This window comes from Anopheles stephensi, chromosome 3 (assembly GCF_013141755.1).
Source record: "Anopheles stephensi strain Indian chromosome 3, UCI_ANSTEP_V1.0, whole genome shotgun sequence".
NCBI classification, from domain to species: domain Eukaryota; kingdom Metazoa; phylum Arthropoda; class Insecta; order Diptera; family Culicidae; genus Anopheles; species Anopheles stephensi.
In genome coordinates, this window is record NC_050203.1 from 5,904,541 (window position 1) to 6,048,719 (window position 144,179).

At 46.6% G+C, this 144,179-nt stretch overlaps 5 protein-coding genes and 1 non-coding gene across 21 annotated transcripts in view; 3 read left to right on the plus strand and 3 right to left on the minus strand.

The window, feature by feature from the left end:
• Nucleotides 1–3,329: 3,329 nt before the first annotated feature.
• Nucleotides 3,330–39,300, minus strand: LOC118510338 (NAD(+) hydrolase sarm1). 12 transcript variants are annotated; one of them, XM_036051998.1, is made up of 10 exons: nt 39,127–39,300; nt 36,586–37,078; nt 36,026–36,183; nt 18,628–18,774; nt 14,260–14,609; nt 13,773–14,184; nt 9,224–9,315; nt 7,165–9,142; nt 6,930–7,096; nt 3,330–5,642 (listed from the first exon to the last, which is right to left on the minus strand). In XM_036051998.1, the coding sequence occupies exons 2-10, from the start codon at nt 36,935–36,937 to the stop codon at nt 5,474–5,476; spliced, it is 3,825 nt and encodes a 1,274-aa protein (XP_035907891.1). In that variant the 5' UTR covers nt 36,938–37,078; nt 39,127–39,300; the 3' UTR covers nt 3,330–5,473. The 12 variants fall into 12 exon arrangements, 11 of the variants coding, with proteins under 11 accessions (XP_035907891.1, XP_035907894.1, XP_035907893.1 ...); XR_004905999.1 differs by lacking the exon at nt 39,127–39,300 and adding an exon at nt 5,926–6,469 and having other exon boundaries at nt 5,022–5,642; nt 36,586–37,009; XM_036052001.1 differs by lacking the exons at nt 36,026–36,183; nt 36,586–37,078; nt 39,127–39,300 and adding exons at nt 24,087–24,252; nt 26,398–26,540.
• Nucleotides 39,301–41,773: 2,473 nt separating this feature from the next.
• Nucleotides 41,774–41,845, plus strand: Trnae-uuc. The gene has a single exon. It is a non-coding gene; the product is annotated as a tRNA-Glu (tRNA).
• Nucleotides 41,846–42,049: 204 nt separating this feature from the next.
• LOC118510369 (serine/threonine-protein kinase NLK) lies at nt 42,050–110,851 on the minus strand. Of its 5 annotated transcripts, XM_036052092.1 has the most exons (11): nt 110,596–110,851; nt 107,732–108,703; nt 62,546–62,675; nt 56,929–56,984; nt 53,478–53,670; nt 53,177–53,386; nt 52,892–53,080; nt 52,058–52,259; nt 51,862–51,955; nt 50,273–51,035; nt 47,481–48,289 (listed from the first exon to the last, which is right to left on the minus strand). In XM_036052092.1, exons 2-10 carry the CDS (start codon nt 107,929–107,931, stop codon nt 50,993–50,995), a joined length of 1,317 nt encoding a protein of 438 aa, XP_035907985.1. In that variant the 5' UTR covers nt 107,932–108,703; nt 110,596–110,851; the 3' UTR covers nt 47,481–48,289; nt 50,273–50,992. The 5 variants fall into 5 exon arrangements, with proteins under 5 accessions (XP_035907984.1, XP_035907983.1, XP_035907982.1 ...); XM_036052091.1 differs by lacking the exon at nt 50,273–51,035 and having other exon boundaries at nt 42,050–48,289; nt 110,596–110,850; XM_036052090.1 differs by lacking the exon at nt 50,273–51,035 and having other exon boundaries at nt 47,207–48,289; nt 107,732–108,491; nt 110,596–110,850.
• LOC118510380 lies at nt 89,905–91,598 on the plus strand. Its single transcript, XM_036052126.1, has 3 exons — nt 89,905–90,234; nt 90,495–90,919; nt 90,996–91,598. Exons 1-3 carry the CDS (start codon nt 90,013–90,015, stop codon nt 91,114–91,116), a joined length of 768 nt encoding a protein of 255 aa, XP_035908019.1. The 5' UTR covers nt 89,905–90,012; the 3' UTR covers nt 91,117–91,598.
• Nucleotides 110,852–111,211: 360 nt separating the features above from the next.
• On the minus strand, nt 111,212–116,537 carry LOC118510340 (ubiquitin-protein ligase E3B). The gene is made up of 8 exons (XM_036052011.1): nt 116,346–116,537; nt 115,675–115,956; nt 114,291–115,612; nt 114,051–114,222; nt 112,962–113,963; nt 112,770–112,899; nt 112,525–112,689; nt 111,212–112,457 (listed from the first exon to the last, which is right to left on the minus strand). Exons 2-8 carry the CDS (start codon nt 115,845–115,847, stop codon nt 112,173–112,175), a joined length of 3,249 nt encoding a protein of 1,082 aa, XP_035907904.1. The 5' UTR covers nt 115,848–115,956; nt 116,346–116,537; the 3' UTR covers nt 111,212–112,172.
• A 25,296-nt stretch (nt 116,538–141,833) lies between these two features.
• The window catches only part of LOC118510359 (T-box transcription factor TBX6-like), a 19,138-nt gene continuing 16,792 nt past the window's right edge, over nt 141,834–144,179 (plus strand). Inside the window, exon 1 of the mRNA XM_036052068.1 lies at nt 141,834–142,485. Coding sequence (XP_035907961.1) covers nt 142,404–142,485 — 82 coding nt within the window. The 5' untranslated portion in view covers nt 141,834–142,403. The remainder of the gene's footprint in view (nt 142,486–144,179) is intronic.

Genomic DNA, 144,179 nt, shown 5'->3' on the forward strand with positions numbered 1-144,179 from the left:
CCTTTCTGGCCGGTCGTCGACCACTTGTAACCGGGAAAAGATAATATTTAGCTAGGATGTGTTTTGAATGCGCGCGCGTTTTTCGGAGTTTTCTACTTCTGGCAGCAAAGGAACAATTTTCCTGGAATTTCCATTGTGACATTTATGTGCGGGTGTGTGTGTGTGCGGATGTCGATTTGGATTCAAAGGAATTTTAAGGTTTATTAAATGGAAGGAAGCAATTTAAAGCAGTGACATGCATCGTCAGATCGTTAAATTTGAAATATGTATGTATTGGTTCCCTCTGAGCTCGAAGCCATCTGTGATCCTCTAGAACTCCAACTCCATTTATTCTAGGCCGAGCTAGGCCACTCTTAAGATGACTGATGATGCTCTGCAGCTCATTCAGGATGATTCTTGATCTCAACTAGCCTTGTTCACGGATGATGCCAATATTCGAATAATGGTGTCCAAGACTTATGTCCTAATAGTGCATATCAAATATCCAAAGTCGCGATCGTCCCAAGTTAGCAAAAAAGTCCAGCAATCGAGAACGATCGTCTCAGAAAGATCTTTCCATTGACCATTGATAAGTAGAACAGAGAAGCCTCGTCGTTCAATAGGGCCTTATCTTCTAAGATTCTGAATCATCCAAGAGACTTCCTTGACGAAGAAATCTGACAGTTCAAGTAACCTTGTTCTCCATGGGATCTTTTTGTCCAAGAGGTCTCGTTTACCAAGAGAATTCGTTGTACGAGAGACCTCGTCTACCAAGAGACAATGTTGACTCAATTACCACAAGACTACATAGTAGGAATCAATAACCCCTATAAACTAATAGGAGGCCACATCGTCCAAGGCCGTTTACCGAGAGAGAGATGATTGTCGGCTAAGCTTAATCTATCAAGAGCCTTATTCTTCTTTGACTTAACGACCTCTAAGGTCATGCCTGCCAATTCTGGCTTACTAGACTCAGTGATACCAAGTAGTTGCATAGTCATTCCTCACCACGAGGGAACAGTCCGGTTGGGTTATCGCCGTTATCGCCTGAATCACCGGGCCATCTACTTGATCAGGTGATCGAAAAACGGCTCGTCCAAAAAATCTTCTACCAAAGAACCTTGTCGTAGAAGGAGTCTCATCGTCTGTAGAGCCTTGTCGTATAAGGGGTCTTCTTGTACACAGAGGTCAAAATCTTCTACGATCCATCCATCAGGATCTGTGCTCCATCTATCCATGCTCACTCCCGTCTAGTAAGGCCTCCTTTAGTCTTTGTCCTCAACTGCCCAGAACATTTCGATCATTAAGAAGAGCTGGAGAGTCATCCGAATATAAATGTTGCTGGATCTTCCTCCGACGATTTAAATCCTCCAGGAAGACTATGTACAATACAACTGACGCAAACTTTTGAATCTTAATGGCCATTCGTCGATCTGCAACGCCGGTCCATCGCATTTTCCTGTAGCTCCATTCACTCCACACTCAACACTTACCTATCCCAACCTATTTCTACGTGGATCGCACTCCCCACGCAATAATACACAAGGGTACAACCTGCTGTGTACTGCTCGGCGAACAGGCTCCAACCGCTACCTCCACTTCCCTCGTCCAAAGTCGATTGCATAATACAAAACCAAACAGCGCTCGAGAGCAAGGTCATAAAATTATTCTAAACCGTGTTCTTGCTGCTTCGTCCGTCCCTAGAAACCCTTTGAAGAGTCTTAACAACAAAAACCCAGCACCAGCAGCAAACGGCTACGGAACCGTGCAGTGGAGACGAAAACAAAATCATTGTTGTTTACCGAGTACGTTTGCTGAGAAAATACGCTTTTTGTATTTATTTATTTTCAAAGCTATCGGGGGCGCGGCGGGCTCGCTTACACGCACGCAACGGAAGGCACACAGCCTGCAGAAGGCGCATTAGAATCTCACGCGGAATGGACCAACTTTTTTTTTGTGGGATTTTAAGGAAGTTTTTCTCCTCTTCCTCCTGAAAAATAAAATTATGCAAACAGATTTAAAGTGATCGAATTACTTGGACGGATTCGTCGCTGTGTACGGTCCATCAGCCAAACAGGCACGCATTGGCACGAGCCACGTTGCGTTGAAAGCTTGAAACTGCCCAAAAAGGCTTGCAGGCGCTTGTTTACTTTCGGGCCAAGAGCAAATCCATCGGTTGATGATTTGTTTTCGATAAACAAAGCCCCGTCTGCCTGCCAATGATCCGAAAAATGCGAGTCTCATGTCAGCAAATTGCTGTTCGTTGCATCCACTTAAGCCTGGTTTATGTACCACCGTATGTGTACGGTGAGGCAATAAAGTTAATGAACCCGAGCCTTCTGCTTGAGATGGCGAAGGCTTGGCCCATTCGAAACTTCCGATAGCATGCAGCTCTTCGTGTGTGGTAATAGGCCGATTGGCTATCGGGTTTCGAACGACTGGGAAGCGTCTTTGGGCGTCTGGGAATGCGACCCCCGTGCGACGTTTGGCCGGATGCAACGGTTGCATTTGTTGTTTGCACTTGCACTTGGAAAGACGATCGTTCGTTGTATTGTTTATTTACTCGATGCTCGTTCGATCGGTTTTAATGTGGATGGAAGAAGGATTAATAAGAAAAGGGAAGTGTTCCGTGAGAAAAAAATGAATGTTAGCTTTTGGATTGTTAATTTGAAATGAAACAGAAATTTCCATTACTTACCTCGAGGTGTATCGAGCTTTGCTTCCGACAATTCGATATCTTTGTACGACGAGGTGCTTGAAGAAAAAGGTCCTCTCCATAGCGATGCCTTCCGGATAATTCCGACGTGAAATCCTTGGGACCAAGAAATGCTGCTCCAAGATTTCACTGACTTCTTCTATTAATGATCTTCTTTGTGCGTCCGATAAAGTTGCTCTTTGGTAAGGGCAGAATGGGCGAGGCCTCTTGGAGGACTTAGGCGCTTATGATTCGAATAGAATGATAGCTCTTTGACGCGGTCCTAGACAGAGTAGCCTTATGTCAAGTACTAATAAGTTACTTAAATATCAACCTGTAGTGCCGATCAAAACAAGGACAACAAGGTACATGTTACTGTTGGCACAACAAATCTGGCCCAGTTCCTCGGAAGCCCCATAGTGAGGAACGCCTCAGAAGATCCTTCTCCGAAAATGAGCCTATGTTGTTCAATATTAATTCCTTCCAGCTTCTTCATTTAGGAGGCCCTAGATCAAAAGAGCTAAGAACTTAGAGCAATCATACAAGTCTTGGAACGAAGTCAAACTAGTGAGAAAATACCATCCTTCTGTGGCAAAAAATCTTATAAGAATTTCTCAAGCTTTCCAATCCTAAATTATCCGCCTATAGCTCCTTCTTAGCTGTGAGTGTAGTTTTGCTTTATTGATACCTTACTTACAAAAAAAAAACTAACACATACAATTTACGCTTTTTTCTCCCCATTCTCACGTTCTCACACAGCGAAACGGTTTAACACAGTTTTAAAGCACTTTTTTTGTTGCCTGGCATACCTGGCCCAGCACACCATACGGATGGACAAGGTATTTGAAAGAAGGGTTTTTTTTTTCTGCATGAAGTTTTAAATAAAAATGCGCATTGTTCGCATATTTACATCGTAACGATTATTAACATCACGTAATAAGGCAAACATAGCACGGCTTTAAGCGGTACTTGAGCGGCAAAACTACAGCCATTCATTCCTACCAATTACAGATACTTTGATGGTGTCGTGATCGGGATCGGGAGGCCCTTCCCGATAGGTCTAAATAATATATTTTACAACGTTTCCAACATTCCGCGCACGTCCGGAACATTCCCTGGGATGCGCGAAACTAATCACAATGGTGTAAGTAGTAGTAATCGTAGTAGTAGTAGTAGTGGTGGTGGTGATAGTAGTATAGTATAGCGATACGTTTAAATTAAGATGACACAAATACATCGAAATGGTAGTTAAACGCTAAACGTACTTTGTTGTGTGTGTGTTTTCCTTCTGTTGCTGTGTATGCTTGTCGTCCGACTGCCTTACGAAACTAAGCTTAATGGAACGGTTTTAAAATTCTATCTCAGGCCACTTCCTGCCAGTGTGCTGATTGTCGGCGTAAAATAGTGCGTTAAGAAACATTAAATAAATCTACAACTAGTCGGCCTGTGTGTCTGTGTGCGTCCGTCTGCTTCAAGCAACACAACAACATTAAGCGAATTTAAAGAAAAAAGCAACCGAAAAATAGTGGATCGCAGTGGAGAAGGTTGCGTTAAATATACTTTCTCTCTTTCTCTCTGTTTCGTCCTGTAATAGATCACAAAAGGCTTGATTCGATTTCGCATTGTCTCGCACTAATACTAGCTGCTTATTCGAGAGCGAGATGCAGAGACCGCGGGGTGGCGCTACATCTTCATAAACGATTTCACCTTCTTCACGTACCGATTGATCAGTGGTTTGGGCGCTTTCTTGGCTCCTGCCCGCTCACCGGACGCGCTCGAACCCAGCGAAGAGGTGACAGACGAGTGCGTCGATTCGATATCATCTTCACCCTCATCATCTCGCTTCGGTTGGTCCACCGCTGGCACCTCACCGCTACAGTCGTCCTCGTGAAACCTCGGTGTACTATCGACCGTGATCGTTTCCTTTTCGCACAACTGTTCATGGGATGTGGTGTGAGATCCTGGTGAATCGTCGATCGTGTCCCGGTGCGGATCGGTTGTATCTTCCCGGACGAAGCGTCGATTTAGACAGATGTTGCCACCCATGGAACGGTGAACCGGTGGCGTCTCGGGAGGACACTCGCCCCCGGTGGAGATGGGCGATCCCGGTTCTAGCAGCGTTTCCATGCTTTGCGTATTGTCCAGAAAGTTACACTCGCCACCCGCTCCATCGTCACCATCATCGAACAGATCGTCCATGCTACGAGATCGTCTGTTTTTGCTCTTGATCGAAGCTTCCGTACCGGTTGCTACCTTGCGTGAAATCTGAGCTTCCTGCACTGACTCTTCCTGATGGGTGGGAGAGATCGTATCCCGCCCATCTACTCGATCATTCCCTTCAGCTGCCTGGGTTGCCTTAGTCCCGGCGGATTCTACCCCCACCGCCTTGCGCCGCTGCATGCTGGCCGAATCGTCCAGCAATCCGTCGTAGCTGTGGCTACGCAGCTCAATCTTGGGCGGTAAGGGAGGCCGCTGAGAAACCACGTTCAGCCCAGCCGCCGAACTGCGCCGCAGCTCAGAGGTAGCACGGGGGTTCAGCAGCCGTGGTAGCGAGTTCATGCCTCCCGGAACTCCACGGTTCGTTTTGGCGTACCGAGCCACAGCACCACGTCCACCACTGCCACCCGTAGGGCCTTGCCTGGCCGGACTGGATGACTTCCGGTACAGTTGGGCCAGCGAGGAGTAGTAGCGCGGTGGATGGGGGCTTGCCGTTGGGATGGCACTCGGCGAACCGTTCAACGATCCGGTCGACCCTACCGCCGACACCGGGGGCTGATTGGCAACCGAAGGGGCATCTAGTCATTCGAGGTTCCGGCTGTTCTCTTTATCGCTGCTCTTGCCCGAATCGTTGCTGTGCATGCGCTGGTAGATGGCGGACGAGGGCGTCGCATCGCCCGGTTGGCGACTGTGCAGTCTACTGCCATGATCCATGATGCCTCCACGACCATTTGTTTCCGCTCGCATGAACCTAAAATCAGGCACGGCAAGAGAAGAAAAGGTTAGTATGAATTGAGAAGAAGAATATAAATGTAAATAGTAGGAAGGATTAGTGAGGAAAACCAAAAAATAGGGAGGAAATTACAAGGTTTAAAGAGTGTTAAACTACTTGTAAGTGGCCTACAGAACCAAGTGTCCCTAGACCTTTGCTATTGCGGGAGAAGGGAGAGTAGGCATTTGGGAGTTCAAACAAAACCAAAACTTCATGCAAAACAACGTGTTGTTAATAAAGGAGTTGATGCCATTGGGCTCACCTGCGCGACTGATGCTTACAGGGTGTCCTCTAGCCAGCTTGCATTCCATTCACCCCCAACCTGCCCATTCGCCTCTTTTTCTTCCTTTTGCCCTTCCCCATGCACATTCAAACCGCCCAAAACCCCTCGGTCACGCACATCACACACGTAGAAGGTTCGTTAGCACACGTTCGCCAGAACACAAAATCACAACACCGCAAGCCAACACAGAGCAGAAGGTTTCCAACTGGCTGGTTCTAGAAGCTGCCCTGCCATGTATGCTAAAAAAGCGCAGTGTTTTGGTTTGTTTTGCTGATTGCGAACACTGAGCTCGATGCAAGGTTGGTCCTCTATCGCCGGCATTTGTGAGGCTGCTGGCCTTGTCGCATCCGTTTTTTTTTTGTTTTGTACAAAGCTCAGCTGGATTCGACTCTGCCAGCCTGTCTGCGCGATTCCTCTAGCTAGCTGGCGCACTGCACTAGTAGCTGGGGTTTTAGTTTCAGCTTAGCTATGTCTATGCGCAGAGTTTGAGCGATTGTTATGGTTAGTGGTATTTCTAATGTACCTGAGAAGGGAGAGATGGCGCCGGAAAAGAGAAAAGGGAAGTTTGGTTTTTATGTACCATTCACACATCACACGTTCACGGGTGTTCCAGTAACGATACTTTGAAATGCAGGCAAATGAAATAAAAGCCAACTAATTTAAACCATGCAGGAAAAAAAAAAACATCGACACAAAGGAGTTGAAAGATCACGAGATTTTTCTTCTCAAACTCCTGTTAAAAATGTTATCAGCCTGTGCTGTCTGCAATCGAAAGGGTGCATTTGCAGTGAGCGTGACGTGAGCGCGCTGTATCGTGCAGTGTCGCGATCGTGATGTTAACAGATACAGTAAACGAAATTCGAACGAGACTCAAGAGGTTAAAACAGAACCGAAATCGATCAAACTTAGTAACAGAAATGTGTTTTTACGGCCTAGTGTTACGGCATGCTGCTAGTTGTACAAGCAACAGCCAGCTCGCTCACCTTTCCACTTTGTCCACACAAGCATCCTGATAGTCGTGGATCCAGCGTATTCCATTGAAGTGGCACACACCGCGCATGTCTTCGGGCAGCTTTTCCGGCTCCGGCCACTGGAAGTTGTCGATGATCGGAATAATGTTACATTCGGAGTTGAGAGCTGCGACGATTTCCTAAAAAGACAAAGATCTCTTCGTTAGTCGATCCGCACGGCTCGAATTCCTAGTCACCCGACACTTACCCGATGAACCCAATCCTTACACTCGACGTCATCCACACACCGGTTCAATGCGTCCGGTGTCAGCACCAGCAGGAAGTGTCGCGCATGCCGAATGCTCTGCAGCAGATTGTTGTCAAACTTGCCAGCCTCCAATCGCTCCACGTCGATAAACACCGAGAAGCCACGCAGCTCCAGATGCACCTTCAGCAAACTGGCCAGCTGCGACCCATTGCTTCGCCGATAGCTCACAAACACGTCCAAACTCTTCTCCGTGCTTTGCTCCGACCGGAACGAAGGTATCGATTCGTTCATCTTGATCACCTGCAGAATGCGGGACCGGTGGATCGCGTTCGTGATGCCACACGTTGCCGTCAGCTGATCCTCGTCCAGCGTCCGCAGCGATTCAATGTCCACTCCCGCATTCAACATCGTGTACGTGTAGATCGTGTACTCCGGCCCGATGCGGCTCAGGAACGCATGCAGACCATCCGGATCGCGCGAACTATAGTCGGCCATCTTCTTCAGGTTCTGCAGCTCTCGCAAAAACCGTATCCTCAGGATGCCGTTCTTCATCCCGATATCGTTGCACAGATTGCAGTCCTGCATCTGCAGCAACAGATCGCCGTCCACCTTCGAATCGTAAAAGCTCTGCTCGTACTCCCCAAACCCGATCTGCTTCACCCATTCTCGTACATCCTCCGTCGACCAGAGCGGCACCTGTTGCGACAGCTTGTGCGGTACCTCCTCCCCGATCAACCTTAACGCCTGTGCGGCAAACTTTGATGCGATCGCGTTCGGTGAGCTTGCCACCCTGATCAACGGTTCTATCGCTCCAATCTCTTTGAAAATGTTCGTATTGCCCTGCTCCTTCTTGATTCCCGCCTCCATACAGAAGTGGAACGCGGCCAGGTTGCGTGCCTCTTCGCGCTTGGAACTCAGCACCGGCACTAACCGCTGCAGCCAGTGTTTGCTTTGACCGTGGGCGTGCGCTAGGTTCGATTTCGCAAACTCCGACGGATTGTGCGTCGTTACGAACGGTTCGACCAGATTCAGCGTACCGGACTTTATCACTTCGGCTTCGATTTCTTTGTTTGCTACCAGCACCACGATCGCTAGACACGCGTAGTACTTAATGTTCTCGTCGTTGTGGAAGGCTAGCGGGAACAACCAGGACGGAACCTTCCGGTTGATCATAGCCTCCTGGTTTTCGGACCCACCGTACAGCGACAGATTGGCCAACGCTCCCGCACAGTGCCGTAGCGTCTCTACGTCGTTCTTACGGCACTCGAACAGAACCGCATCCAGCCCACCGAGTCGGATCACGTTCGAGCAGGTGTCTTCGCTGTGCTTGAACAGATGCTCCAATATTCCGGTGCCAACGCGCGAATGATCCGTCGCATTATTGCGCGTACAAACGCACGCCACATTTACCACCTTGTCCAGCCCATTCTTAACCACGTGCGTTCGATTCTCGGTCGTCAGACATTGCTCCAGCAACCGGGCGGACGAGAACTGTACCTCCGTATCGTTGTCCACACAGTTGCGCATCAATATGTCCAGTCCACCGGTGTTGCGCAGCGTGTCACACAGGCTGGCCCCGAGCTCGTGTCCGTGCGTCGGTACCGCCCACGCTCGTCGTATGATTTCGTTCATGTGATTTAGCAACCTTGGCGCCTTCTTGAGCTGCTCCGTCTGCTGCAGATTCTGCACGTAGTTCGCCAAATGCTTCGAGTACTTCATGATCGTATTGTCGATCTCTTCCGGCGTATTGCCCAACCGTTCAAAGTCTTCGAACGAGGGAAACTCATCACCGAGCAGTCCGTTCATTGCGGACGACGATGACAGCGTGCTCATCTGGGAGGATGAGCTGATCGTGCTCGTGTTGGACATCGTGAAGGTGGACTGCGTGGTGGAGGAGACGTGCTTTTCCTGGTTAAAGATGCCGCTCGACGACACCGTTTGCTTCTGTTGGGCCTGCGAGATTGCCTTGTTTTCCGCACTAAAAGCACAAGAAGAATCGAAAATTTAGTGTCCAGAGGTTGAGGAATCGAAGGAGGAAGAACCCTCGCTTTGTACACACCTGAAGTGGTCGCTCTGTACTTTGCGACTGTGGGCAGCAATGTTGTTCGCTTCCGCCTGCTGGAAATCACCCATTTTCACCGATCGGGCTTCCTGTGTTTGAGAGGGACGAGAAGAGGATGAGAGGTGTGATGAAACGGTACAATCAGATAAGCTTATCTACGACGCATTGAATCTCACAGTGCAGCCAATAACGAGTGCTTTATCGTAATCTAAACAGACAGTTTTGCAACGTGTAAGTCGCGTCGCGTTCTTAACCACTTCACTCGACTGATCGACGCGAATGGACAGAGTGTGGCACGTTCTACCAACTTCCACACACCGAACAACGGGTTCGATTCAGGGTGGCATTTAATGTAGAATCATCATTAGGGCCAAAGCGCCTCCAAAAACAGGTCTAAACAGGAAGTTGGAACTGGATAAAACTAGCTACTCACGTTACATTACCGCTGTGGACGAGAGGCTCAAAGTACTTCAAACAAACTGCCCCAACTGCGCCGAGTGATAACGTATCACACTCTAGCGCTGATTGTTGTTACATGTGTTAAACTACGACTACCGGCTGTAATGTGCCGGGTGCTTCAAGTCGCGCCTAATCCAAAAGCGATGCGCACACGACTTTGAGACGCCCTCTGCCGGAGAAGCGCGATAAGCCAATCCACTACCAATAGTTTAACAGGATAAATTACCGTCCCCCTCCAGAGTTTATGGTGAATAAAGTAAAATAATGATGTTATTTGCTCTCGCACAGTCTAGAACCACCGCTCTCGAACAGGTGCCTCGTGGGTGAATTATTAATTCGCAGCCATTTTCGTACCTTGAACAGATTCCAGACCCACCAATGGATTATCAAAGCTAAATAAGCGTTCGCTCTATTTATTACAGATGCGCCGATCCGATCATGATCCCATCATCCAGGGTTGCCATTTGAGGCCATTCAGAGGGTCAGAGAAATGTGGACGAGAACCGCCACCAGCAAAAGCCAGACACCTTGTGCGGTGTGTATAAACAATCCCGCTCGAAGAACGACCCGCGGTCCCGTGTTGCTTCAACCAGCCGTCACCGGGTAAATTGCTCATATCGATCAACCCACTAACGTCATATCGAGCCGACCCTCTGAAACTGTAGAGCAGTTTTGGAGCTCGTAAAAGAAAAGTCGACATCCAAGACAAGCGGACTCGTGGCCGGAATGCGCGTTGCGATTTGGGGCGTACATTGTTTGCACTTTTCGGGAGGCTTGTACGATTTTTCTGTACGTCACTTGTGCGGTGTGTATTTTTTTTTCCCCCTCTGTGGCACTATTTTTAGTACAAACGCGCGCGCATTACACCAGATGCTAGTGTTGGTGGTAGAGTAAACGAACTAAACTAAAACACGCACGCACATTCTAGTAGCAGTACCTCAGTCACCCTCTGGTGGAGCAACATTTTACTCGCTATGCGACCGTTAATAATGGTATAAAATATTCTATTTGTGGACGACGACCATCATCCCCTGGGCCCATCATCGAGCGGCCGATCTATTTTGGACCCATTGTTTACCGACGGTCAAGGACGTACGGGATAGCTGCCCGTCACCTGCCCGGCTTTTCCACCGCCCGAGCCACGGTTCTCACCTGGGTAACGCTTTCGATCGGTATCTCGAACGTCGTTCGGACGCTGGCCGGACTTCCGAGCGGACTATCGACGACTGTGACACGCGGACTGTTCAGCGGACTGGCCACATTCAGCGTGATGCCATTGCGATGCGAATGAACCGGACTGGTCGATTTGCTTGAGCACGATCCGAGCGGTGATGGTGAGGAACCGGGATGGGCTGGAGGTGGTGGCGACAGTGGAAACTCCACGACCGGACTCGGGGTACGGGTGGGCACAAAGTCTGACTGACCCGTCGAGCGGAAGATGCCCTTCCGGACGGGCCACGGTGCTTGGCTGCACATTGCCGAACCAGCCCCTTTTGCTTGATCGGTTACTTAATCGCGATCGCTTCGTACGGATCGACGATCGAGAGTCTGTTACACAACGTGTGACCCTTGAAGGGTTTGAGGGCTGCACACACCGCTTACGTTACGATCGTTCGATTGAGGACCGTTCATTCATGAAAAATATCAATTCGACAGTGACACGCACTGTTGTAGCGTGAAAGGACACGCGTCACTGATGTCACTCTGGCTTTTATGGCCGCCACGTACACCTCACCAGTCGCTGCCGTTCGGTTTCACTCAGAACAGCTTCAGAACGCACTAGAAATTCACGCCACCAAATTCAAATTGCGGTTTCGTTCGTTCGTTTTACTACTTTTTTCTTTTACTTTCGTTCGTTTTACTCGACCGTCGTCACACGCTGCGCTCGATCGTTCGCTCGTTTGTCCGCTCGTCGACTGACGCCCGTGTCGGACGATCGCGTTGTATTAGGCGAACAAAACGGCCGTTCACAGCCGAAAAACCCACACAAACGGGCTGGTTGTTGTAGGGAAAAACTTTACCGCCGCCGTGCGCGCTCACCGACAGACCAAGACAGACAGAGGGCCTGCGAGAGAACTAACAGTGCACGCATACGTACACGCCGGGCCGCACTTGGTGTGGTGATGGTGGATTTTCCGCGAAAACTCATTTCGCGCCTCCTCGGTACAACCCGGTGGGAATGGGAAAAGGAAAAGTTTATTGGCACTCCTCCTCCACCACCACCGTCCGTAGACGTCCCTCCAAAGCTGGGAGAGTTTTCCACCGATTGACGTCTGTGACATAAATCAGGCAATGCTTCAACGTTTGTTCTGCAGGGAGAGCAGGGAGAGAACCGAGAGCTGGCAAAATATGGCCTACCACCATCGTCGAAACGCTCGGTTGTGCGTTTTGAATCGATCGGAACATAAATTGTTTTTATTTGGCCCATCGCTACGTCACGATCGCCGGTACGATCAAACGGTGGCCTCAACATGCATCATTGTGGAGATGATTTCGATTCGAATTTCGTTCAAGAGTACTTGAAAGATAAGGAAGAGTTTTTTTTTGTCTGGGGCTGAACCACATCGTTTTCTTTTTGCGACTCAGACAACTCGATTATGACGGTTGGGAGTCAAATTCTACGACTTTGAGGACATGTGCACTACTGCGACCTTTTGTGTCCTTTCGAGTACACCACGTCTGTCTTTCGATTTGAACCCTTCCAAACTTCACACTCATACCTCACAAAGGCTCTCACCTGGTGGTCCACCACTAATTGCTTAATCACCGTAAAATATGACGAGCGTGTTAGCCCCACAGGGAGAACATAAGCAAATCCCTTTTCGTGTGTACTAAACTCGCTCGAACGCTATTACAAACAGTAAGCGCGCACAGTGCGACGTGTCCGTCTGAAGGTCATACGTGGCACGACGTTCGCCAAAAGGGAAATTAACTTCAGCAAAACCACGCACACTTTCTCATCAACAACTATTCCCAAACAAACGGCTCACTACAACATTCCAGCACGGATCCTTCCCGACCTCGTGGAGGCAAGAAAAATCAATACACGCAGACCAATATTTTTCGGTGCAACTAGTACAGAACGTTTGTGTGTTTGTTGTGCTACGTACCGTATCAGGGTGGTTCGATTTTCCACCCGTTGCCGTGGTATGATCCTGTCCCTGACACAGCAACCGATTGATTAACACTCGCCCGAAGGTGTTCGGTGTACGCGATGCATCGATGGTGCACCGGTGCAATGCTGTGGGTTTTAGCAAACCAGTGCGAATTACGTAACGCGTCACAAACATCCTAATCACATGCTAACAGATTGGACGATAAGCACGAGCAACACGAGACCCACCAACATGGCTTCTCACATTCCTGTACTGTCTTGCGTCTATGACATCACTCTGGTACCATATGCCATGGCGAAAGAGGATTCACCCACACACACACACACACATGAACACAAGTATAAGGTCTTCGAACTCGTGCTCTTTCCTCTGTGAAGGATTACTGCAGTAGGACTACATCTTTCTCCAAAGAACACACGAGAACTAATCGTGTGGACGCACCAACCGAAGTTAGGGAGAACCGACGAGCCTTTCCACTGACTCATGCCAGGAATGCGCATGTCCTGGATTTACTGCCTTTTTGACATTGGCAGGTTGCATGTTGGACACACCAAGTCCACAGTGCAGTACCGACGAAATGACCTAGCCAACACTAATCACTGCACACCCGAAACCCCTCAATCGATGGTGGCCTTTACGCGCCGACTTGTACTAAAATTGTACTAAAAACACTAACCTCCACCCAAACGTGCCCGCTTTCGTTTTTAATCCTACTGTGTCGCTTCATTAGACGAATCTTCGCTAGCAAGTGAATCACCCGAGCTGCCCGAGCACGAGATGTCGAAAAGCGCAATAACAAACATCATCTCCCGTATCGTATGCATATAGACTGGGACAGACTGGGGCTGACTCATCGCCGGCCGGTTATCTCAAGCGACTGACTATTTTTGCATCATAAATCAGAGCACTCGCAAGGTTCCCCTGCCTGTTCCTCCTGTCGGTTTGATAGCACCACACCACCTTTCACCTACCTTCAGTATGGCACCCTTCTCTTCGGCCGTCACACCGTTCACCTCCATCCGGCTACTCATCGCGGCCAGTGCCGCCTGCTCCTGGTACTGTAGCTCGCCGGCCTGCATCTTCTTCGACTCGGCCGAATTGATAGTGGCCTGCTCGCTGCTAAACCCGTCCGTCATCACCTTCGTCTTCGACTCGGAGGTCATTTTCTTCTGCTCGAACTTGACCGTATCGACCGTACCGGCACAACCGTTCACCAGTGCCTGATGGTGACCGTTCGGGACGAGCAGGCCACTGCCACCGTTCGCACCGAGTGGTTTCAGCGCCGATGCCATGCTCGTGAGATCGTCATCGTTTTCCGAGTCGGGGAACGTTACGAGCGGATCCGCCTGCGGATCATCGAGACTGTCCATCGACGAGCGAAGTCTGCAAGAGTAATTAACAGGAACAGGACATTAGACTCTCGGAAGCAAATAGATCCAAAAAACAAAGGTATATTACCTCTTCTTTATGTCGTTGATGTTGGCCGACATCTTGCGTTGCTGCAGATGGTTCGCGAGAGCGGACGATGATTTCATGGACGAGGATGAGGTGGTGGTCGATAGATTCTGCGAGGTACTGCTGCTGTGGCCCATCATGTTTTTCATCTCGGCCATCGAATTTTGCATCTCACCGAGGCCTTGCTTGACCGCGGCGGCGGATGTGGTGCTGCTGCTGGAGGAGGACGTTAGGGATGACATGCGTTGCGTGGAGGAGGAACTCTTCTCCACATGCTTCGTGGTCGTGCTGGAGGAAGACGTCGACGACGACAGTTTGGAGCTTTTGCTGCTGCTCCTGCTGCTGTTTAGTAACTGTTTGTGGGGAAAATGAAAATAAAACAAAAAAATACAAATTAAATCCTTTCGTCAAGTGAACACGCCCTATGCAAATGTCACTAATCAAGCCTTCAACACCAACCGCTCAAGTCCCGTGTGAAAATCATGGGAACCAACGGTTGGCTATTATCACCGCTAATTGATAGTATCGCTGTATGATGAATGAATGCATGAATGAGCACACCTTCTGGAATGGCACACCGATAGCAGACGGCGGTATGTCAACTTCGCTGTCACACGAGTGGCCGTGTGCCGCCGGTGCTAATTTTAACAATGCGCCCGATGACTAACCTCACCGGAAGTCGTACTTTTATTTACATCGCTGTTCATACCCCAACTGTCTCGCTCTGAGTGGGCTGAGTGGGTCTGTGACTGTAGGTGATGGATCTTATCAGCAATAAAACGATTCAAAGTATTTCTGGACCGCGAGCGAACGGCGAAGGTATCGTTAAATAATGGTAACAGAAAATCAAGTATTGTGTTATCAAAATCTCATCTACCACACGATCAAACAGGTGTGTCTCACATTACCGGCACAAACAAACTCGACTCGAGACAGTTAGTGTAAACATTGCTCTGGTTTACGATCCGACTCCTCGATGAACCAAACAGCACGTATCTAACCCATATCTAAGCGATTCGGAGAGCTTGTGATCGTTAGCACGTTTCGTTCTCGAGAGTTCTAGCAGCAAGCGTGACAATAGTAACCGAAAGCCACGTACAAAACGTCCAAGTCTTCACCCCCAGGACTCATGATCGCTAGCAATAGTGCACTTGTGGCTTCAAAATACGGTTTGATGCTCGCAGCCAATCAACCATGACCACGATTTCACATCTTATTTACCGCTAACCATCGGTAGCATCGCTTACATCAGCTGCCCAACGTGTACAACCTTGGCGAATTTCTCGGAAATGGTTCCAACACTTGGGCATTGTTCCAAAATATCTTTCCCGTAGCGTAGTAATGATCGGGCGGCATTGCACTTGCCTGCGCTCGTTAAGGGTGGTAATACTTAGAAATATTATTAACGATCTTCTTGACCACTTCTTCCCCGTGCTTCTTCAGCATGAACTAATGGTGAGACGACGGTCGGAAATTATTTTTAACTTTTCGCGGACAGTTACGGACACGGCGCACAAACCAACCATACTGCTACTGTTGATTTTTCCGATGACGTTGTCACACCTGTAACAAGGGCGGTTGGTTGCCGGGTTTTATACTGCTCACCTCAACGGAAGCACACTCGGAAGCTGCGAGACACTATTTACACTGTAACGCTCTGCAAATAGTACAAGTTCACACACACAGAGCGCACAAGCACGAGAACAGGAACAGGGCCTTCTGAGTTCCGGCAAGATATTCGTTTCGTTTCGTTTTCTGTTTTTCGATCGCGTATCGATTGTGCGTTATCAAAAATCGTCACTTTTCGTTCGAGGATTGCGTTCTTCCTTCACCAATTCGCTTTAATATCCGTAATCGCACCACTAGAGGATGTTGGATGTTGGCTTAAGAAAGTTCGAATCCCGTTTCGTTTCGGTTTCGGGTGCAAGCGTTCGATCGCGTCCGCGCGAATGTCGTGCTGATCGTTCGTTCGTTCTAGCAGTACTGATGAGAACGGTGGCCCAGTGTGTCACGAACCATGTCAGCCGGCTAGAGGAAAACTCTGTCGTGGGTTTGGATCGGGGTTTGCTTTTTTTCTGTCTTCTTTCTTCCTACGGTTTATTTGCACAACACGACCGATTCCGCGCGACTAAACTGTCAACGACACGCGGCGGCTACAGTGACGGTGAAAACATTCGCTTTAGAACATTTTCTTGGTTGAAGGGAATGATCGTAGGGTTTGGGTTTTAAAGTTGGTTAGAATTCAACTTTAACCAAATTTCACATACTTTTATAGTACTGATGGATCGTTGACTGTTCGCCATATATTGGTCAATACGAAGTAACTGATGCAACTTTTTCAACAACCCATTCAAAGACAGCTCAATGTTTTCTTGCTTGTTGGTAAGCGTATTGGGGACATTCTGGGAGAGTTGCAGACACACAGCCAGAGATCTCAATCCTGCTCGTACGATGAGCCGGTGAGCAGGATGAAAAATGTTTGCCAAAGAGCGAAGAAATGACGCGGAAGGTACTTTAGGCCCTATCCGTTGCTCGGTTTGTTGGGCCGCTTGACGCAAACAACCGTGTCGCGAAACATACGCTCGACGACGTATACGCGAAACATACGACGACGCTCTTTGCGCAGCAGCTGTTCCGGCGAAAATAGATCGCGACCTGCACGCGACAGTTCGGGCGAATCCCACTTCCTTCCCCCTTATTCCAAATGTCTGCAATCCTTGGCGTGCTTTCTTGGTACTAACCCCCCTTTGCGATGCCGCTTTATGCTAACCATCGGGTTCGTTAATGTTGACAAATGGACATGGTACCTTCTTCCTTTACCACGATTGCCGATGGTCGCAGCGCTATGACAAGGTGTCAGGAGCAGTTAGCGTACGTTCCTGGCATGTCATGTTCGGGTTTTACTGGTTAATTGTGGCGCTTGGACCTTGTTGGTGAGGATGATTTTTCCCTAGAATTGAGCGTGGAGCGTGGATTGCGTTGGAAGATTTTCCTCAGAAATTGGTTTGAAAGTGTCAGCTATTCTTGGAGATAAATGATTCTGTCGAATTCGAAACAAGACCCAACGCTAAAAATGTCTGAACAGTATAACGCCAAATGGTTGGGGAATCAGAATTAATATGTCATGATCGTCAGTAGAATTAATTCTTAAGCTTAATAAACCATCAAACGATTAATTGCTTATTAAATGGCTGTCAACGATCGTTCAGCTTAATTGTCACTCTAAAGTTAAGACTCGGACATCTATCAACACACGCCAGTTTTGCTTCACAATGCAGTATTGTTTAGTGTTTTGTGGGCCACAGATTTCATCAACTAGTCAGTCACTTTCCCCATGAAAGTGTTGACAGAATCACACGCAGATGTCGCAGATTTGAGTTCCTGTTGACAAACACGCTATGTTCAACGGAAAAAGCCATCTTGTTATGACAAAAGCAACAGCCTAAGGTGATTAATAATTGCAAATTTTCATGAATGGGAGCAGACAGTCTCTCTAATTCTACCACCTATTCACAACGTGGAAAACACTTCTAACACCAATCAACTGGTCATTCAACTTCCCATAGAACGTGCCACTCAACAAGCCATGTGCTTGTGCATGACTCAGTTCTCCGAGTTCCCCCCGTCCTACCAACAACGGCCCAGTTGGTGCTCAATGGTTCATTGCATAACGTTGAACCATCCCTATCAGTGGCAAATTAACGCCAACCAGCTCGACCAACAAGCGCGCGATCGCGTAATGTGTCGTCGCGGATGAATTTCTGCGAAATGAAAACATTTCTCTCTCTCCTTCGCTTGATGTCTGGGATGCACGTATCGATGAATCAGCTGTTAGAGGTTGTGTAGAAAGTGTCGCACAAAAAGAAGACCTCACTGAGCTGCTTCTAACGAATCTACAAGATCGGCCGTACAAAAAGTACGAGCAGCATTGCCTGTCCCCCTTTCCATCACGCGCTTTCTTATTTATAAACTGCATGGCCAATTCGCCATGGCTAACCGTCGCTAGACGCTGATGATTAAGATGATCGCAAGCGACAATCGGGGCGACAACAGAAAAGCGCCAACATTGAACAATTTATGGACCTTCATCAAGTTCACGGCAGTGGATACGCGCCTGCTGAATCATCGACGTTCGGCGAAACAGCGATTTTTGGCACGTACAGGATGCGCTTGATTTAGAGGTCAATCAAAAGAGATACACGCGCTGAGACGCACAAATTCGAATCGAACACAACAGGAGCTCAGGGTTTTGAGTTGCAAATCACTTCATCTTTTTGTGTGTGTGTGCATGTTCGAGGGTTTTTTTTTGTTCTACCGGTCGAAAGCGAATAATGACTCAAGCACAGTAATCCCCGGCACAGCCAACCTTACCTCCTGTGATGTGGTCATCGAGCTGGTGGAAGTTGCGCTTGCCAGAGATCCGGATGTGGTGGACGCCAGTGGCCCATTTGCGGTGGTCGTGAACAGTGTGTGTAGTGGCTGCAGCGTGGGTGAACCAGTGTCGGCTATATCGGACATCTGCAATGGAACGGTGAGGAGTACAATACATGATCAGGAATGGATGGCAAATAGGTTACATTATTTTTTCACTTAAAATAAAGTATAGAATAAGTGTTAATAAAGGAGAAGATAAATATTTTGAAAGCTTTTAATAATATTAAACATCACACAGAGCAGCTTGAAATGATGGCCAATTGACTATGAAGGGTTTAAACGCTTTGGTTGATTGATTCCCGCATGACCCAAGACATTTAAAAATGCAAATGCAACAGATCTACAGTGACGGGATGGACTGAATTTTGAATAACAAATACTAGCGCTTCAACAAAAAATAAAATGGTTCTTAGTACACAATAGTTCTCAAGAGCGACCCTCAATACGCAATTAAATTGCATCATCATTACCAAAAAAAACAACCCGTTTTACTCTATTCCTGTCGTCATTTTGGATGTTCAAAGTGATAATTATAAAATGGCCTCTTTCTTTGCGATAACTAAGGTGCTAACAACCCAAACGCCCGTGTCGTGACTTTCTTCCTTCACACAGACACACACACACAATTCATTATCATAACAGCAGCAGTTTTGTTCATGCCCCATTAAATTGATGAGACAAATGAGTTGCGAGACGCAACAATCCCTTCTATCCAAGGGTGTAGTAATCGTGCTGTAATCGTGTGTTTGTATGGTAATACATTCCCTTGTACTTGTGGGCCGTAAAACGATGCGCTTGAACAATGTGTGTGTGCTTATCTGCCCGATAGGCACACGGCAAAATGGGAATTATTTACATGTCAACTTGTGACAGCGGTTAGTGCGGTTAGTTGAATTTGCTCAATGAGTAATAGAACACAAACAGGCAGTGCTGGAGGAGGGCTGGTTGGTTGCAGAACATCGCACCACCTCACCAAGAATGTACTACGTAAACACACACGCGAATGCAAATGACCATCGGTACAATGCTCCTCTTTGTGGCACATTCCATTAGTTACATGAATGAAGCGATGAAGTTGCGGGCGAAATTGGAGATGAAGATGGTACAGAACGGCAAACAGTACACAGTAAGCAGCAGACTCGCACACACTCACATTGAGAAGAAGCGAATGTTGCCGCAGAGACACATATAGTAGCTTTTAAAACATAAATGCTGTTAGTGGACGGTCGAGCAAAGTTCCAGCTTATGGCGATCACCAACCGACATACACACTCTGTTCGATCGCCGGAGACAAAAAGACAAACGAAAAAATAATAAATTCAGGCACATTCAGACGGTACGCAACACACATTAAGTGACATAAACACGCACACACACACTTCTAAGCAGAATAGAAGAAACAGAAACACTTTGATTGTAGGTTTTGATTTGGTGTGAAATAAAGGATGGGACAGGGTGTAAAGAACAAATGGAGCAAAGTAACGTAAGGTAACACGAACCGATTTGAAAAAATTCTTTCGGGCACTTTCCAACGAGTTTCTGTTCATCCTTGACGTCCCTTTACACTGCTGATAATGCGCACACATAAACGGGCTTACACTCACACGCTTACACACGTTATAAGTCACTTTTTAGTTCCGAAAAACCGAGATTTGCATGCAAAACAAAAAATTGCCCTGACCGATGAAGATGCTATTTTTTTTTTTTAGAAACAAACCACAAAATCACTGTACAGTACACGATTGATGTCCTTTTTTTGGGGGTTCCCATTTATTGTCCGTTCAATTAGCGACCTATTTCAAAAGGAACGCGTCACCATGCGGCTCCATCGCTCGATGGAGGCGGCCATGAAGGCAGCGCGCAGTACAAGAAGCAAAACAAAAATAGGGAATCCGTGCTTCCCCATTTCATTCGGCAGTGGAGATAAGATGATGATTGCCCTGGATATTCTGGTGGGGAATGAAATTCCTTCGCCTCAGCTCGTTATCAACTACACCATCATCTTTCAAATTACACGCCATTACGAAGCGTTTAAGAGCATGTTTTTTTTCGACGAGCATTCAATCAACCCAACAGTTCCACGGCCATTTCTCGCTTATCTTATCGACGGACCAGCCTCAATCGTAGCTTCGACAACGTACAGTGATTGCCAAAACAGGAAAAAGTACACACAACAAATCGATGCAAAGTTCCACCAACGAAAAAAAGGGGGGGTGAAATTGTTGGTCTTTTAGTCACGCCATTTAATTATCGCCAATGGGGCCAATTTTGGGCATCCCTGAACCTGTGTGGCACCTGTGTGTATGCTTTTTCCCATATCGTTCACTTAACGAGGGTTACAGTTTTTGTGTGATAAGACCAAACGATTCTGTTCTTCACTCCCTCCAGACACACACTCACACACGGGAGCTTGTCTTGACTTTTATGGGCTTTTCTGAGTAGAGGGGATGAATCTAGTGCTAAGTGATACCGAAAACATTGGCAGAAGAAAAGGAGTCCCCAAAGGTTTGCCTGTTGCCGGTTCGCAAACAGCAACAACACAACAACAATAATCGCATCTGACGATGTACGCGCCAAAAGAGAGAGAGAGCGAGGGAGACATTCCGTTCACTCTCCTGCTCTTTTTAAAATGTGCTCTCTCGATGTGTTGCCGGTTTGCGACACAACAAAAAAAATCACACGCTCACACATACACGCAGCGACTCAAAACAACAATAAGAAGATGTGTTATTTGACGCACAAAAAAAAATGCTAGACGACGACGGCGACGCCAATGGCGACTACCGATGGGATTTCCTACATTGTACGGTGAAGGCGAAGGGGGTGAGATATGTTGGACAGGGGTGGCATTTTAGCGTTTGCCTTCTCGCTCTTGCACATTCGCACATTCCTCGTTTGCATGCTTGTCACGCTTCGTTCAACAGATTCGTTCATGCGTACACACGCGAGGAAGCAGTCGTCGGCGACTGACTTTATTTTTTTATGTTCGAGTCTGCCAAATGCCAAACAATTATGTGGTAATAAGAAGGACAAAAAGAAGAGTCTTCCACTCTACTGCTCAGAACACTGCTACTAACCACCGGCGAAGGTGCGCCCCACAAACGGCGACTACGTCACAACACAACAGAAAACGCTCTCACAACAACAACAACGGGCACACTACTGTATCTACATCCGCATCGAGAGTGTTCGAGAATCGGAGTCGATTGTTTTCTTCGGACGGGAATTTCTTCAAACGCACACACACACACACACACACACGTTTTCTTCTGCGACGGTTTTTGGCCCTGGCCTTGGGTACGCGAAAGTGTTGTTGTCTATCGAGACTCCACGCCACGCCAACTGCCTGCTGCGACTACGACGCGTCGAAAGAAGGGTTATTGTTTGGGGGTTGATGAAATGGAACTGAGCGTGTTGGTTCTCTCCGCCGGCAGTTTAAGCCTCGCGGACGCGAACTTGACCGCGAGCACATGCCGAAGAGAAGGGGGACTAGCGTGCGTGCGTGCGAGCGAGAGCGATCGTATCAGGCCGAGCGTTGGAGTAAATGGAAAAGGCCAACAGAGCCGGCCAGCAACAGCCGAGAGATGCGGCGAACGTACAGAATCGCGACGATGAAATGTTTGCGAAGCGCGTGTGAGTGCATACACGCTGTTGCATCTGTAGAATACAGCAGGAAGAGGATTGCTCGATTTATGATCGTGTTTTTTTGATAAAGAGTTATAATTATCCTGCAGAGCTACTTTACATATGTTTTCGGGAGGACAATTTGTCGGTCATATTACATGCAATTCTTCAACTTGGAAAGTCGATCTTTCCAACGAGCGTATAACAATGCGATCGACAAACCGCACCAATACAGCGGCAAACCGCAGTGCGAATGTAAAGTGGTAGACAAACAATGCCTGCCGCGCGCCAACGAGCAATTCAAACGGATGCTGTTGAGATTACGGCTTCTCCCACATCGTGATCGAGGAGACAGCCATTGGTCAAGTGGCTGACGTTTCGCGTCCATTATTGCACGGGATTACGCATGAAGGTAAGTGGCGTTCGCGTGAGAGCACCGGCGGAATGTGAGGCTATGGGCTGTTGGCGATCGCGAACTTGTGTCGTCATTCGGGGTCGTTGGGCAAATAGACTGGCAGAAGCCGAAGAGCTCTTGCGATGGCATAATAGCGGAAGGGTTAAGCTAACACCAGTGGAAGCGTTCGACCTTGGTAGAATCATCATCGTCGTGGCGTTGTTGCGTTAACGGTAGATCCCTACGTCTGTGTTACGATTTTTGGTGGTGAAAATGATGATGCCACAAGATATGCATCCTATATCCTATATATTGGCTAAGAATTTCACAAGTTGATCGTCGCCTTTGCCTAGACAAGCTGTAACACGTTTCCTCTTTCTACAACGTGTCTAGTCAAACAAGCGGACCGATCGACCTGAGATACACGGCCAAGAGGCTGCTACCAAGATCGGTTCCAAATGTGGCGTTGGCGTGAGAGAGCGCACGTCAAACGCACAGGAACCAGGCGGGCATCAACTGAAACCTGTTCGCACACCCACTTATGAAGAAGTCAAGATACTTTCGAGAGGAGTTTTTGTCGACGGTGGAAGTAAAGTAGCAACACGCCACGAGAAGCTGACTCGTGTTTGTGTACGCAAACAACTGTTCTGGAGTGTGTTCTGAAACGTTTGAATCAATTTGTAAATAGTTTCTACATTCTTCCTTATTTGAGGTGGTTTGAGGGGGTAGTTCTCGTACCTTAAACAGGGGACGCGTATTTCATTCGCGAAACGAGTGCCTTGGAGTGCTCCAGGAGGGCTGAATGCCGGTAGCGAAAACGCAGTTTTGTTCGTCATGAAACATTTCATACATTCATATGGGAGAGCATTGAAACTTTTCAAGCTACGAAATCTGAGAGCGAGAGAGAGAAGGGGCTTTATGCTTGAAATAAACATAAATAGAGAGGGAACGCACTCTAAAAACCACATGTTTTCTAGATCTTCTTGAGAGTGAGTTCCCCGGTGAGAGATGGTTGAGTAACTAATATTAAAAATTAACTGCTAAAAGAGAAACTGAAGTATGAAACATCCACTCAAGTAAAAAACTCTTCTCATGTTCGTTTGCTCACTCCTTGTCTAAATTTTATGTGTGCAACTATCAGTCTCAGTACAACATATTTGAGAATGGTAATCAGCAGGAGAAACTCCCATCATACGTTAAAAGTTCTCATCATTCGCTGCACACAAGGATCAACGGAAGAGAACACACGAACATAGAATCGAACTGCGAACCCCGCGTGTCGTTGGGAAGAAACAGCCGTCGCGCTACCACATTCTCTATACGAGAGCTAACCGATGAGCGGCGTTAGCTACGGTACTGGTCCAAACTATCGGCTTACCTTTCTGTTCGGATAGAAGAATTGCGATCGAAGCACCGAGATCGGTGTGGTTGGTTGATGATTGAGACCCATGCTGACGGTGATGATGATGATCAGAAAACACTTCCTTTCTATATTTTACACTCCAAAAACACTTTTCCTAATTTCCAGAGCACTTTTGACCGTACTAAGAAAATACACAAAAATACACTCATTACTCAAAAGGAACACGCGATATGCTTTTACGATCGTTTTTCCCCCAGGCGCATTCCCGTTTCACATCCATAAACACTTTTTAAGGGCGTCATGTTTCGCTTTATTGTTTTTCCCACTCGTGGTGCGTTTACCAAATGGCGGAGAATGCATTGCACACATCCTTTTACGACCCTTGCCGGGGCATGACGGCAATCGCTACCCACGGGTGTGTCCCGAGGTTGCAAATAACAACGAAAAAAGGGCAAGGTACGGCACATTAGCCTTCAGGAAGTCGGTCGCCAGATAAGCCTAGACACGACAGTCTCGGGCATTGGTGACGAGACCGATCCGTGCGACGGTAATTGACAGAGCAAGAGGGTATGGCGATGCAAATGCTGCTGCTGTCGTTGCGTCAATTACCGAATGATTGAAGCCTACCTATATCGGGGGCAAGAAACGCAGGTCAAAAACGGGCATGGTAGTAGTACACATTCTTCTCACCATCTACATTAATCCCAATAAAGGAAACGAGATGGAGAGGGAGCGAAGATAAAAAAAAACTTCCATGCTCCATGGTCTAAGGTTACCGGTAGGGACGAAAATAGAAGAAATCAAAATTCCACAACACCACATCCTAATCGCACACAACACTACATTCCAAACACTACGCACGTGGTGAGGAGGTATATTTCATCTGTCGCTGTTGCTGCTGTTGGTCAAGTGGTCAAACATGCGTGCGTCAGAGCGATAAAATTCTCAAAACATTTCTGCACCGCAAGCAAGCTCTAAACAAATGCTTCGATTTCACTTCCGCTTTTCCCACTTTTCCTAGAGCACCGGCGCGAGCACCAGATCCGCGCGAGGATCATTTCGGTTGGTGTTTAGCTACTACACTTGAGATTAGTCTTTTAATTTCTTTTCTTCTTGGAAACTCTGGGCGAAAAACACAATCTCAAGACTTTGATGACTTTGAGAGCACATGATTTGATGAATTTCACAATGATACATTGTGATGTACTCCGATCATAAAGAAAGCCGAATCGAGAAAAAAAACAACTAAAACAAGCCTACACATTATCCAGAGGGAGGTCGACCTTAACGTAAACATGGCCAAAGTGGTTCACACACAAAAAAGTTTGTTTACAACACATTCGCACCACCAAGATGTATTTCCCAGCGTGCTCTGAGAAGAAAACAGCTTTGTGTGGGACAGTTTTTATTGGCAAGGAATTCCTGACGCCCCTCGCAATGTGCAGTTAACGATACTTTAAATGCGATCGAATGTACGTACTGGAGAATTTTTACCGCCCTGTTAGTCATTCGAATTCCTCAAAAAATGCACTCAAACCCTATTACTCTTGCCCGTTCTACGTATTATGATTTAAAATTCCTCTGCCACAAAACATTCCCATCTCAGCACATTCTACTTAGCGCGGTCGACTAATCTCACCGCAGACGATCCTCCCCGGTCGTGTGTGCGTGTGTGTTATTGATTCCAAAACATTGAAAACAACGTCAACAAACCAGAGTATAAGAGAGCTAGTGGTTGTGCAATCGAAAGGAAACGATCAACATTCCTGTGACGTAAGAAACGATTCAGCCATTCAGCAAACCGAGGGAGATAACCCCATCGAATGGGAGCATGCATAAAATATAGTTTCTGTGGTGGTTGTGGTAGTGTAAACAGCAACATTTTGCAACCAAGAGCTCCCGAGGATCGCCCAATGAATGTCTGCCCTTTTTAATTACACAGTAAACGCATGCCGCGGGATAGGAGTTCGGGACGTCTGGTTGGACCTCTGTTCTGTGCCGGCCCATCACTTGAGATCGCGACGCTGAAACGCACACGCTGAATCACACTTCGCGCACACATGTATGAATCGTAGCCAGCGATCGTACGCGGGCTCTGTGACTCGATTAGCACCAGCAGATGACGATCGTGCCACAACACGGCTAGCACTGTTCACACAGCATCCCCAGCACACTGACAGGCGAGACACACACTCTTTCACGTCAGAGAATCATCACACACGTTCATCACAGTTACCGACAACTCAGTGCCCCAGTGTGAATGGTGCCACTATCCTTCCGGAAGGGAAAGGACACAAGCCACCACCATCCACCACGGAATACTCACTTTCACTTGAAAAATGCCTCTAAGCCCGGTAACACAAACACTGAACGCGGTCGTCTGGTGGTTTGCCGCTTAACTTTCGCGTGTGTCCGCATCGAACGGATCCCGGTGAGTGTCTGATCTCGCGCCGTCTCTCGGCAGCCGGTTATCAGTGTTCCGGTACGTTCGTGCCCTCCCATTCGCACCACGCAGTCGCTCTCTCTAGCTCGGGAGAGTGCGACGTCGTGCGTTTCGCCCGAGGTGCCCGCTCTCGGTACTCACACCGGAGAGAACTCACCACAGAATGGCTTCTTGCGAGATGGCGAGATCCACAAAACATAATTGCTACACAAATTTAAGGAATAAGCAAAATACGCCACCCCGCGCCCACACACGTGAGTTGGTGGGTTGATAACGAAAAAGGCCGCTCGGGTTTTAACGAGCTCCACATATCGTGGAACCGGAACGTTGATCAAACAAGATGTGGAGCAAAGGAAACGGAAACCGTTTTATAGCATTTATAGCAAACATCCTTTCAGCGTTTCGTCTGACTAAAACTATAAAGTTAGGTTCGGTCTCCTAAGGTTCAGACTGCTCTAATACGGATCAAGTGATCGAGAGAAGGCTGAATCAGCACTCCTTAACTTCTTGCGGAACCTTCAATCGAGAAGACGATAATCAATTCATCGTATGACTCATAGTGCAAGATGTCCCTGGCACGGGGCATTGCAACTCCAAAAATAGGATAGTTCTTATTAAAAGCTTTCCTTTCTAATCATAACTCTATTTGCACAGTTCTCTCCAAATAACTCTATCCAGCGGTCCCCATCGTCACAAGTCAGCTGTGAATAGGGGGGGAGCGTAGCACTCACGCTCTACGTCACACTTCTGACAGCGTTTTATCAGCGTTACCTCTTATCTCAGATACCGCGATACTTCCATTTCATTACGTTTTGCACCAATTTATCGGTGATGTAAGCAAGCCACTTGTGGTCGCATTGGTGTGTCATACCCATTCGCCTCGCGTGGACGCTTTCATCCCCATTCACTGGGTGAGTCTTTGCTTTGTGTGGCCGGACTTCGGTCCCCTCCCCATCCCTCGCGCCACTTTTGGGAAAGGTTCTTCCGGCCGGCATATCATACCTTTTTGTTGTGATACAAACGCACGTTTTATAGCGCTGTGCCAACATGTTAGTCATGCAGCGTAGCGAGGCGATCCTCCCAAAAGCTACCTCAGCAGTGTTCCTCTCAAGGTTAAGGTAGAAAACAGAAGCCTAAGAACAGGTCAAACGATCAAGAGCCATCCCCGAATATTCAACCAAAAGGGAGAGAAGTTAACGAGAACCCTACCCTGACAGGAGAGGTGCCGGCATGGGCCTCCAGCAGCCACTTGTTGTTGATCGTTACTCTCGATACTCAACTACGGAAAGCGAAATTCCTGGGCGATGTTTCATGCGAGGTCTGAGAAAATGGTCTACAGAGAAGATAGAGATCACATGGGATGGGCGGGAGTGCGTATCGCAAGCCTCCAAACCACCGCCAACCTCGTGGGTACAGGACAGGAGGTGTACAGGAGGCGTACAAGAAATCAACAGAGCTGCAAAAAAGCATGGCAAAGCAGGGAAGCCCAGCACCACGAGGCTGTTGTGATGATTAATACAAAATGAATTTCGCCCACCCCGGTGTGCTGTGCGCCGCGTATTGTATTGACACGAGCCGCATATTCCACAGCTGCTCAAACCCCGTTAGACAATTCGTATCAATCAATCTAACTTGTCGCACCGAGAAAGATAGACGATCGAGTGATCCTCGTGCGATTACTTAATTCCACTTTAACATCTTCATTTCTAACAAGGTTTCGTAGCTATCAGCTAAATCGGTCACATCCGGTGCCGCTACTACTTCCTGAGGCTGATTAACGCTCAAGAGGTGTGTATTAATGATACACATTGCCGCTACTCCAAACCATCGTCATCGTAGGGCTGCGGTGGCAAATTGTTTCTAGCGCCGTTGCGTCACCGGTGCGTCTTAATCGGACGTCCGGTCTAGTGTCTGTGTACCGGTGTGTACCCTCCCCGTAAGATTCTAAGAAACCCCTTTTTGCTGGCGAACCCTCTTGCTGGCGGGCAAGTTGATTGGACTTGATTACTCAATCTTTAAATGAACTAATGTACACCACCACCGTTGGGCCGTGTGAGCGGAAGGAAGGATGACACGCGACACCGTGGCTGGAAGTGATTTAGCGTAAAATGCACTTTATCACAAAACACACACACACAGACAGTTTGGGGACCGTGAAAAAAAACTGGGGGTGGGAGCGTTTGGCGTATGATGATACATTCATTATGTTTTGCCCTAACGGTACCCGGTACGGTACGGTGCGGTGTTGTTGCAGCTGACTTTGTTTCATTGAATAAGATCGGCACGCTCATCGTCATTGCCACAGTTACGGGGAAATGTAACATGATACATATTTTTACTATTACACCAACGGAAAAGGCGGATGTATGATAAATTTCAAGAAAAGCTCCACAAAAGCACGTGTACAATAAAACACTTTAAACTGTTCTTCAATGACTTTTGCTGGATATGATGACTTATTCGGGAGGTCCAATGTTCAGTTTTGGTTTCCAAACATTCCAGTAATCCTCATAAGAGAAAACTTAACTCTATCAAGAACAATTAATTTAGGAAGAACAGATCTGATAGGGCCTTAGCAATGTCATACAATTTTTGTGGCAAGACTTTCTCGAATGTAGATAACAGAAAACAAGAAGCTACACCGAGTTCTGATAAACATTGTTCACTTAGAACTTTCACTTGGTTTGTTTATATTTCTATTGTTCAAGAGTTGAACTCGAGACGATCTTGTGTGGTCTGTTATAGAACTGTTTGAAGCTATCATAGACTCCATTACTTAAAAATATTGCTGTTTAAAAATGTATTTGTAATAAATCCGCAAAAGAGCTCCATACGAATTTCTCCATGACTCTGTCAGACATCGCATTAAACGCGTGCATAATAAAGTTATAATAAAGGCAATAAAAAACCACCTCTTAAGCGTCACCATATTCGCTGCTAATCGGTCTATTGTATAATATGGCAATTTCGCACATCGATAGTTCCGACTCGGTCGTACCAATAAAATCACACCCGATGATGCACGCGCACAGGAGGTCACCCACGGAGAAGAGGCTCGCTACACCTTACTAATGTGCGATGATAAAGATCATCTTTTTACTACCGGACGTTCGAAGCACACAACCAGGAATGGAGACACACAGCTGCTGCCCACTCACACGCTCAGCATGAACTGTCCCCCCCTCCAGAGAGTGTCTTCATTCATAAAAATCCCCGAACGCCTGTTTTCTCCTGCAGAAAGTCACTCAAATGCATCTCCAGCGATGAATCACACCACCTTTCCACTGACGTGTGCCAAGAACAGTTCGTTGGAAGCTGTGGCTTAGTCTTAGCTAGACAGAGGCACACATAAATTATTGTAACTTCCTAATCTGTTCGATACGACTGTGTATACGTATCATCGTGTACTTGCTTTTCCGCGTTCCTGGAAGCTCTCTTGTCTTGATGTGAGCTTTTTTTTCCCCATCCACCAAACACCGGAGGCACACGAAGAAATCGAAATGGAAAAGGGAACGGACGGCATTCGCTTTACGTTTCTCGCTCTCCCGACGCCCGACGAAAATGGCGCGACGACAATTCCGGTCATGTTGCCTTTGTGTGTAACACGTGGTTTCGGGCCGCAATTAATCTGTCACGCTATCATCGGCAATCCCGACCGGGGGCTGCTGGGTGTAGTTTTGGAGCTCGGTTTCCAAAATTGGCAAAACCCGTCCCACCCCGCCGAGATCCAGCCACGGAGGCCGTGAGATAGAAGCGCGTCATCAATTACTTTCGCTCGGTCGAAACGGACACCATTTACGAAACTAGTTTATCATTTAGGTATTGGGCGGACTTTTCGGCTGCTGTTGACAGGGTACAAATTGGAGCTGTTGAATGATTGTCCGGGAAGCATCAGTAGAATAGAGAGTGATAAATTTAGTGCTTAGTAAGGTTTAAAGAGGGAATGTTGATTAGTTAGAGAAATAGGCGAGGATTGTTTGCCGTGACATCATCATCTGAAGTCTTTGAAAGCTGTACAAGCATTAACTTGATCGTTGACTTCAATAGTTTAGACTTTGCTCATCCATTACTTTAGTACTCTTTTTCTAAGTAGACAACCCTCAATTACCTCTGTCAACATAAATTGCAACAGTTGGTTTCGACGAAACGGTTCAATGCTCTCAGCCCGTCCCCTCAGTTCGGGGATTTCCCTGGTGCGTCGTCGTCTGTTTGTCTTCCATTGAGAGATCCTACCGCAAGCTACTGTCTGTCGCATACTAACGAGCTGCTAACCCCACCCAAAAGCTATTGGAAGAAGCCGCCGTACTGTCTTCACGGTGCTGAGGAATAAGAGGAACCAGTAGCAGGTTTAAAATAGCTACTAGCTGCATAAAAGAACACTGGCAGCTGTATTGGGCAGAAGGTATTTCCCGTGTCGCTATGAATAATCGCGTTCTGTCGAACTTCCCCATCTGCAGACGTCAACGGCGGACCCTACCTCCCAAAACAAATATGAGATCAACTAGACCGGTGACTACACTACCTGTACCAGAGGGCCACGTGAATTTTACCTCATCACGAGTTGCACAAAAGAAAACCCAACCAAACAATCGCACATAAGTCACACTCGATCGACAAGGTGATTGATTGTGATAAATGCAATTTTTCGCTGGCTGAATATGATTTTGTGGCTGAGATAATGACTCCGAGGAATGCCGGTTCGGTGGAGTGATAAAGCAGCAGGAAGTTAGCTTCGGGGATGACTTGTCGCATATCGGTCGAGCATTGTAGAAGAAAAGTCGAGGAGTTCTACGCGATTCATCTGGTATGTGACCTACCTTTCTTGGCAGCGTCATCCGCTGTACATCACGAAACGTTCCCTCGGATGAGCGGCGTAGCTTGAAGCGATTTCCCGGACCAGTCTCCATGTTGCTGCTCAGCTCAGTTTAAAATGTTGCACACACGAAATCGATCGCGATCGCCGTCCTATACTCGATCACCAAACCCTTCGTCACCTCACAGACAGAACGCAGATGAGGGAAAAAAGTAAACCAAAAATATACACACGCACGTGTACCAGGGGGTTGAGCCGTTTGCCGTAACCGTTTCAAGGTTAGTGACGCCGTCGCCCTCGCCGGGGTGTATGTGTGGAACCTTGGCCGGCCGGGTATACGACGCACTAGGTTGGTAGTCGATGTACTACTGTTTATTTTTCTCTCTCGCCAGCGCACTTAAGGATGCAAACAAAAATGGGAAGCTAGTTGCACTAGGCCCCTGCATATGCAGCTTACAGCCAGCTTAACGTGCTGGTAATAAATCACTCCACTTTATGACACACAGCAAGCTCCCTTTGATGAATCGTCACGGAAGCTGGGATTAAATAATGGCGTCCACTAAACACAACACCGAGTCGATACAACGGACACCGTCGCGAACCAATACTACTTTGATACGACTTCGATTCGGGAGCAACCACAGTGAACTAGATTCGGTAGAATGCTTCCGTTTGCATCACATATCGACACCGCTTGACAGCTGATAGATGACGATATCTGTCAAAAACAAAACAATGGACCGTCAGATAAAGTAGCCGGTTACGGGCGCGCCCTTGTCTGTGTGCGAAGTAAATACTGTTTGCAAAGCACATCGAATCGAATCACATCGCGTGGAGAAGCACCGGCTTCTCATCGGGACGCTAAAGTGGTACTGGTTGTTTTGCTCCTGGGCGAGCATTCGCACTGGAAGCGTTCGAGAGTGGCCAGGAAGCTTCATTCCCACCTGTTTCTCTTCATCCCCACTCAAAGGGAAAACGAAACAGAAGCAGAAGAAGAAGAAGGGGCAATTTTTGCGATCCGCTTTTGTAGCCACATCCCACACCCACTCGAAGAAAAACGCCTGGGATACCGTCTTTGGGGATACGCTCCCAGCAGCAGACCGAACCCTGCCGAAGCACTGGCGATCCTGCTGCTTGTTGAAAGTAAACAAAGACGGAGTAGTAAACTCAACACACTTACTTCCCCTTGCTGGGTGTAGGGGGTAGGGTGAGTAGGGTGCGGGAAGGCAAGAAGCGTAAGAAGATCGAAATGGACGCAAGCATCCTCCATCTTCACACTCAACCTAGCGACCCCAACAAGCGTGGCGGTGGTTTGCAACCGTTCGGTAATAAAGCTTTTTTATTATTATTATTTACACCCCAAACCCATCCGTAAAAGGGGTACGTGTGTGTGTGTGTGTGTGGCGGTGACGGTGCTGGGGGGGGTTAAGAACGAAAAAGGTCTTTCGTTGGGAGTTTTTTGTTGGTGGCGGGTTGCAGGAAGCGCAAACTTTCACACCGGTTACCGTAAAAGGGCAGACTGCGTATATTAAATGGACAAAGATCGGTTTTTGCGCTGTTTCCATTACGCCGTTCGAAATGGTTGTTGGGCAAAAGAACACATTGTTCGGATGGGGTTTGTTTTGTTGCCTCCGATCGATGGCTCCGGTGGGGAATGGTGAGCCACAGTGGTGGAAATAATTATAAAGTCAGAACAGGATTTTTAACTGCTCTGTGAGATTGTTCGCTCCACTCCACGATAAATGTTTTAGAGCATTTGGAAATAATAAAAGTTATTATCAATTCTCGATTAGCAATAATTTTGAGTTATTTTTGCTTGGCCTAAACTCCATTAAATGAAGTGAAAATATACAAAGGATTGCAGGTTACTTTTGAGCTATTTCATTTCAGCTATTTTAATTGATTTATCAATAATGTTTGACCATATTTAAATACTCCATTTTACTATAATCATGCATGATGATTTCATGACATTATTTTTTGTGTTATTGTCTGGCTTTACTAAGTGCGATAAAATAATCTTTTGAGCCTTTGAACGCTAAAGGACGAGATCTTAATTTAGGCAGCAAATGAGATTAAGACTAATATGAAACAGGAGAAAAGTTTTGAAGACTATATGCTTTGAAATCAATTTTAATATAAAAAACCAATCATTACAACTGAATAAAAAGCATTAGAAAAATTAATTTATATTTTTAAAACCTAACCTAGCATAACCTAGATGTTAATATTGACCTTAATATATCTTTTATCCCTTTTACCCTTCTATTTATTGCCACTAGTGTGTTCTTCGCTGCCATTTTTGAAGGTGTGACTATAACGAGATAATTTGGTTTGGAAGACGTGATAAAAATTATACCTTCTCTACAGCAGAAATCCTTCCACTATTTGCACAAAGACTTTATGAAGCTTGCCAAATCGAATAGAGCCGTTTCTCGCAAACCTCGATTCATCGTGCGTTCCGGGGAACGTTCAGCAAATACACACATACACATAAATAGCCATAACAAATAATTCCGACTCTCGGGCCTCTCGAAGCCAACCGAGCGGCCAAGCAAGCAAGCAAGCAAAAGTGTGGGCGGCAGTTGGTGGCGGCCAATTACAACGCACCACAGCGACCAGTCAGTCAGTCCGTCGGCAACGCCACGTCTGTCACGTTTTTGAGTGCCCTGGATGGAAGCGGTCGAGAGACAGCAGGCGCCAGCCGAGTACTTTATGGGAGTCGAGTCGAGCAAAAGGGTTCAACTTTTACGAGTTTTATAAAGCAGATTTATTTAAAGCACTTTATGAAGTATTGAGTCGTTCCCTTAAATGGTGCAAATAGAGTCTGCGGTCGTCTAAGCACGAACGGAGCAGTACGCTACCTTTGTGCGATTGTTGTTAGGTGGATTGGAGTCTGTCAAGCACACCCACTTGAGTACACGCACACGCACACGATAATGCAGCACAGGGCCACCTACTACTTAAGCGCCGCCGTGCGAGTGAAGAATGCATTTGTGCAGATGCAGTGCAAACAAGCGTTTGGGAAATTCCCTGTCGGTCCAGGGCTGAAGGACCGAAGAGACCCGGCCGATCAAATGAGACGTACGAGGAGTGGATGTGAGGGGTATTGTGTATAAAAAACTCTACCCCGTCATCCCCACCACCTCCACCTCATCTACCCCTTTCTGAGGTCTAAAAATAGCTGGTCACGTTTCTGGCCGCCGTTGAGCGTTGCGTGTTGCGTCGACACAGTCACAGACGAGCGAGCGGAAATGAGGCGCATTTTTCGATCGCTTCACTCACACCGTGCCAAAAGCGTCCGGGGAGCGCTACGACATCGGGTGAGTACGACAATTTATTTACTTCGACCACCCCCTCGCGAGGGATGTGCCATGTTGCGCGGGCTCGTCCATTTGTCAGCCGGCGCAGTCGATGGGATCGTTGCACGCGAAAGCAGGAGATGAGCTTTTGTTTATGCGCGATGGTGAATGAATTGATTCGCTGTTTATGGTCGCACGCTGGCCCCAGCTCGTGGATTAATCCGGCTCTTTGACTCTTTTGTTTTGTGTGGACAGCGAGCCGTTGCGGCGTTGCCCTCCATGCACGAGGCTCGGTGTGCGTTGTCGGTTGTAATGCGAGGCAGCGATCACGTGCCAGCATCATGGAAGGGTGGCGACTCATTATTTAGAACAAAGGTAGCGATGGAAGGCGATGGAAGGCTGATGTTGGCAGGGTTAGTAACAGAATTTTAAGTACAAGATCATTTAAATATTTATGAAAGTCTTAAGTAGACTGGCAAAGCTAGTATAGAATGAGCGTCGTCGATCGACGAAACTCTCAACGGGCCACTGGCAAGACGCACGCTACTGCAAGCAATCTATTCATTTATCGAACGCTAATAAAGATCACTCTCGAAGGCAAATAATTACAACCTTTCCGGACTTTTACGATGCACTTCATCAAATGCACCCTGTACTTTGTGTACTTAAAGAAACTTATCTCACCGAAGGACATACACCCTAATCAAACGTCCCATGGATCGATGTAGGCCAGATAAATGGTTTGGTCGTAAAAATTCATTATGACCATTGCGCGGTCATTCACAATTATCCACCAGGTGTGTGTGTGCAAAAACCCTCCTTTATGGCATCATTTACCACCGCACTGTGCAAACAATTTCCCTACATGGACGTCGCAAAATACTACCCACAGGGCACTACCCAGCACCGGAGAAAATGAACGGACATTTTGCTAACGAAATTAGTTCTAATTTCCATGTGGCACGCTAATTATCGAACCTCGGTGGTCACCCCCGGGGGTGAGGACATTCACGCACCGGTTGATCGTGAAAATAGATAAAATGATCGATCGTGGATCGATTAACTTGTCCCTCTCCCCCCCCCCCATCCAAGTGCCGCAACCTTGCCGATCGTGATGGATTGTGAAACGACCGCCAAAAGTCGTCCACAATGACGTGACGGTGGTGGAGTTGAGGCAATGTGCGGAGGTCACACGAGTGTGTGTGTGTGTGTGTGCTGTGGGGCAATTATTTGCACATTTAGACCACGACACGACACGCTGGGAGAAATTATGTAAATAGCAATTAAATTGCAATTAGCTCACTTGCAAAAACCCTCGCCGAGAGCTGCATTTGACCAGCTGATGCACACCGGAAGCTGTGGATAGGACTTCTTTCACTTCACACCGGGTACCTACCTCGGACGGGAACGGTGAGATGGTGCCGGAGTGATGGTGCAGCCCGGGACTGAAACGCATCAGCCGGGAAAGGGACGATCCATTGCTGGAGCTTCCCTGGCTGGAGGCCGTTCCGGGGCTAGTTGCCTCGAGCAGTTGTGTCATGATCGGTGAGTGGTCTGCAAGAGGAGGACGTAAAAATGTAAATGGGGGGAACAAAGCATTCGACTGATGAGGAAAGTGACAGACATAGTAGGTCAACAATCCGATGGATACTTGATGTCTGAAGATAGCTTCTTCAGACTTTCCTTGGGAACGATCGTTCTGGGAGCCTATGGGAGCCTATTGGAGCAACGTTCATTTTGGTTCATTTTCGATTCTGAAGAAAATACCTTGAGGGAAAATATGATAATAGAACTATTATCATTTTAGTACAGCATTATTAAAACATCAACAAGATAATGAACCAAAATGAACACAAATGAACTGCGCTGTCAAAAGCTACGATCATTCCCGGAACCAATCTAACCCAAGGATTGCTTTGATTATGTTTCAACCTTAATTATTTTGCCTTGACTCACCTGGACTTAGCTGCAGCATCGGCGATTCCATTGTCTCGAAATCGGGGAACGCCGCCTGATGGAACTCGTTCATATGTGGACTGCCGGAATGGGTAAACGTTGGCAGCTGCCCACCGATAACGGGAGCCGTCACAGCCTGCCTCGCAGACCCATCGGACGAACCACTCGAAAAGGATGCCCTCGGTGTTGGGATGGACAGTTTCAACGGTGACTGTCTTTTTCCCGGTGGCAGTTCAGAGTTTCTTCGCGTAATCGGAGCTGGCATGCCGTTCGATTGTTCCGGTGCCGTTAGCAGACCGTTGCCCTCGGTCGGGAGAGTCGGTAGGCGTAGGTTGGAAAATGGACTTGCCATGGTTTTTCACTCACAAACTCACGCACAACACGCGGCACGGATAGATGGGAAGTAGGATGATCACTCGTGTGCGTATGTTTTGTTGTAATTCCTGCCACCTTTTATTGTTTTCTCACCAGGCTGGTGCTGTGTTTATATAAACTTTGATCGAAAAAGGGGATCGGGGGGCGTAAAAATTCATTCAGAGGATCGGTCGGTCGGAAAGAAAGAAATCACAAACAATAAAAAAGAACCCCAGCCCGCGGAAAAACGTTTCGCTCCTCGCTTCGGTAATGGACCTGTTCCGGACTTCCATGTAAGCCCCACTAAAATAAACTGAACTTGTTTACATGTCACGGTCAGGGTCTGATGTCTGTGTTATTTAATTCTTGTGAAAATCTACCCACCACACACACACACACACAGGCGCGTTTTCCCTGGGACCACGGAGAAGTGCGCCAAAAATGCCATAAAACTGGATAGAATGCTCGTTAGAAAACGGGGGAAACACGCTATTTTCGAAAACAGCCATATTAAACCTGACAAGGCCGGAAAATGCAACGGAAAACTGTGTTTCTTATTTTGGCAACAGTGTGTGTCCCCAAAAGTGAGCCTACCACCCTTGCTTGAACCCAGGCGGGGGTCGAACTTAACCTCCAAAGCGAGCGAATGATTGACATCACGTTGTTGCCCGACACAGACTAGACTAGGGCGGGGAACTGAGAGGGGAGGGGGAAAAGAAAATCATGGCCAGGGATTTTTACTTGAGCGTGTGTGAGGTCTGCCCCCAATCGGCCCACCATATCACCATCAAGGTCTAGCACACTCTCTGCTAACGATCGCGAGAATCTCTGAACGTTCTGAAAGGTTTCGTTGAATTACAGCGAGTAGAATAAATGGAAAATTCTTTCTCGCTGAAGGAAAACATGAACCTGCTCGGGATCGCGGGACGTAACGCGCACGTGTGTAAGCAATTTTTCGCCTATGTACGCATGAAGCTGCTTGCGTGTCCCCCTTCTTTTCTAAGGTTTGTGACTAAAAATAGCTGGAAATCGTTGCTGCCCTCGGTACTGAGGGTTGCTGTTGCGTCTGGGAGTGATGTTCGGTTCACCGACGCTGCTAGCCGGGCCAGGGATTACGGGCAAGCGATCCGGCTTATGAATGTGTTCGTTTGTTTGGACAATGGCCCGACAAGTCGCGGATGGGAGTCTTCTGGCACAGGCACAGTCTGCCCAAGCTGATATGATTTATGAAGTGAGTGCCTTAGAAGGGGAACAGTTGGTAAGTGTTATAAAAAGCGACTACAACTGAGATTAATGTAAATGCATAAAAGAATTCAATTTAAAACAGACAAGCAATGGTTCGCCCTTCAGAAGCTGTTGTTGTACGAAGCTGCAAATAACAAGCCAAGGAGTTGTAGTTCCAACTATTAAAAGAATTAATTTAATGTTTCCGTACTTGAACTCCCGATCTTGTGGCATTAAGTAAAACATCGACACGGCACGGAACATAAAAAACCCCAATGAGCTGATTAGGGGTTGGTTTTACAACTCCAACCCGGCTCCGGCTCTCGACTGTCGACCCAGTTGCCAAGACAAGCAAGTCACAATTCACAAAAACCTTCAACTGTATCGAAAGACCCAAACGATCGTGGGCGAATGCTGGCCTCCCCGGACAACCCGCGAGAAGCCACAACGCAACGGTTGGAGGTTTACGTTTTTTTCCTCTGTGGATGTCTTGAAGGTGGATGCCAAAGACGATACACCCTTCTGGCATTTGGGCGAACCTTTGCGAGAACCACCGGAAATGTGTGGGACACACACACACACACACAGAGCTCGCGTAATCTCGCGTGTGTCTTCAAGCAAGCCCCTTGTAACACTTGCAACAGCTTCCGAACGGGTCAGAGACACACAGCACACCCGTCGTCGTGGCGTTGCACGTGAGCCCGTCTCATCACAAGCGGTAGAGATCTCGGAGGAACTGCTGCCACCTTGTTCCCTCTTTCACACGCGCACCTCTCTCACCTCTTCGTCGGGAAAGAGATCGTGAAGGTCGTCCACTCTATAGACACACGCTGCTACACCGACGTCATCGATAATCACCGTTCGGATGTGACATACCAGCCAGCGGCCCCCGCTCGACTCGTGCGTGTAAGGTGCGTGCAGTCCGTGTCACATGTGTCGTTGCTACGGTACACGCGCACTCACTTTCGTAGGGAGCTGCCGTTTTCACGCTAAATTCCAATATTTCTCACAAAACTTTAACAACACTCGCGAAAAGTCTCGGTTCAACAACAACACACTCGATCGAACGCACGCAAGTCTCTCGATGGCAGTGGCCGGCCGGATTTTTGCGCGTGTTCATCGACACCGACCGAATCGTTCTGACCAGCGAAAAACCAGAGCTCGCGATCGCGACGCTGACGACGTCGCTGCGATGCAGTGAGAGAGTATGGGCCGAACGCTCCCCTCTACCGTGGCGTTTGTGGCCCAAGGATGACGATATGATTGACGATCGATCAAAAGAGCAAGAAAGGCGAGCGCGCGTTTTAATGCACCTATGTGTATGCTGGTGAGCGAGTTGGATGGTGTGGTGGTGGTGGTCGGTGGTGGGCCGGTGAGCGATCGTCGTTTTTATCTCCCACCGCCATTTTCGTTGTGTCAAATGGAGCTTTTTGTGGGGTAGAAAGTTGGACGAGAAAGTACTCCCTTGTTTTAAGATAAATTTAAATAAATATTAAAAGAATAGTTTTAAGTATAAAAGTGTTAAGTAGAGCAATTGGATCGGTATCGGCGACTTTGTTGTTCGGTGACGGCCATTTATCAGGCGGGTAAATTAAAATTAAATTTGCCACGACGTGCATAAAAACCCAAGCCAACGGAACCGGATGATATATGATGGGCCGATCGTTGATCGCGGCCTCCTGTGAGGATCGTTGATTGAATTTCATTATTACCGACAACGAGACGCGGCAATTGTGCTCCACCATTTTAGTAGATTTCGTTGATTAGACGCAATGCAACGGAGGTTAGAACCGGGTGCCATAAAGCGCGCTTGGAACTGCGATCGCACACCGATCGCCATGTTTGTAACATATGGAAAAGATGCACTTAAAATGTATTTCTAAAACTCGGAACCATCCAATTCAATTCAGTGACAATAAAATCCCAATTTTTCTCACTCGAACCGCCCAACTGCCCGACTCAACCCGTCCACGCAGGCCTCGCTTTTAGCTATTATTTAACTACACGATCGTTAAACAGGCTAGAACACGGCATCGGAAAAATTGTGTCGCATTGAACGGGAGCAATTTGTTTAAATTACACGCACCCGTCCGTCGAATCCATAAGCACAACGGGCCGGCCAGCCAGCGGGCCACAGCGTGAACATGTGTGTTCCGAAACTACGCCACCAGCTGGAGAGCTCGCTTTAGAAGCCGAAGATGTAGAAGCATACTCCCTCACCGGCCATAAATATGCATTAAAGAGAGCGACTGTGCGCTAAAATTATTGCCCCGGACTAAACTCACCCCGATCGAGCGTGCGGTGAACGAAAGCATGGGACAGGCGCGTCGAATTGATAATTATTATGCTGACTCCGGACGCTCCCCGATGGGGTGCACATGCCCCGAATGCATCACGCCCGTCCGTCCACTTAGATGCATTTACATTTTAATTGCACACACACACACACACGCACCCGGTTGGAGCAATTTATTTTCCCGAAGCAAGTAATGTTTCGGAGCCATCATCAAGGGTCCAACACCGACGGCTCTCAAGTTCAAGCCATTCGAAGGGTGAGAAGAAAAAAGTGAGGGTTTATGCGACACCAAGTCGAAATTGATCGATTGACGGTGACAATTGCACCGGCTCGGTTGGGTGGGAGTTGGTGTTTGATTTAGTGCAATCGCGCTACAATGACGGCGCGGTGACTTATTGGCTTGACAGTTTGATTGCGGTAGGTTGTGGAGGTTGCGTAGGCTACGGTCCTCGATGTTGCCTTGATAACGCATGCACACGCAGGGAAAGGGGTTTTTTGAAGTTGATTTCTTGACTCTCAGCTTTATTTAGTGAGTGGGGAAGAAAATATAGACTCCAAGAAGCGCCAATGGCCCCAGACCCTTGACAATCTTCTCAGATGATATCACAATTGAAGCTCATAAATGCACACCCCAAATATGATAGTTGGCTTATCATCTGTTACCATCCCCCAAAAAATATAATATTTTAGCAAAATTGTCTGGAAAACCCTGCCAAAAGCAAGTGTCTGCCAGTAAAAACACATCGCCAAAAACCATCGCACTTATTTTGCTCCAAAAATGAGGCTAATGCATTTCCCCACAAGTTTTTCAAAAAAATAAACGAGGTCAAAGTTAAGGCTGATCGTTCGAGAACGTTTCATCAAAAGCCAATGCATTTTGCGTTTGCAAACCTCCAAAAACGGTTATGTTTCGTTTGTTAAACACTTTTAAGGCAAAAGCATAACAAATACTGACCCGCGTTACTATTACTGTGTTTACGTTACCGGCGTATGCGTTTCTTCCGGTATGGCGCGACGGTTTTGGGTTTCACTTGGCCCTAGGAAGTTGTCGTACGTTTTGGGGAATTAATATTTACCTCCTTTTTTTTCTTCGATTTCTACCAAGAAACTTGTGGTGGACGTGATTATCAATGATTTGACGGGAAAGAATAATATTTTCATTGGCAATCACCGTGCTTTGTTGTTATGAAGAGAGGGAAAAACGAACGATAAAGCAATCGAGCGACAAACAGTGGGTCAATCGCGGATTCGCGTGCTGCGATTCGCAAGGTTGCACGTGTTTTTTATAGCGTGATGGAGCTAGCCTCTGTCATCTCCCATATGGTCTAGTGGCTAGGATATCTGGCTTTCACCCAGAAGGCCCGGGTTCGATTCCCGGTATGGGAAAGGATTTTTTTTCCCTTTCAATCCTTTTTTGCACACTGGAACACTGCAAGGACTGTTTTTTTTGCTATTTCAAGCAGGACACACACGCATCATTTTCGTCATCATGAATTTTTAAACGGACACGGCAAAACAAATCCACACACCGCGGCGCTACATTTTGTACAATCACTGCTTTCAATTTATGTATATATTTTCTTGTGTATATATTGTGTTTGTGTGTTGTGTGTGTGTGTGTTTTGATACATACGAATACGGCATTTTCGACTGTGTTTACGTGTGAGTATGTGAGTGATTACTAGTGTGCCCCGTGTATTATGCGTATTCCTGCATCCATCTCGGCTTTTTTTCCAAATATGATTTTTTTCCACTGGGTTTTTTCGCTTTTAATGCCACAGCTTCATCAGCTTCCCAGCTATATCACTATGTCTCACTATACAAATATATACACTGATACGGATTTTATTTTTCCAAAACCGGATGCGAATACAAATGTGTGTGTGCGTCTCTGTGTTTTGTTTCAAATTTGCTTGAGTTTTTCGTTGGCCTGTCATGACTGTTAGCCGAGGTGCGTTCGTGTCGTCCTTTTATTCTCTCCATTTTCCCGAGTTCGTTATGTTTGCTTATGAATACTCGTGTTTTCCAAATGCTTCACACCAAAACCCAGTTTTACAAATCATGCATATAAAATTGCCTTCCTTTCGTAACAGCCTTTCCTTCTTTGCTGAACCATTACTGTTGCTGCTGCTTCTTCCTGATGCTGGGGATCCGAAATTGGATTTCACTTTATACAGAGAGGTCTGTGTATTTATATTGAACAATATGCTTGTTCCGTTCCGTCACTACTGCTGGATCATGTTCCCTTACAGCATCATGATCAACAATCACAATTTCTTATTTACAATACTAGTACAAGTGGTAGTGGTAGTGGTAGTAGTAATACAGGCCAATAATAATGAACCTGGTTGTCCAATGGCATGCTCTTACTGCTGACAGATCACGTCTTACAGCTACAATTTTTCCAACTTTAACGCAAAACTCCCTCTTCCCAACAATCGCGTCTGGTGGAAGAAGTCTGAAACTCATCATTTCGTTTCGGTGCTTTACTTGCATGCCTTCTGTATAATTATATTGCGCCACCCCAATCAACGAGAGATCGGAGGGGGGTATATGGGGGTTGGGGATTGTAACTACTCCTTATTACTTATTAATGTCCTCACATCCCACTAAAGTGCTAGTTTCCCTACGAATGTTTCACTGTAAACCTGTGTGTCCACTAACCTGGCTGGTTGGCTGGCTGGTTGGCTGGCTGCTTTGGTTGTTTGCTGAAACCGAAAGTGTTCCATTTCTGTTTGCTTCCTCTCCTGTTGGCCGGTTGGGGTTTGTGTCGGTCAAAATGGGTTTATTTATTCTCTAATACAACAGAAAAGCTTGCTCTCTCTGTGTATGTTTGCTGGTCTGGTTATTGGTGATTGTAGTTGCACCAAAGGGTGTGCTTGAGTCGCGGATGGAAATGATTTGAGTGTGAGTAGATTGTTCGATTGCTTCAGAAAATTATTTGAAAATAATAAAAAAAAACCTAACACTTTCGAGAGTTCATGATCGTGACGCCTTTTTCCTAGTTGAACAATATAGCGCCTTAAACACATTACTCTACCACATTACCGAAAGCGCACAAGCAATCTACCTTTCAGAGGAAGAAGTCTAGAAGGGCCTTAGTAGCATGTTTGTGTCTACGCCAGCAGTAACATATGTGTATATATAGATATCCGAGCAACGTTTACGATGTGAGCGCTCTCCTGGTTTTGGCAAAGACTGTTTCACGACTGGAGGATAATCATCTCGGCTTGTTATAGCTAGCCTTTGGTGATGATTTCCACTATAATAATATTAACTGTTTGCTTGTTTGCTGATTACACGTACACGCTTGCAGGTTACAATTTTGTTGTGTGTGTGTGTGCAAGAACAACACTGTATAATGCTTGTTTGGCTACAGTAATGCTGCTGTTTCCAGTGTCGAGCTATCTTGTATATATTCTTTCATGCAGTTACTTTACGAGTTCATTCATATTTATCACTCAAACCAAACGACGATATCACACACGCACACAAACACACAGTTTGGAGGATTTATAATTTTTTTTTCGTTTCAATAACTTCACACCAGAAAGTGATTAGTAATGGTGACACGGTTACGATACACTTCTCTTTATATTACTTGTTTATTACCGTGTGTTACTAGTACAGAGTATCTCGAAGTTTTTTGTTGAACACTTTCTAAAAAAGTTTTGAATTCGTGCCACAGGTTTTGACCGTTTTCTCATATATATTTGAATTTGTCACACACTTTTTCGGCGGTTACCATTCAAAGACATATGGAGAACTGGCAAACACAGTAGGACAGATTCAAGAATAGCTGACAAATTGGCAAAAAGTCATTGGAAAGTGTAACAAAAATACTTCGGGCTACCCTGTAAATGCTCTGCTCCGTTTCTTAAACATTAATTATTGTATGTTTGCTGCTTTCGCTAACCTCCTCCTTCTCCCGTTCGTGCCCTTCAACGTATAGAGGACGACGATAATACGAGGTCAAATGCATCTTTCTGGTACTGGGGCGTGTATAGGATGACGGGTCCACTGTTTGCTTCTGGAGTATGTAAACGATTTTTAACCCTTTCTTTTGTGTCTGTTTCAATAACACACATTTTGATGTGGGAAGTTCTTCGATATTTTTATACGTGTATGCTGTATGCGTCACGGGAGTCACCCTTTGCTAAATGACCTGCATTTAGAAGAAGGTGTCGTCCTGTGCGTGTTCGGGCACACTTTTACAAAAATGTTTTAGTCCCAGCTGTTTTTGTTTTATACATTTACACCGATTAAGTACGGTAGCACAAACTACGGTTAAAGCCAACAACTGTGTATGCCTTGTGTGGATTGGGAAGGATGTGCGTGTCCTACTCGGGAGGTTCTTCTCGCCATAATGATAATCACGAAGTAGACACAGCGAAACCATCGCTCTCTATATACCTGAATACTTCCGCACAAACGCAAATTGTTCACCTTTATGCTCCACTTCCTCTACGTAAGTGCTCCATTGTTATACGAGCAAATTTTCTTTAACATACATTGCATATAAACACATACTTAGCTTTCTATTCATGGTACTTCTCTGCATTACTTCCGTCCCGTCCCGTTCCATGTGCTGCTCGTAATGTTCCTCTAGAGTTGCAAGTGTAATAATAATTTCTGTTACACGAATCGTTCACCCCTCACCTTGGTTCGAAGCGTAATATATGCTTATTTCTGTATTAGTATGTGTCGTCTATATTCGATCGAGGCTAGGCGTCAGCCATTATTTGCCCTCATTATGCCATACCTTTCCCGAACATTTTGCCCGCGTTTGGCCCGGCGAAGAACGTCTGCAAGCGTGTGCCGCAAACCAAAGTATGAAACGAAAAGCGGAAAAAGAAAGAAGAGAAACGCAATAAAAAATATTAAAAGTGGAAATTAAGTAGAAATGAAGCTAATATAATAAAGGAAATCTGTAAAACAATTGTTGAACAAAAAATCCTTTCAACTTACATCTGTACCTGGCAGATGTAAGCACAAACCAAGTGTACCTAAATAAACGTCATCAATACGCCTTAGCTTAAAATAGTAAAAGTGATATAAACTTAGGATAAAAAAAACAAAACTAAAACAAAACCAAAATCGTTTCTTTTCTTCTATTTCTGTACGTGTCTCTCTCTTTCTCTCTCCTTCTCTCCCCCTCTCTCTCTCCCTCTCTCCCTCTCTCCCCCCCTCTCTCTTTATCGCGCTTCCAAATCGCTCCTACCTTAACCGTCGCATTTGCCTACATTTGTTTTTCTTTATATTGGGGACCTTATACGAAAAAAAAAAGAATTGGCGCTACCGTAATCGATCCTTATCAAATATACACATCCTTACAAGCTACTGGCTCGTGAGCATCCCCCTCCTTCCACTCTGTGTCTTGGTGTACTTCCCCTGCAACGCTCTTACCCCTGCTCCGGCTTTGAGTTTGTTCTTACAACTTTACAAACTAAATCAGTGCTTCTTATACCACATTGTCCTCCACGCCGCACTGCCCGTCTGTGATCGTGAGGGGTCCTCACAGGTGATCATCATCCTGCTCGGGGTGTGCTGGTGTGTCGGTGTGTGCTGGTGTGTTTAATAGTAGTAGCTTACTTATACCGTTTCGTTGAGGGAGAGAGAGAGAGCAATACAATCGATGCTCAACCAACGCGTCGACGCGTTCACGTGCACATCGCAGTCGCACACGCGATTCCAAGGGATCTTGCTTCAGTTCAGTGCTGCGTAGTTGCCATCCCTCGCCCAAAACTTAAGAGAAGCTTCGCACAACATACGCTTCGGTAACGCACATCCAATAGTCAGACTGTAGATGAGGGATGAGCATGCCGCTCGACCTTCTTGAAATAAAAAAAAAATCACCCCATCCTCGCGACAGGATCGAACCGAGGTCGGTACGATTATTGGGTTCGCATAGTTTGAAAAATGAAAACGTTCTTGAATTGTATATTTTACTAAACACAGAAACTCATAAACAACGGCAGCAAGTTTATGGGTTTGAATGTTAAAATGTCAGCACTGCCCTTCAAAACGTCCACGCGTCTGTCATTCTCGGACATCGAGCTGGATTTGCCTTTCTTTAGTTCCCGCCCCCCCCCCATCAAGAATGTTATTGCTTTTACTTAACCTTAAACACGTTAACACGTTGAACACGTTTGCTAGAGTTTTGCGCTTTGCTTTAATCCTTCTTCAACTCTCAATTCAGCTAGCCCACCCTCTTGTTGTTTCAAAGCGCTACTAGGTTTTAATTGTATCAATGATACCGGATTGCTATCATCCTGTACAAATGGGGATCGTTGATGAATTCTGGTAAAGCAAAAGCTGTACATACATTTTTTTTTTATACGAAAATTGTCATTATTAGAAAAGAAGAAAAAAAAAAAACTTTCTTTAACGGGTTTTGAATCGAAACATTCCAACGCACATTTTTGTAGAGCTGTTTAAATGCTACAATGCTAAAACCTCGAACTGAAAATTACGCAAAACTAAAGTGTTGCTGTGTGGTGGATTGTGAGTGTGTGTGTGTGTGTAAGCTGCTGCCCATTTCCATAATCGACTACTTAAAACCGTTGTTTTCTTATCACTTGTGTGTTTGCTCACTCTACCGGAACCGGATGCTGTTTCGTGGTTGGAGCGGCATTTAAGAGCAAACATTGTTCTTCTCCTTCTGTGTAACTGCTGCTCCCTAACGCAAAAAATATTCTAAAAAGTAATTGAAACGACAAAAGAAAAGTTTAACCGAACCACTAATAATGAGATCTTATTGAAAGATTTGATTCGCCACTCGCCCCATTCCAGGATGAATGGTTCCTTTGCTTTGCGAACATTCAAACATTTTGCATCGAATACCTTCCACTGATTCGATACGATCGAGCGATCGAACGATCGTTCCTTTACTGTTCCTTTTTTTCCTGCCCTTTCTGCGCGTCTTACATTCTCTTTCGATGAAACGGATGTCCCTTTTAAACTCTATCGGAACTTAAAATGTAGTTTAGTTTGCATTCAAAAAATAACGCGCCGATAAAGAACAAAACGTAAGAAACGGGAGTCGCAAATTTCCTAAACTGAAATCAATCGGATACAGATTTACCACCGTCAGACTTCTATGTACATGTGTTGGTTTAGTTGTGTGCCTGCTGTAGCTGCTTGTGTGGTCAATCATCATGGCTCGCCTCGTATGCCTTATGCGACAAACCGGGCGTTTGTCCCGCTCGCGAACGTTCATAACTGGGTTTTGGGTTTGGGAAATTCAACTCTCGATCGCGATCGTTTGAGTTTTGTATAAAAAAAAAATAATTTGAAAGTATTTTGTATAATATGTAAGTCAAGAAATGTGAAAGCTAGTTCGGCGTATCGAATGGTGGATGATGGTCATCCAAGAGAAGCTGGCATACATCATCTATCGGACGTACCTTCTTACCATTGATCTTATCTCTTCTCTAATCCCACTTCACTCTAATATCTATCTTGTTCCCAGATGTTGCTTTCCATTTTCGATTAGTTTCTTCCTGTACGTCAGTACTTGCATTCTAATAAAAATACTGTCCCCTTTCTTTGTGGCGTGATCATATAGTTTAGTTGGTTTGGTTCGTTCTAGCAACCATCGCTACGCAAGCACAGGGATACACCGATCAAACCGAGAGATATGATGGCCTAGCGTGGGGGATCAATTTTCCGCACGCACACCCACACACATTAATTTCTTCTACAGGAGCCGATTCGTTGATTTGGTTGCATTCTCACAGCGTTCCATTGCTTTATGCGGCCATTGCTTCATTATGTCATTCCCATTGGTGCGGCGATGGTGGCAGTTCTGATGGATGGGCTACGGTGGAGCTACACCGGGTCAGTGGTTCGGTCAATGGTGGAGCAAAGGGGGTACATGAAAAACAGGGGGGAAAAAAGAAAATTAAGTAAGTAGTCAATTTGGGGTAGAAAACTTAAAAAAACCCTTTTTTCTTCGTAAGGTTTATGAGGTGAAAGGAAGAAAACAAGATATCTCGAGAAAGGAATTAGTAATAAGGCACATTCCAATAAAACATTCAAACAAGGGGAATTAAATGAAAAAAACATTCACGGTGGGTTTTTTTTCTTTGAGGGAAATTTGAAATTTTCACACACACAACGACATGTAGGGTTGCGATGCGTATCAGATAGAGAGAGAGAGAGTTTATATTGATACTGTTAGCAGCAAGGCCGTTCGATCAGCTAGTAGAAATCATTCACAATCAACTAAATCATTATGTGCAGATGGAAAAAAGAAAAGAAAAACCAAATACAACGTTCACAAGTGATGCTCATGCTTTTCATTCTTCTTCCCCTCTTGTTTCGTTTTATCGGTGGCATTAGAGTCTTAGACAAGGAGCAGAAGATAAATCATAAATGCGATTAATAAACGCAAGCAATGGGGGTATTGGTTGGCAGGGAAAACAGGCGCTCGCATCAGGCACAGCGTTTGTGTAAACCGGGTTGTAAGGTGGTTTAAGGTGGCTTTAAGGCAACGCAGCCATGGGACTTTAGTAATAGAAGGAAGGAAGCGAGTTTTCCTGTTGCTTTAACAATGTGTGAAATAAACAAACATAAAACACAATTTTAACGAAGAGAGTTTGGCTTTTTTTTTGTTGTTTTGGTTGGTTGGTGACGAATGTGGAATATTAGCGGTATAAAGAAGTGGAGAGTTGGTGAGAGTTGCTTTGCGAAACGTTCCTTTCCAGTGGTCCTGCTGAGCTTCGGGCACGGCACACGGCAGTCGTGGAAGGGTTGGTTCGAGGGAGGGTTTAAAGGAGTCGAGGGAGGGCAGGGTTTTTGTTTTTTATTCAGCGGAAGCTAGCATACATTCTTACAAACACGCGTGAGAATGTGTGTGTGAGGGGCGAGCAGTAGTAGCGTAAGCGGTTAAACTATCCAAAAGGCGCGAAGCATGTAGTAGATAGCAGACATCGGGCAATGGGGTGTGTGTGTGTGTGTGTTTATGTAGACGTGTATGTTTGTGAGTGGTAGATATATTAGACGGCATGAGATATGAGATTGGTTTTTATTAACAAAGTATATTTTAATTGCGGTATTGCACATCTCTTGAAAAGTCGTGGATTATTTTGATTTAAGGTTACTTTTATATGATTCGACACTATATTTAACAAACAATTAACATTCAAACAAACATTTGCTAAACAGACAAGAAACAGTGAACAATAAAATGTGACAAAATGTGCATTTATAATATTTTAACAGAGTAATGAACAAAAGTATGAAGAACGTTGACTTGACGTCCACAACTAATGCAAGAGAGAACAAAATACCTAAATAAGAGGGGAAATGCCTTGAAAGTAGCAGTTAGTGGCAATACAACAGTATCATAACAGAACTCGCATGAAAAACATTCAAAGTGGGGCGAGTATATGAAAAATAAATCATGGAAATAAAGTAGTAATACAAAACGGAAGGACAAGATCGATGTGATAAAATGGCGAGAATAGCACAGTGTAGTTTGATGCAGAATACAAAACGTAATGGTTAAAGTAGCGCTTCCGGGCCGGGCATTGCCGGAAGGAGAAGGCAATGAGAACATGAAACATGTATAAAATGGTACAAAAGGCAAAGAGAAGGAGCATAGATTATGGTGAGAAGGAGGGGCAATGTAAATTTATATTATACACACACGCACACACAAACACACCTATTTGCGAAAATTCGAAGACTTGTGGATGGATTTGAAGTCCCGTCGATTGATATCCACCAACGCCATATCCAATGTGGCACAGCTAGACACAAAACCAGACCGCCATTTTTGACAATCCCCAAAGATTGAGGAAGACGTACCGGGGAGGATATAAGAGACGGAGCATCAACGCAAGTGCATAGTGTGGTAGTTATGGTGACCGATGGTAGGTGGGGCTAGTCTTGGACCTGTTCCATTCATTTCCCACCAGATTCGCGTCCAAAAAGGGTCGTTGTTGCTCTCGTGAAGAAGAAGTGAAGTTTCGTTTGCATTTCTTGGTCTTGGCGTCGAAGGAACTGCTCCTTTGTGCGAGTGAAGGTTGAGTAGTGATCTTCAATTCCTATCTTTGTTGATCTTGGTGGATTCGCGTCATGTTGCAATGGTGTAACAAATCATAATGACAATGGCGTGCACAAAACAGGACCACATCTCGCTAATGGAATGCAGCCGTGCAAATTTTGGACTTCGATTTTCGGTGTGTGTGCTTTCGTTCCGCCAAGTTCCGCTTGCCTTCTCTTCTTTATCGTGCCATTATAGACACGCATACACACGACCACATCCCCGGGTTGCATATTTTTGGGGTTAAAGTTTGCTATCGCATTTCGCGGTAATACAGTGAGCGAAACGTCACACACCTCAACTCAACGATGGAGGCGCCTAATGTCTCGAACATCCACCTCTCCCTCTCTCTCTCTCTCTCTCGTGTGCTTGCTTGCACCTTTTTCGTAGAGCAAACAGATCAGTGTACCACCACCCCGTTTCACATCCACGTCTCATTCGCGGGACTACTACCCGTGGCATCGGTTTATTCCGCCTGCTTGCTACTGATGATGATTGGATGATGGTGATATGTGATGATTATTGCTGTTGTCAAACGAAACACAATGACAAAACGTGAGCTTCGATAAACGGACGATAGATTTAAGAAACATAGATATAAAAAAAAACAATGAAAAAGGTGAAAGTGATAAAAACAGAGACAAAGGCATTGGTTTTGTAACACCTGGGGACTGGGGAATGTGTGGGCAAAATCAGGCTTTTGGGAAAGGGTGCGGAGGAGACACTCGCGAACATCCTGATTCTGTTGGAAAGATGTGTTTAAGGAAATCTGGAACTAAGGCAAAGCTGGAATTCGCATTTTTTTATACTTTTGATAAGAGGTAATCACCGGAAAAAGTTTGGAAGAAAGACGAATAAAAATTGTCCAAAAACAAAAAGCACTTAAGACATTGACATCTCTCTCTCGCATGTCGATGCCTTACGTGGAGGATTGTTTCGTCTTCCAGTTCCTTAGAGCCGATTACTAATATTCCACATTCGTCGCAGCTTAATAGTAAATGTCTTTTTAAATTTAATTCTCCTTAAAAAAGATGCATCAAAATTCCAAAAAAAATACCGGGAACCGGAACTTCATTGCCCTAAAGAAAATCCTCACAACTATCGAAAACCCGACGAAACAAACGACTGGACGGAAGTATTATTTACGAATGTGAGCACACCAAAAACAAATCGAAAACAGAGGTCTGGCCCTCTCTGTCCCAAAATAATATGAGTATTTATTTTTTTCGGAGGAAAGGATGTAGTATGCAAAGAGTAGATCTTAATGTGAATGAAACGGAACATAAAACGAACGACGAGCGATCGACAGGTCACGCATGGTGCGCATGCAGCTCGGATACCGGTTACTTACCTAGCGAACGATTTGAATGCAGCGCTTTGGGGATTTATACAGAGTGGCACACGGCCCGTTTGTAGCTGTTCGGCAATGAATTTGTGCATTTCCTCTGTTTTTTTTGTTTGTTTCGGGGATACAAGAAAGAGAATTCAATTTAGAACCAATAAGTAAGATAAATGAGCGAGAGGTCCTTAGCTTTTTCGGCGCTTACCTTTCACTTGCTGCACTGAGGTTAGCTTGCGTTCCCATAGGTCGTCAAATGCTTGAGTTGCCGATGGCTCAAACTCACCAGTATACTGACGCATGCCGGCGGATGTGGTGTAACAGCACTTACACATGCAGGAATGGTAACGAAGCCGACCCTCGTCGACGTACGGATGTGCTAGCGCATCGATTACGGATATTCTTTTGTCCTGCAGCGGAAGCGGGAAAAGAATATTGGAGTATAAGGCATGAGGGCTCACATATTTATGCTACCATTAACAAATGATTTAATAGGTACGTCCGACTAGCAAAAGTTTCATGAAAATAAAACCCCTTTTGTGCGAAAACGATTCATTTTGATGATCATTTCGCGGTGCAAATACACCAAGACACGTGATACAGGAAGAGGGCGGAAAACGAACGACGGAACACATTTTCACGTAGGCGTAAAGTACGCAATACGAGTCGGAATCGTAATCAACCACCACATCAGCGCACAAAGAATGGAGCAGTCGCACGCTGTTTGCTGTCAATTACACTATCAACTCGCACCATGCTGCACGTATGCACGTGCCTTTGCCACCCTGTTTATGACGCTGCAGTATACAAATAAAACCAATCGATTCCTGGCAATTTGCACGCAACTTCCCTGATACAATCCCTGGTACCGTATGACCTATCCAGGTGGGTTTTTTTGTATAATCTCCGTCAATGGATAGTGGAAAAGATGTAATGGCGTACGCGCCCGAGTGAACATTTCCTTTGTTTGAAAATTAATTTTAGCAGAGCTTTTCTTTTCTCCCAGAGCAAAGCGGCACCAAACGCCCCAGCCAGTACGTACCGGATCGAAGACGAGCATTTGGCAGAGCAGATGTACGGCTTCGTGTGTGGCATGGGTGCTCAACGTGTACAGTGCGGTCAGTGACCGAGGCTTCGGTGCCCTCCGCAGCATGTGGCTTCTGGCGCCCTCGCAAGCATGCCGCATATCCTCCAGCGATGGCGTACCGAGCAGTTCGGTGATCAGTTCAAGCTACAAATGGGGGAAGAAAATAAGCAGAGACCATATTATTAGACAGCCGGGAAACGAGGCCGAGAAGCATTGGGTTACAGCGAGCCGTGGACTTACCTGCTGTACAGGACTTTGTGCCTGGAAGAGAATGCGCCGCCCGAGCAGCTCACCGAAAATGCAACCGACCGACCAAACATCGACGGCGGCCGAGTAATGGCGGGCGCCCATCAGAATCTCCGGCGCACGGTAGTACTGCGTGACGACTTCCTGCGTCATGTGCTTCGATTGATCCGGTTCCTCGACGCGCGCCAGCCCAAAATCACAAATCTAAAAGTCGGCAACGGAAAATCAAATGAGATAAGCAGCAACAGCGTCAGACCACTCCGGCCCGGGCAAACGTTTTAAACACAACGCGTACCTTCAGAACACAGTTACTGTTTACCAGCAGGTTGCCGGGCTTGATGTCCCGGTGAAGGATGCGTGCCGAGTGGAGATACTTCAGGCCGCGCAGGATTTGGTACAGGAACACTTTGATGTGGTCAGCGGAAAGGTGCTGCGGTGAAACGATGATTTTGTGCAGATCTGACTGAAGCAGTTCCGTAATCACGTAGCTGTTTTGGTTGGTGTTTCGGAAAAGCGGATTAAGGAAAATTTGATCGACAACGGTACGTGGAATGGTGGAATGAAAAAAACGGAAACTTCACGTTCTAGTCCCCCAATGTCCCTGCAAACTTTGAATCACATTTATTGTCTGCCGTCACATAAGCCATCTTGATGTCGCACATTGAGGTTGTCGAACAGAGGATTAACGCCGCAGTACATACAAGCACGTCCCTTTGAATTGAGGACGTTCTTACTAGCGTGTTAACTGTTGTTGAAAGTTTCGACGAGCGTTTCGGCGACTGTTTTTTCCCGAATTTCTAACGACGAAAAAAAAACTGCTCTTCCAACAACTTTAGACATTCTCTATCGTCTAATCGGTTTGCAACTCTGAAGGAAAGAAAAATAAACAATTCCCCTACATGTGTGTAAATCGCACAGACACACACTTCCGAATGTCTGTGGTTAACCGTGTGCGTCCTCACATCCGATTGACGCGATCTCAGCATAGCCAGCGCTACCGGGCACAAGGACCAAAACTTTATACGGACGATTATTTTATCCACCCGACTTCTGGCCTCTACCAATTCCGCAACACTCCCAGTAACGTTAGTTCCGGTTCGGTACTAACTTGCCAACAGCAATTCACCATTCGTTGTCAAGGACGTTGCCCGGAACTGACATTCGAGACATTGTTTGTTTGGTATAGAAAGAGTCTCGTCGATACGTCACGTTGTGTTGCAAAACGTAAAACCCTTTTTGCTGTGAGTAGCAGCATATCACCGGGGGTGGAAGTAGACAGTAGACAAAAAACAATACATTGAGAGCGCTTCGTGAAGGGAGAGGTTGGCCATCTCGGACCATCTCAGTAGGAAGACCGTGGTAGTTAAAGAGGATGGCGCTGTAACTTAACGCGCTAGGATTTGTGGTTTGGGATTTGCGATGGGACATTGTGGCTACAATGGTGCAGCAGCAGAGTCTGCTGCTGCTGATAGCGGGGAAGGAACGGAAACGGATCCGGGATCCTACACTAACTCCCCAGACAACCCAGATGGGGATGAGAGAGAAAGAAGCGGGAACAAAGAAATTTTCCAGACATTTTGATCCGTCGCTCTTGCTGCTGCTGCTGCTGCTGCTGCTGCTGCTCCTAGCTCTCCTCATCGGCCATGAGGGGTCGTGCACTCTCGGGTAGAGGACACGCCGAATCACAGCGGTTTCAAACCCGAGGGTGTATTACTTGCTTAATTCAACTTGTCCGTTTGCTTAGCGGGACGCCCGACTGCAGCAGTAAAGCTGAACACACACACCCAAGTACTAAATTGCATCCATTAATCAAATGGAAACACAAGCTTACACTGGACTGGAGCTGATCGTTTTATAGAAGAAAAAGCGAAACTTCAGAGTCTGTTTGTCTTTGCCGATCAGCGGCAGAAAAAAAAGAATTATTATAGCGAATTATTCTTGCTTTTCGCCATAGCCGCAGCGAAATATTTTTGTGACACTGCCATAATGAATTTCTTCTAATTAATTATTGCGAATAAAATGTCATCCAGGCTCCTTCCGGATGATTCCCGGAAAAGTGACGATTCGTTTGAAGCTTCCGGAGCTGGTAAGGATTTTGCAGCCACACCAAACAATTCCCAAGAAACGGATGCTTCGCCAAAAGTACGGGTGGCGAAAGCGCGTCAAAGCTTCACCATTTCACACGTCCTTGATGTAAATAAGCATAGTCCTCCCATCGGTAGCATGTAGCACACACACACACACGTTATCCAGTCTCACACTCTCGTTCTCTCTCTCTCTGGCACGCAATCCATTCATGGAGGATTGCGGGACGTTCTCGCTCTCTCTCTCTCTCTCGGAGCAGCTCCCAAGCTTTCTTGACTACGCCCTGCTGCCGCGACAGATGTCCTTGAACGCTCCCCGGGAGTTGGTTGCGCGTGTGTTTCCCCCCCATCATCGGCCGGCATTCCGGGATGGGCAGGGCCCATGCATAAAATGAAATCACTATAAAAAGTGGCAAATTCCGGCATCATCCTCACACAGGACCAGGACCAGGAGTCTGGAGGTGGTTAGCAGAGGACTGGCTTTGTGTGAATCTACTCTCTCCCTCTCACTCCCCTCTCTTCTTCTTTATCTATGTTTCGAAACCGGGAAAGCTTCGTGTGGAAATTGTGGTGAAAAGTTTGTCAATAAAGTACAAGTGGGATATTATGCAGAAATCGCTATCGCTATCGTGGGACCGGAAACCGAATTCTCGCCCTTTCGGTTTGTTATGGATATTTGTACAGCTATATCTATTTATTTTTCATTCCTCCGATTTTTCTGTTTGCTCCTGTGTCCTTATGGTTCGTGGAATTTTCGACCCGTTCCCAGGCAGGCTAAATGGTTCTCGGGTCAAAACGATGCCACCGACTATTTCAATGGCAGCCGCATGTGTTTGTCTGTTACTCGGCAAGGAATCGTGACTTGTGACACTGTGCCCTAGTTTCCTGCTCACTCTAATCAAGAAGATGCCAGTTTGTAAATGCTACTACGCTTTTACTGTGATATGACAGAACTACACATAAAAAAACCTTCTCAAGGGCTTCCTCTCTAAAGGCATGTTCTGACGGAACTTCAACAAATTTCTGTTATGCAATTGTTTTCTTTGGACAAAATGCTTCATTAACTGTGGCAGAGTTTGAAATTTACATGAGCAGACACAGACAGGCAAAACACACCTGCCCTCGGAGAACTGCTGAATTATTCACGGAACAGAGTGGAGAAAAATTTAATTCGTTATTGCTGCTGCTTCAGAAAACTACGCGAGTGATCCTGAAGCTCCAAGCCGGTAGTAAACACGTTTGCATTAGAAAAGTATTTTACCTTTCATGAGCACTACTCGCTAGACATATCTCTGTAAGGTAGGGAGCCTTATAGTTTAGCTCGTGTGCCCAAAAAGCTACACCGACTAGCTCACGAAAACTTGGGACCCCCTTGGTCGCCTTTGTGGAGCAACTTTTATATGAGTCACATCTATCGGACAGATGCGACGTTCTTCGAGCATCGTTCCTATGTGGTTTAAATAAACCCAGAGTTCGCCCAGGGACACCGCAGTCCATCGCAAACCATTCATAACCGTTTACGCATAAGTCCATTAGGCTAACGATAACCAATAGAGTTGATTAAATAATTCCATTGCAGTAGTGATAGTTTCCTGTTTCGGGGACTGTTCCTCTCGAGGGTATGTGATATGGTTTAGTGTGCTTCAGTTTGTAAAAGGATACATTTCCTGGAAGAAATCCAAATGTGGCGGTTGCAGGATGTCCAATGCAGATAGTACCTGTAAACGAGAGAGCAAACATACGAAACAGCATTAGTACAAAAAAAACCCACAATAATCCCTTCGAAATGTTCCGCACACCGTAAACTTCTAACATCCGGAAGCTGTCAAATATGACCCCCCCACTCTGGTGATATACATTCGTTGGCGGGGTATATTTCCAGCCACCCGGGTTAGTTTTTCTTTACCCTCCCAAACCGGATGGATGGCTTTCTTTTCCCGGAAACCGCTAGGTTATCGATCGACGGGTGCTTGTCGCTTTGGACAGGAACCGTCTGCTGCTTGTCAGAATAAAAGTGCCAAATAGCTCCATCCCACGGGGGTTTTTGAGCTCCTACTGCAAGGGAGTCTTTTACATTCCGAGCTTCTCGGTGCGGACGATGCGCCGCCCTTCGTCGGCTCTGTTCGTCGAGTGATCAGCCGGCTGTCAGCGCACTGGCTGCAAGCATTGGCAAGGCAGTTATCTGATAGCTGCTGACTCAGCAAATACATAGGCCGGTGTTGGGCTAGGTACAATGACCAACTGCGATGACAGCAGCAGCAGGAGGAGGAGAAGGAGGAGGAGGAGCAAGATGCATCGTGCTGGCTGAAAGAACGTTGCAGTGAGCCGAAGAAGACCTGTCGGTGGTAATGCTTCCTACCCGCGCGTTGTAGTTGCTACTGTGAGTCAACCTTCGTTTGAACGTCGTGGGAACTTTGACATTAATGCGAAACGCGCCAGCGAGCGATAGGAGAGGAGGCGAAGGAGAATGGTCCTGGGGAAGGGCAAGGAGTATGGGAAGTAATACGACACCGATTCGTAGCCTTTAGTTGAATGCGGCTTACGTCGCAAAATCACTGTGTGCAACGTGGGACGTCTGCAGGCATGCTGTAGTGGGAAGAATCCGGTGACACTGGGACAAAGCGGCGAATCGAAAGATCTTGTTTATCGACGACACCAGCCAGTATGCAATGAAGCTCGCGATTGATGTCAACTTTACATGTCACTTTATGACGCTGTTTTCATCAAATTGGCGACAATTGGCATTCCGGATGATATCCTGACTGTTGGAACTCCAGCATGCGATGAAGAATTTGTGACAACGACGAACCAAGGATGTTGCGACAGCTTATCCAATACCAAATCGCTTAGATCTATTTCGCACATCTGTTAGGACAATTCTTCCACTACTTCAAGGTTTTTTCCTCAGGCCGTCCAAACCATATATCTCCTAGCGGACAGTTCGTTAACAGACACTACCCCGTGGTTGTTTGGTGGTTTTCCAATGCGATTTATCTTCCATTTTCACTGCAACCTGATAAATGACGTTTGCTTATTCTACGAAAACTTTCGGGACCATTTGCACGTGCCACTGCGTAATGCTGACTGCAATCGCAGCCAAATGTACGAAGACGACGACGACCGGCAGCTGTCGCTATCTATTAACCCGATCGAATCGACTAACCGCACGTGGTATGTGTAAAAGTAAACGGATGATTTATCAAACAACCTTATGCATAATAAACCCTTTAATCACATCCACACTCCTCACCGTGCCGTACGCCCTCCAGTGCCAGTGGGATGCCGCCGAATTAAGCTTGCCCTGCAGTACCGAGGACAAAGGGCGCTACCCAGTGCATTTCGGCGCTGTTGCACCATTCCAAATGCAACGGTTTGTATTTGTGTGCACACTAATTGCATTAGTGCGTTCTACCAAACCGAGGTGATCGGATTTATGATACCGGGGAGTAGTTACCGCTTTTTTGCATACAAATCTGGAACCCTTGTGCACGCGGAGAACTCTGGGGGGACACAAAAACCCAGAGCGCTCCAGCATTTTTGCTCCGAATCTCAAATTTGGTCGCGTGCTTATTCCCCTATGAATAATGGACTTCACAGCTTCACCCATTCCCCTAAACGCGATTGCCATATAGAATTATCCACCCCCCCCAGTAACCTCCCAATATCCCTTCTGCATCTCCGGTGTTGGACCATTTTTTGAAACAATGTTCAATTTCCATATTTTTCCCATGGTTAACGCCACTGCTTTTCCGGCGGCTGCAAGGAAAAACTGCAACAAAACAAAACGCCTCGCCCGCTACACACTCATATGCTCCACATTTCGTACAGTTCGTCGCGGCCGTTTAGTTTGCCATTTTATACTTGGATTTTGTTTTCGGAGTTTGTTTTTGGGTTTTTTTTTGCTGCCGAGTGCACAAAGCGCACTGCATCTGCATCTCGACGTGCATTCGTGTCTTGCATGCACGAAATGAAAACCAATAGCAGTAGTGTGGCAGCACACACAACTACACAATGGCAACAGACCCGCTCTATTCATCTGTCCGGCCTCTTGCGGTGCCGCGTAACCTTCCCGAGACCCGCACGCTCAGCAGAATATGCATGTGCACATTCGGCATGCATGCATTTATGCAACGCTTAACCCTCCCCCCCCCCCCTTCTCCCTTCTCCCCCCCCCCCCTTTTCCCCTTGTTGCTGAAACCCGTTCGTGGATGGGAAAAGCGTTAAAAAGCGTTCCCGCGCCCGTGCCCTCCGGAAATGGTTTATGATTTATATCGCGGGCTGCTGAAGGTTTATTAGGCAATCTTTTTTTCGCCGCCAAACACCAACCCGAACTACGCGAGGCGTGCAGAGGAGATACATGATAAAAACAGGCGAAAAATCATAAAAATGCTCGCACATATTTAGCTTCATGGCCTGCTGAGAAGACCCGCCCCGCACTGGGGCAGTCACTCGGCAACTCTCAACTGCAACAGATTTGGCACCCAATGCCCGCGCCACTTACCGCACACCACGCATTGCAGAACAAAACTTGGTTCCTTGTTGCAACACAAAAGCTCCACTGTCACAAACACAGGAAGCGAAAATGCTGCTTTTAACGGACGGTGCACGTTGTGGAACGGAGCGTTTCGGCGATTAATAGTGAACACAATGTTTGTTGTTGGGATGCGAATCATATCACCAGTTTTGTATAAATTTTCTTTTCGTGTGTATGAAGTGGAAAGTGTGGGAACCTCCAGGTGCCCTAAAAAAGAGATTAACTTTCAGGACATATGACGAAAAAAGAATATAGAGCAGGGGATAATCGTCAAGAAGCTACAATTAAAATAATTACTTGATTCATTATAATACTTCAGACTTTTTTTATCCTGAAAGCATGTAGTGCTCTTAATCTTCTCATAACGTATTAACCTCATTTGAACACGGTAAACCCGGGCACGAAAGATGCAGCAAGAAGTCGTGCGTGCGTCATTTGTGTCGACGACGCCTACAAGATGCACACCAAACGAGGACGACATATCTTAAATGCGAGCTCACGCGCCCCGATTGCTACTACAAGGAAGCGGATTTTTGTGTGGTCCCATTATCGCAGGTGACGCTAAGCTCCACTCCAGGGCCGCACAGACAACAGCGTACAACCACCCGTGTGGAGTTTATATCATGCAAATGGGTGAGATGTTTCGGAGTTATTTTCCCACTCCAACCAACGTAACCCAAGGCATCATAAAACCGACAGTAGCGGGCAGATGATCCTGGCTTCCAGGGGCAGAACCAGCACCTTCAAGTGAGCGAGTCGACCAAGGACGGCGACCATGTTTTTTTGTTGAAGGACGGACACAAAAGTTTTGCCTCGCAGTTGAACCGTTTTCCACATACAAAATTTACGTACGTGACACAAAAGGGAAAATGTGTCTTTCTGACAGAGCTCCTTGGTATGTGCTGTAGGGAGATTTTCCTTGTGCGACTGTGCTCCAAATCAAGCGCATCAGTGCGAAGAGCTACTACTGCATCATTAATAGTACTGCAAACTGAAGGAGCTGAACTAAGGAAAGCAGCAAGGCAAGTTTGTATAAAATCGATCAATACTACCGCCACCAAGCGATTCAGGTCAATCGAAAACGATATTTAATAACTTAACGATATCAGGCTAATAATGTCCGGCCAGAACGAGAAGGACCAGAGTGTAGAGAGTGTGACTCAATGCTTTCTTTCTCTAGGCGTTAATGACTCCACGGTGGTAATTACACTCGAACTCATTATGGAGAATCCGGAAAGAAATCTAGTCCGAGCCGTGTATGTGAGCCGGTCCTCCGCTGTCAAAGGTTTTGCGTGCCAGACGAAGAGCTACACAACGAATACTATAATTTTATGTCTATACTTCAGAAAACATGGAATCGCCGTAGAACTGATTTATATCCCACCCAAGACCCTCTATTTTCGACAGCCGAACAGCGTGTGAATGTTACAACATGTGCTTGATTCGTTTCGAACCTCCACCGATTGGACTTGTCCAGATAAATTTAATAAAGAAACAGTTTAGGACTTCTACTCCTCGATCGATAGATTTTCAAACCCTTCTGGATAACCCACCACTAAAGGTGATTATTGCATGAGAAGGCAGCTTGAGGTTTCGTGCCACCCTTACCGAGCTGCACTATTTAGCCTTTGATTGGAATTGTTCACCCAGCCAAAAGGGTGGAAAGGAATGTTACAAAATCAAATTTCTGCTTCCGTGTTGCATGTCGGACAGCCGGAACCCTATTTCGGTGGAACGTTTATTTTCTATCGGTTGCCCCTTTTTCGAAAAGGGATCAATCCAGTAGCTGCAAGGGCTACAAAACCCCGTGCAAGAGAGCAGCAGCTAATCGATTGCAGTCTATTTTCAGACTGCTAGTAGCATCTTTACGGTTTGGCTTTCGTTCTTCTTTCGCATCTCAGATTCCTCTCGGCACATCCATTAACCTAGTTCGTGATTCATATTTGATTCGATTGTGTGTCGCTGCCTTATTTGCTAGCGCCGTATGCGGCCAACCGGGAGGGGAGGCTTTGGGCTGTCGAGAAGCAATACGGCACCCTGGAGGGCCAAATGCTGCCTAAGGATTGCACCAAAACATCAACCCGATCCGATAAAGCGTTACCCGGGTATTGCGCTGCTGCACTTTTGCCAAAGTTCATCAATCAATCGTGTATCATGGCGGATTGGTTTGCTACGGACGAGCGGATGTTTCATTGCTTTTCCAAAGCTGTATCAAACGCAGAATATTGTAGTGGATGCCGGAGAGGATGTTCCATCAGCTGGACCAACTACCAAACCAATAAATTGTATGCCCCATTTCTTCGCAATTAATGCCAATCACTACTGCCATTTTGAGGTCCTTGCGCTGCTTTTTTCCCAACGACTGAACTGTTTACACCGTTGCATCCAAACCATGCTCCAACACATGTTATCTGATAACGGGAAAACACATCACGTGTAGAGAGAGTCCTTCGTTTTTTTTTGCTCGGAAAAGGAGCATCGCGCACCGGGGTTAACAAGAATAATATCACTTGCCAAAGTTATCTCGCAGCTTGAAGCGAAAGCGACAACACTTTCTAATTAAAAACTTCTTCCCACCACTTCCACGGGCTCGTTAAGGAGAAAAACGATGCCCAGGACACGAGTGGGGCGAGCGAAATAAGCAACAGCAACAAAATGGCTCGGCTGCTGTTCATACCATCATACTTCCCAAGAGGGTGGATCACCTACTGGTGCTGCTGTTGCTGCAAGGAGTTTGGTACTTACATTTTCGTGCTTGAAGAAGCAGAGCATCTTGAGCTCCCGGAAAACACGCTTCGAGGACACGAGCGACTGGAAAACGTTGGGCAGCTTCTTGAGTGCGACCCGGCGTCCATCACGCGGATCGGTGACAGCCCTGTGGACGAGAACGAAAGCAAAAGGAAAATTGTACCGTTAGCATAAATGACCGGTAGGGGAAGGGGTAAGAGTATGCGGGAGACTTGGATGATTAATTAGAACAAAGCGAGTACACGTACACTACTGTTTCTTTTCTTTTCTTTTGTGTTTTAGTTTTTTGTTTTGTCGTGTCCTCTCCCCCCTTCGGCGAAAGCGCGGGTGACGATTATGGAACAAGGCTGATAAATGTTGTGAAAGAAAAGTTGACACAAGCAGTGCATAAAGTTTCGTTCATTTCTTTTCAAGGATAATCCTACCGGAAGAAGGCCTCTGGTGGGGATGGCCATTTAAGTATGGATGCATTTAAAGTGCTTCAAGTAAACTACCCAGAATTGCTTGATATTAACCTCTTGCAAATATGCTAAAGCTAGCAACAGTTAGCAGATTTCCAATTTGCTATTGCCGACTTTCTAACCCACTGGACGATGTCGTGAGCTCGAGCTCGTCACCATGTTGCCATTCTATTTCATGCGAAGAATTGAGCAATCGACACCTTCTCCTCGATTGCAATGAGCGCGGCCGGTGGCATTCCTTCACGACACATCCATCGTCACTGACCAAGACCAAGTATTGAATTCCATCGTTCAACTCGTGGCGGACAAGACAACAAGTGCACTCACGGTAGAAAAGCAAATGATACGATGCATTCAAAAGCACTGCCCGGGGATGGGATGGAATTAATTCAAATGCCACCCAGCCTGACAACGGTCTGCGACGACTGCTTAATTGGGAATCTTGTAAATTGACAGCCAGATCGTAATGGTCAGATTCCACAGCATTCAAGCGAAGGAGTCAATCGAGACTGGGCCTCACTTAATTTTCTTCTCTCGTGTTTTTTGTTACTTCAAAACTATGCTGATTGACCATTCAATGACCACAAAGTGAGGTGTGGATGAAAGCTGGGGAATTCTTTAGAAATTACTTAATAGTATAATGCTGACGCAATTGGAACTTTAATCCACAAATCCTTATGTAGCGGGAAGTGTAGGAATTTCACATAAAAAATGAGTCCAACTTCACCAACTTGCTTCAAAAGCTGCACTACATCAAGAGAGCGATCGGCGAGCCAGTGCAGAAAATGAGGCAAATTTTAATTCAATTCAAATCTTGATGCACGTCACTCGTGTCATTCGCGCCTCTTCGTGATAAGCCTGACGGATCCGGATGTTGACGGGCAGCAGACTCTCTGTTTCAAATGCACCTTCTTCTAGCGCCGCCTTACCTCATGACACATATTCACGGCAGTGAGCGTGACCGGACCTCAGCCTTACGGACATGAAAATCGTGGGAGCAGCTCATTTGTTCAGAATATTAGAACGCATACACACATGTCAGCCGGCCGGTCGGTTGGCGTTGGAAAAAAAAAACCCCTCCGGCGTCAGGACGAAAACAGAGCAAACCAACCGAGAAGGAGTCAACAACCGTGTGGCGGACGGAGAGCCTTGTGCCTTGAAAGCCTTTCACCCTTTGCCAGAAGAGAGCGTAGACAAGGACGCACACCACACAGTCTCTAATTTCATTTACACCTTTAATTTTCCTATGAATAGTCATCATGGGGCGAAAGTGTTGCGTTCATGTTGCGTGTTAGCTTGTAGCTGGCGAACGCTACTACACAACACCGGCATTTCACTCGTACGCCACCATGTTCGAGGTGCGATGTTCCCTATCTTATTGAGGAGCTGTGTTTTTTCTTCTGGTTTGGGTCCAGGCCTGGTAATTTGAAATACTGTTGAAACCACCATTTCTCTAGTCGTCCCAGTTTCGTGCGAATGGGAAGAAAAATGGACGTCCGCAAAGCGTAGACACACGTCAAAAGACTCATGAGGCTTTGTCGGAAGCGTTACTCGCACCGTGAAGAGCCATCCGGCTAACCTCACTTATCATACCGTACCATCGTCACGATATTGCTGGAGCGCTGTTGTTTTGCCACGAATCGATACCGAAACTATACCGGTCAATTAGTATTGCTTCACGCAACACAGAGAGATAAATTGTTGTTTCACCGTATAGAGATCACATCATAGTGTCTGCTAGTGCGTAGCTAGCACTCGGAGCTCAGCTTCTAAACTTCTGATTATCACCCATCGATAACAGGCCGGAAAAGGTTAACTATTTTCATCCGTACCAAATATATGCGCGCCCCCTACGGTCTAACATGCAAATGCCAAAGGGCACCAGACAGTTTCGCCACGCATCCAATGTACGTGTGGAAGTTCCAACAATTTCGTGTAACAAAATAATTAATTTGACTGCCACCGGAAACCGTGGGGACATGAATCAATTCTGTGTACTTGGGAAGAGTGCGTAAAAATAGTACCCACAGAAAATGGAGTGCGTGATGGTCATGCTTTTCTGCTGTACTTCGAATGTGAGTGACGTCGGTTGGACAGGCGGACGGAATGGACTTAGTATTCTCAGAAGGCTAGAAAACATTACTTGCTTAATGACACAAATGCTCCCCCGGATGCACGATTTCTGCGTCAGATACAGTTGGAAAATCCCTGATAGAGCCTCCTCAAAACTCTTCATACTCCGGCTGACGCACAGTACATTCCCAGAGCTATGGAGAACAATTAAAATCGATTAACACCACGGTGTACGGCGTCTTGCCATTGGAAGATTGCTTCAGTGAAGAAGCATGGTGCAATAGAAATTTATTTGTGATCACTACTGCTCTGTTTAGCCTGCTTTCCCCCTGGCTGGACTGTGAAGGTGACGCGCGCTGCACCGCGGCCTGCCACGGCACCGTATAAATTTGTGGAATTGGAATTTGTTATTTTCTTATGCATTTAGCACGCGCGGCGTAATCGTGGCCCGTCTGCCCGTTAACGAGGGGACGTTAAAAGTTATGAGCGCTCACCGTGGCCTTAGGTGCTGATGCTGCTGCTGCTGCTGCTGCTGCTAAGGTATCGTGCTGTCATTTTGTGGTACACTCTAGCCGCACTATGGCAGGAGCCAGAAGTAGTCAGGGTCTTCAAAGAGATTTTCAACTTCCCGCCGCCAGACCGTGGATGTTATGTATTTTCCACTGCTCGAACTGTGTGCGCGCCCCCCAGGACAAAACAGGACCGGCGGAAAAGGAGCGAACAATGTTTGGTGCTCGAAATAAAATAAACTACGCAACTGGTGTTGCCACTTTTTGTTGGAGATAGTTCTTTGCGGACCACCTTCAACTCCGAACGGTCCCGCTCCTGTCATCAGACTGGATTGGTGAGTGTGTGTGTGTGTCTGGTGGCGAAGATAAAGCACAACCAATCCAACCCCCGTCGCCGGTGCTGGTATTCTCCACTTCAGGCCACCGCAGCATAGAGATTGCACTTGCACTTCGGAATGGTGACTCTCGCCGGGTTTGCTTTGTTCCTGGTCCTGGCAAACAGAACCGGCAGCTGAGCATTCAAGTGGAGGTGATAATAAAAACTATAAAAGATGCATTGCGATACTTCGTTGTTCCGTTGATGGCGTCCAAGGAATTCTAGTGGATGTATTCGCTATCCAGCTTATATATTTTTATACATTAAAGAGCTATAGTGATCTTGAGAATTATAGAATTACAGTTCTGAAATCTCTCCAAGTTATTTGCTTTCTCCAACATTTATTTATATTTCCATTATTCATTGGTTTGAAAACTATTTGCATTTCTACGCTATCATCGATGGACGCGCGCATCAATATCAAATCAATTTCGCCAATCCAAGCGTACGCCACTGTCATTGAAATGCTTCCAAAAACAATTTATTCTAGCTTTTTGTTCCTTTGGCGCTACGGCACACTCCAGGATTTGCGTCTCCCGTCCAATGCTACGATTAAGGCGAGCGTCACAATAACGAAAACACCACTAAAAGTGTCACCGAGGGTGATTGAACTTACCCACGCTGCTGTCGTCTACACAAACATCAGAAGGGGGAGAAGGCACGTCATCTCAAGACTATGCAATCGTGAGCGTCGCGAAATGTGGTCCACGCTAAACCCCAATTGTAACCAGACGCAAAAGCAAAGCAAAAATAGTCGCTCGACCAAATCAAATAATCTCAACCCCACGACAACAATGTGACACAACGCAACACACACGCGAGTTACAGAGCACCAGGTCTGGGCCATTCGGCGATTCTGATACCAGGAGGAACCAACAGAAAGAAGAAGACACAGGACGCCAATTTTAAGGATTTAACTATCACATTCCGGTGATGCGAGTTGGGCAAGGTAAACATGGACGTGTGGTGGTGTGCTAGGAGAAAAGAATGCGAGTGCGATTTTGTTTCTGAAGGTTGTATCGAAAGCAGTTCTACGAGTCAGCAGACGGGGGCTAGGCAATTGTTTTGGGAGGTGTATGTCTGTACGAAGGAGAAAAAAAACCCGCGACCCAATGAGCTATATTCTAATGCGGAGATGTAGGTAAAAGAGAGACGCCATTAGTAGACAAAAAGCTGTGGGAGGTTTGTGTGAAACTTGATTCATCCGTCATGCTGCAACTTGATTTACAGCTGGATAGAATTAGGACAACATGGTACCGGCTCATCTAGTTTGGCTCAAAGCTGTCCATTAAATCATTAAAATAAGGCTATATCATTAAAGAATTTAACTCTGGCGCTAATGAAAGTGATACAAAGCTATCCGATAGAACGTGAACGAATCATGCAAACCCAAGGTAGCACCATTGAGAGGTTTTTCAAATATTCATTCCAACAAATTCCTTGACGTCAGCACGCGTCCTACGGCGAACGCTTCTTGAACGAAGTTGAACCACCCACAACGCGCAAGTGTCGAGGAAGGGACGACGGGCGGTGGCTTAATATTAAAACAAAATTCCCAGCATTAACGAAATCGCGTGCGGCGGACATTCCGAGACCCGGCGAACGTCGTTATGGTCGTTTTCAGGTCCTTGGCTCTCACACACACTCGGCGCAAAGGAAACCAGCGGGAGCCACAAATGGCTAAAAGGAAGTTTTATGCCCCATCCGGTGCTGGGATTGACGTTCGCAACCGAAAATAGAATCTGCGTCTGGAGCTGCGATCGGAAAGGACTCTTCCACGGCAAAAGCACCAGAACTCTCTATGTAAGGGTGGGTCCAAAACCTAAAAAAAGGATAAAGAACTACACGAAAGTCGAAAATAGAAATTAACCATTCATTGAAAAGAAATTGCGGGAGAGAGAGAGAGGTTTCCCTGCTCCCCCAGAACGAAAGGCGGATGTGAAAAGCTTTTCAACCAACTTTCATCGATTTGCTCAAGTATCGTAAGAATCGATGGAGAACAGCTGGTTCTTGATTCAAACTGGGATGCTTGTTGGAGCACCAACCAAAGCGATCTGTGTAAGACCTGTGCAGATTGTACCGTTCAAAGGTTTGCACTTTTTCCCGTTAATTATTCGCGAAACACTAACCAACACAAAGGATTCAAAGGTACAAACCAGCACAAAACCGATTGAAACCATTAGGCAGAAAGGCATCATAAATAAAGTTTCGACAACGAGTTCATAAACAGCACCGATTCCGCTGGCTGTAAGGCAAAGCGACCGTGTGGTGGCAAAAAAAACGAGCCCAGAAATATCCTCTCCCACGAATAGGGGTGATTTTTCCACCTTCGCCAGCTCATAAAATAGCCAACGGAAAAGTTATACGCTGACGGTTTATCGGGAAATTGGTACGGCTTTGGACCGCAGTCGACGTGACGAGGTTGTTCTCCGGCAATTCTTACTCGTTCGCTCTTCACCCGTCGGCCGGTTCAATATGGCCAGTTGATTGTAGAAAAATGAGCACACCGGGACGGTCGGTTATAACAAATGAAATTCAAAAGGCGGAAAAGGGTCACACAGCAGCACATCTGACGCACTTTAGCGGCGAACCGCTTAAATTCACCTCGAGCGGAGGTTAAAAGTTTAAAACGAAAATTTATTACGCCTCGTTACGCGTGGATGGACTCGCGCTGTGGACAATGTTTTGGGTTGAGTAGGAGAAATATGGTAAAAGAATTTATGACCCTTCAGACATGAGTAATGTCACTTATGTTCGAAAGGGAGCGTTCGGTTCGGCTAAATAATGAAGGAAGTGGTTGAGTGTGCCTCACTATTCAGGATAAGAGTTTTGGGAAACAAATCTTGCTTCCTAAAACTGGTGACCATTTCGATCCTTTGGGGGATTTAATTAAAATTCCAAATCAAAAACCTAAGGTTTGGGGAAACACTGGAATATCTCAGGTAGACGGTCAATACCCCAAACACAGTGAATGCAGATATTTTGTCTTAAAAAGTATTTCCCTTGTGTGCGCTTGGAAGATTCCGATTGTCTACAGAGTACTAGGGACTCATCCTCTTGACCTCACGAGCCGAACAATGTCCTTCAGCGTTCCTGCTGTGGAAATTACTTCCATCCGAGCTCACAAAGACCACACCCGTCATGGCCGTCGTCGGTGGGAATGTGCTCCCGAAGACCGGAAGGACACTACACCCATAACAAAGCGGCACAGCCATCTCACACAACACGGAAATAGACTTGCCCCTTCAGGGATCACTCGCCACGCCGAGAGTCTCCTGTGCCATCACACTCCGTGAACTAATTCCAACCGATACCGGCATAATGACGACACAGAGCACGTTGTCGGTTTTGCCTTGCCACCAATCTTCATCTTCACTAGTCCCCGGACAAAGCGACCGAGCTAGCGTCTGCCGCTTTGATTCATACGCATAAAGAAGGCCACGGCGGGGAGAAGTCTCGAGGAGCAGCGAATACTTCCCCAAGACACAAACCACCACCACCATCGTCTGCTCGTCGTTCGATGATGGTCGATTCGTTCTGATTCGCTCGATATCTTGTGACACTTTATTACTCTTCGGTCGGTAATTGCGTGTGAGGGTCATGGACGCCAGCCACGCCAGCCAACCACCGTTTCGCGCAGACGACAAAGGGAAAAGCAGAAAACTTTACTCAATGTCAGCAAAGTTGGGCGTGAGTGAATATTTCGCGAGCCAGCGACGAGCGGGAAAACAATGGTTAAAAGTCATGATTGCGATTCAAATCATTTTGCAATCTTGGAGAGCTGTCGTTATACATTAACGCAGACACAGTGGTTTAAGTTACTAACTGATCAACAGTGGTCAACTGATTGTTATCGTTAGGCAAATTTTACGATAACTAACAAAACCAGAAGAGAAGATATTCAACTCCACTGTAATCTTTAATGTCTGGCCAATCTTTAACGAAACAGCTCAGCACCATCCCCGGGACCGACGGTATAATGGAACGTTGTGCGTAGCATTGCGTCACCAGAAAACCATTTATTTAGTTCCATCTTTCGCCACGGCTGCTTATCGAAATGGTTACCGCACCGACACGACCTAGACCGACCGGAATGATTTCCTTGAAGAAGTAATTTCCACGGATTTTCTCCTCCCCTCCCTAATCACCCCATTTCGTTGTGCGGGAATAGATTTCATAAGGACATTGGACAAAGCGAACCATGTCGAGGTTCGGCGTGTCGTCGTTGTGCCGTTGTCGGGCGTGTTGGTGTGGGCGAAGCAATTTTGCTTTCTTTCATCACAAAGCGAACCATTCGGAAATTACCTTCAACACGAGTAGAAAGAGAAGGAGAGAGGGACAGTCCGTGCGACGCAATAGTACAAGGTCAAGATGGCACAACGATATGTGCTGTGGACTTGCTGCGTTTAAAGGAGCCTGGCAGCCTCCTCTCCTGTGTGTTAATTTTATTATCTTCTCTCTGCTGAGTGCTCACAAGCCGCATAGGACCAGGATAATGGTCTTCCAATAGAGCATGTGATAGTATGTGCCATTTCGGGGTCGTGATAAACTAATCGCTTCTATATTGCACCGCATAAGAGGCGGCAGAAAGAAAAATCCCCAGACCAAGGCAAGAAGAACTCATCAAATTGAATTAGCCGGCCAAGGTCGACAGATTGCATTAAGATGTTTCGTCCCTTTACAGCCCCACACAACAAAGAAGCGTGGTAATCTAGTGGCGAATATCACCGGTCAAAGGCGTCATTTGACTGGTTGCTTCCCATTGTTCCATATTACATGTATTATCGCCCGGATACCGGACTTTGGAGCGGACCCAGTGCGTCTGACGTGGTTAATCGATTTACCGGGACGACGGCGACACGATAATGAAATAGGTAAATTGTGTATCGACTAAGCCACGAAACTTTATCATCAAAGACACGCTAAACTTTGAGCCGAACCATTTGTCGTATTCCATTTACAGGACTAGCTCCCAAGGTACAGTTGCCGTGTCCGCGATAGGGTTTGGAAAATCGTGAAAAAGTATCTTCAACCGTCGTCTACCACCTCTACCACCACGACGATTCTAGACTCTCTTCTTTTTGCATCTTTTTTAATGCTGAAAACAGGCGGAAAAGTTCTCCACAAACTCCAAATGGCGGCGGCGACGAGGAACGACCACCGGGCAGCAGCACCCGTCCGTCTCAAGCATGCTTTTCAATTTGAATTGCAAATCGGTGTAAATTTCAAAGCGTCGAGTCGATTTTCAGTCAACCCCCGGCAACCACCACCAACGAACCACCCGAAGATCCCTCGTGCAGCAGCAGCAGCAGCAAGGTGGTAAAGTACTTAATGTAACACCATGCCCCGTCGGTTGGTTGGCGGGCCCCAGAATGAAGGGCCCCGTCTCGTCCGCAAGGTTTGGCCATTTTATTGGCGACAGGTTGAAAAATGCAAAGAGAAATGGAAAAATCTGACCGAAGCTGACGACGAGTGATTCGAGTAATTAATTTTCACTCGATGTTAATTATCTCCAGACACGTCAACCTTCCGCCGCTGTTGGTGGAACTTGCGGGAGTCGTTCTGAAGGTACCCCAAAGGGCTCCACTGCAAAGCGGACAGCATACTTTAAGTAACAAATAATTTATTCACACGCCCTGTATTGAGGGGTTTAGTTAGAAGAGACTGCAGACCTTGCAAGCACACATTAGAACAACTCCTGCAGAGAAGTGATTATCTATTCTTCTTACCATCGATCGTTGTAACATGCTCCACTTTGTACACCAAAAACCTTAATGTATCCATCTTTACTTCCCCCACAGAACGGTTGTCCAAAAATAAAAACCGATTTGATTAATAAGCGAAGAAAATGCACTTTTCTCCACGATGACAGACTTATTGTGGGAGGCCGTCTTCCTGGTGGTGACCCAAATTCGAGGTGATGGCAACATTTCCGGCCTCGCGCCAGACTTTCGGAAATGAAGCCCTTGTTTACATGCAGGCCAGCTGCAATCAATTATGGCGGATGCTGGCTGGCTGGCGGGTGTTCTATTTTGCAGCGAACAAAGTGAGAGTGAAGCACAGGTTCTCGTTCACCAGTTTCTTGAGGAAGTGCATCTTGGCGAAGAAACGTAAGCGTAACTATCTTTCACTTCCTCATTGCTGTAGGCCCCACCTTTCCTTATAGTTGATGGGGCCTTGCAGTGGGATGATGTAGTTTTAATTAAAGTTTAATATTCAATTTGCTCGACTAACCGTACTATTTTGCTGGAATCGATATTGCGATATTGATTTGCAAGGTACCCTGAAATGAAGTAACTCTCTTCCCGGTACTTTAATTAAAATCCTATCCGTGGATACACTGTTCCGGATGATCAGAAGATTGCCAAAATCGTCTGTCACTGGAGATACTGAACCAAGCCGAAAGTTTACCGTACCGCACAAGAATAAGCAACCATTATTTACCCTCCAATAAAACGTAACGAGAACTCTTGAAAGTAAACGAGCTTTCGCTGCGAGGTTTAACGCAAGCAAAACGAGGCCACCCTCATCTTCAGATTATAGGTACTGAAGTGCGCGCGTGTGTGTGTTCGGGTTTGCTTCAAATAATTACACCTCTTGGCTGCATTTATCTAATGAACTGCGAACATGCGAAGATGCGAAAACAATCCGTTCCACGGGCCACACATTCCAGCAGCATTACGCAGCATTGGAATCCACCAACCCAATATCAGTGAGGTGCTGCGATCGGCCAAACATATTGGCAAGACCCGCCCCGCCGCACTGATTTGCATCGCACATGGAAAGGCAAACACGGCGGATCGGACGGGGATTCAAAAGCAAAACAAAAAGGAAAAACAAAACTCATCAGCATGCATAAACATTTTCACTATCGACGCTTTCGCGACGCGCCTCTTCACGGCGTGGTCAATCTCTCTTACGGTGTCGTGTTTTTTCTGCTTTGCTTTGCTTTGCGGTGCTCGCGTTTGTTTCTTTAAATCATGCATCGATCAGGAGCTGGGAGCGTTTTTTTCTTTCATGCACACGAGTGCCTGTGCTTGCGACAACTATGTAGCCTGCCGTCCACGTGTTTTCAATCACTGGGTGGCTTTGTGGTTTGTTTGCGATTTAATGCTGAAGTCCCGGGTGTAGGAGCCAATCGTATTGACAGCAAGTGCGAGTCTGATGGGTGGCCAGATCCTGCTCTATGTCATCTAGTTTGATTAATTTAGCTCCATAAGTCGGCTGACGTGTATAATCTATTAGTGAAGTTGGGTATGAAGAAATTATTCTCGAGGATCCATCCTTCTTTTTCTGCTTCGACTCTTTAGCCTAGAGAAACCTGACATTGCTGGCTTCTTTGACTTAGTTAACCCGGAGCTGCATCCTATCCAGTAAAACTTAAATAAAGAGGCCCTAAAAATATTTTATTGACTTCAGAATAACCTTAGTTCCATTAGCTTTTAAAACAATCTAACAACAGTTCATAATTCAACAGCTGCTCTACTACGAAAAAAACATCCTCACAAGCAAGAAGGACGTAATGCTCCATTTCCATCGTTTAACAATAACACTCCACGCACGCCTGGTCTCCCTATCACCAGAACAGACCAGAAGCTAAGGAATGGGCGGCGAACCAACCACAGAACCACAGCAAAACGACACGATTTTCATGGCGGAGATTGCACCGGTGGCGACTGGGGGAGAGCAAAATGTTTCCGCATTTTCGCCAAAATTGAAATTCCGCCCGATTTGGTCCAAAGGATGTCACCACCTTCTTGCTGACTTGAACAGGGATTTCCCTGTTGCTGCAGGATGTAGATGTGTGGATGGTCTCGAGTATGGCAGTGCAATAGCAACAAGAAACCGATTCTACAGCAGAGGTAACGTAAAGGGATGAAAACTATTTCGTTTCATTTCGCCGTACATACAACGGGACAGCGTTCTGAGGGCCGTGAATTTCAAAACGCAACCGAAGAAACTTGCAAGGAAGTTTTTTGCGATCGCGTTTTTGCGATCGAACAAAGATAGGTTTTGTGTGGGGCCCTTGGGCAGAAATTCAGTCAGCAAGGGTAATCGATTTTCCTGGTCCTTGGGGAATGGTGCGAACGATTTCATCTTGTCCTGTGACTGCTGGCATACAAACGCAACGGCTTTCAAAGTTAGTTGTGAAATCCTTGAATATCTTGTTTAGCTTTTAATAACAAAGTGGCTCTAAAAATTACAGTTTTCAACCCTTCAAAAATTCTTGGCTGAGGGAGTTGAGATAGAATTAATTCTTCCACTTTAAAAATCTTACAACCGTAACCTCAAGAAATAATTGGATGGGTAGATAATATTTTAAATTTTATCACAACAGATGCCGAATACAAGCATATCCTTCAAGCTTTCCCCCAAAACTCAAAAGGGACCATCATCATTAGACCATTTTTCCAAAGAAATAAAACACATCCAAACATCGGCTGGCCGCCAGCCGGGCATAACACCAGGGGTTTTCTCCAAACCGACCACAACTTTCGAGACTATTATTTTCCCCAAGTTCTACCCCAACAAAGCCACCATACAACAGTTGCACATCAGCAAACCTAACCCAAAAAAATGCACAAAGGATAATAATAATAACCAACTGGTGCCTCCTCTGCAACAATTTGCGACCCCACTACGACACGGCTGCCGGCTTTACACAAGCGAGCCTCGTTCGTAAAGCCCACCATCAAACCCAATGGAACAAGGGTCATGTGTTTGGTTCCGTGCACTAGAACGCCCAGAGAGAGAGAGGGAGCGGAAAAAAGGAACTGTAGAACCTGTAGTGACTTTGGTACGCTCCAATGCGCTCACCAAGACCGGACCCCGAACGAACCACGGACGGTTATGAAAAAAACATTTCCCTACTCTGCGCCTCGAGACCTCATCGGATTCTGAAGTCCAGCCGGCTGGTGAGGCTTCAACCCTCCACTGTCAATAACCTCGTCACTTTTATTTTAAAGCCAAGCCCTAAACCCTCTCCAAGAGCGCACATTTTGCAACACGCTTCTCAAATCGCTGCGGATACATATTTATGAGCTTTTGGAGTTGAAGATTTGCGTTCAAACCATTATTCGCACCACCACCACAACAACAACCGGGTCCAAAGATACAGATCGTGTTCGTACACACACACACACATGAAGTCACATTAGAATCGCAATCGTTTTGGGGCAGAATTCTTACCAAAGTGGTTAGCAAACACATGTTGGCTACTCTTTTCGCCTGTTTTCAACCGCAACATAATTAAGGCAACGACTATTGATGCAACTAAAACAGGTACTTTGAGCATTGCTCCGTTTTACCATTGTACTCCCAAGTTTCCAAATTGATCAATCATATCGTAAAACAACTGTTCAACAATCTACAAAATGTGCATTTCATTTCTGTTCCTCTCTCTCTCTCAATCGCTTAATACATCCTGTGCCTTAGTGCCTTGACTTATTGGTTTGTAGCTCGGCAACAGCTGTCTTTGCGTCCACGTTTTTTTTGCATCCACTTGCGGTGATGTCTTGGGGGCTGTTTTAACTCCTCTTACACCATTGTGGTGAGTGAAGATATCGTTAAGCTCAATCTCCCTGCTGCTGCTGTCTGCCGATCGACAAAGAACGAAACCCATTTGTTCTCTCCTGCATCAGCAGCAGCAGCAGCAGCAGCAGCAGCAGCCGGCCAGGGACTGCACCACCACGTTTTGGTGCGTTTTCTTTGTTTTCCATCGTTCCAATTTGAAGCCAAAATCAAAATCGCCTCCTCCTCGGCGACCATCGACCACGACGACCACGGGTCAATGACCGGACATCGTATGCGCGCGGACGGTCCGAAAACACATGGCAACTAATTTAACGGACAGCGAGAGGATAAAGCAGGATACGGTCGTTCAAATCTCCAACCCTTTTTTTCGTGGTCTGCCTCTTGTCCATGTCCTGCTGCTGGTGCTATCTCACTCTCCGCTCTGATGCATCCCGATGTCAAGCAGTTTGTGTGAACTGCAGTCTGACCAAAGTTCAAAAGTGTGATAGTTCCAAATGCAAGCGCTTTTGGTCCGACGACTTTTCGGTGCTCTCGGTCTGGTTCTGGACAACACAAAGGGACCGAGGTGGCGTTCCGGAACTTTGGGAGGAAAACTCGAATTGGGCAACTAATCAGAATTGCAACCGGTGTGTTGACTGTTTGTGAATTAGTTAGTAAAGTTTATAATCACATTTTCTCCATCCCAATCCGTCGAGAACGTCATCCGTACCATGGTTGGTAGGTAGCGTCAGACAACGCGACAACGACACCCGGAATGATGCTAGCGAGACAACGCCATCATCTGTCCTGTTCCAGCGTAAAACTGAGGAAACTGTAAACCAAACACCGATCGGAGGTGATGTAGTCAGGTCCTTGGGTTGGGAGTCCGGGTGTGCATCGCGCTACGTTCAAAATGCTGATAGGATATCCTACAAACACCCATCATCACACATACACACAGTGGCAGCTACGATATGCATAGGGAAGCGCATCCGGGACGTCACTGGAGAGCGATTAATTTGCAGCAAGATGATGTGATTGGTGCAATAAACTTCTGCTTCCCAGTTGGAAAAGGTTTCACCAGGGTTTTTACACACACGATATCTATCAACATTTGATTTGCGGGGGAATGGGATGCCGAGTTGCGAGTTGCTCTAGTAACTAGTTGGCAAATAAAGGTTAATCCGATTTGTAACACAACTCCCATGGTGTCAGTAAACAGACGTGGTAGGATTGCATGTTTTTCGCCGACGCCTTTTAAGTTCATTTAAATTAACGTTCAACACAGGAACACAGCAGTTTTCGGTGCATTCTAGCCTGCAAACAAAAGCAAATTGTTTTAATCAATAGTAAAGAGACGGATAAATTTAATATTCTGCTCGTTCTACCTTGTCACGAGCCGCTTCGAGTACGACCGTAAACGCCAGCATCAGCAGTTCGTCCTTTGTCAGATTTTCCGCACTCGATTGTACGTTTAATATCCTCTGCTTCGCAAAATCTGCCCACCACAACGCTCTGATTGCAAATTGCACGCCGAAATGGAAAGGGCGTAAAATAAACACACCGAAAAGCTCCGGCCCAGCAAGAGGCCTCACTCATTTGATCCTTCGTCCACGCTCAGTGAGTCGCTACGTACGAGAAGTTTCAAATAATGCGCTTCTGCGAAGCAAGAAAATGAACGAAACAAGGCGGATAAACTGGAACGATGCCCGGGGTGCCGATCCTGGTAGCTAAATTTATTTTGTAACCTTCAAACTCGTGGCAGCGCCACACTGGGCAGGAGGACGACAAAACTCCGTACCGGGAACGCGAATGGATCCTGGCACTCGGGGCGCCGTTAGTAGGATTATGGTGGTGGTGTGGTTATAAATTTATTCCCAGAATGGAAGCCCGCTACTGTTGCCTACGAACCACCGTCGCCCCCAGGTGGAAACCCACCCAACGCCTTTACTTGGGCTTACGCTCTGCTTATCGCGAAAATCCAGCCAGCTGCTCGCTCACCCACCGTTGACTGTGCTTTTCCCCCCTTTTGGCGTTTGCCTGATTGATGTAATTTCGACCGCGATACGTGAAACGGTGAGGAAAATTGCACAAATTTTCCACAAAACACAAGACCGTTTAGCGGATAACGTTGCAGATTTGGCGCGCGAGAGCCGCGCGGGGTTTGGCGTTTGGCGGCAGTCAAATAGCTTTGCTAAATGCGCTGCTTCGTACCGTCAAATTTTATGCTCGCGAGACCCGTTTCTGGTGGATCGATTTGTAATTATGATTGCTGGAGCAAGTAGTGATCGTTGTGTGAAGGTTTACTTTAACGTTTGAGAGGGTATGTGCGAATATCGATCGAAATCTTTTATCAACTGGATTTTTTTATAGTTCAAAAATTAGCCTAAAAACTCTGTATAGAGTTCTATATTTAGCTTTAATTGCCACTCGCTCGCAGGTCATTAATGGAGCAACACCAATCGTCTTCGCACAATAAAAATTTCGTAAAATCAACACTAATTTCAACACAGCTGTAAGAAGCAATGTCCTCCAGACGTTCAAGATCGAGGCAAAGCAAACAAGAAAAATAAATACACACACAACTCATATTGACAGGTGTTCTGCTCCACATCTGCATCATACTTTGTCGACATATACGAGACCAAAGAGAGAGAGAGAAAAAACCCACCGACAGCACCGAATTCAACCGGACAGAACCCAAAACGAAACATAAGACATTACAACAAAAAAAAACGCTTCAACGCTCAACCATGCCACACTCAATCGATGAAACAGTCCGATTTGGTTTCGCAGCCGTACTCTTAATCTGTCCGAGCCGGTGGAAAAGCACGCGCCAAAACGTTCCACAAAAATTGTCTCGAAACGGGTCACCGCCGACCGAGGCCAATGGCGCGATACACTTCCAGGTGCATGCGAGAACAGCATAATAATCTTGAACTGGTTTCAACAACCGATTTCAGCGGGCCAGCTGTATAAACGACGATTTGCCCCCTCGTACGTAGTTGGCGATTGTTGTCTTCCCTCGGTAAGGTCAGAGAGTTTATGCTCAACCTGGGTCGATTGTTGCCCTGCAGCTACCTCTCGTTTGGAGGCAGGGTGGTTGGCTCATGCTGTAACCAGAAGGGACGACGTTCCACTCTTTGCGAAGGATCTCCACGTCCGCATCGAGCAAAAAACAAAAAGCCGCACACAAAATTAAATTGCACCTGTCGGTCACCTTTAACCGGTTCCTGAATCCTTCACACAGTCCTTTCCGCAAAGATGTCTCTTTTCGGGGCTGCTGCCTCTACCGGACAACATCGGGCAAGCAAAACCGGTGCCAAAATACTCGATAATCATAAAAGCAAATTTTCAACACCCATTCGGGGTTCCGATTTTAAGAGAGGCCCATCAATGAGCACGCGGCAACACCATCTGGATCTGGAATATGGAGACTTTTACGAGGATACGACCAGTTTTAATTAACAAAACATTTTCGCGGACGAACGACTTGAACGACGATGACGCCCAAAAGCGTAGCAACTGCCGTGCCATCATTAAGGGGTGTCTGGCCCTCTCTTCTTTAACGCACTATTATCGTACTGATTAATCTTAATTTCGGTTCTTGTTTGTACATCAGTATGTCTTTATGACCGTAAAAGAGGAATATATTGCACTAGTAATGGAGGAGCGTGGTTATTAAACTGCGATTAAGCCAGATTGTGTTTACTGTTCGTGTCCGGAAACGATATTTGGTAAAAGACACTCATATTTGTTAAATTGTTTATGTTTGTTAAGTGCGACAGCAGCTTGGTGACCTTAGCCACCTGAGACAGACGAGTTGAATTCGTGCACAATAGGGAAGGTCGTGAGTCTCCGATGTGCTGAAGAGGCCAAAAGTCCTTCAGAGTCTCTTCTTCTCACAAATGTGCTTTCCGAGTGCTCTGCTCAAACGTAATGAAGTTCAGCCATTGAAATACATCACCCACCGAATGTGCCATTTTGCCACCCTTTACACAATGCCTGAACGCCTCAAGGATATGAAGGACCTTTACACCACTAAAAAAAAAAACGGGAAAGCACAACTCACCTGCAACGAGAAGAAAGAAAACAAGAGATTAGGTATGAATAATTGTTCAAGATAAAACTACCGCCTAGACCAAGGCGTTTCCACAGCTGGCAGAGTGGTTAGCAACGCCCAGCGCTTCTTATCCAGCGCCTTCTATCCTTCCCAAAGCGGACAAACTTCAACGAACTGGAGGAGAAATAACTGAACATTTGAAAAAATGTGATGAAATTGAGGTAACGCGAGACACCCTGCCTCAGTGCGGCACATTCAAACGAAGGAAAAATGTCAAGGCAGACGCCGGCAGAGAGTAGGGGGCGTGCAATAATGTTGGTTGCATCAAGCCAGACGGCAGTAGAGTTGGTTTTTTTTTTGTTGTTGGTGCCTCTTTCTTGTCTGGTGGCCTCCCTTCGATTGCGAACCTATTGCCGGAAACCTTCGCGTAAGGTTTCGTTTGGTGTTTCGGCCATGCGGGGGTTTGAGTCGCTCGGTCGCTGAAGACACCACCACCATCGGATATGAAAAACCGTTTTGTTCTGCCCAAGGGGGCTTGGCTAGGGTAACGCAATAGCAAAAATTGCATACTATGCAAAGTGGCCCGGAGTTGGTGGGGATTTTTTGTTGTTGTCTGTATAACCTTCATCCATTCTTCTTCGCTTGCAACACGACAGTAGCTAGGGGAAGGAAGTTGCAATTGAGAAATTAAAATAATTCTCCAGCAGTTGCAGAAAACAAAGATGGAGATATTTGTTCCAATAATTTCCCGTTTTCTGAGGTTCAATCGGCCATCAACGACATAGCAATATATCACTTGCTCGTAAAAGCTGAAGCCTTGAAATGATTAATAACTGGTTTCACTCTCCAAAGGGTACTGCGCTCTGAACCACGCACTCTCAAATCCAAATAACGCCAGGATCAATACACAACTAAGTAAGGGCACCCCAAGGCATGCTCAACCCCTGAAAGGTTGACCACCCGCGAAGGTTAATGACCTAGGACAATTCATATCGACTCTGCAAACGTACCACCGCGCACATGGAAAGCAATATGTGTTGCTCGCCCGTTTTCAGCAATCTCATCATGGGAACTAGAATCCAAGTGGACGATTCTCATCCAACCCGATGGTGTTTTAAACTTTCGTATTGGATTTCCTGCCATCTGTTCTTGTGCTGGCTCTGGCTGGCTGGCTGGCTGGCTGGCGATGCCTTGGGGACGGTGGTGTCTTCTTCAACTGCAAGCCGCTCGCTTGCGTCTTTATAGTGTTGTTACTCCCTTGCTTCGTACGAAAACATTGACCAGAGGGCCAACGTGCCAAGTGGGGCAATTACTTGATTACTCGGCCCCGGGTACGAACGAACGCTCCTCTACTGCACACCCGGGTGCGGGAAACAATAACACCGGGCGGCATCATTCACCCTGCGAGACCAAACAAGCCAGCCGTTGTTTGAAAAGGGCAACCGATGTCGGTTTGCCAACCACCAGACACAAATGCGCCATAACGACAACAATCAACGCAAGCGAATGATGACCGAAACCAGCGCAGATGATGACGGGGAATGACGTCGGTTGAAGGAGCAATCGGTAACCACTGAAGAGAAGATGGATTCTTCCGGACCGTCACTGTGGTGTGGTTGGATGTTCTCTCCCGGCGAACGAAAACCAAATAGTAACCAACTTTCCAGTAAAGTCATCACTGTTTCCATCCCACCACCAGCCGAAGCTTGGGTGTGTTCTGCCAACTGCTCCTCACCAGAACGTCTTGGAGCTACTCCCTATTTCACAGCATAATGCTCACAAAACGCGAACAGGCAGAGTGAGAGAACTGACGGCACTCGATGGGCAATTCTTCGCTCCATGAGACGTGACGTGACGGGGCCGCGTTCACGAGGTGTGTGCGGTGTGCGTAACAAGTTAATGATTTCTCTACTCTCCGACGCCTGCCGGCAGGAACTGAAGGTGTGTGCACTCACTATCTGGCGTGACCAAGACCGAACGAAACCGAACAAACGGTTCGCTTTTTTGTGTGCTTTGCCTTCAGGAAAGCCGGGAGTCCCAGAGTTGGAGTTGGACAGTCGGGAGGGAAAAATTAAGAACCCAACGGCGGCGGTGATGTGTAATGGATTAATGGATGAGCTTGCCTCTCCTCCCCAGCGATGGTGCGAAGAGATGAAGGCAATCCAGGCAATGAGAACTGGATCCGACCAAGACATTCACCGACCGACACACACAAGTGCAACGACCGTACTCCACTGTCTCATACAGCACCCGCTTTGCTGTTGCAGTACAGGCAATATCAGAATGCAAGCATTCCTACACAAATTTCCACATCAAAGATTTAATGCCTCAGAGAGCTTCAAATTCAATTAAACTCCACAGCGCGAAGGAATGCATTTGAAGGTAAATTCTAATCCTGCACGAAAAATACAAATTACAAGAAGCTCACACACAGCTCAGAAACCAACGTTCAAAAGAAGATCCTACATCCGGAGAGCGTTAGTATCCAACACTATTTCCGTGTAGATATGTATGGCGAAAGCTGAATCTGCTCAGTCCAAGAAGAATTTTGTTTCATAGCTTTACTTGCGATCCTCCATGTATCTTCCACGAAACACTAGTCTTAAGGATAGTTTCCGTAGAAAAGGAAAAAAAAGGGAATCAACTTTTAATCCCTCTTTTCAAAACAGCCTTCCCCCTTGGGGAAGGAAGGGCCGAGTTTCTGCAACCCGAAGAACTATCCAAGTGCATTACATCACACCCTCACAAACAAACCGCCCACAGCAGCAAATCCGCACTCAGAAGCGAGTCGACGCTACTCTCAGGTGTTGTGCGCTCTCGTACCGGGCATGCAGGCGCAACACGTCGGGTTCAACAAGAAGCTCTAGAATGGTAGACAAACATTTCCGTCTGGTTCCTTACCTTACCGGGACTTATCGGTTGCATCAAAAGCATTCTTGCTCGCAGCAAGGATACACGGGCAGAGATTCCACCAGGCTTTTGTGTACACTTAGAAAGGCTTCCACGTGTGGCTGTGTGCGGGCACACCGTCATACGCGTCTCTATAACGCCCTAATTTTCCTCTCTGCCAGCATTCCCCGTTCCCGGTGACCCTTATTTAGAACAATCGCCCTTTAGTTACCTGCCTTTTCTTGAGATGCTTCGTACCGAGCTTCCTTGCGCCCTAGTTCTCGGAAACCTGACCCAACCTGACCCAAAACTCGAGCGAACCTCCTTGTGTATGATGTATCTGTCCCGTGAGCAAGCTACCTCCACGGTGAAGTTGCATCTTTCAAAATCCAACACGTTCGAGCTATATGCTAAGAGCTTTTTGGGGTGATGATGCAGATGCTCCACGGTTTCTAAGCAGGTATACCAACAACCCGTCGCCGTCGTGTATGTGCATTTCTATGTCTTCCATGCACCTTTGGCTCGCCCGATGCATTACAACGCTAAGCAGCAGCACGGAAATGGTCCACTCAGGACAAGAAAAAGAAAGACAAAATCCCTAGCTGAGCACTCGCGGCGTTTGCACATGCTTTACACGGCGTAAGGATGAAGAACGGCAGATATGAATCATTTTCTTCGCCAACCATGGGGGTACCGCGTGAGTTGAAACTTGTGTCTTTGCCTAAGCCACTAGTGTAAGCTTCCATGGTTCGCCGTGTTCTTTACTTGCATTGGGGAGGACGACCCCAAACCATCATGGTTCATCTTCACCCGACTTGATCCAGACACACACACGCATAGATTCTGGCTGCACTCAAGTGACCCTTCTCGTGTGTACTCACACAAGAAGCTCCGAAGCTTTTACCGTCCACATTCACCCTCCCGTTGTTTTGTTTTCTTTCGGAGCTGGCAGCGAACTTACCGCGGTGTAAAACCGGGAAGAACGGGGAACCCTCGCGGACCGTGAAACGCGACCTTTCTTTCGGAGTTCTTTATGGCGACCCGACATCATTCTAGGCGTTTCATTACCACAATCACGCACATACACTCACATGTGCAACAGAGAAACCAGTCAGACAATCGAACCGAACGGACAAAAGCGGAGGGAACGTACAACACACACCAAAAACCCCGGTGTGGCCGACGAGCCACAGGTTGCCCAACCGGTTTGAGGTTTTCAGCAGCAGCAGCAGCCGTTTGTCCGGGCGGACAAAACCCGTCGCCGGGGATGCGTCGTCTGGGCGCGTTCGGCAACATGATGCTCCGAGAAGGAAGGATGGATGATGGGTTGTGTACATTCTTTAATTCTTTTTTTTTCTTCTCTCTGTTGTTTGGTGCTTCCTTTTCAGCCTGGGAAACCTTTTTATTGTGCTGCAGTTTTGTACTGGTACGGTATCTTTTACTGCTCACCGACTCTTCTGGTGATTGTTCCAGCAGCTTCAACATGTTAATTGTGGCCTGTGGTGAACCGGGAATTGGATGCTAACACTATTATTGAAAGGATATATTTAGTAATCTAAGTTAGTTGAATTAGACAACTGTTTAGACATAGACTTAGAACAGGAACAAGGAATACACTTAGACAACCATCATATGGACATCACAATCTATCCTTAATAAAATTAAATCCTATTACAAGCTTGAGGATACGCTCAACGAGTTCTAGCTATCCGGTAAATGCTCTTCAAGAATCTCTGCTCATCCATCAAACACCAACCAAGCCAACGAACGTTCGAAACCCTCATAATCCACTAATGTTTAGGATAAGCCTGAGAACCAAACCCTGCCTCTGCCAGGCTGCCCCTTGTGCAGCCACACCAGAGTGCTCATTCACACCTTGTCATTCGGGAGAAATGGTCTTGCCTCTACCAAGAGAAAAAGAAACATCGAAGAAAACCTTGCCGGTGGTCAGTTCTTGGTTAGTTACAGGTTAAAGCCTCACCTCTGATATGCCTGTTGGGAACGGCCAAGACGCATTTACCAAAGAGAAACGCATTTCGAGTTCGCAGCATGTGTACATGTGACCAGCTCTCACAGTTCCTCCAAACGAAACACTCCGTGAACCGCAACGAACGCCGTTTAACGCCTTTTCGTCCTGCCTTCTCGTAAACGTGCAACCACTAGAGCTAATGTGTTAACCATTACCGGTGATGAGGCTCACTTCTTTTGCGTTATCAGTCTCCCATATTCAACTGCGCCATTTTCTTCCCATAGAAAAAAAACAGGAGTACAACCACACAAAAAAACTTGGATAGGTTTTCAGGATCATTTCCCGGTACAATTTTCGTGTGACAACGTTTCCTGCAGGGAATGTGTTTATTCCCGTTTCACCCAACTCCCCAGTCGGCCGCTTTGGAATTCGGGATAGCAAACTGCGTAAAAGCTGGAGGAAAAAACAACAAAAGCCACACCACCCGCTCAAACGTGGGTCTCTCAATCGCGGTTGATATGGAACATGAATTGCAAGAAAACGCCAACACCACGTTCCGCCCCATCCAGAGACTTGTTCTTGCTCTACCCAAAAGTTCACCACAACCGCACACTCCACACGCTCTTGGACAGTGGCCCCTGTTCAAGGATGGTTTGGGATTGGAGAAGACCCACCAAGAACAAAAAACACATACACAAGGAACAAGGGTTTGAGCTGGCGAACGTGGCCGTACTGAACTTGATTGAACTCATTCAAGGCTAGCCACCGGCGACCGGACCGGATCCGTAGTCGGAAGAGGACGCGCCGGACTACGCCGGTTGGCAAATGCGGTTGTAGCGGTGCTGCAATTCCTTTTTGCAGTCGCGCGAACTATGGGAGGCACGGAATTCGTCTTCGTCCTCCAGCAGAAGACGGCTGGCTAGGCCGGCATCCAGTACTCGTTTGATGGGGACGTTAATGTTCAACATTTTTCGCATCGCACCCGCCCGCTATTTTTAGCAGCATCGATGCACAGCACCAGTAGCAGCAACAGTATCCCTCCGTATATAACACGTTAGCAGCAGCAGCAGCAGCAGCAGTGCAAGGCAATAATGGAGTGGAGATTTTTGTTGATGCTTTTTTTATTCGCTTTGACGGCGGTTCCTGTCTTTATTCCCATCGGCAATTTACACTTGGAATTGGCTGGTCGAGAGCGAGCGTGTAAGTGAGGATGATGAATGAATGAAACGTAAATTAGCCCAGGGTCTGATCCATGGAGCGCTGCCCGATAATCGATCAGGGGTATCTGTTTCATGCTGCAGCAATCTGATTTCCAGAAACCAATGCGCTTCATGATAAATTTGCTAATCGATTATCATTATCAGATATTCAAATTTCAGAACTATTTCAGACACTCCAATATATATTCTCAAGGTCTAGAGCCGCGACTTGGTATCACCATCGATAAACATCTTGGGAGCATTAACCCCCGGGAACGTTCGTTGCTCGAAATTGGGATTTTGTTTTACAAATCACTCATGAATTCGATCACATTCCTCAGTGGCCTTCGGGGGGAGGTGGTAGAAGAAGTATGGTCTTTGAGGCATTTTTAATACGCCCGAGCGAGTTCACCTCCTCCTCTCATTCAGCACTTTCCCATCCCTCGGAGCCCAATAACATCAACAACACCGACCATCGTGCTACAATCACAAAACAAGGATTCCACCATTTACACACCAAAAGCCAAAGACCTTGCTCAACGCTGAGGCAGCAGTTGGAGAGCATCAAGAAAAAAACACACAAATCGCTTGCGTCCAAAACCCAAGACGCAAAACAAACCCCTGAAAGGAGAAAAGAAGTGTTAAAAAAATGCGCGTTAACATCCCAGTACCAGCCAGTACGCATTCCCCCGTCGAACGTTGACCGAAAAGTGTCTGATCGTTGAACCGAAATCTTCAGCCCCAGTTGTAACGCCCGACACGTTCTCCTCCCTCGTCAAATCCAATGCGCGGCGGGGCTGAGGGCGAATTTGCGATCCGAGCGACTTAGTGACCACGCCGCCGCGTGATGTGAAGACGCGAGGCGTACGTCGTTTCGACCGGTTTTACTCCGATGTGGTGCTGTTAAGGATGATGGAAATGTTATACTCGTGTCGCTCTTCTTTTGGTTCTGGGCGCCGATTCGCCCATGAAGTTTGAAGCTACTCGTCTAGCTATTTGGAAAGCCCTCCAGGGGCGTTATATTCGGTAGCTGTCGATGATTAACGCGCGCACACACTCCCACCTCCCTCCCGATCGATCGTTTAAATTTAGCAAATCGCCAATCGAATGACTGGCCGGATGGGATGTTTCGACGACCAGGATTGTTATTATCTATCGATTCAGAGGGGGCACCTATGAACCTATCTATCTATCGGCAGTGAGAAATCTACTAAGACGATCGTTACGAATCCGACATATGCAAATGAGTGTAGGAACAGTTCCCGTGAGCGAGACTGTGCGCATCATGCGGTCATGATTTGGGACACGTTGGGAGAGAAATTATCATTCCTTAATAAATTGCATCTCATTACTTCGCACATCGTTAGGATAATGTTCTTTCTGGTAAGAGAGCGCGTTCTTCGGTGGCTGGACGAGCTGCTGAAGTCCGCTATCCGCGATATCTGCTCATGGTCTAGAGCTGGAGACTGGCAATCCAATATCCAGGCCTTGCTGGTAGCTATATCACCATCATCTGTTTTGTCTTTGTAGACAGCGTGAAATGAGATTAAAGATTGGGTTGTTCGGTGCCATTCTCATGCCATAACCAGACCACCAAAACCTAGCAATTCGCTGCCAGGTGCAATGATGGTAAGATCCTCGTACTTCATTGTTCTTCCCCACATACATGACCAAATATAATTTTGTGCATCTTCCTCTTAAACAAGGCTCAGTGGAATTCGTCAGTTTTGGAAAGAGTCCATGTCTCAGAGACGTACCTTCAAAGTTCTGAGCAATCTCTGCATCGATCTTTCCGACAAGTTATTTCAAGTCAGCACCCTTGCGCTGTTGCGTATCATAAAACTCTTCATTTTCTCTTAACATATACTTATTTATACACTTGAAATAACTAGGCCACAGGAAGCTTTTCCTCCAGCCAGCCAGCAAGTATACTCCAAAGCTACCGCACATCGTAACCTATATTCTATTAATGGATCACCCACACGAACACAATATTGCATCTTTTTTATTGGCATCCATCAGGCGTGACAATCAATAAGTTATCCCAAGGCAAGGTTGTTACTTATGCTTATGCACACATCACCACCGTGAATGATGATGACCGTGTTTATTTTACATGCATCCACCATGCGCCATCCCCCCATCAGCAGCCACACGGTGCTCTTGATATGTTTTGTTTATGTTCACACATTTCTCGTTCCAAACGAGGATCGCTTCCATCATCCGGACCGGAACATCCTATCCGTTGGCCGATTTAGCGTTTGAAAGTTTTGTCAAAGGCACACCATCTCCGCACTTCCATCATACGAACAGCAGCTCATTATCCGGAACTGTACTGGCTAGACGGTGCGCTATCTGGTGCAGATTCCGCGATGGCGCTAACAATAGCTGATAAATTGTGCCGATTTGCTGTTCCTATACATCAGACATTAAATGAGTTTGGGGTAGGTTACACCGCTAGGTACTTGAAAAGATAAAGCACCGAGTACTTCAACAGCCTAGCAACCTCCCATACACGGCATACGGGCGTCATGTGCACAAGAAAGGGAAATTCAAAAACGCATCCATGCAAACAAATATATTAATTTAATGATATACTCCTCAAGGTATAGGGCTGCCTCTTCATGTGTGTGTGTGTGTCTGTTCCACACCCACCACTTCACCCCAAGAAGTGCATTTTCTAGTACAGTGCGTGCCGTTGCGTTTCGTTTTCCTTCCAAATGGAAACTGCCGCGCTTTCTTACCTTGAACGCAGGCACACACATGCACGCAAGACGCGAACTGCATACGCTACTACTTACGGATGGATGTATGTTGCACATATTTCACGGTCGTATTAGCCCATAATCATTCATGTTTGTTCTCTCTCCGTGTTTCTGTTTTCCACCGCCGCCCGTGGCTGTCCAACCACCCGACGGCCGTCGTACTTTGTACGGCAGTGCCGGTTGCCGGACAAAAAAGTGAGTGCAATTCTATTTATTACTAATGACGAATTGCCCTTGCCTCTTCTGGGTGGTGCGGTTGCACCCAATTCTTGACCCACCCCACAATACAAACAAACGCAACAGAAATAACCGAATTGCCCTTGTGTTGGTCACGTTACACACAACGTCCATTTGTGTGGAAGAAGGCGAAACTGAACGGAAAAGAAAACGAAATTCACCTGTCACGACTCTTCCACGACATTGAAGAATATAATGAAGGGACTGAGCTAGATTAAGAATACTCCTTTGCTATACTTCATTTTGATATCTGTTCCTATAAATTCCTATGCAACTGCATTTTTCAATACGGCCCTTTTATTGCACTGCAGCTGACACTGCATTTTTGCGCACCTCGGAACACCGTAACCGTAACTCACAAACTGACCGGCGAAGGTGAAGAAGAGAAAGTAAAGTAAAAGAAACAGAAAAGCTAACTAACCGACAATGTAAAACAGTTACACGAATATGCTTACACCAGGCCCAGACGTGATACGAAAACTGCTTATGCCCATTAGAGAAAAGGGCCAATTGGGGCTTGCCGCTGATAGCTGATAGTGTGGAATAGAATCATATGCGCTCTCCATCTTGCCCTGCGCAAAATTCGCCACCCGCCACTTGCCAAGGTCCGTTTCGAGTGAATGCAGCAAAAAAAAAACTGTGCCAATCATCAAGCGGCATAGTGCACCGACGAAATGTGCAGTGAACAGGAAAGACGACACAGGAAAAAACAGTTTAAACTGCATCGTTCGGTGTGCACGGCCGGCAGGAGGCGGATTGGCAAAAAGAAAACTCACCCGTCTGTCTCACCGCTGTTCCTCACCTCGTTCCCCTCGTAAGGCACGCACAGTGCTCGGTTGAAAATGAAAAATGTGAAAATAAGGAGGCACCAACGATTCGGAATCTCTAACTCTTTTGCTTTCCATCTCGCTCGCTTCCCTTGGCTTTTCGCAAAAACCACGATTTTCCCGCTTTTCCATATCGTCTCGTCGCGTAACGGGCGCGAGGACCGGAGACGAAAACGAAAACGCACACGCGAGACTCGTGGCGGCCGAAGAAAGGAAAAGAGAGCAGATACGATACGCTGCTTTGCCTGGGTGGCAGAGCAGGGCAGGGCACTTTCCTCGGAAAAGGAGGGGGGGGGGAGGATACGGCAGCCGCCTGGAGCTGGGTGCCTAATTCGCAGATTAAACAGAGCATTCAGTTTTGTTTAAAAGCGGACGCATATCAATTGTTCAAGTCAGTATCAGCAGTTGCACCGATCGATAAACATAGCAGCTCTTCTCAAACAGCTCAGCAGCCAGTGGTGGAAAGTGATCGTTCGAAGATCAAGAATCTCTGTTGCGTTTAGTGCTCTAGAGCCAGCAGTGCGTCACGAAGTTCGAGTGTGTGTGGAAATAGAACGAGTAGAGCCGCGAGCCCGAAAGGAGAATGTACAGCAGTAGCACAATGTTGAAGTATCTGACGCTTGCCTCAGTCATCGCGACGGCCCTCTGCGCCAGTGCCGGTGTTCGCGGTGCGGCCAAACACGAGCCGAGCGGAGGCGAGCTGAGCGTGCTGCAGAAGGTGTACGATGATTGCCAGGATAAGCAGGATTTCACCGGCTGTCTCAAGGGCAAGGCCTTGACCGCCATCTCCCGTGCTATTGATATGGTGAGCAGATATTGGAATATCCCCCCAAAAAAAAATCAAGTGCTTGTGGCAGATGTGACAGATACTGAGAGGACTCTGATATTCAGAAGATGAACAATCGCTAGAATACGCTTTTGAAAATGTTTGAGAGTTCCTATCGAAGTTCCAGCAAGTGTGATCCGGCAAATGAAATCATCCTACCACGGATGAAGTCACGGCTGGAATATCGTGTTTGATTTCGATTACAAAACACACCACCATCTTGTCTTTTCCCGCAACAGGAATCCATCCCACTGCTCGATGGAATCGCGCTGGTGAAGCAGGATAAGGCCGAAAACGTGACCGTGCCGCTGCTGAGCGACGCCCGCTCCATGAGCGGCCTGAGCACCGTCGACCGTTCCCTGCTGGACAAGGTGGAGCAGTTCCTGCGCACCCACGTCGTGCGTTTCGACATGCGCCAACAGGAGGGAGCCCGTGGCAACAAGCAGAACAAGCACCACCGTTACCTGATCGCTGCCTTCCTGACCGCCATGGGCATCGCTGGCCCGATCGGTCTGAAGGCGCTCGCTGCCATCGCCGGTAAGGCACTCGTCATCTCGAAGGTGGCCCTCACCATCGCCGGTATCTTGGCGCTGAAGAAAATCTTCGCCCATGATCACCACGAGGAGACGAGCTTCCAGGTGCACGCATCCGGACACGATAACCGGTAAGTTCCCCGGAATGCCCGGACGGGAATTCAACTCATCTGATGGGATTTTTTTACTTCCCTTTACTCCATCCAGACGAACTGCCTACGTGATGCGCCCCTCGAAGGTAGCCGCCCCGGCCAGCGTTGATCCCTACCGGTACTACTACGAACAGCAGCAGCAGCAGCCGCAGCAGCAGTACGCTGCCCAGATGTAAATTTTGGTGCCAAACGCTCTCTCTCTCGAAATAGATGCTCTTCCCGTTGCGGCGGGAAGAGCATGGGATTTTCCACACTGGGAAATCTCGAAACAATGGAACAGGAGGCGACAACGACAACGAAAATGACGAAATCGAACGATCGTTCTTGGTAGGAGGCTTCTCCGAATCCTTGCCGATACGCGACGATCCGGAAAAGATCTCCCCCAACCGGACACGATTGTAAAGTGTAATATTTATTTTAATTTATTTGCTAATCTTAAATCATTATCGTTTTCGCCCATTCCTTCCCCAACTACACTGTAAACACATGATATGTTTCGGAAGAGTTCATTTTTTCTTTATATATATTGATTCTGATTAGCCGAATTCAAATGGATGATGATTGAACGATCCCTTCGAACGATCGGATTCGACATCACAAAACATACAGCGAAATAGCCAAAGCCAGTAGACAAGTAATACGAACGGAGCTGCCAAACAACTCCTTCCCTTGCCAAATGGTTATGAAAGGAACAGAATAGTGAGAGGAAAGCTTGACAGAAATTCAGTGGCAATAACACACAATGCAAACTCTATTTCCACCAAGACGATGGCACGGTTGCTCAGCTCAGCTTCCAGCGAGCAAGTAAGGCGAAGAAAACTAAGTTGAATAAATAAATGTAAATGCAAAATCAACTGTCGATTGCTTGAGTGTTTCATTCCAATTCTCTGGAGAACATTTCGTCTAGGTCCAACATTGAAGTCAGTAAGTTGAAAAGCCAAGCTCTACAACCCATTGAAATGTCGAAGCCTTTTTCACTAACCAATATCCCTTATTTCTTTTCAGATCATAAGGAAGATCCAGAGAGAACCTCGGGCAACTTCTTCAAGAGAACATGTACGTAACGCGGTCAGATAACGATCCCTTAATTTGATTAGGGAGCTTCAAAAGCAATTAAAAATATAAAACTATAATTGAACCACTGGATTTCTTCTTCCAGAGTTCCACCACTTCGGAAGAACCATAACTTCATCAAGTCGCTAACTGAGAGGATTACGGCGGCAGCAAAAACCGTCCCGAGCGAAACGACACGAGGCACGAACGTGACACTGGAGCCAGTACCACCAGCCGCCACTCTCGACTATGCCACGGGCGTTTTACAATGTTAACGGACACACAATTGACGGCCAGATTTACATACGCGGCGTGGAAACACCTCATCACACCAGCAACCTGGCCACGATGGATGCATTTTTTTGTGGCAAGTAGGGTGCATCATAATCACACACACGCACACACACACCCGATTTGTTTGCAACAATCACAACACAAAGGTAATTCACACGTTTTTAGCTTACAAATGTGCGATTTACGAACCATTTAGACATTTCAATTCAACGGGAAAATTTTTCTCGGTAGAGATGTGCTAGAATATTAGTTATTAATAGAGAAGATTCCCTTTGGGAACGAGACATGTTGGGGTAAAAAACTCTTACAGTATAAAACATTGTTGACAGTACATCCGCCCATAGTTGACGCACAGACAGCACCACACGTCAAACCCGCACTGTCTCCGAGTCGAGACTCCTGCATGTTGCATGAGGATCAAATTTCTGATATTTCCTGTCACATTGTGTCACATTTACAAGCTCTCCCAGATGTCGCCAACCGTTACCAACCACACTTTTCCACTCTAGACACTTGAGACCACGGAGAGTCGTTGGCCAAGCATCACAAAGAAGTACCTTTTTTTTTACTCCTCGAATATAGAACAATATTATTTTTTGAAAAGGTCCCTCTTCCAGGATGGATATTGTTATGTTCCAACAAAAAAGTCCCTAAAACACGTCTAACAACAAACGATAACCGCGCAAACAATTAAGATCATAATTTGAATCATGTTCTTTGAGGAAACTTTTTCCACACAGGAAACCTTACATATCCTTGCCCGCCCGATAATACCAGCACATCCACACCGACACACCGGTTAAACCGGTTCGACCAGAAGCACTCCGCACCGAACGGTAGCAGAAAATTCAATTTCATATACCCAACTGTCTAACTTTAGCCCACGCGCCCGGGGTATTCTGGTTGGAAAATTCAACACTGGTTAACCTAAGCAAACAGCCATTCCGGGGGCCGATACAGATTATGGCTTAGGGGTTTAATCGAGGGTTCGGTGCAATAAACAATAAGAAACCCTGCCCAACCAGGGCCGGCTAGTTGGCTGGCTGGCGGCTCTGGTGGTGAGAGTGAGAAAATCTCTTGCTAAGACATCCCGAAATATGCTGCAAGTTTCCTGGGCTACATTCTCAAAATAAACTGTGAATGGAAGCTGGGGGAGAAGTAGACAAAACCGCAACGCCAAGTACGCAAGAAAACCGTGAAATCCTGAATTTCTTCTTACGTCACTCGGACCTCGGACGGATAGCCTTCGTGCGGCTTCCGGTCCGGTAGGATGATGATATGCAGCGAGGTGCGCTGTATCTGACGAACTTCCAGAAGCGAGCGTTTGAGTGTGTGTGCCTTGCTGTACAGCGAGTTTCTCATCATCTTCATCGTGCACCAGGGTAGCCATCGAGAGCATAGAGTGCTGGGCTCTTGGAGTTGGAAGACATCACCCGCGTGTGTGTGCTACTGTGAAGCTCGACGGTGAACAAGCTCTTGGCGGTAGCTCTCTGGTGGCACAGCACGTTGAGTGTTGTTGGTGGCTGAAGTTTTGGTTTTTTTTTTCTTCTGTCATACACATGTAAGTGAGTAATGTGCGACTAGAACTTTTTCAATCCACACGATTATCTCTCCTAACAATATCGTTTATCAAACGAATACTTCTTTGAGGAGTTCATTTCGGGAATGTTGATAGCTTTCTATTCTACCGCACCGGAATAGATCCAACGAAAGGGATTCCACAAGGAAAGTCAGACACATGTGCCCGGTTGGAAAGCGACCTTCCTATACTCTTAAATGCCCTTTCAATCAATATCAACCGGAATCAATCCCGGGGCGATGAATAATAAATATCATGTTTATTGTGAGAGAATCGTCGAAATCTTCCCATCGGTTGTTCCCACAGCCATGGATGAAACTGAGAATGAGAGCAACAACACAAAATGCAGCTCCGTTCTCCAACGATTACACACCGAGCAAAGGACAAGCTTCTAAAAGGGCAAGATGATACCAATTTAAACACAATCGATCTTTCAGTCTCTCTATCTCCTACTCCCATTTTTTCTGGGTGGCTTTTGCTAGAGAAGACCGAAAAAAAACCCACCACAACGCATCTTCAAGATCAACCTAAACGCAACTGAGGCATGAAGAAATCGGTGGGCTCCCGATTTTTAACGACCGACGCGCGGGAAATTGATACCGACTGGTGGTTGTGGTGGACGCACTACCAACAACACAAACAAGAAAGGAAAGGAAAACGACCCATGAAACTCACACTTTTCAACGTACGATGGTTTCCATCATCTATTCTGAACCACCCGACGGTGAACTTTGTGCCCGATAATTAGATCGTAAGGTTTCGTTGGTTCCAGTTTGTTTTCAAACTGCTCCAATTGGTTCGCAATTCCGGTCCGGGGCCAGTGGACGAATGGTTTATTAATGGTTGTGGAGATGTCAAGCAGAGCTAGGGGGAAATTGGATTCCTCCAGGGGACGGCTGCTCCCCAGTGGGACAATAAACCAAACATCAGTAAGATTCAATCATTGCGATTGGATTTCCACTAGATGGTAGTGGATAACTCATTCTGGTGTGTTTGGTGGGCAAGTGGAAAAGGGCCATCATGATAAGGCAAGAAAATTGATTGATGAATAATTGTATACCAAGCCTTAAAAGAAAAATTTCATTTTTTATCATATGTCGATTTGATTCAATTTCAACTCTTGGCACATCTGTCGCCGATGTATAATGCAGTATTAAAATTGGTTCCGTTTAAATGAGCATAGCGAGCATCTTTAACGGAAAAGGCCAACAAAATTCGATTTAGTTCTTTTTAATTGGAGATGAAAACATGCCAGCGTTTAACAACCGAACCGAGATACGAAATCGCTCATTTAACAAAAACTAGTAGAACATCGGTTTCCGGTTCTGACCGTGCAACATCCTCCACCAAACCGGATGCCTTCCCGTGAAAAGTCCTAACACTGTCGGTTCACCATCATCAACAGCTGGTTCGTTCGTCGTCATCGTCGTGCCATTGCCGCGAGACAGACACAGGCCCGTGTTTTATTTCATTTGCCGTTCTCGCCCTTTTCGGTCCACCATGGCTACCATGCCGAGGGGAAAAATCTAATCGGAAACGAAGCCTACGGGACGCTGCATTACCCTCCACATACACACACACGCAAGAAGCGGGAGAGAACTCATCCGTGAACGGTGAACCCGGTGCGTTAAACCTCCAAACAGTACCATTCTTGTTCGGCGAGGGCAACCCAGCAGCAGCACCACACGCACCCATACAACCGACGACTAACCGCCCTAAACAACACCGATCCCTCGACAGCAACAGCACACGCGCCGGGAATATGGTGCTGTAATGAACCGTCGTCCCTTCGGCCGGGTTTACAGAAAAATACATTTTTAGGGTTCCAGTGCTCGCCTTGCCTGCGTTGCCGGCTCTGTAAGGCTTCCGCCTATGGCTGGCTGCTGGCTAACTGGCTGACTGGTAGTCAAACCAGGGAGAGAATCATCATTCCTCCATACGCACACACACAGACACCAGGGCTCGTTCGTCCCTTTTCTCGGTCGATGGGTTGTCTGTGCCTTAGTGGCGGAGAGTCACGTTCGATTTTATCCTTCTCGATTGCGTTCTCTCGCTCTCTCTCGCTCTCTCTCTCTCTCTCTCTCTCTCTGTGCGTTGGAACCTTGTTCTTTGCGTAATGTTCATCCCCTATAACAGACGCAGATTCGAGCCCGGAACACTCGGCACAACCGTCCTAGCAGCAGCAGCAACATCATCTCCCCAGAGTGCTGGCTGTACCGCGCCCTGTCCGAACTCGGCCCCCCCCCCCCGAGACTCTCCGGAACCCGTCTCAACCCGTGAGCATCGGTGTTGGTTCGCTTGATGGCGTTCGTACCACACATAAGTGCGCAGTGAACCACTGCACACACTTGGAACTCCCTCCCCAAACAAAACCGATTTGAAGGCAGCATGATAATGAAAAAGGGAGAAAAAACAACCTCAACTCGAGAGTTCAATACACTCGCGGTGTCTGTGTGTGTGTGTGTGTGGGTATGTTGTTTATGCTATCTCGCTCCCGATCGCTGCTTCCTCCCCAAAGCAACCAAAACACAAAACGGACACACCGATAATCGTGCTCGTTCTAGCGCCTTTTCTAATGCTTTTCCCTCCACGGAGGGTGTCGGTCGGTAAGGCTCGTCGACGGAATCGACCATCGCCATCGAGTTTGGCTTTGATTCGATGGTGATGGCTCTCGTTCGGTTACACGGTACCGCCAGCAGTGTACGCTTTAGGCATACGTAAAATCTCCCGATGATGATTGCGTGTACCGCGTCGATGGTGCCAAAAGGAAGGAAGGAAGTGATGTAGTCGTCGCTGTTGTTAGTACTGGATTTAATGCCTGGCGATGGCTTTTGGGGATGGAGAGTCGGCGAATTCTTAAACCAAAAAAAAGTTTATCCGCATCCTAATCAACGTCAGGCTCATTATTATTGGCCCTCTGGTAGCCAATTTTTGGTGCCGTGATTATTTGCCAAAAAGAACGCAGGTGAGCGTCAGAGCTCAGCTCACTGCCCGCAAACACTGTTTTAAGGGGATTTGAATCTCTGCCGCTGACAGTCTACCAGGATGATAGTTTTATCATGATAACTTACCTAAAAAGGGAAGAAAAAGCGAAATCAAACATTAGATGGATCAGAATACAGTATGGCAAATAGTCTACAAGGAAGCAGAAATTCAAAGGAACAGCGCTCACATCACGTGCCCCGCACTAAATGCAGCTAATAATGGTGCATGATGGCAGTGCCGGATTACGTCACATGCAGCAATTATCTGCAGTAACTATCCTTTTCCTGCAGAGCTCGTACGGAAGAAGCTCATTTCTTCAACAAACGCGGCAGCACAAACATCATGCATTTCCTAGAACCAGTTCGTTCTTTTGAGATCAACCACAACTAGCCGAGAGACAGCAGCCGGTTTTATGTGCGCAAGTTGACAAATTAAAGGTTTAATTGCAGTTGACACTTTACCGGAAAAAGCGGACCAACCATGAAAAAGATGGAAGAACAGAACGAAAAAATCTTATTCCCCGTGCTATTACTATTTCATTGTGAGATTGCTCCTGTGTGTCATAACCGTTTTATGCGCTAGAATTTCTATTACTGAGCATGTTATCAGTATTTTTAATTTAACTCGTCCATCTCATTTTTCTTAAATATCAAGGAAACTTGCTTGATAGTGATAAAGGAATTATAATAAAAAATTCACAAAAGAGTTCAGAAACTCTGGAGCAATTAAAAAAAATTTAAAATTCTTCTTTTATCACCACCAAGATGCCATCTCACCCAGGACAATCCCAAAATATTGATTTGAACTTCACACAATGTCCCACCGCCCACCGAGTCACACACAACGCACAACACGCACACGGCTTTCCGGCTTCCGTTTATGCAAAGTACTTCCCCTGCCACCGAGCAGTCGAAATACGACCGGATTCTCTCCGGCCCGGTCCCGAGAAAACGATCGCAGCACTCATCGATGGCTGTAGCTTAAAATTCTCCCGAAAACACACCATTGGCACTGGCAAGATGGTACACCGACGATTCTACGAACTTCATCTCGTCCTATCATCAAAAAATCCCTCCCCAACGCTCGGTTCGGTCACCGACGTCTGCTGGCTGGCACCGCACTTCCTTCCAGCCATTTTGCTCCCCCTCTCAAAAAACGGCGAAAGAAATGGTTTCTGGTCGATTGTACGTGCAGCATAATAATAAGCCACGGAGAGACATTGGCACCCCCGCCCCACCATCGTATAACGACAAACGAGGTTTACTCTTATCGATTCTTTGTGTTTCCAGATGAAGGTATCCAGCGTAGTACAACCCCCCATTTTGAGAAGAATGTGACATGCTGCTAGCCGAAGCCAGATCTCCTAGGCCGCGCGCAGTGTGTTCAAAGCCGCTCGAAATAGACGAAATATTATTACCCATTAGCCGGCCATAAGTGGCGCATTAGTGGAGCACCAACTTTTCTGCACCGAACGTCAGATAGCGTCGGCACGACAAAGAGCACATGACTGTTCAAACTGCAGTCCCCATTATCAACTGACTAGCAGCACCGGCACCGGCAGCGCCCGGAAAAGTGGCTGAATCGGCTAGAACGAGCACGGCCAAAAAACTCCTATCCCGGGGACACCCCTCCCTGCCCTGCAGCTATGTAAAGACAAATATGAATAACACTTTCGCACCCCACCTTTCCAACCGGGAGAGTCTGCACCAGTCTGCGGCGCACTGTCCTCCGTGACTCATTGTGTGAAGACCGTCATCCCGAACCAAAAAAGGGATGACGATTTTCTGCTCGACGTGCGAAAAGCACTGCCGAAAAATGGAGCAACCGAGCAAAGGACCTGTGGCGAAGGACATCCCAATTCCAAACCGGACCGTAAACAGTCGGCCAGGTACACACGAAAGACCTTGCAGGAAATGGGTAAACGATTGGCACATGGAAAATTCTTCACACAACGTTTGCGGACCGTGCAGCGCATAACAGTAGGCAGCACAGAGAGGTAGGCGATAAATTTGTGTTATGGATTGTACCACATCCTCCCGGGTGACTGTTAATGAACGGACAAAGTGGCGCACAGTGAAGGCCCTTTCCTGGCTTTCAGATGCTTAAGGGAAAAACGCAGCTTTTCTTTGCAGATTTACGGTCCACAGGTATCACACGGGCACACTACTTTTCGGGTCGTGCTTTCGTGGCGGAAGAACATATTTATGCGTCCAACCGTGCGGGAGCTCAGAAAAATACTGAGAGAACACCATCCATAGATATGATGTCCGAAAATTGGAAAATATTTTCCTGACGCTCAAGCACAACTGGCATGCAAACACAGTAGCTCGTTTGATTCCTTCAGATTCAGGTGTTGTGCTGCTGTTTGGGTGATGATTTATCTTCGTTAGATATCACCATCCCTTGCCCGACCAGCCCGAATGTTAACGACCGGAAAGGTCAACCAACCATAAACCGTTGGCTGTGCATTCTTTATTTAATGTGTTTCGTAGCAGGGGTAAGGGACGCACCAGAAGGTACCGAGAAGGGTGCCGATCATACGCTTTTGTACCAGAAACAAATTTGTTGGAAAAAGTTTTGGGATCTCTGCCGTTGGGAGCACATTTGTTTTGTTGTTCTTGGAGGTATTTTTCTTAACCCCATAATTGATACTTTTGTTCCAGAAGAGACCAAAAACTAATCTCCTGAAAACAAAAAAAAAACATCAATAAAATAATTCATTGTCATCATTGAGGGGTTTTAAGCGCACACCGTAGAACCGATCCTTGTCAAGGATCATCCGTTTTGGCATTCAGTTTTGGGTGGTATTCCCATCAAGCATTACCGTCTTCATCCTTTCTCGACCTTCGCATATCGGTGATTGAAGAATGCAAAACCCTAACTCAAAATAAATTGCAAGAATGAAGGACGAAGGATGCTGCTAAAAATAGGCTCCTCCACAATCGACGTTGCTGTCGTCGTTGGCTCTTTTTTATGGAGTGCCTGGTTAGGGAGTCGCTCTCCAGCAAACCCAACCCCCTTTGGCCTGCGCTACTGTGCTACACTCGCTGAATAAGAAATTGATTCAAACTGCGTCTAACGATGAGTTCCCTTCAACAATACGACCGAAAAAAAGAGGTAATAAAATTATAACCACCACCGTCTTGTGTGTGATTTACAGTCCCTTCAAGAGCTGAAGCAGATGAAGCCGGTTTTCTATTGTGTTTATGAGTACAAAAACTCTGCTTCAGCTTCCCGAGAGCATCGAGAGCAGGCACCCTTCAAACCTTCCAACAATCGGCGTTAATAGTTTGAACTAGAAATAGAACCACAAGAACGCAGTCTATCACGGGTACCGACGGCCATATGGAGCAAGTGCAACCGTGCAGAAAATGGAACAATAAGCCTTTTTTCCCATATTACCCTCCCAAGCCAGTGGTCGTACCATATGCAGCGAGTCCCATATGCAGCAGGACCTGGGCTTAGCTTCCTTCCTCCCCCCAAGGCAAGCACAGTCTTGACATCGCCTAGCCAATCAACAACTTGGGGACATGGGGAAGAAGAATGAAAGGATAAAAATACGTTTCGGAATACAGAGTCACCGGCACCTCAATCATGGGTAGGCTGGAACTTTAAATAGCACACGGTTGTAAACATATGGGTTGGATGTTACCCCTATTCGAGACGGAGATCGACCCTTTTTACTTGGAACAGGTATTTTTAAAATTGTGCGAAATTACTACATCAAACTTCCGGCGAATTTTAACTCCCTTTCCAATAAAAATCAACTTCACCATTACTTGGGCTAGAGTGAGAATTCAGATACGCCGAAGGCAGACAACTATATATTTCACCAAAATCGAAGCTCCCCGTATGTCAAGCATTCTCCAAAGAAGTATTGCATCAGAACCAATTTCTCGCAAACAAAACAAATGGCCTAGACTTCTATCGACATGAAAAACTGCACATCGATATCCGTTCGGATGAACATGCTCTGGCTGAGTCCCTCACAGATTCCACAAATTTTCCTCTCGCAATTGGACGATGATTTATGACAGTCTCGGAAACGATGGCGGCTCCCATTCGGACAACCTTCATGCACGATCTGAATAAATGCAGCAGCTTCCGGGTGAAGGACAAAAACGCACCGAAAATTGAACAAAGGGTGATAATTGCTTCCCAGAAATATTGGAGAGGAGACATCCAACAATCCAGCTTCGAGGAACCTTATGATTTATGATTAAATTTCATCCAGTAATGTCTCCCCAAATGAGACACAAGTTTTCGGCCAACAATAGTCCTAAAGATGTGCACGCAGCACAATCAATCTTCAACTCCAATAAAGCACCCAGCAATAAAGTACAAACGAGATCAAGCATGACGTAAAACAGATCCTCCAACTCTTCAAGAGTTTAAATCACCCTGCACACGATTAAATTAAAGGGTCCAACAAGAATGTTTGCTTTTCCCGTCTTCGTCGGTCGGAAACATTCCACCAAGTCGTTGTTGTATCACCTAAAGGGCGGCAGGAACTGCACTTCAAGACAAGTTCAGCGTTGCGTTGTCTGCCCGCCCGTTTTGGAGCAAGAGTATTCGCCCCTCCGGGGGAGAGTGTGAGCGTCTTCGCGTAAATGATTAACGATTGCATTAATTAGATGCTTTACGCCGGAGCTGCAATTTTGTAAATCGCACTTTGTAATTATGCTTTCGCCTGCTCGACTGGCCACTCGAATTGGTCTGAGCAGAGCTCTGTTTGGGGTTTCGCTTTATCGTTGCGTTGTGTGGCCGAAACACCTCTGCTCGACCTCTTCAAGCATAGGAAGGGAATAAACTTCCTGGTAAATTGTGTCTGGAATTTGTTCCTCTCATTCATAACGACATCTTGGTTCGTTCTCAAACTTTTCACTTAACAAACTTCGGACATTGCATTATGACGCTTCAAGATTCCCGTTAAACGGGTTTGTGCTCACCTTTACAAGCACCAATATCAATGGACTTGCGAAGGCTACGCGAAGTCTCCGTGTATCATACAATGGCAAGCAGGGAAAACATTAATCATTTCATGCACGAACCGTCCCCACGACCGCTGGCAGGATTACGATCGGAAACAAGCAACATTCAATTAAACTTCCTCCTGCCGATTGATGTGCTTCGAGTGCACCACACACGGTCTCTCCCGTTCTACCATTTCTCGTTCGAGCTTATCAACGTAACACGCCGGGGCATGCGGATGCAATTTATGTATTTTTATCGCGCGTGTAGCATAACGCAGAGAGAAAAAAAATCACACACAAACCCAGGTAAGCTTGAGACAAATAAATTACAAAACGAATGGGCGACACTTGCATGCGCTGAGAGCCGGGCCTGTGTGTGTGTGGAATAGTTGTAAACAATAACAACGCATCGCCACCCACCACCCATCGCCACCCTCAATCAAGTGTTGGCTGTGGTCGTAATGCGCGTGCACGAAGGTGTATGAACGAACGAGCAGCGTTTAGCAGCTCCTTTCGGTTTTTGTTGATAAAAATAGCTCGCTCGGTGTGCTATCGATACATTCACGCAAGCCCCTTCTTCGCAGTGCACGCGCCTTCCGAGCGTCACGTAATGATGATCCGCGTACCAAGCGAAGCCCATCCGGATGGAACACAACAATGACGGATAGAGAGCAGCGCTAGAAGCAGCCAGCCAGGCAACAAACCGACCTTTTCCATGACGGGTGTTGTATGTGCGCGTCCGTCTACCACATAATAATGGGTTCTTTTCTGCCACCTAAGCATTGCTTCTACTACTTCCATTTCTGCCTCTCTGTCGAATGACTTCCCAGCAGTACTGTGTCTCGAGGGGAATAGAACTAGAATTCCCTTGCTCGGCGTTTACTACAGTTCCACGATCGGCTAAAGAGGCAACAAGGGATAGGGGAGACAGACAGATTACATTTCCTCCTTCTCCTTCCATGGGTGGCATCGTTCGTATATAGGCTCTGTCAACTGATACTGATACACAGTCATTTGAGGGGCAGAATGGGAAATGGCTCACTCACGCTGGAATTGCTTCATTTAATGTACAATAATTGAAGGAAACCCATTAAAAAAGGAATACAATTTAAAAGCAAAAAATTGGAGGAAATATGTTAAATGGATATTGTGAAATTCCCTCATGAGCTGTGAGATAATGTTACGCGTCTTCGTTTGAAATTCAGCACTTGAAACTGTTCTTAGCTAGAATTCGGAGTATATCCTGAATATATACAATATTCTTGGCATGTTTCCTTGTTAGTCGAGTCCAAATGAAAAACTAACTGACAGCTACCATCAAAACCTCTCGGAGCTAGAAACTCTGGGGAGCAACTGCTATAACTCAATACAGATCCTGGCGAAGCTGAGATTAGTCATAATTAGTTTGAGACTCACTCATGAGGTAAATCATCGGGATGAACATTAAGACTCCAACAACCAAGTTTGAAGTCTTCCAAAACTTCAACTGAGGTGACTGAGTCAACAGTCGGCACTCAATACCATATGAGTTCCAGATGCCTAGAATCTTTGAATGATTGTTGGGCACCTGGTACGTATGACAGGACAATGGAAAAGCTGTTACAATGCTTGAGCTGGCTGTTTTGGATCTAATTAAATCCGCGAGACTTAGATGGTCTAGTCATGTCTTGAGAGTGACACCGGACGACCAATCTCACTCTTAAAGTATTTTTGGGACGTTCCACATCGACAGAACAGATCCAAAGAGAGATGAATTGATTGATGGTGATGCTTCCGCCAAAAAGACCAGGATATTGGATTGGCAGACGATGCTGATCGACATCGTCTAGTCCCCATAGGACTTCTCCCAAGTTTCTTCTTCTTCCTTGGCACTACAGCCTCGCGAGGTCTCGGCCTGCCATTTCTGGCTTTCTGTGACTTAATTTTACCCGTAGCAAAGTAGTCAGCCCAACGTACGGGATCTCCCAAGTTTGCCAAGGTATATAATCTAAAATGTTCAAAACCCCTTGTAGGATCAAATCAGAAATATAATTCTTATTGGTCTTCTAATTGGAAAAAAAAACATATTGTTGATAAATCTAAAGTGATATTCATTTACACATTATACACAAGCACATATGCATCCACCTGTGCAGCAGATTTACAGCAAACGCATTCTCCCCTGCAGGCCCTCTCCACTATTATAATGATGATATAAAGCATAGCTAGTTTGCCTGGCTTCCCGCCAATACCTAGCGTACAAGCTTCTCCTTCTTCCCCCCCATTCAGTCTCACCTCTTCCGGTACACCGACCGACTTCCTTATTCGCTCACTTAAACACCATGGTAACCTTCACTTACGTGTTCTGCTGCCCACTTCACACTCTCTTCATCATCACACCATCAGTGTAGGTTCGGCTAAAAATATCCTTCCCAACTGTGAGGAGGAAAACCTATGCTGCCGAAGGGACGCAGACGCGTGAGACGCAACACACCATCCATCAAATCATGTGCCTTTGCCACCGCACGACGATGATGACGGCATAACGCTCTAGGGTCCCCAAGAAGAACTATTTTGTGTCGCATTCTCTCGAGAGTACGCTGGTCGGGAGTTCAAGCGGTCTGACGATTATGTTGCTCACACTCGATTTTCTTTCCTACCTCCAAAATAATTGATAAAATTAGCGAACATCGAGCCGTTGGAGAGATAAAATCCTGCCATCCAATCGGCATCTTACCATCTCCGCACTGCTGTCTTTCTTGTACGTAAAGGGGCACATAACACAGTAGCAGTTGTTATGAAAAAGAGAAACCTACCGAAAGAGAGGGAGCGAAAGCTGATAAGCAATGTCGTCCCCGTGTGTCGTGGTATACATATTGATGATTTACGCAATTGAAGAGCACCGACGCTTTGGCAAAGAAAATAACTAGGTTATCGATACAATCCCGCCCCACCACCAACAACAAAGAAGTCCCACCCGATTCATGCATGCTGCCCGGTTGGTGAATGGGTCGAACTGTTGCTCGTGTTTTGCTTTGCACCCTTGTTACCATCCCTTATCAGGAAGAGGTGAGGGCTTTCGAAAGATACACCCCACACAAAGCTCACGTTGAAAACTCATTAATTCGCTGGAAATCCTAACCCTTCTTTTACCAGAGCTCCTGGCGGAAACGTGATCGAAGAAGCTTTTTCGCCAACTGGAAAAACTTGATGAAACCGACCCAGTTGTACACTCTGACTGGCGGTTGTTGGTGAGAACGTAACGAACAAATAATTAGACAAACCACAAATTGTCCTACCCACATGATTCGTTTTGATTTGTGGTTATCGAATCATACGCTCGTTTCTACGCCGAACGAGGTTAGAATGTGTAAACCCTCGTCCGATGGTAACACTGACGTGCCGTTGCACTGGTCTGCAAATAAAAAACTAACTGTCGCTTTGAATTATCTCCTACCCTTTCTACGCTGATATGATCAGATCACAGACAAACTTCACAGAATCGATATGCGACCGGCGAAGTCTATTGCGCCCTACCCATAGATAACATCGAAAACCCCGGAGAAACTACGCAATCCGACACAACGGTTCATCAAGCTACTAAAAAAGGACTCCAAACCATTATCGCACAGGGTGCGTGCGTACGTTTGCCAAAAATTATCACCGGGCTCTCGTTAGCCGTGTGTCGTGCGATAACTTTCACTGGAACTTGGGTGAGCGATGTGTCATACCGTTCCGGTGGAAGGTGGTTCCCCCTTTTTTCCTACACCCAAAGTGACCCACGGCTGACCGATACTCTTGGTCTAGGTGGGATTATTTTCCAGCGGGTTGTGTTTCATTTTCACTTTTCGCGTCTTCTTCTCCTGCCATCCCCGGGTGACGATATCGCGCTGTCGCTTTGGTGACATATCATTTATCAAACAAACCTCTGGACCACCACCAGCATCTCCCCATCCCGGTGGCCCCTGCCAGCTGTTTAATTAACACAGCACCGTACACACCTGCAAGTCGCTTATCAGTGTGTAGCCGGCAAATAATGGGAGCGTTTACGATTTAGAGCCGCATTTGGTGTGCAGCCCAAACAAAAAGGTGCATGTTACTCGTCGAGAATTTTGTTTTATGATTTTTTTTGACTTTTTTTTCTTAACAGGCTTTGGAATAAAATTAATCAGAAGAAGCAGAGAACAGAACTGCTTTTAAGGTCATTTTTAGCACCGGTATAAGCCTCATACGACTGGAGGAAATTCGAAAACCTGTAGAAAGATGCTAATGTGTTAGACGCAAATAGAAATCTTCAAAGTCTCCGAATTAGCCAGCATACAGATCAATTATTGGTTGGATGCCTGTGACGCATCGAGTTACCATTAAAACATTTTATATTCCTGAGACAAGCAGTATTTACCTTTGCCTTACTACAAGCTCAAGTCAAGATATTCAAGTCCGTTTTATTAAAAGATTCTAGACCAGCTGAGAATTTGTTTATACATCCGATCCTATATGCTCAAGATGACCTTAGCTGATTGAGATGAGATTGTTATATGCAGTACATTTATTTTGGGTGGATTTACCACACAATTATTAGATTTGTTCAGAACATCAAAAGCATGTAAAGAAAAACTGTTACAGGCTGCCTCCAAAAAATATGGCCACCCTGGTGGGTGAGGTGTTACCTTCGTACGCTACCTTACAAGTGTCTGATAATCACCTCCCCAAAAAAGGTGCGCCTTCCAAAGGGTGAAGGCAACGGCTAGACCTAGATTCCAACGCTGCTGACACTACTTTTCCCCGGCAAGTGTAAATTAAAACTTGGACCGGAATGTATTTCAAGGTTTATTTAGCACCATCACCAGAGTTCGGGACCACACATCAGCCGAAGACCCAGGGAGACATACACACACACACAAAACAGAACAAAAAGGATCATACCCTAAGGTGTGCTTGAGCACAAATACATCTGGTAACCTCATTCTTCTCCGGTACAATGCAATGTCTCGAGCGCTATCGCACCCTACCGACCGAGGCGCTCAAACTGACAGGTCGTGTCCCAATTACCAATCAGCAGCCGATCGCGCAATTTTCTGCCCCGCTTCCCAGCAGTGCACCTTCGGCGCAAAAAGGGATACGGCATATCAGCGGTTGATTCGCTTCGAACGAAATAAGATGGGGCCGCCCTTATCAGCTGTATTTGCTGCTGGACCATTGGTTCCCGCGCTTGGACACGCGCGCTCTAGCCCGTGGCTGGAATCGCAACCTTCACCTTACATTTCCGCGAGGAATGGAACGGAACGAGGCTAATAAGGAATCGATTGATTCAGCTATTTTTAAGGTTGCGTTCGGTTCTTTTCCTTTTTTTTTTTTTGCTAACCTCGACCTAGTGGATTCTCCCTAGGGCGACTGTGTGTTGGCACAGTTTACCAGTGCGCCCAGTGACGTCAAGTGGTGTCGTCGGAAGGAAATTGCGGAAATGATGCTACCTTCACGTTTGTATCTCAAATATTAGAAGATTGAAGGGATGATTTCGACGTTAGTGATAAGTTCGTAAAAATAGTGTTTCAGCTAAATACTATAATAGTAAAGAACGGTTTTCATATAATCATCTATCCAAAATCTTGTTCTTGGAGATGGGATTTAATCCCGGTCGCGTCATGCTAACAAAGAGCACTTCTTAGACCAAGTTGCGCCCTATTCTCAATGATCAGATTGATTATCAATTACTAATCGCACTGGCACATGACATTGAAACAACAAACTTGTAAGCTCCAATCACCATTCATTATCAGCAAGAAAAAGGTGGAGCAGCTACGTCACAGCATAAATTAAATAAAACCTAACCACAACATTAATCCCCAAGGACGAAGGTTATCAGGATTTCCCGATAGAGAAAAAGGGCACAAAAAAACAGAGGATCAGATTAGAATCGTAACTTACCATACGACACCGAATGCACCGTAACCGATCGGTCGGTCCGGCTGGACATCCTGTGGGACGGCCGGCGGTTGGAAGTAGGGTGCGGCCGCGGCCAGGATGGCGCCCTGCGGCGCACCGGCAGCTCCTCCTTGTACCAGCGACATCGAGACACTCATGGAGACCCCCCGTGATTGCCTGGCAGGGCCACCGACAGCCGCCATTCAGCCGTTGCGCATAACCCGACGAACTCCTCCGGTACTCCTCCGCACGCTCGGTACAGTTGTTTGGGGAGCTGGCCAAAGAGCCTTCTCGTCACTCGTTACAAGAAAAAGCAGCTACAAACACACGCGCACACACACACACCCACTTCCGCGGAACACTCGCGCCGTAAACAATGAGCTGGCTCGATGACTAATGGTGAAAAACGGTGCGTGAAAACCCCGGAAAATGGGCAGCCCGTTGAACGGTAGGCAAGGGCAGGCGGGGAAACTTGGGAAATGCGGAACGCGTAACGTTTTCCCTTCTTCTTCCACGGACTGATGTGGTGGAAAACTCACAACACACAATGGACTGCGTACCCGCTCGTGTGTGTATGTGTGTGAAGGGTTTTTTTCACTGTGTTGTTGTTGTTGTTGCGAACTTAATTCACCCTCACAGTGCGTGTGCACATGTACGACGCACAATGGAAACACTTTCGCGCGTATATTGGGTTGTGTGGGTGTTTGCACACTTCCGGTTGTGTGTCGCGCTTCCTTTGAGCTTTCGAGCTTTTTTCTTGTTGCTTTTGATGAAGAGATTGGAAAACAAAACAAAAAAAAAAACCACTGAACTATTTTACTATTTTAACTGAACACTCACACGCATCTCAGTAGGCTTTTTCCACGCAAAAAAAAAAGACACGCACAAACACAAACGGGTGGGTTTTTTAGACGAAATTTTTTAAAACGAAAAATCCATTCTTTTTACTCTGCTTTTGATTGCGGGTTTTTGGAGCTGAAATCAAATGGAAGGTTGAAATTAAACACAAGGAAATTGACCAATTTGCACGAAATGGAAAAAAATATCACACAATTTCTTCTCCTGCTGTTGCTTGGATGTTACAGCATTTTGCTGTTGCCTTAGTTGCTTTGGTTGCCCTAGGATTCTGGCGATTCTTTCCCTTCACCTTTTGTTGCACAATTATCGATGCGTTACCCTTCCAGCGAGGGTATTGCTTAATTCCAAGGTTAAGCGAAGGAATTGGGCTCGTGAAGACGAGTAGAACGCAAACCGGCAGCCAACACACTACGCACGCATGATTTACCAAGCGAACACACATACACTCGCTCACACTCCCAGACACAAAAACTAATCGTAATGGCAATGGCTGATGAAATTTGCACCGGAAAATGTGAGCTTCTGAGTCACCGGTCCGTAGACTTGCCGCTCAATCCGAGGATGACGACGGTGATGATGATGCTGACGACTCGAGACATGCGATCTTCGTGCCTTCTGCCTTACACGCCAAACGAAACACTAATTGCTGTGGGGTCGTTGCGGTTTGGTGACTCTTTCCTTTCCAAAAACTAATTTCCCACTAGCTTCGAGAAGCGAGAACGACCCAACGATTGCTTCGATTATATCACTTTCCCTTCGACCGAGTTGCGTTCTTCACTGTTAAAAGCTCAACTGTGTAGTAGGCCGTGGATTACAGACGCACGCACATACACACGTGTCTCACGCACACTAAGCACCCTTCTCCACACGGACGGCAATGGCTGCCCCTTCTAATAATCGTGTGACGATTGCTCTGACAGATGATTCGTTCGATTATGCTGTGGCTTGTTGGTACTTCCGGTACAAAGAAGCTTTCTCCCGGTTACACCACACAAGCACAGACAAACACACACTCACACACACTTCGCAATCGGCAGCTTTTGTCAGCTGTTGTTTGGGCAGACCTCTTTTGTGTGAAGGTCGCGTATTTGTCTCCGCGTGATCCACTTTATTGGCAGTGCGAGCGCGAGGAAGTATTTACACACGATGGCGTGTGCGCCCCAACACAACGATCAAGGACAGCGCAAACACTCGCTGGACACATACACACTTGGTGGAAGCCAACAGGCGGCGTCGTGCCTTGGCGAAAATGATGTGCGTGTGTGTATTTCAACGCGGGCTGTGTGTTGCATAAAACCACTAGAAGACACCAGCAGTAGCTGCTGGGAGGGTGCCTTTGCTAAGAATAGTTGCTTCTTCCTAAAGCACGACAGTCTTATTCGGTAAAGAGCACAATGACAACTCCCCCAGCACGGAACAGTTTGCTGGATGCTCCAAAATCCCACCTTGGAAACAGAAACTAATCGTGACAGATATTGTTTACACTCGACACATTCACACACACACAGATATACTAGCAACGCATTTGTCGTCGTTGTCGTTGTCTGCTATTGCTTCACCACGTACAGCTTCGCTACAAAGCGCACACAGGGCGATTTCCTTTTTGACGAGGGTTCTAGACAATCGCCACCGTCGCCGCCACCAACTACCACTACCACCAGCACCATCTATATCCGCCCCGCAGGATGAACAGAACAACGGTCGCAAAAGGGCTCGCCAGACTGCACAAAGGACGAATCGAAAAGGAAACACCGAACCAGCATATACACACAGTGATGATGGTACTTGTTCCCAGGGCTATGACAGACACACACACACACACAAGGAAAAGGGAAAAAGGGTCCTTCTCTTCGCCGGTCCAAAAAAACCACACACTGCTGCTGCTGCTGCTGGTGCTGCTGATGGGTTGCCTGGGTTACGACGCGTGCTTTTCCTGTCGTCGTCTGTCTGTAGCCGCGTGTGTGCGTGTGTGTGTGTGCGTTCTTACAGCGACACTTTTCTTCACTTACGACTGGCTGGTGCGTATCCGTGCGTGTTTCCGCGAGTTTTCCGAGAAAGTATTGTTTCCGCAGTTCGGCAGCTGGTGTGGTTAGGTGCGTGCTTGCGCGTGGTACTTGTGCACGGTATGGGTGTGTTGCTAGCCCGTAGCTGCTGCTGCCACCGCCGTCACCGCTAGAATCGTGTTAGAACCGTGCCAAACGGAGCGACACAAAACCCACACGTCCGAACTCGACCAATTTTTCTCGTGAACTAGCAGTGGCGCAGGAAGAAGACATTCGCCTTGGCGTGCAACTGTCAACGGGCGTTGCTGTCAAAGTGCGTGCATGGGTGCTGGTCTCGACCGGAGCATTTTGACAGATGGCGTGCTGGTTGTAGGTTGTTCGGAAAAAAGGTTAAAATTAATATGAAAGCTTAACTTTATTGTACAAAAACTACTAGAAAATCTAAAGTGTTTATTTTCATGAAATCCTCTGCGCAGAAAAAAGAATTATTTTTCCCCGCGTGTTATACGTTGTTCGAATCAAGAGAAACAAGTGGCGCCATCTGTTGGATTATCCAAGACACTAAATTGTCAAACGCGATTCAAATGTTTTTAACTGAAAAACTGAACGGAAACTGCAAACATTGAAAGGAGACTACTTTTATTATTACAATGATTTTTTTTGTTTGTTTTTTCAATTAGTCCCTCGCCACAAACTAACGTACGCTCCTCCGTAATACATCATTTACTCCTATGCGTCGACGTATTTGTTTTCATAAACCAACTGTATGATTGATTTTCAATTACATACTTGCTAATGTATCGCAATTCCCGGTATTGGGTTGGGGGGCTTTTATGTGCATACATATTCCACCCCATTCTACGAATTCTACTCCCTCCAGGATGTGTCCGGGCCGGGTACGTTTCGTGGGATGGGTGCACCTATTGCACCAAAGTGGGAGAGATTGTTACAATATATAATGTGTAGTACACCCGTTTTCAACGGTATTCTTCTCGTTCCGATCGCATGCAACACACACACTCACTCACACACAAATAATCAGCTCTAGACACGTTCGAAAAATACTTTCTTACCCTTGCTACACGTAGTATAAATATTAGATTATCATTGTCCCTTCACACACCTACCGCTGCCAGCTACAAATGTATCGATATATAAAATAAACACCTTTTTACGCGTGCGTTTCGACTTGCTCTCCTGATACGTTTACAGTTTCCAGTTCCGATTGCATCAAGCCACCCGCAACTGACCAGCCTCCGCCGAGTTCCGTCCTTGTGAAGCACTCGCCAAACGCAATACCATAAATATACTACTATTGATATACACCGACATACGCACTGGGTTCAATTCTTCTGCACTGTTGCACAACTACACACACATATTGGATTTCCGCTTGGATTGCACAGTTGCGCTTAGCCAAATACCACACAAACACGGAAAGGATATTCCTTTTCGGGGGTGCAAATTGCACCTCCCCGACTGAATATCCTTCGCTTACTATCACAGTTTAATGGATTATATATGTCTCCCCACGAGCTCATAAGAATGTCTCGCCAAACACCGGCTGCAAACAGGCTGGCTGCTTACGAAAGCTCGAACCCGGTATTGCTGGATATTGCGTACCGGAGCTTGTCCCGCAGCATGCTCTTCTTCTGATAGTTCGGTAGCTTTAGCAGATTGAAGCAGGTGGACGATGTGGGCAGCCGGTTCAACGGGTCCTTCTTGCGGATGGTGAAGAACCCACGGATGACGGAACCGACCGTATCGCCGATGTCCTCGTCGTCGCCCACCTCCACGCAGCGTATGGAAAACGGAGGTTCCAGATGGGCAAAGCCAAGCAGTGGCGGTTTCGAGCAGCTCGTTACAAACTAAAAGAGAACACACAATTAGCTTCCATGAGGAACCATTCTGCAACAAAAGCGGGTGCCATCCTACCTTCAGGAACAATTTTTTCTCCTCTTCCGTGAAATCTTTGGCAAGAATATCCCACAGCCAACCGACCACCCGATGCCCATCGTGGAAGCCACCGTAATACTGGGTGTGTTTGCGCAGATCCTTCAAATCCAGTGGCGATGTGTCGCCCGATATAAGCCTTTGCAGCTAAAACGGCCAATCAAGGGTAAAGAAAAAAAGATTAGTAAATATTCGTTCACTAAAGGAATCCCAGTGCATGGACGTACTTCCGGCGTGGAAAACAGTGCCAACCAGTCCGGATTGACAATGCACCGAAATCCGCGTATGAATGCGGCCGTCTGATCGCGGATCTGCGTGTGCATGCGAAAGTAAGCCATATAGTGGATGTAATTGATCCTGTAAAAAGAGCAAAAAGTTAATAAACCTTTTCCTTACACAGAATCTTAATCGAAACTCACTTATTATCATTATTGACCGCCCGTGCCTTCCCGCCCGGATGCAGCTCGTGCGTCACAATCTTCCCCATCACGTCCTCATCCACGCTGAACGTCAGATCCAAATCCGCCACATCGCCCTGGTAGTGCTTGATGAACGTTAAGCTCCGGTACAGCTCCTTGTCGAGCGATGGCAGCTCATCCATACAGCTGTACAGCGCTTGCTGCGTTTGGCCCAGCACTTGCGACAGAAAGAACGATGCAAACGGGACATCCACCACGATGCCCTCGTAAACCGCTTTGCCCAACATCCGACCGACAAACTCAAACAGCGCCAGATGGTTCTCCTGCATGTGTGACGTGGGCGACGGATACAGCCGCTGTTCGGTGGTCGTTTTGAACAGATTCAACGAAGGATCAAACACCCGCTTGATCGTTTCCTCGAGAAACTCCTTAAACACACCGTCCTGATCGATACCCGCTTCGTCCAATCCCTGCTGATTAATGAACCGCACACGAATCACACCCTTAAGGCCGTGGGGTGGCAATGCTGCCAGCTGCCTATAGCCATCCTCCACAATGCGGTCCCGATGGACGGTAACGAGCGCAGAGCTGGGCGACGCGCAGGCCGATTCCGTCAGCCCCAGTACCGCCTTTTCGTTCTGTACAAACTTCCGGAACAGCTGTACCCGATCCTCGTGCGGGATGATGTGGGGCATCTTCTGCAGCAAAATCTGGGTGTGCTTCTTCCCCTTTTCCAGATCGGCCAGAAAGTGGGACGGCCGAATGTCCCGGATAAGCCAGTGGTTCGGCGGTGCAAACTGGCGGCGACAGTCGCGCCGGTACAGGCACAGTAGGAGCGTGTGTATGGACACGAACAGCGGCGCGCTGGTGGCCGTCTTCGCGTCCAGTATCTGGTCCTGGATGGTGCGGTACAGGAATGTGTTCAGGAAGTGGGACAGCACGATGTAGTCGTTCAGCGTGAACGGTGTTTGCTGTTCGTACATTTCCAGGTCGTCTAAAATACTGGCGAATGGCGAGTAAAAGAAGGTTCAGTATGGGAACACGACTTGAAGAGAAAGCCAGAGAGAGAGAGAGAGAGACTACACTCACGTCACGTAATGGGTCATACAGTCACAGAACAACGAGAGAAGCAGCAACGGTGGCGCGTAATTCGTTTGACTGACTTGCAGAAGCTCGATGAACCCCTTCAGGCCACAGTTGGGTCCGATCGATCCAAGCAGCAGCCACAGATCGTGTAGCACCGTATCGTTATAGCAAAGGCCTGACAAAAGACAACAATTCATGATTAAAATCGCTTTCCTTCTGAGGTCGTTAGAGACGCATTCTCACCGGAAAGAATATCCAGTCGCAGCTGCGACAGCGCACTCAGGGCCGCATGATACATCGAGCAGGTTAGCGCCACCCGGGACACTTCACCCGACCCAAGCTTCCGGTACATCTTTCCCGCCTTGTTCGGTTGTCCCTTGATCGAGCTACGCTCGAACGTAAGCGCCCGCTTCAGCAGATTCCCCGTACTGTTCCCGCTCGGGATGGGATAATCGATCGTCTCGTACCCAACGGCCAACTCCTTCAGATTGTCCCCCAGCAGCAGCTTCACGATCCGATGGTTCCACAGCAGATGGATCTGCTTCTTGATGAGCGGCAAATTTTCGTGCTGCAGCCGATCCTTGCCGGGTGAAAACCATCCCAACAGCTCGTGCCACTGCGTGAAGGCACCACCGGCCTGGCTCAGGCTGTTCAGTATACCGTTCAGCAGCTGCGTAACGACAAACGTAAACGCGGGATAGGCCAGCTTGGATGCATTTTCCGGCGGCTCCAGGTAGTACAGATGGACCACGTTGGCCAGCAGCGCGAGCAGATTGCTGTTCTGCAGGCTGGCCACAACGAACTTGGTCGACTGTTCACCACTCAGCAGATCGAGCGTTTTCTCAAGCGTTCCGTGCGACTGGATGCTCACGAGACATTCCGGTGTGAACTGCTCGAGCTGCATGATCATACCGGGGACGGAGAGGATCTGCACCAGGAATTGGCTGAGGAGATTCTCGCTGTAACCGGACGAGACGAGCGGACGCAGAGCGAGCGTCACGAGTGCTGTTAGCGAAATCGGTTTGAGATTGACCACGGGCCGGCAGGTTCCTTTCACCAGCACGTTGCGCAGCGTCAGATAGAATCCCTTCTGCACCAGATCGCCCATCACGTTCGCGCACAGTTGCGTCATGCCGGGCTTTAGCCCGGCCAGCGATTTGTTTCGCAACAGCGCCCAACTGTTGATCGACGTGAACGCGACCAGCGTGTGCAGGTATAAGGCCAATGATATGCTATCGCTGTGCACTTCGGGCTTGAGCAGCTCGATCGCTGTGCAGCATCGGTACAGCAGCTTCTTTATGTGGCGGATCCAGGCTAGGCTGAGCTCTTTGTTGAACGCAACACCAATGTAGCTCGTTTTGGGGGAGTCCGATTCAAGGCTGGCGACAAGATACCGGCATAGGCGTTCTAGTCGTTCCCGCTGCGGTGCTGACTCCGGAGCGGACGTTTCCGCTTTCCACTGGAGCAGGAAGTGACTTGCGGCACAGTACACCGCAAGGCTTGGTTTAAGGTCGATCGGTTTGCCGACGTTTGTGACCGGTGGAAGCAGTTCGTCGAATTCATTTCTTAAAACAGATCGAAACCCATGGTGAGTTTGCTGTACCGCTGGGGTGTGCCGAATACTTACAGAATTGTCTGCCGAAACTTGGTACGGGCCAACCAGCCGCGGATGTTACGCTGAAGCAGCAATATCGAACGGTCCCGCCGTTCTTCCTGTGCACGTTCGTTGGCACGCTCCTCGCGTGCCGCCTTCGTTTGGACAAGGAAACTGTCCTTGTTCGTTTCGGTACGTCCAAACATACTGCCCGGTTTTTGTGTTGGGTGCTCCAGTTGTTGTTGTCGTTTTTTTGTGCGAACTTTTCCGATTCGTCGCACAAACCGAGGCCAGACACTATCGCACGACTTGTTACTAGAAAAGCGGGTCGGGGGAAAGAGAAGAGAAAGGGGAGAAAAGCAATAAACACAATTCTGCTAATTGACCCCACTGCTAGACGGCGCTGCCTGTACAGTTAACACGCCTCTAGGAAGTGCAGCAAACTAAGTGCACTCCACTCGCACAGTCGATCGTGCTGTTCCGTGTTTATCAAAGCTACACATTGTATCGCTTCTTGCTCTGCAAGTGCGTCCTATCGCCTTGCTTCGAAGATGCGTAGGATGATAGTTTACACCTTCTTTCTCTGCTGACATCACCACAATCCCTGCGCTTGGTTGCACTGCTTCACCGTGCTGGTCCTTCTTATCAACAACCCGAAATTCGATCCGCCTCTAGCACAACGCACAACAACTCCCCGGCCGTACCTTATCGCTGCATGATGATGTAATTCGTCACGAATAGATTTTCATGTCCCGATTTGGCGTAAAGGGTTCACAATGCGGAGGCTTTTATTTGGTTTTTGCGTCACGGAAAGTAAAACACACGAAAATTTTCCCGTGCCTCAGCTGTTGTGATTGTTGTTTTTTTTCCTGCCTGTGTGTGTGAGTGTTTTTTGTTCTTTCGCTGTCAAATTGTTCGTCACGCACAGAGGGTAAGCGCGTGGTCATGAGCATTGAACAGTGGGAGTGTTGAATATAATAAAATAATGGAAAACAAATGGTTTACTTTTTAAATTAAGCTAAAATTTAGAGAAATTTAAACAAAAAATGATGACACATTTTGTTTTAATTAATAGCTGCACAAATTACGGTGCATAATTGGAAAAAGGTCTTTGAGATTCCCCAAGTTTAAATCCACAGCTGTGAATTCCTACCCCTCGCTATAATTCAAAATGACAGTTGGAAAACGAGCGTACAGTTTTGGCACTTCCAAAGTAGATTGAAAACTAGCATAAATAGTTCATTTTTTCCTGAAAGGATATTTCAACATTCTTAGTTCAACAATTCTTAGTTCAAACCTCAACAGTTCATTTTCGACGAAACGTAAATGATCGTTATCACCGTGGACCAACCGATGTCACCCACGCTGTAGCCAGTTTCAAAACCCTTCCAGATTCTCCCTTAGTACGGAAAACTTACAGAAGAAGACCAAAAAAGGACTAAAGTGGATTTTCATAATATTATAGTATCTTTTACAAGACATATTAATGCACATACAGAAAAAAACTTAGCCTACAACAAATGTCTGCTGCTTAAAAGCTCATTTTTGGCGCAGCCTTCCACTGCATTGTTGCCTCAAAACACGCACAAAGAACCCCACTCGAGAGACAGAGAGTGAACCAGTTCACATTGTCCCAACTCAAGTGTAATCCTTTTCTCCTAAGGGCTTTACCGCTACGGAGGATACAGAAGCTTCACTCGGGTGGATCATTCCCGGTTTTTTTGTTTCGGCAACATCATCCGCCAACAGGCACCTTTTCGCTGCCATCGCACCACCACTCCATGTTATCCTCTGCCCATAGTAACCTGTCCTTGCGGGAAGGATTAAGATGCGAGTGATCCCTGTTTCGTTGCTCATTGGATGGTTGTTGGAGAAAAGGGATTGATTTTGTTGTAGTTCTCTTCTTCCTTCTGGGACCTCCGGCACATGGTACGTGAAACGATGTTTTCATTTCTAATTACTAAATTCTCCGCTCATTACCGTTTACACGAGTCCTGACTGTCCTGCTCTCGAGGGAAGCCTTAATATGCGATTAGGGCAAACCATCCCAAAGGGAACAGAATGGGTGACAATAAAAATACATACACAGAGGAAAAGCAGGAGCTGTGTCCCTTGTTGTTGTGTCCTTTTTAATGATATGCTAGAGCCAGGCGCGGACCAGTCGTATGGTTCACTCATGCGCGATCGCGTTGAGTAGAATTGGTTCGGCTTTCCCTGTCCACGGCAGAGGCACGCAATAGCAGGCCCTCACTAATCTTGTCTTTCCTCGCCGACCTAGCCGGACGCCTTTTTTGTCAGCTTGTTTGTCGCAAACAATGTTTCGCATTTCGGACGCACCGGACCGCATCCGGTTTCCATTACCGGCCAGCCGATGACAAATGCCGCCGTGGACATCAACACCCGAGGACGCCCCTTTGAATAAGGATAATCCATTATCTCCTACCGGGTTTTCAGGTTAGGTTTTTGATCGTTTGAATGTTTTCCGACCTGGCAGCGGCTCATCGGTTGCAGCCGATATCTTAAGAGTGGCAGCGAACCTTACCACAAGCACTGTCCCCGAACGGGGATGACATATGGTGCGTAGAGCGAAAACTTCGAAAGCTCATTACCGGTGGGCGAACGATGGCCGCCAGATCGTAATGCATTCGTGCGCAAAATTGCCAAAACTGGTGACAATTCTAACGGCAAACACAGACAGCTCTCTTGGATTGTGAATGAACACGAGGAAATTGTACCTCAAAGCAATGTCCCGACCATCCCGAAAGCCCTTCAGCATGGGAAACATCGCTCAACCTTCAATGGATGTTTATTGAGGCAGCAATGATCGTATTGCCCACGGATTGTGCTGTTTGTGTAGCGAAAGACAAAATATGTCTACATTTTGCAGACGACCAGAGTTCCTCCTTAAGTCCGTTTACGGCCCTAGGGAGATACGTGAGACGAGGACAATTTTGTGTTGCACCCAGATGGTGTGCTATTGTGCTTTCTCCATCGCCTACCGTAATTCTTCGCCGAGGTGTTTTCAAAACCCCCAAACGCCGCACGTCATCGTCGCAGTCGTAGCCGTCGATCGCTATCGGCGGTAATCTTTCTAATTGGTTAGCTTTCTTGATATCTTAATTGAGGTGCTTGGATTGGGGCCTTCAGATTACTCACACGCGAGTAATAGAGGGAGAGAGAGAGAGAGAGAGAAATACCGGGACAACCGCTATTCGTCAACTAATTGTGCTAAATTAACGAACAAACGTTTCCAGGGACTGTTGGGATAGACACAAACGGCTACTGGACAAAATACTAACGACACTCCAGCAAGACACACGCCATATAAAACTATTTCACCTACGCCATTAAACGTACTTACTGTGCGCAATGCTTGTCCTAGCAGGAATTTCTTTAAAAACAAACGATTAAATTCAACGCACGCAGTCCAACACGCCCGGGATCAATTTTCGCCGAACGACACTTTATTACCGGCCAGCGCTAATTGGTTTCGCCGATTTGGGGCGTTTCGGCGGCGCACCACCATCAAAAACGGCCAATTTCCCGGCCGTTTCAACTTCCCCGAGGTTTTTCTGCTCACGCCACGCTTAGCCCCGGCCGGTCGGTCGGAACGCCTTTGAAGGGTCAGATAAAGAGTGACATATACCCCGCAGCCATCTTTCTGCCGTTCCATCAGCCCGCAGTAGCACACCCGGTAGCGCGGTCGCGTAATTAGACAAGATTGCGGCTATTCCGCAACCGATCGGGTGAACCTTGTGAGGGGAGGGTTGATGTATTTTTACGCGTCGGACAATTTTCACACACGAAAAAAACGAACACCCTCCAGTGACTACTAGATGTGCTTTGCGTCTATTCGATGTGTGTCTTTTTCTTCGTCGGAGTTTCGGAACTCTTGGACATTATACGAACGGAGAGGAATGGACGGTTCGGTTGGAATTTAACCTCTTCTGGAGCACTGGCTCGGAATCCGTGATATGGAAATGAAGCGTATCAGCCGCAGCCGAGGCATGTTTGCTGACCCGCCAGCTATAGACCGTAGGCATGTCGTAGTGGAATGCTTTGGAGTTGCTGGTATGGTAGAGTAATCTAGTAGGCCAAGGAACCACTACGTCTTGTAACGGTATTGACAGTTCCATTTGAAGTTGGTGGAGGCGTTATAATGGTTGGGGTTATAATACTTCATATTAAAGTGGCTACGGGCAAAAATTAGTAATTCTGCAACTCTATGCTCTTGATCTTAAAGAATCCTACTTGATATCCAGGCCTGGAACAAAATTTTAAAAACTATATGTTATTTCAAACATCATCTACTATCAACTTCCATAGGAATAATCCTTGAAAAAGCATTACAATAAGCAACCGAGGGCGAAAGAAACGTGAGAAGCCACCAAAGCACCAGCATAATGTAAAACCTGCATCGGTCGGCAACCGATCGCAAAACAATCGCCGATCCGTTCCTCCCCCTCCCCCCCCCCCCATAACTTTTTTCCTGCGATGGCCACGGCCGCACGCCAAAGGCGTCTCAGTTTGCAATTTATAAACTTCAAAATGTCTTGTTAACACATTCGTATAATTCAGCTTCGGTGTGGTCTTCCATTTTATGATGCGCACACACACACGCACGCACACAAGGCGCACAGCCCAAAGGAAACCGCCCGATCGGCGAAGGTTCGCGCGTCGAGCACGGAACGGTGCAACGGAAATGCATCTTACAACTCGTTCGCATGCACCTTCTGCTGGTGCATTGGTTTTTCCATCCATTCGCGCTGGGGGAGGATACAACACCATGAGGTGGGGGGGCGGAGGTGCCTTGACGTTGGGGCGGGAAAGAGCGATAAAAAATCGCAGATCATAAACTCCCATCCCTGCCTCTGTTGCCTTGCTGGTTATGCTCGCTGTGCCTTGAAGTTGGTTTAAGATATTCTGTGAATTTTGTTGTAAATTTCTTTTATCCGATTTTTGTTTTCTTTGTGGTTTTATAAAGTTTTAATATTTTGTATTTTATTTTTTATATGCCCTTCATTGCTTTATTGGCTTTCATTTCCAAACCGCCACATTTTATTGACTAGTTTATCGGTTTATTAGTCAATGAAGCGAAACCAGAACCAGCGCCACAGTTCCGCAATCCATAAAGCAGAACAACAAAGCAGCATCGTTTTACGGGGTTGAGCAAAGAAAAAAACAAGACCATGGACTTGCCTTTTGCTGATCCCGCTTCCCTGGTATCGGGAACGGAAGCCGGGGATGGTCTTCGATGGAGGTCCTTCCAAATGCGATCTCCCCGTTCCCCCCGTTCCATCGCTCAAAGGCCCTCGATTCGGCTATCGATTCATCGTGCACCCCCACCCGCCGCTGATGGCGGGCCGACTACAAAGAGCCCCAAGATAAATTAATCCGCCGTTGAGAAAGAATGTATTTTAACGCTTTCGAGATTAGGCGCTATCGGAAGTGAGGGAAATAAATATGAAAATTAAGCCTCCCCTGCTTCAAGCGGTGGAGAGAAATCCTGAGAGGGGTGAAGAGGAAAGAGAGTGAGAGAGGGGTAGGGGGTGGGATGCTTAGGTGGGAAGAAAGAAAGCCGGCGAGATGAGGTGCTACCGTGAGTCGCTTTCGGAAGTTTCCACTTTGATCGAGATCGAGATCACTTTGCCCGGAGGGAGTTTGTTGTGGCAGGGATGAGAAGTTAATTGTTCTAGACGTTTGAGTTAATTTATTTAAATAAAATAATACAAAAAATTACAGGTTTGTTACTTATTTTAATTTATTAAGAATACGAAATACCCATCAAAGAGATTTCAAACATGTCAACTACTACTACTGGTGTACAGTAAGTACCCGAGTTACGCTTTAAAGAGTATTTAGAAATTCGACTGAAGATGAATATTATTCAGTAATCAAATTCTTTCTATTTAATCCTATTTTTTTCCTGGTCCCCCTGAATGGCTTAATCCGTCTATTTTATAATGATACATTTTATCTAACAAGACCAACAGGGGTCTTCAAATTGTTGGATTCAGTTATTTGGTTTATATAAGACAAATAAATATTCTAGCCCATTATCTAATAAACACAGGCTCTGACAGAAGAGTGTCAAAAATTTATTTTTTACTACCTGAATTTTTTTCCAGAATGGTTTCGAAAATGGCAAAGTTCAATTCGGATTTTCGGTGTGAATTATATTTCTGAACCCAATTTTCAAATATGGGCAAATAAAGGAAGATAGCATTTTTTGAGGTTTATTAAACCCTATATTAGTAAAATAATGTTAAGTTTTGTGAATGTTATGTGAAGATCTCCTGAGAATATAATCACTGAGAATAATGCTAAGAAACATGAAGAAGATATTCTTTGATTTTTTTTGAAGACTTCAAATTTAATATTTTTAAATGCATATAAATGTGAATTCATTCAAATCCACCTTAAAAATCCTTAGTGCAGTCAATTTAAAAAATCCTCAAAAATGTCTAAACTCGCGTACCTTGGGGCCTCACTGTCACCTTTTTGCCACCTCGCACCGAGAGTATACGACTCACAGCTTCCACTTTTGTTGTTGTTGTTGTGAGCCTAACACACTCCAAATACACCGTAAGCAGCCGAGAGAACGCCGCCAAACAGAAGTTTATCAGCAAAGTAATACATTATTTTAGCTCCTTTACTCGAAACCCTTCCAACGTGCCCGCCCGAGCTCTCACACTCTCTCTATCTCGGCCACGTATAACAAATATATTATTTTTGAAAAGTTTTTTAAGATAAAACCAAACGGTGAGCCCTCCTAATTGTGCTGTGCGACGGATAGCGAACCTTCGTTTATCTATTTCTCTCTTGCCCCACTCGGTAGGCCGAATGACGATCCAGACCGATCCGAGTTTGCCACGGATGCTGCCCGGTGGCGGCATCGCATCAAAGAACTGTCGACCGTTGCCGGCGTACCGTGATGGTGGAAGATGAAGGTTTTAAGTGTTATTTTATGACGACAAACGACGACTTCTGTTGGATCCGTTCGGTACGGCTGATGGCACACTCAAACGCGCTCATCTCCCGCCGACACTCAACACTCAACTCGGAGGCGGCCTCCGCGCCGGTCCATTGATAAACCGAATTGAATTAATTTTCAATCTATACAAATAATAAGCGAAATGCCCCGCTTCTCAGCTGCTCCCAATCGAACCGTTTTTTTTTTTGCACTATCGTCAACCACCGACGACCACCTTGAAGTAGTCGAGGAGACAATTTACGGCACCCGAATCGATGGGAAAATGCCAGCTCCCGGTCCAGCAGGATTCCCCCATTCAAAAGGCCGGGAATGTTTGTTTAGATATTGTATGTGGAGGAGCTGCTTGAATTCTTACCCGAGTTGTTTGTTTTTCCTTCTGACGATTGGACTCTTCTTCCTTTCTTTTCGCTCTCTCTCTCCGGCCGGTGATTTCACTTAATGTGAAATGTTACGAGATTAGCTAATTGCCCCCCAGGCAGGCCACGGTCAGGCCGGGCGATGTGAATTAGGGGTCTGGTTTTGTTGCGGCGGGACCCAGAACGGGAGATCTAGAGATTTTTTGGGAAACGTTGCTCATCCCTCCCGGATGATTAAAGGATTTGGATGTGGAAGCGAGAGATGGCCGCTTTGTTGGGATTTTGCCGACACCGCGTGGCGATGAATTGGATGCTTATTGGTGATTGGAAATAAATCAGCAATCCCGAGCCGAAGTGTTATGAGAACCGCCGGAAGGCTTCTTTCACTCGATCGCTCCTAGCCCATGAAAAACCGGGGGACCGGTACGGCCAGTGAAAAATGTCTCAATAATAAGTTGTGAAGCTGCTGGAGTCTATTTTATTAAGGTAATTAATTGTTCGTTGTGAGATCTTTGTGGTGAAGAGAATACCAAGTAGGGTGTCGTTTGATAAAGTTGAATAATATTAGTCAGTAACGTGTGCTTTGGTGGGAACAGTAGACTCTAGATCTTCTTGTGTAGAATTCGAGATGTCTGATTTAGTCTAAGGGGTGGTCCTGATTCACTGGCTGTTTTTTGATAAGTGCAATACATTCCGGAAATTCCTGGATCATATTGTAATATTTTTAGTAAGTCCTCGATCACCTGAAGCCTCGAAGGGAAGCCCAAGGAGATCCTGATTTGGAGTTGATGATTGCCTTCTAGGGCGACCCGGTGGTAGAAGCGATAACGGCGCCGGACGACAGGACCAGGGTTCGAATCCCATCCCGACCGTTCCCCTTTAGTGAGGACTTGACTGACTATCAAACTACTTGGTATCATTATTAAGTTTAGTAAGCCAGAAATGGCAGGCGCGTCCTAAGAGCAGTGGCGGATCAACCTAGGAGCGGAAGGAGCGACCGCTCGGGGGCTCATCGATTAGGGGGGCCTCGTCGACCAGGGAAATCCTGTTGTTTCTCACTAATAACACAATTAGAGGGGCCTCAACTGCTATTCCGCTCGGGAATAGCTTCAAAAATGTTGGCCCACCTCCTTGACTTGCCTCCTAGCAGGATCAGGAGACTTTCCGTAGGTAATTTACTATTTGTCAGGCCAGGATGGCTTCAATCAGAGCTTATGCATTTAATCTGCTCATTGTCCAGCATCTCGTCTCGTCGACTCTTGAGCCCTTGGTTAAAGGGAAAGGCAGAACAGTACTAAGGGAAGAACTAGTCCCCTTATAAAATATTCTCGCCCTCCTCCAGAAGAATCCAGAAGCTCCCTAGGTCACCAAGATTTTTGTCCGGGGATATAGCTCTAATAGGGATATAACGATCAAATAGCCAAAGAGTCCTTGACTGGTTTGGCTATGGCTACTCCAAGTAAACAGATATTGAAGTCAAATGTTATCTATTCACAACAGACTTCATGCAATTCAGGATGATCATAACAGCTTCAGAGCAGTTCCATGATATCATATCGATCACGATAAACCTAAAAAGAGTGTTTGGTTGATAGAAAATACCAACAGACTTGTTAAATTGGGATGTCCTACCAAAAGATCACCCATCACCATATGAAGCTCTACAGCAAAACCATTGCGTTGATCAAAAACCCCTTGCGTTGGCTTGCTTAACGAACGTGTAACGACCCGGAGCGACAAGTGGTTGACGCACTTTTGGCTAGACACTTGTCGCCGAACGGTCGTCGCCGGGCACGTCCTAACGCCAATCCCTTTTCCAAGACTGACTGTCCAGCGTCGCTGTCCGAACGAGGGTGTCCCATTACGACGGCACATGCTGGTTTTGTCCGCGATCCTTGTAACTCCGGCGAGAGCCATAAAAACATTTGCATAGGCCCCAGGGCGTGTCTGCGTGATCGCAGTGTCGCAGCGCTCGGTGGGATTTGTCGTTTGTTTTTTTTTTTCTTTCTCCCATTCTCACCAGATGACAGATTTTACGGGCGACGTTGTGCGTTTTTCCCTCCTTCAACATTTTCGACGATGAGCAAACTTGTTTTTTAACGAATTTCCACTGGCGTAACGGACACCGATCCTCGGGTGATCGAGATACGTCGGAAGCGCCAAGCGTGTAATGCGTGCGTACACGTGTGTTCAGAAAAAACTGCTCCGAAAGATCATCTGTGGGAGGGCACCAGAACTTTGTCAACCGTGTCAAACGGCAGCAGTTGCTGATTAATTGTCTCTGCCGTGTAGCAGTGTGTACCAAGCTCCTTCCAAATGCTGAACTTAAAAAATGGGTCTTCCTCGCGAAGAAGGGAAATTTGAACCACCGGAATGAATTGGAACACATTAAACGTTACATTAAGCAAACCCTTAATTATCGCATCGTTATCATTTTACGTCGTTTGTTTGTTTTGTTAACACGGCTTGGGGAGGGATTTCGCGGAAATGCTACGACTACCGTTGGGAAAGGATTGGTTCTGCGATGATGGATTTCCTGTATTTGTGGCATCCGTTGTCACATGTTCAGAATTTATGGCCAGGAAGGATTTACATGTGTAAAGTAATTTTACGACTCAAATACTGGTTAGCTGGGAGTCGGTTGCTATGTTTCGGAAATGTCTTGTCTACTAGATGCGGAGAAGAGTTATTGCTCTTGTTAAAATTCCAGTTCAGAATATGACCACCTCAGCAGGCCATGAAGAAGGAGAAATGATCAGTCAAGAGTGATGTTCAATACTTTTTCATCAAAAAACCCAGTAACAAAATCAATCTTATTACATCTAAACTAGAAACGACAGCATTCACAGCACCATAATTCTCCAAAGCCCAAAGAAACACGAATGCATTATGCTCCCGTGCAGGACCAGTCACCTCTTAATTCTGGGTCATTCCGATAAGAGATCCATAGACCCGGGGGCTAAAATAAAATTGTACAGACCTGCGGCAGGATAGACACCGACACAAAGCTTAATATGGAGCAGCAACGCGTTTCCCACTCGCTCGATCAAGAGTCGTCTAAAAACCGGTAAGATTTTGGGTCAATTATCACCTTTCCCGTAGTGTACCCGACACTCTAGTGGCCAAGCCAAGACCCAAACACAAAAAAAGCAACAGTCAAACCTCGTTCGAGTCGACAAGAAACGAAACTCGATTGACACCATTAGTCACGGAGGTTCCCGTAGTTGAACCCGGAACAGTTCCACGCACCCACGGGTCTCTCGGAGGGGGTGTCCGGCGCGATAAGCACCTTCAACCCCATTTCATAAGCGTAAATCAAGCGGCGTCCGGATTCAGCCCGCCGTTTACCAGCTACAATTAAGACTATCGACGTGGTGCGGACAAGGTGTTTGGTGTGGTGGGGTGGTCGCGATCGTCAGGATCGTCCCGAAAGATCAAATGTGTGCCGCTGCTACAACGGCATTAGATTGTGATTGCGTCAACTGCGAGCTGCTTTCCTGGTTCCCCCACCGGGCCTAACGCCCGTAACGTATAGATAGGCCATTGTACACGACGCGTCAGCCAGTTCGGACTGCGACGCCCGGAAGCATAAGGATGCCGGCATCCGTTTGAGGATCCACAGAACACTCGACCGCCGAGGTGGGTACTTGAGCGAGACCGTGCGGCAAAATGGTTATCTCCAAAGTGAAATGGAAGCCGAGAAAACCTTAAACAGTAGCCAAGAAGCTTTAGATAAGGATTCCATTATTGTCGCTGTGACCGTTCGACGATTCTCCCTGGGGTCGCTTTCGTTAAGCGGAAGGTAAATCAAACGATTTGTGCTGGGGTGTGGGCAAGAGAGGAAGCGAGAGAGAGAGAGATAGGCAGCGCGAGGAAAAAGGAGTTTAGTTTAATAAAAGTGAAGAAGATCGAGACCGAGCCGCAACCGCGGTTGGCAACTTCTCGTGCCTCAAGGAACCCGGGCACGCTGGAGGACTCTTCGCCGGAGTTCGCCTGGTCACTCCCCGGACTTTACGACCAGTACCGATTTTACCTCTTTATCAGCTCGTTCTCAGATTTTTTTTTGCTTCTTCTTCGTCTCCTGCTTGTCCTGCTGCCCCTTTCCTCGGGTCCTCGCGTGTCTCAGGCAACGGTCGGTTGATGGCTTGGGACACCAAGGTAGCGCATCATTTCTCGTTTTCCATCGGCTTTTGTGGGAGATATTACGTGCTATCCGAACACGGCCACTTGGCGAGACCCAAGCCTCGGTTGCTCGTTAACTTTTATGACCATACGACCGCCAAGGGACAGCGGCGTGCCTCGTCTCACCGTCCGTTGCGTCGCGCCATACCATCGCGAAGGTCTAAAATTGTGATGAGCGTGTCGTCCCGTGTACCTTGAAGCATGGGACACCTTCCCGAAACAGGCGCACGGGAGAAGAATGCAACCGAATTGGGTTTATGGCCACCTCGGCAAGGCTTAAGACACAGCGTATTAACAGGTTTTTAACGATACAAAAAAAGACAAGTCTGTCAGTTGTTCCCAACAAAAAAAAGGATGCTCCCTCGGAGAAACGGTGAAGGATTTCGGGGGTTTGATTGAAGCCGCCAACAGGCAGAAGAAGTCTTACGCTACACCGCTGATAAGAGTCCTCGCAAAGTGACTCCCCTTCATCAATCGCGCCTCGCTATTAAGGTTCGGCTTGTTTCGGCTGAAGAAGTGCTCAAGATTATATTTTATATGTTTTAACGCGTCGCGACAGCTTTGCTAAGCTGGAACTTTCGAAGCCGGCCCATTTTATGATTATTGTTTGAATCTTATTTTTCTTTTGTGAAAAAAAACTTGATTACTGTTCTACTACTAGGAGGTCTCACTGGGTGATAAGAACTAGTGTGGAATGTGCGGAGATGATCCCCGCTAGAAAGTATGGCAATTTGAGGCGCTCTACACATTATGCTAAAACTTGAAATAAATCAGAATTAACCGTCTGCACCACAGCCACACCATATGCCACCTTCTTCACCAGCTTCCTTTAACTGCTTCTTCACTCTGTGCCATCCTCAGTCCCTCAGGTCCTCAGCATCAGCACCGAGTCGGCTTCCATTTATTTTGCGCTTATCTTAACTGGCCCCGATAGCATTATGCATTCGACTCCTTTGGGGCCGGAAGCTTTTTTGTTGGCCACACCGGCAGCCCGGGAGCAAAGTAGGCAACCGATACAACCGATACGAGTATTAGGGAGTATTTTATGTCACTTTAAACTATCTCACTCTCTCCCGTTCTCTCCTGCCTTCGAAAGGCGAACGGAAGCGAATGGCCACTGCTGGAGAACAATTTAAATTAATGTTGTAATAAATGGGATCTACTACAGGGAAGCGTCGTTGCCTGTATCGGCGGCCCGACCGCACGGACTGTGAAAATCAGCTCCAAACTCGCCGTCGAACATGCGATAAGTGTAATTAGTACGGGCAATCGAATGGGCTCCCAGGCCCCGTATGAGGCTGGTGGAGACAGAGCGAAATTCACACGCCGGCTTCCTTGGTTATGGCGTGCCGTTGCTCATGAGTTTTCTTTTCATTGTATGTTTTTGTTTATGCGTTATCTATTTTAACTGTATTTTGTATGATTTTTACCTCTTTAAGCCTTCTAACCACCTCTTAATTTTTCTTTAGGTATTTCATTTCTTTTTTCTTTAGTCACTTTAATTTTCATTACTTCGTATGTTATATTTTATGTTTCTTTTGCATATTTTGATTTATTTTGTCTCTATTTTTCTTCTTCAGTTGTGTTCTTTGAAATGTTTCTTTTTATACTTTAGACTACTACTGTATTTATAATTGTAAAGCTTTTTTGTTATTATACACTTATTTATTTTATAAATTTTCTTTTATTTTATTTATTTATTTGAGATTTTCTTAAAGCATTTTCTTCATTGTCCAAAAGTTAAATTTTTTAGTTTTTTTTTAATATTAACCTATTAACCTTCTCTCCTTTTCCATTACTTTGCGACATGTTCCTTCAAATTTTTCAATATTTTATAGTTCATCTACGGATTTTTTAAATTATAATTCAACCTTCTTTATTTTGCTTTAGTTCTATATTCACCAAGCATTATATTTCTTATTTTTATTATAACTTTCAATTAATTTTTTTTTCAATTTTCATCGAGTTTTTTGACTCATTTTTTTCTGTTAAACTTTGTTGTGTTCTTTGATACATCATTATTGGCATGTGTTTTATGTTCCTATTTGAAAGTTTTTCAATACTTTTTGCTTTCTTATTTTGTTTGTTGTTTCATATTTTTTCTCGGTTTTCTCTATTTTGTTTACATTTTTTCCTTGTTTTTTCATTATTATGTTTTTATTTTGTGATAACATACCTTCTTTCCTCCTTACTTCTTTTAGTTTCTTTCATTCTTTTTTTATTTTTTTTGTTTGATCTTCTCTGCCCTTGTTTTGTTTTGTTGTGAGTTTCTATTAAACCTTTACCATTTATCACAAACTTAACGCTTTACCGATCGAGGCTTGTAACTACAGTACAATCATCGTCTATTTCGTGGGCTCCCAGTTTCCTTTCTATCCTCGCTTTCCACCCCAATCTTCCACACCCCCCCCCCCCCTCCTTCCCTCGCTCCCCTCTCCCAATCAAACCACACACAAACGAAAGACCCGTTACTGTGACCGGACGCTTTCCGGGAGCACCACTTCAAAGCAAATGCACCGACTAGGCGCCACACAAATCCACCACCCATACCAAAACCCCACCCCCGAAGACGGGTCATTCGCTGTGTCATTATTGTCGCAGGCGAACCGAAAGGGACGCGGGGGAACGGGAACACATTATAATAACAATAACAATAATAGCGACGCTTTTCATCCTCGCGGACCTCACGCACATGATCGGCGTTATTATCTGTCGCGCTGTGACCGTTTTCCGGATACCGCTCGCGCGGGAGACATTCCCCCCCCCCCCCGCCCCGTTTTTGCCTTTCTTTCCTGCCGGGCGTGTGCGTGGTCGAGGTTTTGCGAACGAAGAATTTTCACGACTTTGGTCGGCTTCGGCCGGTCGGTCGGCAGATGCAGATTGGGCTTGGCTGTGAATCGGTTGGCATTTGACTTTGTCGCCGGTGTGCTGTGGGGCTGAACTAAATTTATGTGCTCATGACCACCGGTGAGCTCGGGATTGTGATTCTTTTGTGAGCCGATTCCCGGTCCCGAGTGTGCTGTTCCGATTCCGTTTTCGCGTCCCGTACAGAAGTCGTGAAGTTGCGCCCGGTGAGTCTTCCGGTAGTGAATGGGAGCCACCATTGGCAGGGGGACATAGGAGGGAGTGAGGGAGCAAAGGAGGTACAGGTACTTACCCTTGCGGTAAACATGGCTCCCATTGACATGTCTGTCAAGTGCACGGTGGTAAAGGCTGGGGCTTGCTGTTGGCAATGGGGCTGACGATAAGCCGTGTCTTGTGCGCTGTGTCGTTGTTCGATGCCCACACGCTTCGAATGACCCCGTGGGCCGTAAACTACGAAGAAGAGAGAGAGAAAGAGAACAAGGAAGAACAAGAAGTAGGAGCTCTTGAGACGGTAAAGACGGGGGGAAAAAAGCAATCGTAGTCTGATCGCGAATGATCACGCCTGAACAGTAGAGGACCAAAAAGACTTGGTCCGTTAAACCTTGACGATGAATCAAGCAATCAAATTTGGTTGCCTCTGTCACTCGATCTTCACTGTAGCACAATTTTTATCCAGCACTGTAAATAGCCAACTCCACTCCATCTCGGCGAAGAGTTTTTGTCACATTTCGTTCCTTTCGCTTTTCCTTCAACCAGAAGAGCCTCTCGTAGCTGTGGGGCCTGAAATGTGTTAAGAAATTACTGTAGTTTTGATGAAGTTTTATTTCAGTCCCCCAAAAACTCATCCCAGACAGGGCATCGGTTAAGAGACCTATCAAAATTAATTACATTTCCGGATCGAGCCACTACGCACTGCTCGTCGACGACGGTGGCCTTCGCCTTCGGTGGTGGTCTGCATCGAATTTTTGTGGTCCGGTCCGTCGAGCCGAAGGTGAAGACGAGATGAGATTGACCCACCGGTGCGGTTCGAGTGCCGTTTGGAGAAGGTGACCAACGGTTGAAGAGATAAACTTTGACACACTCGGCGGACACGCGCTGGATCGCCTTTTTTCCCCTGCTGAGTGAGCCGATGTCGCCGTAAAGTTCGCAGGCAGTAGCTGCTCGAGTGACGATGGGACACTTGTTCCGGGAGGGATCTCCTTTTTTAGGTGCTCTTTGTCAACAAACATTGATACTGACAGATGGCCTCTTCAATTCTGGAGGTCTTCAGAAACTATAAAATACATGCGTTTTTAGTATCGAATTGAATTCCAAATAATTCTTCCTTCTGGTGTCCTTTTTTTTGTTCGCTATTAACTAATTGACTGCTGATTAAAGAAGGAATTGGATCTGGATTCCTTCCTCAAATGTCTCATTTTCGGCACACACACACACACACGTTGAGTGACATTAAAAGGCATCACCGCAAGGAACAGAAACACATTTACCGGAGAGTCAAGTGGCCCTACGGACCAACCCGTGTGTCCACATTCTACTACTGCTGTTGCTTTACAGGAGTTAAATTAACAGCGACAGCTTCTCTCTCTCTCTCTCTCTCTCTCTCTCTCTCTCTCGAGTGGAAGAAGCATATTTCCGCAAGCGCCACAAAAAAGAAAAAACCCTCTGGCACGATTACGAATCGCTTCTTCCCTCGGTGATCCCGTCATTGTCATCGGGTATCATTTACTAAAAGGCGCCGGTTTTGCACAGAACAGCCCAGCGAACACCGAGTTGGCTGGGGCCTTTGTAGTCCGCCGCAGCACAAATGCACTTTTTCGGTTGAGTTTTGCTTCTCGCCCACCTCACACACACACTGCTCCACCAAAAACAAAACCCTTTTCTTGCTGGCCCCATGCATTTCCCTGATCGCTCGGCGGAGACCACCGAATTGGTGGTCTAATTCGAGTTCGGTTCAGGTTCGGTACGTTGTTTCTTCACGTCCGTTTTTTTCCACGTTCCACATTGCGCTGAGTGTAACAAGATACTGTTGTGCATGCAAATTGGGTTCCGTCGTTCCGTCCTGGTGACCGAAACTCCGGCCATCGCCTGGGCTTTTCGGATGCATTCTCGGTTGGCCTGCTGCTGCTGCTGCTGCTGCTTGTGCACTTGTGTCTGTGTTTGGGAGTGTTTTCTTTGGTCGATTTTTTTGGCATTCTTCGGGAAGTTCGGGATGCCACCCTGAACACGCACAGTACATGAGCAGCGAACAAGATCGCGAGCCTTACCGCGTGCCTTTTTGGGATTCTCCGAAGAGAAGGGTCTTCTTATTAATTTTTGGTCCAAGAAATCAATTCTCTCGTAGAATTCCGACCTTTAAAAGCTGAGTTCCGGACAAGTTCCACTTATATCTGACTACTTTGATCACTGATCACTCCTAAACGAAACGGAAGGAAGTCCAACTGATCTTGCGCTAAAAGATCGATGAATCAGCGGATAGTTATGCAAATTTGCACCACGCACGACCATCATTTCCAGAAGCTAAACGCTTGCGTACGATGAGAAAGAACGGATGGAAGTATGTAGAATTCCACCCCACAAGGCTCGACGAAAGAATTAATTAATGTGAGCATTTAGTCGAGCATTCGCGGAATGTTAGCGATACGCTGTTGGCGTTCCCGGCGATGCGCTGCTGCCCTCGTCCCGGCTAACGCTTGACAGGGCGGCGCCACTGACGGTGTGCGTGTTTGGTGCAGTGCCGCCCAAGGAAGAAAGTAACCCTATCGGGGTCCTCTCGCGGCTTCAGTGTGTTGCAGATATGATTAATCTTGAAATATGAGATCGAACGCGCACTGGCGGTTCCGTCTTTAGAAATTAATCCTGAGCTCGTTGCTCTGCCCGCTCTTCAACGCCAACGGTCGGAAGTTCGGATGCGGGGATGGCATGCATGGCACGTACCGGTGCAATGGTTATGATTCCCAGCCTGGTGCCACATGCACCCGCCCCGGGGATGCACCGATGCAAAACCGATGCTGCGACCGAAGCATATGGTTGCAATCAACCGAACCGGCAGCGGGCAATAAATTTGACGGGCCAGCCGAGCCCAACCGATAGTTGACGGTTTTGTGCGAGAAGAAAATAATGGTCCGTAAGCTGTTTATTGACTTTAAAAAATCGTCCGATTATGGGACGTGATGAGAGAAGGGTTCGCGTACACAGCACGGGCACGCGCGTGTGGTCTGCAGACCTGGAGGCATGGCAGAAAGCAGCCTGGTCGCAGAGTGTTTATTGAATTATCAGTTTGTTTTTGCTGCCTGGCTAGGCTAGGTCAGTGTCAATGCTAGCTAACGAAGTCAGGAAGGCAGAACTTTACACACAAACAAGTGGACTGATGTAAACGATCATCCTAGGAATATAAACCATCGTTGTTTACTTGACCTGAATAAGCACATTGCATTGCTGAAGGATTACATAAATACGCTCTAGATAAGGATTTGGACGTCCTGAAGGGTTTGTATGATTTATTGAGGATCTCTTCTTAGTTGACACAACCAAGCCGTAAACAGTGAAGAATTGTGTTAGTGGAGCATAGGACATCTGCTTTTGTTGATTCAGGATCTTGAGAAAGGACTCTTTTGCTATTATTAATGAAGGGAGATTGTGATCTTCGAACTTGTAGATCGGCTGAAGTCTTCAGTATAATGTCTCAACACGCTCCCGACATTGAACGCCTCTTTAGGAGTAGAACTTCCAACTACAGGAGGCGTTTAATGTCTCATTTCTTCGTCATCCAGCAGACCCCTTAAGCACCGCCTTCCGAGTCTTTGTCGAACGAAAATATTGATACAATTTGTACCAAAACCTGTTGCCTGCTAGATGTAAGCCTTCTCCGAACTCACCAAGAATTCGCTTCCGCGCAATAGCTTTATTACACCTTTATGTATCGTTCGCTGTACAACGCCCAAAGCCAAAGGCCTTCGGGTGTCCTTCTGTCGCCGGCGATAGGAGTGAAGATTTACCGAAAACAGACGCTTCTAGGGTGGAACAGGCCATAAATTAGACGCCCAGTGTCCCGTGGTCGATGCCTGGCCGAGAGAAATCTCATCGCGCTAGGCTAGGACACGCTGCATTACGACCGATCATGATGCGGTCGAATCATCTGTGTTCCAGTGAGAGACACTTTCCCGGGCTTTTCCTTACAAACGCCCTGGTGCCGATTTTCGGATAGGCCGTCCGATTTCGGTGACAGCGCGTTGCATCATCCGGGCGCAGCATGGGACCTGTGTCGGAATCGATATCCCACGCTGTGCGCCGACTTTGGCTTTGGCGCATGTCGCTTGTCGGCATGTTCCCTTGTCCGGTGTCCGTTCTAATCTCGTAACAAACTGTCAACAAGTCCTGAAGAGTGTGTGTGTGTGTGTGTGTGTGTGAGGGAGAGAGAGATAGGAGAAGCGGCATCTTCCAAAAATGCAGTTCGCACAACCGAACGTGATGCAGGGGGAAAAAAACTCAAGCGAAATCGAACAGCGATAACCTTCACGATGAATTCCATGCCAATGATCATGTCTTCCGATTCGCGGCTGGGAATAAATCAATTTGGATCGAGTCTTCGGTTGCTGGTTTTTTTTTTTGTTGCACATCATCTCCACTTCCAATCGATCAGCGTCATGAACGATCATCGATCGATCGATCGATCGATTGGCAAGGATCAAGGCCTTTTTCTGTGTTGGCGCGTTGGCTTCTTGAGGAGAAGACGTAAGTAAAGGAAATGTAAATTGCCATAATCCGTGCCCGGTTCGTATGGAACCGGGGGAAACAGTATGTCCAGGACTGGGGAGTTTTCGACACAGACACTCGGAAGCGGCACTTGTTTGTCCTTGCCGGTTTCCCTTTTTTCTGCGTTTGGCTGGTGCGTGCGTGCTCGCCGCCACTGTATCCTTTCTGCGACACAAACAGGTTGATGCGTTGATACCGATCAGATAAGGCTCATAAAGTTGTTGAAAGGTTCCCTCGCCCGGGATCTTTTCGTGGACCCGTTTCGGGGTCGGGTCTTGTGTGTCTTGTCGTGGTCTTGGCTCGGCCTTTTTTTTTTGGGTTCGCAGATCAGGAGACAGGTTTCGTCCCCTTCGGATGTCGTTGTCGCCATTCCTGGCTCATTGGTAACACGGGATTCGTCTGGCTGTGGATTGTGGGTCCGAAGCCGAGACCGAATCGAATGGGTAGATGCGTGTACATCAATGGGAAAATCAGTCAGTTCTCTTCGCTCCTCCCTTGTCCAGCTGGGTTATCCGAACGCTCTTGGGTTCGTGCTCGATATAATTCTTGCTTTTTGCTTAGTTATTTATTTTATTTATTTAATTACCATCTTTCACTGGTAGTTTCTATAATTCTATAGCAGCTTAACGTCCTTGTGAACCAAATATCAGTCTATTCCTTCAATTTCTTGACTTCAAGCAGAACAGACCTCATCGCCATGCGCCCTTCAGGGCAGGCAAAGAAGTCTGTCGATATTTTTACACACATTTTTCATTGCTTCCTGAAGGTTCTGTTCCCTACATCCACCCCGCAGGAAGGCACTCAAATTGGCTCGCGTCCACGATTTTGCACTGTTTTTTTGTTTGCTTCTCTCTGCCCGTTTGTTTCGGACCGGAAAGTAAATTTATGATGGCGCTACGGTGGCGCCTAAATGATTGCATTTTAAACGCGTCGTCGCGTTGGCCACATTCGTTTCGTTCCGGTGCATTTGAGTGTTTGCCCTGGAAAGGCAAACCTAACCGTGAAGGCAAGAAAGGCAACCGTCTACGCGAGACCCTTCCAATGAAAGGGATCGTCGAGCCTTCGATGTGCCGAGCGTTTATGCAATGTGTGCAATATTGCTTTTTTGTGTGCCTTCTCATGCTGCCTAAATTCACAACTGCAAACCGAAACCCCCTCACGGTAAACAACACACCCGCAGTGTGTGTGGTGGTGTGCCTCTCTGAAAACAAAAAAGCGCCACACGATGAGCATATGCTGGAAAGCATATCGTTATGCTACGGTGGTACGGCTCATTGCGGTTTGAAATTAATAAAAAGGATTGTAAAAACAGGAGAGCCATGTTTCCGTCAATTATCTGTGTGTTGTTTACGATTGTTTTTTTTTGCTCTGTCTGCTTGTGTGGCTTAAGCAGAAGTGGCGAAAGGCATGGCCGTAACAGTCGACAGCTCAAATGGTCTGAGTGTGGCAAGGTTAAGTAGCTGAGCGACACCAGCTAATGATGAAATGTGGAATAAATTTGCTTATGATCGCTTTTTATGCATCGAAATAAAATTGGTTTGAATTTTAAAACCATTCCTTAGAGGAATTTTTTAATGACTCAATTCATCGAGGTTTCAAGGTATTCAAGCCACTCATCATTGAAAGACGGTTTTGACGTCCAAATGGCCACATGTTTGAATAAAAAAATTAATATTTGAATATTGAATTAATTTGGATACCTGTATTGGAGCTTTTTGAATTATATTTGTTGATTTTTCGACATAAATTAGCAGTGGAAATTTTCATGTGCATCGTGTGGATATTCTAATTCTTACACCCTCCTATTTTGACTTGGAATCATAGAAGAGAGCGCCTTAAATAAAAGCTCTAGCAGTGGAGGATTAGGTCGTCGGTTAGAGGGAGTTTCGTCGGCGAGGAAAATCCTGTTGTTTCCCTTTAACATCACAATTTGAGGGGCCTCAACTGCCATTCCGTTCGGGGCCTCCAAATATCTTGACCGACCACTGAGCTTTAGATCTAGAAGATGAGTCTTCTACAAAAAAAAAAAAAATCAAATTTATTTATTTTGATTTTGTCACCTTTCCATGTTCTTAATTTCCACCTTTCAATCCGTATGTCCATTTATTTATATCCTTTAAACATTAGCATTTTTCAACCCGTAATTCATGTCTCAGTTCATCCCGCTTCATCCCAGCCCACAATTCATTCGTTTGCTCAGATCACGGCTACTAATACTAAGTAAAAAGCTCTACAGTTTAAAGCTTTTGATGTTTGGAGACTACTGAAGCAAGAGCTTTTTATTCCAATTGATCCAAAGCATGCTGAGAGCGTTTGCACCATCACCTGTCTGTGCCTACTTTGATCAAAGCCCGTGAAAATGAACACATGAACACCCTACAACCGAACCTGTCGAGCAAAGTGTCAGGCTACCGCACCGCCGATAAATGACAACATGATCGTAGAAATGATCCTCCAAAGAGCAGAAAACACACACACACATACACAATGAAAAACAAACACCCTACTAAATGATCAACTCTATACGGCCGTACCGTGCTCCCGTAATAGGCAATGGCACCTGCCCCCGACGTAGCAAACCCACTGATCTCTGTTCACCTTATCGCGATCGTTGTAAATCGTCTTTGAAGCGCCTTTTTTCACGACGCAATCTAACGATAGTTCGTCGCGCTTGCTCTATTAAGATCGGCGCTGGAGTGGAGCGAGAGAGAGTGTGTGAGGTAGGCGACGAACCTCCGGCTACGAATGAAATAATAATCCCCCGAACGCTTGAGGCTCAATAAAAGTGTAAACAAAGCCTTGGAGAAGCGAAACCCAACGCTGCCGGAGGGATGATGGCGGCCTACACAAGTTTTATCACCGAAACAGTGCCAGCAGTGGGGAAAGGACATCGTCACGAATACTAACGAAATAATCAATTATCTGCCAACCGGAACCCTAATATCCCGTGCTTGAGCAGTGGAAAGCTGCCAGCGCCCAAAAATGGAAATGGCTCATAAAAGCTTGCCCCGAATAACTGCTACCGACCAGCTAATCGGAATGGCGTAATAAATAAAGGGAGCGAGCCCCGTCGAAAGGGATTTTCAAATTCATTAGGCCGGTGTGTTCCGAGTGGCACTCGTCCTTGATTATTAATTGAAACCGCTACTTGACTTTGGCGTCGTCTAAGTCACATTAAATTTGTTGTCTCAAACCTTTCGGACGCTTTTTGGACGATGCAGATGTTAGACTGTCGCTGGCTTCTGTTTCGGCATCTGCTGCTACAAATCTTCACAAAGACCACCTGCGCCCTACGACAACACTAGGGACAACGTAACGATCTAATTATCGGCATGATAAAAAAGAAAGGTTTTAGCCATCTTCAATGATCCCACACGAGTCCTTGCGCTTGTAATTGCGCTATATTGAAGCGCGGGTACTTGAGCGTCTGTCGTAACTATTGCTTTCACCCCTCGGTGGTTCGGTTAAGAGGGTTAGAAAGATTTTATGATACGGAAACCACTACTAATCGGTTGCACAAATCGTTTCCACAAGTGGAGCACGTACGCGTACCGAGCACCCGGGCATGTGTCTACAAGCAATCCAGGTTCTAAGATCGGGACTTCGAACCTCTCAAGTGCTTTCGAAAGAATGTAGCATCGGGTGAAAGTCTTTCACTTTACCGCCCTGTGGCGCCTAGCGAAGATCAAAGTGTACGGCCCGAACGATCGGTCTGGCCGTCAAGATCACCCACAATTTTCTTCACGATCAAGTGCGCGTTGCAACTGGCGCCTGTTCTGGAGCGCGAGAACCCTTCAAGCGGGGTTTCTCATTTTCTACTCGAAGAACAGATTTCGGAACTTTTGCGCAATCGAATCGAGCCAGCTGTACATAAATTACGAGTCTACGCCGGAGGGCAAGCAGTGGTGTAGATTTTCGGCAAACAGATAAATTAATCATCGAACGAATCGGGGCGCCGTATAGGAACGTAACAAATGGCCAAACGCGAGCTTAAAGATGGCTGATGTTGGTTTTCGGGAACCGGCAATTGGCACCAGCTGTATGCGCGCCAGCCAAGGGACAAAAGTCTGTGTGTTGTTTGTTTGTTGCTTAATTTCGGGGTACAAGCGACAAGAATTAAGGACGCTTGCGAAGTCCGGGAAAAATGAAACACACACGTTGCCTCAATTAAAGCGAGGAAAGAAAAAGGAATCAAGCTAATCCCTGCCGAGGTAAAACAAACACCAGCATTTTCTACTCTCTCTCTCTCTCTCTTTCTCTGTGGAAGCCGTTTGAATCTAGCGAAAAGCTGGAACAGCTACTGATGAGGCTAATTAAAACTGGAAAATGGGGACTAAGAAACGCAACGCACACTTGGTCCCGGAAGCTATGCCAGCGGGATGTCACCTCCCAGCGGGGATGGTGATGACCCAATGACTGCTGTCAACGGCAGCCCAACGCCAGTCCCAGAGGTCTTTGTCTTAGGACCGCGCAGGTGATTCGAGGACGATCGATCGAGGTAAGCGGATTTTTCCAACTCCTCGGGGGCAGTTTCGGTGTTCCCGTAATTTTTTTTAGCCAGCCTGATTAGCCATCGGGACATGACTGTAAACATTGGCTTTATGGTGGCTGAATGTTTTGTGACGTTTGCTTGGATTGTGCGCCTGATTTACGGTCGGGATATAAAATCAAATCGTAGCCAGCTGAGAATGCGTTTCCATGGGAATGTGTTTTGCAGAGTGTGATCGGCTTGTTAGCTTCCTTTTTCTTTCCTTGGAAAAGCAATCTTGACTGGCCAATAAAAATATATTATTATTTTGTGTGTTTCTGTCTTTAAGAATACTGAGAGAATGCTTCATGAAAATGGTCTAGAATCTCGAGAATCCAGGCCAGCGATTTTTGACTTCCTTACCCTTACTTCCGATGAGTTTCAACTTTGTTATGGAAAATAGAAAATGTTTTGAGGACTCTCGTAAAAAACTCGCTACACCCTTTGCTTTCCACCCGAAATCACACCCCAACAGCGCCCAGTCACGGGTGCAAGAAAACAACAGCAGCAACCAAAATGATTTATATGTTAATGTGGGTCTTTATTATCTTACAACGAACATTATGGCACGCTCCATACCGACCCTCTTCCCGTCCCGTCCCTGCACGATAATAAACTAGATAAACTAGAAATCCTAATGCTCCCAATGCCAGCAGCCAGGGTGCGTCAAAAGCATGTGTACTACGCTGTTTGAGTGTTATTTTTGTAACACTCATTTCGGTGGGACCCTCGCGATGGGTTGACGAGACAACCTGCCACCTAGTTTCGGTCCGCTGGCGTTCGCGTACAGTTGATCGCGGCACGATCACGTCAGCAGCGCGCGCGGTTTCGGCCACGAGCGAGCGGTGGTCGCGTGTGCATTCCGGTTGGCGTGTGCATCGACCGTGGAACTGTGAAAGCGAACGCTCGTAACTAACGACTCCGAATGTGTTGATAAGTAAAATTAGCTTTTAAATCTTCAACGTGGCGCGTCGCCGCCGACACCCGCGATGGAGCGCGATCGTACCGTACCAAAGGGGGAAATGTGAATCAGAATCGTCGAAGCGGAAAAACGGAAAATTGACTCGTTGATCGGGTTTGGGGCGGCGCTTGGGACACGCTTTTCATCGGGGGATGAGACAGCATTGAATGCATTTGGCCCTAATGGTGTCTAATTTTGAAATCCAAACCATGACACTCGAGCGCACTCGAGCGCAATGTTCGGCGCGGTGGTCCTCTGCTCAAGCTTTCGCAATGCAGCGTACAAGAGGTACAACTGGGAAACTAATTTTCCGCCCGCTGAAAACCTCACATTCTGAAACGCGCTCGGCTCGGTGACTAATTGTATGCAATTGGAAACAAATTTGCTGGAACTACTTCTACTAGCGATCGAGCTGAGTAGTAGCGTGTGTGGAGGCATTCGTCGAGCTCCGATGTTAATGAAGCAGAGTGTGCAGAGAGTGATCTATTTCAAATTCAAGCGAGTGGAAGAGGGACAAAGAGCTAGACGGGACGATCCCCGCGGGACATGTACGGATTTAATTAAAAAGCAATAAGGTAGGCCATAAATCACCGATCGTGTCCAAGATAAATCAAGTGAGCAACGCTAATGTGTCGTGCAGTTTTGGTGGCTTTTCTCGTGCGGGAAATGTTCGGTGGAAAAGTACGCGTGATGATCGGGTCGGATCTTCTGTTCGCTAAACCTTTAATGTACTTTTACACCGATTCGGACGAGTGCGTAGGTTTTTTTTTGGGGGATAAAGCAGGGTTGATGTGGTAATCAAATGTGAATGTCTAATGTCATTTGGAAATGGGAAAGATGATACGAAAATTGTGCTTCAGTTTTTTAAATTGAACTGCTTGTCAAGGTGCATTATACGGCCGTAAATCATTCGGTTCGAACATTTTTGGGGGTATGAATTACGCAGATAGTTTTGGGAAGTGGTCGATCAATTAAGGGGAAAAGCCAGTACCAAGATTAATACTCTTAACATTGGTAGGAAGTCTTTTGACTCAAAGTCTCTACTAACTTTTCATATCAATTTTGAAACTTAGTACAATATTTTGGAGATCAAACCGAATCTTGTACTCAAACAATTTTAAATATATATTTTAATCAAAAAATATCAAGCACATAACATGTGTCAAATATGTGCTTGTAATAAGCAGTCTTGAAGAACTCTTCACATGAGGCATTTCAGTGTTCCCTTCCATAAATTTTCTCTATAAAAATTAAATTTCAATCTAAAAAGTTAAAAAACCAGAAAAAAGGACCATTAAAATGTCCTGCCGTTCGTTGCTGCACTCTACTCCATTTTTGTTCGTCCCGTAAAGAAGGCGTTACATAGCGTTACCCCTTGTGAGCGAATGGTCAGTAGGCGTGGCCTACCACCAGCATAAAGCGTGTAGCTGTGTGTGTGAATTTCTTCCATTTTCTTTCCATCGGGTCCGAGAGGGTCTGTGCGGCCGACTTCACCCTTCACCCCCACCCACTCAACCGGGCCTTCCCCGGGCAACGGTTTCCCACGCAAAATCAACGCGAATCTCACACAATTTTAGTTTTAATCCATCTTTTACGGACGTCGGTCGGTCGGAACCTGCCGTAATTTGTTGTGTCGGCTGGCGCTACGTTTACGTTTACTGAGCTGGTACAAGAACTGTGTCGTGCCGTGCCGTGTGTGTCACCGTGACAGCTGGTGCTATTAGTCATAGTTGCATCACGTGCGTTTGGGATACGATTTAAAAATTGTATCAAGTTAAATCAGTACTGAGTGAGTTTCGTGGTAATTTTGTAAAGAAACTACGGATTAAACATGTTGAAAAAAATAACAAAAAGATCTGTAAAAATGAGTGAAAAACGAGCTACAAACAAGTAGAGAGTAGTTAAACTGTCAAACTTGTTCAAAGCAGTGAGCGAATGTGGTGTGCCCGTGAACGTTTCATACAAAAATAACAAAAAAGTGTGTATCATACGAGTTGAAAAATAAGTTGAAATGTTTTAAAAAGTGCATATAACCTCCAATAAAATCGTGAAGATATAGCAAGCAAACTGCCAGGATAAAATCGCTTCACAATCCAGAAACTGTGCCACCAAACCCTGACCACCATGACGGATTTGATCGATTTACGAATGCATCAGCACATTGCACACGAAATCTACCGTCAGCAAATGTTGCAGCGGATACCAGGTAAGCCACGAGGGTCCCGGAAGTAACCAAAAAAAAAAAAAAAACGCCCGGCCAAATCCGTAGATGGGTTGGCCAATTAGACATTTGGGATTGTGGAATGGCCCCTTGGGAAGATAATAAGGTTCCCGGGCCATTGGGTGGTTATCGGAAAACCAACAAACCAGCAGTCACCGATGCACGGTACACGGTCCATATGACAGATGCCTGCTTTGACTGACAAATGATGGCCGCCTCCCTGCTGCGGTCGAGGACTCGTTTGTGATGCATCCTAACCTGCAGCCGCATCATCATTATTGAGTGAATCCCAAGCCGTCAGTCTCCATTCAGAACGATTTCACTGTGGTCAAGGCTCGGTAAAAAAAGAGGAAGAAAATAAAAACAGTTGGAAAATTTGTATCCCTATCTAGGAACAAGGCATGTTCAACGACATAATGCCGATTCCTGCCGTCCCTGTCTCGAGTGCACGCCTGTCGCTCGTCTAACGGCTGTGTTTGTTTTAGAAAATTAGTCCCTCGGAAAACCACCGAACCGTGTTCGGAGGCCCAATCTCGTTGTCGACCGTTGTTTGATGAGATGTACGGCGATGATGATGATCATGGTGATGACGAGGAGTCCTTTTTTTGTTCCCTCTCTCCCTCTCTCTCTCTGGGCAAGGATCCTTCGATTAGGCGCCCAGCGAAAGCGTTGTTGTGCATTGTTTCTAAATTGTAAAATGATTAATGATATCGATGCAGCTCAGGTTGCACATGTTGCATTTCCTTTTCGGAGCAGCGTGCGGCTATATGTGAGAGATGATAGATAGCAGGGTTTACGAGCAGGCCAGCCACCAGGAAGAGGTATAATTAATTCCACGCCAAGACAATCCGTCAAATTTTTATGGTAGAACCGGACGGGCCGATTCGATCGATCGATCTAGACAACAGCACCGTTGACGTCACCGTCCGTCACTGAAGATGAGGAGAGATCCTGGCGCTTGGACCGGTGGAATGTTGCTTTCTTTGTCCTGGGAAATTCATAAATCATACACGGAGCAGATCACAATCGTAGCCATCAATGCTAACAAGCTTGCGTGGAAGGTGTCAAAAAGGAAGAGATGTGGGTTTAAGGATATTTGGGGTTCTTGAGAGAGAGAAAGTAAGAATTTCGTCTAGAGTATGTCTGGACACGACATGCTGATATGGTTCTATTTTTATAGACTGCATTCCTTAGAAGATATCAATCAAAATTGGAGAGATAGGAAGAATTTAAGAAAATAAAATCTCAACAATCTAGCTCAGGACTCAAAAAAGTCGCCAAGCGCTAGCATTAACGAGAGATACGTAATAAGAAATGCAACGCATTTCTGGGAGGTCCAAAATATGCAAAACGAGTAGATAGCGAGCGAGTGATAAGTACACGAAATGCCACACAGGGCACAGGAATGCATAACAAGCGAAAACCACAGACCAAGTCGCATGACAAGTTGTAAATTACTGTGATCTTTGCTGTGATCTTCACTATGCAGCATCACCTGCATGATCCATCGACACGTTTAATCATTTTTGAGTACAGCAATCCTTCATGACATAACCGTCGGGCTCGGGGGAACGTTGGAGCGGGCTTGCCTCGCTCTCTGACGATCCTCATACATTGTCCACCACAGAATCGCTTCGTATCTTTGTCAATATTTACCCCTGTTCGTAGATAAAGCTTCA

Coding starts and splice junctions, on each gene's coding strand:
- LOC118510338 (XM_036051998.1), bottom strand. CDS start 36,937: ATGGCAAGTCCATTTTCCAACCTACGCCTACCGACTCTCCCGACCGAG. Junction 18,775..36,025: donor TCTCACCGTTCCCGTCCGAG/GTAGGTACCCGG, acceptor GTTCCATTGCAG/ATGTCCGATATAGCCGACAC. Junction 7,097..7,164: donor GTAAGGATTGGGTTCATCGG/GTAAGTGTCGGG, acceptor TTGTCTTTTTAG/GAAATCGTCGCAGCTCTCAA.
- LOC118510380 (XM_036052126.1), top strand. CDS start 90,013: ATGTACAGCAGTAGCACAATGTTGAAGTATCTGACGCTTGCCTCAGTC. Junction 90,235..90,494: donor TCTCCCGTGCTATTGATATG/GTGAGCAGATAT, acceptor TTCCCGCAACAG/GAATCCATCCCACTGCTCGA. Junction 90,920..90,995: donor GCATCCGGACACGATAACCG/GTAAGTTCCCCG, acceptor TACTCCATCCAG/ACGAACTGCCTACGTGATGC.
- LOC118510369 (XM_036052091.1), bottom strand. CDS start 107,931: ATGGCGGCTGTCGGTGGCCCTGCCAGGCAATCACGGGGGGTCTCCATG. Junction 53,671..56,928: donor TTGGATTTCTTCCAGGAAAT/GTATCCTTTTAC, acceptor CAACCAAAACAG/CTACGTGATTACGGAACTGC. Junction 51,956..52,057: donor CTCAGTGCAGCAAGTGAAAG/GTAAGCGCCGAA, acceptor CAAAAAAAACAG/AGGAAATGCACAAATTCATT.
- LOC118510340 (XM_036052011.1), bottom strand. CDS start 115,847: ATGTTTGGACGTACCGAAACGAACAAGGACAGTTTCCTTGTCCAAACG. Junction 112,690..112,769: donor CACTGTTTTCCACGCCGGAA/GTACGTCCATGC, acceptor TGGCCGTTTTAG/CTGCAAAGGCTTATATCGGG. Junction 112,458..112,524: donor AGAAAAAATTGTTCCTGAAG/GTAGGATGGCAC, acceptor GTTCTCTTTTAG/TTTGTAACGAGCTGCTCGAA.